This window comes from Ixodes scapularis, unplaced genomic scaffold (genome assembly GCF_016920785.2).
Source record: "Ixodes scapularis isolate PalLabHiFi unplaced genomic scaffold, ASM1692078v2 PGA_scaffold1__304_contigs__length_218370807, whole genome shotgun sequence".
NCBI lineage: Eukaryota > Metazoa > Arthropoda > Arachnida > Ixodida > Ixodidae > Ixodes > Ixodes scapularis.
Window position 1 is genome coordinate 89637111 of NW_024609846.1, and position 124993 is coordinate 89762103.

A 124993-nucleotide genomic window follows, 5' to 3' on the forward strand; every position below is an offset into this window, starting at 1 on the left:
TCGCTCCACATCAGTCAACAACCGACACAGCCAGACATTCTAGCGTTACAAGAAGCGACGCCACCACCTAAAATGGCGGGCTACGCAGCGTTCGCATACACTTACCCCACGCAACCATCCACTTCCAAACGACAATGCAAACAAACGTCGACGGTAGTCACATTCACACAACGCAATCTTGCAGTCACACAACACGAAATCGAGGACTCGCTAATTCCACACGTGTTCCTCGAGATCCATCCGCACAAGAAGGGCAGGCCCAGTATATATGTGCTTAACGCTTGCAGCTCGCCCAAAGATAGCTCCAAGCAGGCAGTTGCACTCATCCACAAAGCCGCGATCCTGGCCGGCACAGCACCCTTATTAATTGCGGGGGACTTTAACGCGCGCCACCAGGCATGGGGATATCCGCGCTCACTACCCAAAGGCGTAGCCATATGGAACACGCTCCAGACGGACCATCTCACACTCATAACTGACCCGGATTATCCGACCCGCGAAGGGAACAGCGTGTCTCCGGATACGACCCCGGATCTTTCCATCACGCGCAACATCCCGCTAGCCACATGGTCGAACACTCGAAACACGCTCGGCAGCGATCACTTTATTCTGGAAATAACGATCCCCGACAACACGCACAAAAGACGAGAGACACCCGAAAAACGTTTAGTTAATTGGGACCATTTCCGGGCCCTTCGCGAAGAGGAGGGGGAGGCTGTCGACCTGGGCAGCTGGACGCGTTCCTTACAGGACAGTGTCAGGCAGGCCACGGACACGGTCCCCGCTGCCTCACCAGAAGGGAGGGCGGACGCCAAACTGCTACATATGTGGCAGGCTTTGGAGAGACTCCGCGCTCGCTGGTCCAAACAAAAACGCAACCGCTCGCTCCGCAAACGCATCTCGCGCCTAGAGAGGGACATCGAAACGTACGCGATTGAGCTAGACAGTCAACACTGGGGGCAGATATGTGACCAGATCAACGGCAAATTGGGGCTCCGAGACACGTGGGGCCTCCTTCGCCACCTGATGGACCCCCAGGGTTCAAAAACGGTACAGCGTAACACACTAACCAAGGTAGCCAGTACGTTCCTGGGAGATGCCAGGGCACTCATAGAGGCCCTGAAGGACAGGTACGTTAACCTAAAGAAGGACGACGCGGAATCTCAATCGTATTCGGGAATCGGGAACCCCGAACTAGATGCGGATATCCTCGAGGCCGAGGTCCGTCACGCCACCACTCAACTCAATCCCAATTCGGCACAGGGCCCCGATGGGATCACCAACAAGACCCTACGCAACCTAGACGCTAAATCCATACCGGATCTCACGCGTTTCATTAACGAGATATGGCACAGCGGCACAATCCCGCCAGAGTGGAAACGGGCTAAAATGCTTTTTATACCCAAAACTGGTAAACCTCTCAACGTCGATAATTTGAGACCCATTTCGCTGACGTCCTGCGTCGGCAAGGTGATAAAGCACGCAGTGCTCAATCGTCTTCGGTCCTACATGGAGGATCAGGGCTTGTTCCCTGACTCCATGTTTGGCTTCCGCCAACACCTCTCGACGCAAGACATCCTTCTCCAACTCCAGTCGGAGGTAATCGAGCCGCGCCGAAACAAAAGGGTTGTGGTGGGGCTTGACTTGCACAGAGCCTTTGACAACATACGGCACACGGCAGTCCTATCCAACGTAAATAATTTGGGGCTGAGCGAACGCTTTTTCGCGTACGTGCAGTCGTTCCTCGAAAACCGTACGATAGAAATTTCAGTCGCGGGATACACGTCAGACCCCATACTCACAGGGGACAGAGGCACTCCGCAAGGAGCGGTCCTGTCCCCTATGCTATTCAACATAGCCATGCTGTACCTCCCGAGTAAGCTGGCCACTATACCCAGACTTGGTCACTCTATTTACGCAGACGACATCACGCTGAGGACCAACAAGGGCAGTGACGCGGACATGGAGGAGACGCTTCAGACAGCCATAGACGTCACATATGAATATGTCGCGAATTTAGGGCTCGACATCTCTCCGCTTAAATCGGAACAGCTAATCAAGGACGAGAGCGCACGTCTCACTGACTCAGAAGGCTCAGTACAGCGACTGGACCTGAGGATAGGCGACCAACCCATACCGGGGGTCACAACTATCAGAATACTGGGCTTAACCTTTCATTGCTTCAAACCAAACACGGACGTAATGCTAAAATTACACTCGATCACCCACCAGACTGTTAGACTCATCAGACGCATATCCAACAGGCGCGGAGGAGTAAAGGAAGCAGACATTGTGAGACTCATCAAGGCTTTCGTGGAGTCCCGCTTCCTATACTCCTTACCGTATCTACTATTAAGAAAGACCGACAGGAACAAATGCGATCTGCTTCTCCGGTCGGCGTACAAATCGGCACTGGGCCTGTCCCCCCAAACACCAACTGTCCACCTCATGGCTCTAGGACTACACAACACAGTAGACGAGCTGCTTAAGGCGTACCGCTCTGCTCAGATGCTACGCCTGGCGGGCACCAGAACCGGACGAGCGGTTCTCGAAAGGCTCGGCATACCCCCACCTCTAAATACCGCGTCTCTAATCGTGCCGATACCAACCGAAATTAGGTCTCGGCTCAGGATCCCACCCTTACCCAGGAACATGAACCCGACTTTCCATATTCAACGCCGCAAAGCCCGAGCGGAGGCCAATCACAAGCTGTACGCGGGGCGTCCCGACGTATACTTCGTAGACGCGGCTAACTACAGCGAACACCGGGACCGCTATGCCCTGGCCGTGGTGGATGGGACGGGGCGCATTGTAGTGATGGCCTCAGTCAAGGAGGATTCCCCCACCAGAGCGGAGGAAGCTGCAATCGGCCTGGCCCTCAACCACGCGTCCGAGTCGTTACGCACCATAATCTGTGACTCCAAGACGGCCATTCTCGGCTTCAGCTCAGGTCGCGTCCCTCGATCAGCAACAAAGCTCCTAACATTGAAATCATCCATCATCCCTCCAGTCACACGCCCAATCACATTAATCTGGTCTCCGGCTCATCAGGGGGTCGGTGGTAACGAGGCGGCCCACGCCGCGGCCCGAGATGCGACTCGCCGGGCCGGGACATGCGGGGCGGTCGGCGTGGCCATTCCGATTGCTAACGAGCCGAGAGATCTCCCATGGCATAAGGAACCGCTTCGTGGTTTTCAGGACATTACACAACACTACAGATTACAGCGCCAGATATACCCACCACCACATAAGTCGCTCAACAGACGCCAACAAGTATTATGGCGACAACTTCAGACGAATACTCTTCCTAACCCCGCGACACTCAGACACTACCTCCCGGATCTATACAAGGCCCGATGCACCAAGTGCTATGATCCAACAAAGGACGCCGAAGAATACAACAAGGCCACGATCGAACATATATTCTGGTCCTGCCCGGCCGATCCCCCACCGTCTTCCCTCACACGACATTTGACACAACCAGACACTCAGTGGACGACCCTGCTGCTCAGCTCCGACTGCGTTATTCAACTCGCTGCGGTCACAAGAGCCGAGCAAGTCGCCGCCCGGCCCAGTCCGTCCGGCCTCTCTGCAGGGGAGGCACCACGCCGGCCGTAGGAGAAGGAACCCACGTTCTGGATCTTATGAAGCTTTTATAAAGTTTATTCTCTCTCTCTCTTCCTTCTACACTCTCTTCCTTCCTTTTTCACCTTAGCTGGTAAGGGCTAACCTTGGGTGGCGACAGACACCTTGTCCAGAACCACACTAAGTTAAAGAGACTGGCAGCACTAATTGAGTAGCGACTTCAGCCATGCTTCTTTGTTATGAAGCATTAGCTATTCCTTTGTTGGGCTCGGTAGTGGGCGGTGCACCACAGTTTCAGAACGCCTCACCATCCAAATAGGTTCAAATTTAAACCACCTGATCGGCCCTTCAAAAAGGGTCGCACCGGTGCACTTTTCCCACCTTTGGACTAAAGCAACACTGACCACGCTACTGAGTTTTTCCTTATACATCCCGAAGTTGAGACGAAACCGATGTCAAAACTCTCTCCTTTACTTGTGGCTGACTTGTTAGAAGAAAAATGTAATGCAAAAAAAAAAATTTTTTCTGGAGATCTTTTGGTTGAAGTATTTGAGCAAAATCAGGCAGGGCAGCGTTTCTGTGCCTCAACCATATCCAGGACACGAAAGTCAGCGTCTCTGCACACCGTAAACTCAACACCATTCGCGGTGTTATATCTGAGGACGACCTGATGGTAAGCATGGAAATAGAGATCCTTGAAGGCATGCCCAGCCAGGGTATTGTTGCTGTAAAACGCATCACCATCCGCGGAGGTTCCAGATAACTTTCTACGCGACGCCTGGTACTTACCTTTGAACTCAGTACCTTGATTTCTTATGTGAAAGCGGGGTACTTGAATTGTATGGTCTGGCCTTACATACATTGTTTGCGCTGTCAGCGCTTCGGGTGTGGCTCGCGGTCCTGTTGTGGCAGCGAGTCATGTGCCAGGTGCGGTCGGAGTGACCACATCGTTGATGAGGACATGAAAGGCAAGCACCCCACATATTCTACATCATGTGAACACTTCAAATGAAAGAAGAAATTCTGACCCTGAAAGTGAAGGAAAATATCCTTTCCTGAAGCGAAGCGTCGCCTCTTGAATTTCCAGAGAGACTTTTGCCGAGGCGGTGCGCTGGGGAACTGCACCGCCTTTGAGGTCAATGGGAACGCAAGTGTATTATGGGGCCCTTTCGCAAACACTGCAGTCCTCTGGTATCAAGCCAAAGGTACAACTTCCAGGACGTGCTATCTCAGCTTCCCAGGCAGGTGCCCTCCCGAACCGTGCGAAAGGTTCAGGTGCACCCGGTCGCAGACGGAAGGTACCTCTGGAGCAGTGCACGCTGCTCCACCCTGAGATGACAGGGTGGATGCTGGTTCGTCAAGATACACCAGAGTACGGGGGTCTTCACTAGCTGCACAGAGTTCTGCACTCCCTGCCCCTCCATACCAGCCACCGCGAAGTCGGGGACCGCGTCTCTCTGCCTCAAATGGATCTGGGAAACCTGGGGGCCGTCCAGGTTAGAGGCCTCCAAGGTGCAGCCCCTTGTGGCTCTAGATGAGCCAATGGAAGAGAGTCGGTCAAGGTTCGACGAGGACAGACCCCGTTTGAGTTCAGAGTCTCTACTTTTTGCCTCCAGTGGCACCACCGGCAGGCCGAAAGACACCTCCAAAAAGAAAAATACCCCGCGCTTAAAGATAGACTTTAACTCGGAGAAACTTTGCCTACTCTTGAATTATCTTTATTTATTCTTATAAACTTTGCAATGGTCCATACTTTTAGCATCATATGGTGGAATTGTCGCGGCCTTCTTCGTAACATTGATTACATACATTTTTCTCTTGATGAACTACGTCCTGTGGTCTTGTGCCTACAGGTTACTTATCTAAATGACACCCACACAAAAGGGCTACATTGTCATCAGGTTTTCTGAAAGGACCGCATTTGCAGGCTCAAACCCTTCGGATTGTGTAGCAGTGGTAGTACAGAGTGGAGTTGCCTGTGCTCCAGTCCCTCTTCAGACGCCACTTGAGGCAGTTGGAGTTCGAATTCTCCTTGAAGGCCTCGTTACTCTTGTATCGCCCTACTTGCCTCCCAGCACTCCACTGCATTTGCAAGAACTTCAAGGACTCGTCGGTCAGCTGCCAGAGGCCTTTCTAACTCTTGATTATATTAATTCCCATTATCTTTGTGGGGCAGTTCTCGACAAGACTTTCATTGTAGAGTTATTGAACGACTTTTAGTTTCATCCGGGATATGTGTTTTGAATACAAAAGACGTAACTTTTTTTGGTGCCGTCCATAACACTTTTACAGCTACTGACTTGTCCCTATCATAACCATCATTACTCCCATGTTTTTCATAGAACGATTTAAACAACCCTTTGGCAGAGATCAGGTTCTGGGTATTTTAGAATGTGTTATACCGATCTCATCAATTCCGACTCGCCTTCCTAGGCGAAAGTTGTATAATGCCGACTGGTTTATTTTATTGAATTAGAAACTGTGCTTGATTCATCCTTGCTTTGTACTTGGAGCCCTGATAATGTAGAGTTTATGACACTAAATTTACAATTAGTGGTGCTGCGATTCCTATTCCTCAAACATCTGGACATCATCTTAAAAAGGGTAAGCCTTGGTAGACTAAGGGGTGTACAACCACTCGTGAGGATCTTAATAAAGCCTGGGGAGTTTTTCGCTGCTACCCTACCAATCTAAACCTAACTGCACTTAAGAAAAGTAGGACTAAAGCGCATTGGACACGAAGGCAGGCTAAAAGGGTTTCATGAACCAAATATGAATTTACTATAAATAGCTTTGTTTCAGCGAAGGAAGTGTGGACGGCCTGCGGAAAGTCCGAGGAGAATACCAACCTTTCCGAATCCCACTTCTTTTCTTGCCGGCCAGTATTCCTCAAAGATCAGGCAAATGTTCTTTTTATGCACTTCCAGCATATTTTTAATTTTTCCAACTTTGGTGTAACGTTTAAGAAGTCTCAATCTACTGCTGAAAAGTAGTAAATCTCGATGTCATGGTCTGGCCGGGCATATTACAGTAAGCTGTTCAGTATATGCGAACATGAAGTGGAGCTTTATGTGTAAAAATGAAGTCTGCACCAGGTTCAGACAGGATTCATTATGAATTGCCGAGGCACCTGTCCCCGGCATCAATGAGTCATTTGCTAGTATTTTTTAATCATCTATGAAAAAAAGCTGCCTTCCCTCGTTGCTAGAAAAGTGCCCACGTTATTCCCTTCTGAAGGTAAATACACGTCCATTTAGGCAAATTACCGTCCCATTGCGCTCACTAGTTGTCTTGGGAAGACATGTGAAAGGCTCATCAACCGGCGTCTGTTGTATTTGTGGGGGAAGAAGACAATTTCGACATTAATCAGTATGAATTTTGGGGATTTGATTCGTTTGGAGGCTTTTAGTCGTGAGGCGTCTGTACACCGGCAGCAATGTGTCTCGGTTTTTTTTATCTGCAAAAGGCCTATGATACCACATGGAGGTAGGGAATTCTTTTGGGATCTGCACAAATACAGAGTACGAGGCCGCATACTCCAGTGTATATAGAAATTTTTAAGTGACCGGACGTTTGAGGTCCGCTTGGGCTCTACACTGTCCGATGTGTTCCATTGGGAAAATGGAGTCGGAGGAGTTTTAAGTGTTACTCTGTTGCAAAAATTAACTGTCTTCCGAGTGTGATACCACCGTCTGTGTTTTACTCATTGTATGTGTATGATGTGCAGATCTCTGTTTCTTCTTGCAAACTCTCCAGCTGCGAACGAGAACTTACAGTCAATGAGATGAGCAAGTGGGCGGATGAAAACAGTTTCACATTTTCTCTCGAAAACACTGTCTGCGAACCCTTTTCGCTCCGCCGGGGATTGTCCCTGGATCCTTCCTTGCGTTTAAATGACACTGACACACCCGTTCAAAAGGAACACAAATTTATGGGCGTAATTTTCGACAATAAACTCACTTTTGTATCTGATCTGAAGGCATTGAAGCGTAAATACTTAAGGTCTTCAACGATGCTTAAAGTGTCTCACAACTCGTGAGTGTTTGACAGGCGATGCCTCAAGCGACTCTACAATTCCTTTGTTCGGTCTCGCCTCGACTGTGGCGCAATTGTGTATGGATTTACACGCCTACCTACACAGAAGATCTTGGATCCGGTTTACCACCTGGGGCTCCGACTGGCTACAGGTGCTATTCGCACATCACCGTGTCGAGTCTGTGTGCAGACACCTCTCAGGTGTCTTTTGAAAAGCGTTGACAGCACCTTAGTCTCTCTTATGCTTGCAGGGTCTATTCTAACCCTCAACACTCATCCTACAGCACCACCCGTACCTGTCGATTCTCTCAACTTCTTTAAAACAAAGCACTGTTTTTAACTTTCACATTCAGAGCCTTTGGGTCTCCCTCCAGTTTTCACTCAATGATGCTGTTATATTAAATCACAAAGAAAAAGTTGCTCCGTTGGACGAACTGCTGATCTTCAGCGACTGGTCGCTCACAAAGTATAATAAACGGGCTATTTCTCCTCAATCCCTGCAGCAGAAGTTTTAATCATTGCAGGGGACATATAGAGATTATACTGAATTATATACCGATGGGTCGAAATCTTTATCTTCTGTTAGTTATGCTTATATTCTGGTTCCTTTGCGAAAGCTTTGCAGTTAAATGGTGTGGAGAGCATTTTGTCTGCAAAGCTTGATGGTGTCTCTCTATCGGTTGAACATATAATGGGCAACTACACATTCAAGCTGTGTGAATCGACCTTTGTCGATTCAGAGAGCGTGATACAGGCTCTTACTTTCAGACTTCCCACAAAGAACCTTCTATTACGTACATATATGTTTAAAAGTAAACCGGGCTCTCAAACTCGGACACACCATAAAATTCTGTTGGGTACCTAGTCATGTCGGAATTTTAAGGAATGAGGGAGCATACAAACTGACTGTATGTACAAAGGAGTTGGCGACATCTCTTAGCTTACCCTATCAGGACCTTAGGCCACTTTTGAAGTCGTGGCAGCTCGGAGTGTAACGCGGAGTAAAACAATAAAGTGCATGTCACTAAACCCATTTTGGCTCTGTGGGAGAACTCGTTCTACTAGGAACGTTGGCTTGAGGTTCTACTTTGCCGCCTGGGGATTGGCCATTCACGTCTGACACATCTACATCTTTGTGGCAAAGGCATAAAGCTCTGTGTGCATTGTGGGGAAGTACTGACAGTTTTGCAGATTTTATGGCATTGTAGATTTCATCACCAACTTTTCCGACAAAGTTTTTCTGAACTTTTTAGAGGTCACCTTCTATTTCATCCTATGTTTCTGCTTTGGCGATCATCCTTTAGTGTCACTTGACAGTGACTTTACTTTCTTGAAAAGTCCGGACATATACATCAGCTATAACTTTAACCATGAAAACTATTTAATATCTCTTTCTTAGTATAACCGTCTTAAGTAATTTTATCTGGCGCAGTATGGCCTAAGTCGCTCGTGCGCCATAAAACCCTAATCATCATCATCAGCCAAACAGAGCTCAACGTCGGCCTGACGTCACCGCAACCCCTGCGCAAGAAGCAGACGACTTGCTCTCCGTATTGCTTTTTCTCAGTTGAGTCGTGATCTTATATATTGTGAAACGTAGTTTGTAAACTAGATTTCAGGATATATAAGGCGAGGACGTGCCCATTATAATTATAGGCTCTGTAATAATTCTGTTTAAGAGCACGACAAGATCCGACATTTAGTTCTGCGACGCGAAGTTGTACCAATCACGGGTATTTTAGGAGACCTTGCAGAGTGATCACCTTTCGATTCAGGTGAAATATATGCGACTGAGGTAAAAAATGGATGTTGAGTCGTATAAGGTAATCAAGCTTTGCTTTTACTGTTTGATCGAAATTAAATAACGCTATTTATTTTTGTTACCTGAAAACAAAAGTGGATTCTACAAATGATAATAACCAAATATATAGTTACTCGTTTCACTTTTGAAATAGTGCCTATTGCCAAAAGAAGGCGGAAAATAATACTTATTTTGCAATTCAAACCGGTTCGGACCGTTATTTTCGCTCCTCGGAACTGAACCGAAAGCCGTGAACTTGAATCCGAACCGAACCGATAAAAATTTCGGTTTCACACTCCGAACACGACACTTCGGGTCGGGATGATTCGGAGGCGTTAGAGACACTCGAGTTGCAGGACGGCTCAATCTTTGATGTCACAGCACTGGCGCTGATCGCGCGGGAACTTCACATTCGGCTTTAGGAAATTGTTTTTTTACTTCACAAATACTGAACTCCCAAGTTCAGAATTTTGAGGGTGATGTGCAGGCATCTTTTTCAATCGTTTCGGATAAAAACAAATATGACTTTGACCTGCCAGGGCTTTCTTAAGAGTGTACTATCTCCAGCAGTACGTGAGAACCTTTTCACGAAGAAAGTTACAAGCGCCGGCTGTGGGACATTCGCTTAGGCCGGGTCCATATTCCATGGAGCGGGGAAGTAAATAGACCATTTTTCTATTGTTTTTAGGGGGTGCTTAGCAAAATATGCATAGCACCACCAGATGAACTGCCACGGATATTGGGTATTTCATATTGTATGAGTGTGTACGTGGGTCTGTAGAGATACGTTGATCTGAATCACCGATGCTGCACGCCATAACAACCACTACAAGACATTGAGATTCTAACATATTCGTAGATTTTAATTTAGTGATGATGGGATTAAAAATGAGGGTTCGCGTTGGGTATGCGACGCTTGGCCCTCTACGGCAGGGATGACGTGGTCAAAAGTGGCGCCGAAAGAGGGACACTGCTCAGGACCTTGTGTTCGGGATCCAGAGCGGCGGTCCGTGGGGAAAGAGGGGCGGGGGTTTCCCTTCGTATGAGAGGGGGCAGCGAGAGGAAGTGGACGACGCATGCTCCGTGCGATGGGACGCGCGATCAGATCTTATATGGAGGAGGTCTGGGATCACCAGACAATGCACTTGTTGACTGGGTTCATGGGTGATCCGACCGGGCAGTTGAACTCCGCGGCAAACTCGGGCGAGTTGGACGTGGGACCGATGACCCTACACAGCACATTGAACATCTGGTTGCAGCGAATCGTGAGTTAATTGTATATATAGACAAACTCATTTTTGATAAACAAGCATGTGGTCACAAGAAAACTGTTATCTCCTAATGCAAAAATGTTTCAAAAGCCGGAATTCATGATTTAAAAAAAAAACTATACCTCCCACTTGTATCACAATATCAACAATTTATAAGTAGACGTTTCGCCTCCTATGCGGGAGACATCATCAGTGCAGAACACCTAGAATAATCGTGGCCTGCGAACAACCTTCTCTTCTACAGCGAAGCTGTTTATGGCTAGGGTTCCGTGGATTTTTTGTGTGCAGTGACTAAAAACTTCACGCCCGCACCGCCGCACGCGAACGCCTCTCCCGTATAAAAGATTCGAAGTAGATAACCAAAATAAAGCGTTGACGAACGCGCGTGCAAGATGCCATTTATTTTAGGCTCATGCATTAGAACAGTTACTGCAGCAGACGCCGGCACCGCACGCGCACACCTTCGCCGTATCATAGCTTCCTCTATACTCACAAAGCCTGGCAGTTCGACGACGGAGTCCATGGCTATGTTCCAAATCTTACCCGAGTAACCTGCCTCCTACGTCAGCGGGTAATACCACGTGACATCGCGAGTAAACGATCCGCGACTCGATTTTGGAACGGCCAGGATAATCACCTGGATACTACGCGGATTGGCTTCGTCTTGGGCGACGGCAAAAAGAAAACACAGCAGCGATGACAGAAAATAGCAGACGATCCTTTTGATCATGGAGAAAGCACCCGAAGAACGGTAATGTTAATGACGATGCGGTGTATTTTGAGGTGGATCCACCAGCTCCTTTTACTCACCTTCGTTTTGAACTGTATATTGAGATCAAAATTACTTACTCCTTACAGCTAGACATAAAAAAATGTGTTTTTATTAATCAGCGCGATCGCTGCAATTCTAGTCACGGTGCCCTAAACGCATATATTCCACGCATTGTAATTTGCACCGATTATGTTTTGCAGAAATATATTCCACGCGGTGTAGCGGTCCAGCGCGAGGGTGCTTTCTCCAGAATATGAAACTCACGTTCGCTTTGACGCGAATGTGATTACAGTGAAATTTTCGAAGCCTTCACTGCTTTACAAACGTTATCCTCTCATTACACACACTCTGGAGGAAACAAAAATATTACATTATCATACACCGAGTTCAAACATTTTCGGCCTTGAACGTGAGATTACGGCATTCCCCCAACGCCGAGGTCGAGGATGCGGAGAAGCTCCTGTTTACGCTCGCACTCAGATAATAACAAGTACACGTTCCCGGGGAAGGTGGGCGGTCTGGATGTAATGCAGTCAATTCCTGCGTTGACAACAGCAAATCGCAATAACCACACATGCTGCACCTAATTCTTTGTCATTTCGAACGTCCGCCACCAAAACCAAAGGAGCAAGCGAGCTTTGACGGCTGTCGGCGCAGAAAGCAGACGACGAACAGATCACGTGACGTATTTACTCGATTTGATCCGACTTTACCCCCCGATCGAGGAGGGTAGCGCGAGTAATTACTCCGGAGTAAACAACCCGCTTCTGGAACGCGAGTTCTGACGTCATCGAGTAAGCTCGAGTAAGTTTTGGAACGCCACGGTACGAAACTTTTACTCCGGAGTCGGATCGAGTAAATTTTGGAACACAGCCATAGAGTGCCCGGTTGCAGATTGGGAGCGCGATGATCTGGTAGCACAGAGCATCAAAGAGCTATTTCTCAGGGAACCTGGATGTCAGCGCACAGCTTTTGCAGCGGCGAGAACACGGAACACACTTGTTTGCTCGGGAGAAGTGTGTTTTGGCGTCTCGCCGCAGCGGGGCGCCAGTCACGTGGCTCTCCTCACATCCGTTGTCTGGCGCTCCACCTTTTTCACTTCGGCGGCCGCTTCTCGTGGCCATCTGCCAGGCTTTGTCAGTATATAGGAGGCTATGCCCGTATGCCCGTATAAAAGATTTGAAGTACATAACCAAAATAAAGCGTTGACGAACGCGCTTGCAAGATGTCATTTTGCTGCCATAGCCTCCTCTATACTCACAAAGCGTGGCAGCTCAACGACGGAGCCATAGACCGCCCGGTCGCAGATTTGGAGCGCCGGGATCTAATATACGGAGCATTTCTCGGGGAAGCTGGTAGTGAGCGCACAGCTTTTGCTCCGGCGAGGACGCGCAAGGAACGCGAGGAGCACGAGTGGACATTCCATCGCTCGGGGAAGTGTGTTTCGGCGTTTCGCCGCAGCGGGGCGCCCGTTACATGACTCTCTTCTCATCCGTTGTTCGCCGCTCTACCATTTCACTTTCGACCGCCGCGTCTCATGGTGATCTACCAGGCTTCATCAGTATAGAGGAGGCTATGCTGCTGCAGATGCCGGCACGTGCGGCGCGTGGAACACCATTCCCTGCATTCTCCTTGATGCTCGGGTGATTTAGCAATAAGTCTATTCAGTACATTAGTTATCAATAGGCACCATTTTAAAGATCATGCAGTAGACTCTCAGGTAGATAATAAAGATTTCTCAAAGATTTGCCGTTGTGCGACCCGCGTCGGCCATGACGCTCTCACCGCCCTCTCTTTGTCTTCATTCCAAGCGTTTGCGTGCCTAGTTTCCTTCCTTCCCGCTCTCCAGGGGTGGCGGTCCCGTCGCGCGCGTCTAGTTTCCTCCGGCTCCTCGGCGCGGGTCTGTGTCGTGTGCTGAATAGCTTCGCAAGTCATCCGCATTCTCAGAGTGGAATGACTCATGATTTTCTCTATGGAACGTCATCGCAGTTGGGTGGCACCAACTCGGACATTTGACAAGAGCCCGATGCCGAGCGTCTTTTGACGCGTGATTGGACACGAGGCCAAGCCGAATGCTGACGCAGCACTCGTGTCCAACCTGTGTCTTTGCTTAATCTCTGTGATGACGTCAAACTTTAAATATTATTAGCGACGAGACGTTTTCGTGGTTTCCTCTCATGGTACAAATCTGGGACGTCACGACCAGGATTTTCGATGGCCAGTGACAATCTTAATTGTGGCTGTCAAATCATGGTGCAAACTTGCAATTATCGCGTCCTTAAACCAACACCGTCAAAGTGACAGTCTAATGTCTTTTCTTATTTTCATTTTTAAAAGTGGAATTTATATCACTCAAGACGTTACAAAAATAAATGTTAAATGCACGAGCCCTTGACAGGTGGCCCTGCCGGCGCACATTGCGTCGTGACAGTAATCACTAGATGGCACAGGAGGTGACTCCTCACTCCCTCTGTCGGCTACTTTTTATTCCCAAGGTGTGGCTCATGATTGAAACCTTTTGGGACGGGAGAGACGTCCGGCACTCAGACGACTGGTTCCCGAAAGGAAATGGAGGCACGATTCGCCAGACGATTCGACAGAAAGCAGATATAGCTGTATGAGAGCCGTCCGTAGGGGGTAGCCTCCACCACCGTAACTGGACACCCGTACAGTATGGTACCTTGAGCCGTTGTCGATCTAATTCAGGCCTGGTTCGCCGATCGGGCCACCGTCTTATTACAAATTGCGGTCGTAACAACGTCATACGGAGCGTTTGTCCAATCGTGAAAGGCTGATCACAGCGACGATTGTAGTCGCGCACGTCGCGATTGGGTGTTGTTGGCACTGCACGTATGCAGAGGGGTCGCTCTGTTTTGCAGTTGGAGATCCCAGAACTACTTTTGTATGCGCGTGCGTGCTCAGCATGCCGCCTCAAAGTGTGGAGCTCGTTCTGGTAGAATGTGGTACACTTAAACTGCCTAATGCCCACAATTCGCTCGCGAAATGTTGGGAAATCGTCACCGCCGTGAACTGTCGCCGAAGGTATGAGTTCGTGTATAAGGCTGTGCAGAGCGAAAGTTCGTCTTTAAATCGTCTGGACTTGGCGGATCGCTGGCGCCGTGCCTGCTTCTTGTGCTGAGGTTGCACCGTGGCAGTGATCTCAGAACGCCGAGCTCTGATTGACCCTGATTGGATGGATATAGGTAGACTTCAATGTAGCTGCCTTGAGGTTTACCCACTATTCTTCCAATCGAAGTCAATCAGAGCTAGGCCTTCTGTCGTAACCGCCACCCCGCGCAAGAAGCGAACGAACTTGCGCTCCAGATCGAACTCTAGGGGCGCTTTGTGCACCTTGTTTTTCACGGAGCTCGTTGTTAAACCTAACACAAGGCCCGTGAACTGGATTGTTTAAGTCACGTTTGTCGATCGAGATCAAGGCAGAGATTGAGGAAGTGCCGCGTCAGCGTTTGGTTGGACCACCTTTTCAATTGGTGCTTGCTAATTGAACACGAGCCTAAGCCGAACGTTGTCACAGCTTTCAGCTACGTCAGCCGAGCGCTGGGCCAGTAACACGAACAAATATTTCATGATCTTGTCCCCATGGGCTAAATTCCTAACAGCGGCTATAGGCTCGCGATAGTTGGATCTCCTCTTCAATGGACATTTATCATTTTCAGGGAAATATATATGGCACAAAGCACCAAGCGTACGAAACACTTTTTGCGGGCAAGAGGCATCGAGAATAACATGCACGTGACCAGGCTGTTTGCATTAGAGCCACGGTTCATGGCAGCGCAGCTGCCAAAGTAGCGACACGACGAAAAATTATCTACTTGGTATCCCAAGGAGCGACCACGCTCTTTAAATTGATCGAAATTCGGTTCGCTATGACATTGTGCAGCGTTACCCACAGATGCTGCATTTTTTTTTTTGTAAAATTCGCAAAGAGCGATTTTACCTGTGAAAAAGTGAAGAAACCAAAAGGCTTAGCTTCTATGGAAACTCAGCGAAGGCACCGGCCTTCAAACATTACGGCACCGTTTTGCAATGGAGGCAAGAGATGGCGCAAGCGGTCGCGACGTCAACTGCCGCCAACGAACGAGCATACGGCGCCGAGAGCCGGCGTCTTAGCAGACGATCTTTTCGACTCAACAGCCGGAAGAGCTTTTTCGATATCAGTTGCCAATGCATTATTTTATCATCCTTACTAATAAAACACATTGAGTGGGCACATAATCGATTAAAAAAATGGTTTGTCAAGATATTTTGACTGCTTTTTTTTTTCGGGGTAATGATGTCGTCTGCTTTGTAGTTCCTTGTTACCCCGCGTGTTCTTTTTTCTGCGACTGTCGCCGCCTGCGGAACGCGCACCGCTTTTGAGTCGAAGAGATCGTGTGTTAATGACGCCAGCTCTCAGCGCCGTATGCTCGTTTGTCGGCGGCGGTTGGCGTCGCGACCGTTTGCGCCATCTCTCGCCTCCCGTGCGAAACGGCGCCGTATTGTTTGAAGACTGGTGACTTCACTGCGTTTCCATAAGAGCTAAGCATTTTTCTTTCTTTACTTTTTTCCTAAAGGAAGTTCTCTCTTTGCTAATTAAAAAAAAAAACAGAAAAAGAAAGCACCACTTGTGGGCAAGGCTGCACAAAGTCGTAGGGTGATAGGTAAAGAAACCGAATTTTGTGGTAGATTTAAAGACCCTGGCCCACTGATCTCAATGACAATTGCTGGATCGCGCTTCCCGCTCCCGCAAGCGAAGCCACCGGACGGCCATCTTGCTCGGGTAGGATTCGCGGTTTTTCTAGCGTTTCGCTGTAATTTTTCAGCGTGCTGTAGACACGTTTTCTACTCGTTCGTCGTCATTCGCCGAGGAAGTGTTTTAAGACTCTGTGTACCGCTGAGACTTGTCGTTGTGAACACGTGAAAAATTTTACGAAAGCGCAGTGCAGCAAGAAAAAGCCACCACTCGCCGAAAGCAAGTTTCGCCGGTCTCGCGGCGGGATCAGAGCTTCCTTGACACGCCGAGTGCTGCATCTTCGTGCGTTCGCACGCTTGGATACCGATGAAGAATCGACGCCGCACCGAAGTTCTGGAGGTGCGTCGCGCGTAGATGTCTTTAGATCATATATATATCGGGCACGGAGTTCCGGATCGTCCAGCTGTTTCGGTGAGTTGCTATCAATAAGTGTGTGTGTGTGTGGGGGGGGGGGGTATGTACGTTCTCTTATGTACTATTAACCATGGCTACGTTCCAAATCTACTCTAATGGATTACGTGGGAGCACGAATAGAGCAACGCTGTGGAGCAAGGAGGGTTTTCGAAAGCAAAAGTACAAGACGGCGAGAATGAAAATCTTTGAAGCGCGGCCGATATGGTCGTGTGCAATCTGTTGACCGATTACAATTAGGCGAGCCGCGCTCAAACGTCAAGTGCACTCGCAAACCACATTCACGCGACGTCGATTCTTGGTCGGTATCCAAGCGTGCGAAGACACTGAGACACGGCACTACGGGGTGCCAAGGAAGCTTTGAACACGCCGCCTGGCCGACAAAACTTGCTTTTGACGAGTTGTGCCTTTTTGCCTGCGACACTGCGCTTTCGTAAAATTTTCCGCGTGTTCACAGCGGCAAGTCTCCACGGTACAAAGAGTCTTAAAAAACGTTTTCGGCGAATGACGACGGACGACAAAACCGCAAATCCTACCAGAGCAAGATGGCCGTCCGGTGGCTTCACTCGCGCTGCAGCAAACAAGCGGGGAAGCACGATCCAGCAATTGTCATTGAGATGAATGGCCTGGCCGCTCCTTGTGACACCCAGTAGATGCACCACGTCAGAAGCGCCGATGGTGATCTCTATTTTGGGCCTGGGAGGTCGCCATGGTAACCGTGCTGCTAGTGACGCTGGGCGGCAATTTTTTTTTTTAGTCGAGTTTCGCTTATGTCTTCATCCGTTCATTGGAAAGTGGTAAAAGCCGTTTTGTGTTTGCCCGATCGCCAAAGGTCATCCTGGTAGTTATTTCCCCCGGCCTGGTGGCGATTGCAGGGGTGTGGAAGAAAAAAAAAAGAGTTTTCAAGTGGGGCAGGAAGGCATATCTTTTAGGCTGGGCGGCGAAAGCTACCGCCCGTTACAAAGGGTACAGCGGCTATCATCCATCCATCCATGTTCGGCTCTCTCGGTTGCTACGGGAACCGAGCCGGCTCAGCTTGTTGCTATGGTATACCGCGTGTGACCAACCGCGGTGAGAGTTGGCCCGGGAAGAGCGTGGCGCTACTCTGGCAGCTACACCACCATATACAGTGGCTCTAGTTTGCATGGCTGCTGGCACCTGAACACCATGACCGTGGCATTTATAATTATAGAACTAAAAGAGCGCTTCAGAAAACTTCAGCTGTTCTTCACGCCGTCGTTGAGGTGTTGTCTATCAGTCCGAAGTCTCTTGATACTGGTCATCCTTTCCGACTAGCTAGGGCTCACAGGCGAGCAGAAATCTTGACGAAGCAGAATTTGCGCGAGCATGACGCATGACGTCTAGCAGTGCAGTCTGCTGCTATACACCCTGGTGGACATCGCACATAACGTCCCCCGTCTACGGAGCACAGAGTGTGCCTTTTATTCGGGAACACTAATTGTCAACTGACTCGGGGAGCTTTTATTGCATCCCGACACGAATCGCGCAGCCGTCTGCCCAAGCGAACTTGTATGCAAATGAAGGGTGAAGCATGCCCGCTATGGTGTTTTTCACTCTTCTAAAGGCTGGACTTCATGGGACGAATGCTGCGAAAAAGCGACGAATTTTGCCCGGCGGGTTTTGCTCTGCGCGTGGCATCAGCATAGTGGGTGCTACGTTGCGCACAAAGCGAGCGTGACATCAGGCGGCGTTCGTCCTTTATTCATCGCATAATTTGCTGCGTGTCTTCTCCTAAAGTTGCGAGAAATACGCGCTCATGCGCATGGCCCTTCTGGCGAAGGTCCAGTACAAATAAACAAGAAAGCAAACTCTTGGGAATATATAAGCCAGGGCGTCCTTTGCCAGAACTGTTATCGTTCTCGGCAATGCCCGAAACCCCCTAAGTTGTCATCCATTACTCTAACAAGACGTTTCAAACAACAACCCTTTCTGCGACGTACCTGAATAGAGGTGGGCTGTGTGAATCCGCGAGGATGCTCAGCTTTAATGCCTCGGGACGGTACTTGCTGCACCATATCTGCGTCATGTGGACGGCCGTTCAGAACAAGAGGAAAGCGCTGGTGTTTGAGCGCGAGTGCAGAAAAAGCATTTTGAGCACGCCAAGCACTCACGTTGGCGGCGCTGATCCAGAAGAGCTGCTGTGGGGTGTACTTAAGGCCCGGGAGCCTGGCCTCCGGACCGTTCTGCTTCACCCACTTCTTGTAAGCCTGTGCCAAAAACAAAAGCGGGCTGTTTGACGCCTCGTTTGATAGTCGTCCGATATAAAGGCTCGTTCACACAGTACCGTTCGTCTACGCTACGTTATGTGGCGGGAGCTTACGTCTGCGTATGCTAAGACTCTCCAAGACATCCATGCTAGATTATAAAGGGTAGCAACCATTTAATGGAGTAACTACACACATAACACGAAGCACAAAGCCCTTTATATGGTGCTCTGGTTGAGCACGAGTGTCCCGATGACTCGTGACTAGGCTCACGCGTTTCTGGCAAAAACTCACCCCGGCGCCGGTTTTATTAGAATCTGGGAAAACCGAAAACCCCATAATTCAATCTGTCCTTCACTAAGAAATATACAAGCTTGTATTGACTTATTGGGAATGATCGTTTTGGAGCGCGTTGGGATCAGCAGACCAGATCCGAGACCGAACGAAGCCGCTCCGCCTACGGATCCCCAGTGGAACTATAACCTCTAGTGGAACATGGCCACTCCTTCAGGATCGGCGGATGACTTCCCGTTATTCGCCTTCCCGGGAATCCCCTTTCAGCTGTGCCGGATCTTGAGGCGAGATGCCCGGCGAGAATGGAAGTCCTGTGTGCGCGCCGAGGGCTGGCCAGGATGGATTCGAGTCGAATCCTCCGAAATCGGCTGAACGACTTTTCTCAGATCCGGATCAAGATCTGGAGTGGGAGCTAACCTAAACCGACGTGGAATATTTCCGTCTCGATCCCGATCGCCCTATGAAATAGGCGCGCTCCAGAAAATTCGATTCCGGCGCTTTCCAAAACGACTAGTGGAATTAGCCATTAGAATGCAACCTCACCGAACTGTCCATGGGGTTGCTATAGTCGTTACTATTTCCTTTCGTCCTCAGTCACAGCGGTGCCGAATATAGTTTGCGGGACGAAAATATAATATAACTTTTCAACATGGAATATGCGAACAAATATGGGGTGGTGGTGTGGGCAGAAAGGCGCACGTTTTGCGTGGCGCAAACGTAGCAGAGTGAGTTTCTACAAGTTCCCGAATGACTCGAAGGCGCAGACGGTGGATAATATCTGGATCGAAGAGAATGGTCGCCTCGCATGGACGACCATTTGTGCGACAAGCACTTTCTTGAAGGTAAGTGTGGCTTCCATTTCAATTTTCGTCTCTAGGCATGCTTGTGTGCAGGGAAACTGTTGTCGGTTCGAGAACACCCAGGTTATGTTCCCACGGTGTTCGCGCACAAAGCACCTGCCAAGCGCTTGTCGGTGACTCGTAGCGAGCCACCGACGGGTGGTGCTACCAGGCGGATGAAGATCGGCGGCAGAACGGACAAAGCCTTACCTTTTGTCGTGCCTTTCGGTCATGAGGTAAGAAAAAAAGTGAAAGCCGTTTACAACTCCCTGTAACACCGAATTAGAGCGCAGCTCTAGTGGAGGAGGAGGGAAGGGTACTGTGGGGGGGGGGGTGAAGTGACCGGGGGGGTCACGTGACCTTGGGGGTCACGTGACGATGCCGATAATGTCATCAGTGACGTCACTGATGACGTCATCAGTGACGATGACGATGCGGACTCCGAGGACGTCATCAGCGATGATGACGATGACGATGCGGATGTCGGTGACGTCATCTGTGACGATGACGATGCGGATGCCGGTGACGTCATCAGTGACGTCACTGATGACGCGATCAGTGATGATGACGATGACGATGCGGATGCCGGTGACGTCATCAGTGACGTCACTGATGACAATGACGATACGGATGCCGGTGACGTCATCAGTGACGATGACGTCATCGGGGAGGTCACGTGACCTCGAGGGGTGTCACGTGACTTCGGGGGGGGAGGGGGTCACGTGACCTCGGGGGGGGGGGGGGGGTCACGTGATCTTTGGGGTGACCTTGGAGGTCACGTGACCTTGGGATGACCTTGGGGGGTCTCGTGACCTTGGGGTGACCTTGGTTACGCCGACGCCGACGCCGCTCAAGCCGGGAACGGGCCCCTAAGAGCTGCGCTCTAAAAATGAAAGGCGTTTACAAATCTCTGTAATGCGAAATTAGAGCACAGCCCTTGAGGAGGAGAAGGGAGGACCTGTGCCCTTCCCCTCCTCCTCTGCTCCCGCGCCACCCCTTCTTTCTTCCTCCTTTTCCCATCCTCTTCTCCTCCTCTTCTTCTTCTCCGTACCCACACTGGACAATTGACGCCACGTGGTCTCAATACCCATTCAGTTTCCCAGCTAAATTTAGTGGAGAAAATTACGTCATATGACTTCGTGTCGCGTTACCCATAAACAAGTTTAGTTGCTCCGCTAGATTTAGCGGGAAATTTGATATCACGTGACATCAACACCAATTCAATTTCCCGCTGAATTTAGCGGGGCGGTTAAGCCGATGACCACGGCGACGTCGCTATACGTGAAAACGGGCGCCTAAGAGCTGCGCTCTAAAATATGACACCTTAACTGAAGGACGCTGTGTGTATTTAATCAATTAATGAATACAATTGCGCAGGCCCACAGTCTGCTGATCCCGCCGGCAGAGCGGAAACCGGTTCGAAGTAATCGTAGGCCTCGAGAGACTTGTACGCCTGCACCGTATCGGCCGTTTTCATATCCTCTATATCATATACATTTGCTTCGGCTTTATTTACGTGGGTGTTCTTCTCCATTTTCTCTAAAGAATTCCAAAACATCGACGCGTAAACGTCAAATTAACACAAAAAGCAAGTTCTAAGAATGATCCAATGGTGCGTGTCTGACGTTTCAAAATGGGTGGCATACATATGTTTCCTACCAAGCGTCACCCAAAGTCATAAAATATCGATCGAACTGCCACGCAAGTGTTTTATTCAAAGTGGATGCTGCAGTCGGCTCATATTTATGCTTTACACTCTAAAAAAGAGGTCCGTGCGTCTACTTTCCCGCACAACACTCGGAGAGCCAATCACCGCAACTTACAGAGGCAGCTCAGCAAATGACGATGCTGACAAATATGTTTGGACCAAAAAACGCAGTCTGAGTTGCGACATTAAGCAATGCAAGCGTGACATTTTGCATTACTTAATGTCACAACTCAAACTGCGTTTTTTGGTGTATACATATGTTTCGGCATCGTCATTCGCTGGGCTGCCTCCATAAGCTGCGGTGATTGGCTCTCCGAGTGATGTTCGGGAAAGTAGACGCACTGGCTTTTTTTGCAGTGATGGCCCGGCATACACATCGGCACGGGGCAGGCAACAATTCGTTTGGCCGTTAAAAAAAAGTGCTATTAGATGCGATTTCTTTTTTCTAATGGTGAAGGGAGTTTTTGTTTTAAATTCAACAGTTACCGGCGCTGTAAGTAGGGGTCAGCATGGATCTGGTGCAGCATGTAGACGTGCCGCACCCATATTTATATCGTTTGACAGACTGCTCATATACTCTTTTGGCGTTTAATTTACGCTTTTCTTTGTTATTTGCACAAGCACAGACACCGCAATGCTGTCCTATTAGCTCCGTCCTCGAATATAACAAAGTACGCGAAACAAGCCGATAACCAAATAAAATGGCGCACAATAGTGCCTGCAAGGCTACTCCGCTATATATGCTGCGCACATGCAAACCCGACCGTTTCTAACAGTCCCTTCGGGGGATCAGACGACGTTTTGAGAGAAAGGATAAGCGTTGAGCCAAGTTGAGCTCTGGTCTGAAGGGATCCTCTATCTCTCTCTCTCTCTCTCCCTCTTTCACTCTTTCTCTCGCTGTCTTTCTCTCTCTCCCTCTCTACTTTTTTAATAAAATTGTTTATGAACATTGGCTTTTTGTCTGACACTGAAAATTGCATTTGAAAAACACAAAATACGTGAAAAAAAAAATCACTCCATTCCAAAATACCCTTAAGTTTGAATGAAAATAGACCCCGAAAAAACAAAACCCTACTCGAAACGTAACGTGAGAAAACCAATAAGCAAAAGGTCCTTTGTGAATGGGTTTCGACTCGTCTAATGGCGTTACTTACGTTAAAGGCTTCCTTGATGCCTCCGTTGTCTGCGATGTTCTCACCCTGTGTGTTCACGCCGTTTATCTGTACGAGGGGAGGGGGGGCTCGGGTCAGGTCGCCACTATGACAGCGACTCTAAACGTGATGAGTGCGTCGCCTCCCCCTCAGAGCAGAGGACAAGTCAGGTTTCAAAAAGCCCCGGGAAGACAAAAAATAAATACATTTATTATTGAGAGTTAAGCTTTCTTAAGACGAAGCCATCTCAGAACGTGTGACTGAAAACTGCAGTCGCACGGATACTCAAAGTCACAGCAAAGTAGATAGTTAGATGTTAAAAGCTTAGGGCTGCCACACTCTCCACAACTTTCATTTATTTTTCCTCTCTCCAGACTTTGAGAATATTTATACGTCGACAAGTTCATATAGTCTGAGGACTTGCTGGTACTGGTTAAACACTTTGTCGGGATAATTTAGAGAGCCAATTGCAGTCAATCTCATAGATAACGAGGTCCATGGGAATGGCAAAAAATGTTCGTTGCACAAGTAAAGCATTCCCAGAGTTTTGAACAAAAATTAGAACATGCGCAACCGAAATACGAGTACGTCTACCGCGTAGTGGCAAACTTGCGCAATATACGCTCCCATGAGACTAAGCTTAGGTGCAGTATGGAAGTGAAAACATTGCCACATGAAGCGCATGTGCAGGCCCCAATCGTTGGGCACAGCCGTTTACATTCTGAGAGGCGGATGGGTGTAGCTTGCGGCCGGCAAAATCTAGCTCGAACAATAAAACCCCGCAATAACACCAAATGGAGATGAGTTTTCTTTTAGCCGCTCTGAACATGCCGCATTAGTATTTCGTTAGGCCTGTAATTGATCACTGCATTCAAAGACCTCGCACTTTTAGAGCGCAGCTCTTAGGCGCCCGCTTTCGGCTTGAATGGCGCGCGCGCGCGGTGCATTATGGGAAATGTTTCATAATGCATCACGCGGGGGGGGGGGGGGGGGGAGGAGGAGGGAAAAGGATGCAAAGGAGGGGTAGCCCTCCCCTCAGTACCCTTCCCTCCTCCTCCTCAAGAGCTGCGCTCCTATTCGGCGTTACAGGGGGTTGTAAACGCCTTTCATTTTTATCATCTTCAATAAGAATAGTTGCAAATTAGCTCGTCCTGTTTGCCTCTCCGTCTTCGTATTCGTGTTTATTGTGCGCTTTGACTACTTTTCAAAAAATGAAAGACGCTTACAATTCTTTGTAATGCCGAATTAGGTCCCAGCTCTTGCGAAAGAGGAGGGGAGGGTATGGACCCTGCAACACCTCCGTACCTTCCCCTCCTCCTCTCCTGCTCCTCTCCCATTTAGCGGGAACTTTTTGCTACATTTCCTGCTAAACATAGCGGGGAAATTTTTCCGCTAAATTTTGAGGGGAGTTATTTCCGTCATATTTAGAGGGGAAATTTACCTATAAAGCAAAGCGCGGTCACGCCAGTGTCAACGCTGCTCAAGCCGGAAGAAATTGCCTAAAAGCTGCGATCTAAAAATAAAAAAAAGAGCTGCGCATGTGCAGTTAGACGCGCTTTGTGGAAAGGAGTATGCTACGTACTCATGTATTTAAAGAATAATATCAATTTCGAAATCCACCACCGAAGCGGCGTGAATACTCATAATAAACACAACGGCTCTCACGTTCAAGGTGCCTTCGGCTACCGTGTAGTTCCCGTACTGCTCCACGATGCACTGAGCCCTCTGGCGGAACTTGAGGTCTGTCTCGGGCTCCCACCAGTTCAGATTGTTGCCGTCCTTGTCGAACTGACGCCCTGTGCAGCCGACGCCCATGAGGACGAGTGAACGTCAGAGCAGGGGACACCAGCTCAGAGCCTGCCCCGATTTCTTGTGAAAAGAACCTGCCTGAACCGACTGTGGTCAACTACACCTAAAATAATCAAAGCCCGTTCATGTCTACGTCAGCACAGTGAGATGGAGGGCAGACACTGATTGGACAAGAGCGCTACGTCAGTGTTCGGTAGGGACTCGGGTCCAGTGAATGCGCCGAAGGACATTCGGTGTCGAGCTCTGGACTACAGTTGCTTAGCTGGCGCCATCCAAGAGGGATGACGTTACGTGGAGTTAGAGGAGGCTGCTCACAGGCTTTCATAATCTAGTTGGTGTTGGCTTAACGTGACCACGTACCTTCATCGTCGAAGCCGTGCGTAATTTCGTGGCCAATGATAGAGCCAATCGCGCCGTAATTCAGGTAGCTAGGGGAAAGGAGATGGGTTAGGTAGGGGCATTTCGACGACAGCTGAAAAAAAAATTGTCTCACCTGGGTCGATCTTTCGAGAAGAAGACTCCCTGTAGGATGCCGGCTGGGAGCCCTGTACGCAAAGAAACAAGTGTTCGTCTTTCGCCAAACTTCATGAGATATGCGAGACCGCTAGTTGAACATAAATATTGTCCAATATTGTGCAAAAATTATGCCACGTTGCCACTTTGCTTTGCCTAATGCTGTACCGGTGATGGTAATCGGATAGTCGCAATATATACCTATTTGCGACTATCCGATTACTTTCAATATTACTATGCTGTTCGGGTCACATTGCCATGAAACGTTTAGACTGACTGCACGCTCGACCTTGGTTATGGTCTCATCGGTTAGCCAAAGACTGCTAGTCGTCACGTCTCCTAAACTAAACAATTGTATGGAACCGCCCTAACATTCCGGCTGAGGTCACAGTTCCGTAATAATTATACTTTCTCCTCGGTACTGGTGGATCAATTATGTCCAAAGAAGATTTTAACGGGAACGAATTGCTTATATAGAGTATATTCACGCGCGAGGAGTGAACTCAGGGTGCATCACAGTCTTTACGTCCGTGGCAGCAGACATCCACGGCCGCACGGGTCGGATTTACGGAGCAAATCTTTCCCTGGTTCAGGGAACACCGCACTTTGCATCTTGAGTACGGTGTCGAGCATGATTATCAGCTGTCGCACCAAGACGCAGTCGAAAGAGAAGAAAGAGAAGAGCAAGATTGCGGTCTCCCGTTTTCTCTTTCTTTTTGTATCTTGCGGGAGAACAAACACGCGTGTGCGAGAAGACTCGGCTGCTTTCTATGAGAACGTAAATGACGCCTCAACAGAAAATATCAACTAGCGTCTGGATAAAAGGAGTGTTTTCAAGACAATTCGTCTCGTGAAAACTTCGGCACAGTTTGCTTTTGTTCGACATTATAAGCCGAGCATCTGTTCGAAAATGCGTCTTTGGCGCATTGGAATGCAAGGGCACCAATTAAAGGGCAACACAGACAACGCTCAGGAAGCGTGTGATGACGAGCTGGACAAGCGCACGCCGTCATTGGTTAAGGTCGGAGGTAAACAAGAGCACGTGGGCGCGTTTGGGGGGTAAACAAACGCAAGACGTGTGCAAGGAGCAAACGAACTTACAGCTCGTTTAAACACATCTCGAAAGTCAAGTGCCGATTATTAGAAGATCGGAACCGCAGTACAATGGCGGTACAACTGATATCGTGGAACGTGCAAGTCATTCTAAAAGATAGCAAACGTCGGTGCGCCGCAAACGCTATAGTCGGTGACATGTTATGGGTAAAGTGGACGCTCCTCCAACACCGCTTAGAAGATAAGGCCGTAGTGTTGACGTTTTGGAGTCACCAGCAAAGGCCAACGCTGGACATCGAAAAAAAATTGGGGTGTCTGTATGTTTATACTGCCTAGAACTTACTCCGCCTCAACGGGCAACTTGTCTCCCAGCTGTTGATGAGAAATTTGGCCCGTCCAGTACAATCGCTAGCCTGGCGTCTTTAATGTGCACCACGCAGTAGTGATACACGACTGCACGCCGGTACGATCCTCATTCAAACAGAAACGGGCAGGGGTGGGGAGTAAACCCAGGATCCCTGGGTTCTGCAGCGCGAGCTTTCGCTCCACGTGCTCCAAGCTTGTTTGCGCCGCTGGACACCGATTGGAAACCAGTGCTGCGTCGGCGCTCGGCTTCGGGTCAAGTTTGCGGCGAACGTTGAAGCAATCGTCGTGTCCAATTTCTACCCACCGTTGGCCTTCGCTGTTGAGGCTATCTCATTCAGCACTACGGCTTTGTTATCTAAGACGTGTTGACTTCTCCCACCTCTTTCCACTTAACGCACGTTAGTCAATCGCGATCTAACAGACCGAAAGCGGCGGAGCGGCAGACTCGAGTCTTTTGCACTTTCGAGTTTGTACTTTCACGATTGTAAGAACCAGAAATGCACAACCTCACACTGTTTTTTTAGACTGCCTCTTGGCGCGGTAGCTGACCATCAGGCACGACACCGTACTTGAACTAGAACGGCCTAGAGAGTTGCAGTGGGGTCACGGGTCGGCTTGGTCTGATGCGTTTGATGTCGATGCGGCAGTGGCGCTGTAAGCGTTTCCTCCTGAAACTTTCCAGCGCGCATTGGCCAGACCTGGGACCCTAATCTCGACACTTGGCGGAAAAGTCGGCAAAAAATTCGGTGGCTATGATTGGCCGGCGCCAAGCCCAAGTGTGGCGTTGGCCAGTCGCGGCCGCCAGATTTCTCGCCGTCGTTTTCGCCAAGGGTCCAGCTTAGGGCCCCACACTCTAAAAGAAGTCTGTGCGTCTACTTTCCCGCAAAACACTCGGAGAGCCAATCAGCGCAACTTACGGAGGCAGCTCAGCGAATGACGATGCCGAAAAATATGTTAAGACATTGCAGTCTGAGCTGTGAAAACGTCACGCTTGCATTGCTTAATGTCACAACTCAGACTGCATTTTTTGGTCTAAACAGATGTTTCGGCATTGTCATTCGCTGAGCTACTTCCGTAAAATCCGCTGATTGGTTCTTCGAGTGTTGTGCGTGAAAGTAGACGCACATACTTTTTTTAGAGTGCAGGTCGGTATAGGCGGCTCTTATCGCCCTTATCAATCGCCGGCAGCGGGCGGACCAATCGCGGGCAGCGGGCGGGGAAGGTTTCAGGACGAATCTACTTCTGCGCCTCCGTCGTTTTCGACATCGGCCGCTTCAGCGCAATGCACGGGGGAGATAGGGAGGTGAGCCCACTACCCAGCTTGTAGGGCACTGTACTTTCACTGTAAAGTGCTTTGTCGCCTGAACCGCAGAAAGATTCCCTGCGTGGCGCACCGTGCGGCGCTGGTGTCTGCAGTTGCGGACTCCAAGTGTTTTTCATTGATAAAAATGCCACATTCGTCGTCAACGTCAGCTCTTGTTTTCATAATATTGTTGCCGAAGGAAACGGATGGGCAAGCGTAAACCCGAAACGAAAGGTTTAATCAACGAACTTGTGCCAAAAACAAAAAAAAGAATGAACATCCAGAGAGCAGCAGCGAGTATCAAAGACGGTGGCAGCAAGTGACGAAAAGTCTGCGTAATAGATGGATAGCGCAAGAGCGCGAGAGGCTGTCGTTGTCAGCCGAGTGAGTCGGCAAGGTCGCGCTGGGCTCCTCACTCGGTATCTCGGACATTCGAGCCTCGAACATTTGGGGTGAGAGTAAACGCAAATCTTCTAGAGTTATGGTATCGTTCCTTCTCGTTCTTCATGACCAAGGCAAGATTAGGTGTATAGTGGACTCCAGCTCAAAGGGAAATTTGGTATTTCTCATTTATCTTTTCATCTAGGTAACGTCGAGTCAGTGGCGTAGTAACGGGGGGGGGGGGGGGGGGGGGTCCTGGGCCCCGGTTACCAGGAGTCTCACTCACGAGGGGGGGGGGGGTGCCACTTATGGCGGCAATCCCCCCGGCTTGACTGGTTCGTAAGTGGCAAAGAATTTGTAAACGCATGACGTCACCACTCTTCCATCACGAACGTGTCTGGTGCAGAATCGCAAAACTGGCTTGGCTCGCGCAAAGTCATCGCGCACCGGAGAAAAAACAAGCGCGGAAAGGGCGGGAGCACTCGAGAAAGAGCTGTGCCCGGGCACGCCGAGCTAACGCCACCTAGTCTTCGCCAAACCCAGCGCAACACGACGCTGGCTTGCGCCGACCACGGCCGGACTGCGCCGAGACAGCAAGAGAAGGCGCCAGACGAAGAAGAAAGAAATCACACGAAGGTCTTACACGAAGGGAGTCGCGGAGAGAGGGTAAACGTGTTGGGTAAACTCTCAAAGTGTCGTCTCCCTCACCCCGAGGGGGAAGTGCCGAGAGGAGGTGCTGGCGAAAGGCTTCTGCTCAGCAAGCTCCCTCGCTCTCTGACCCCGCCGTAAGCTACAGGCAACCTGCAATGCAGTTTGGTAGGGAGGCTCCCTACAGTTTGGCGCTGCACGTTGCGCCATCTAGCGGCTACAAAATAATGAAACTGGGTAGGCCAGGACTACGGCGGGGCTGCGGACGGGCGCATCCAGAAACCACGTGTGAATGTTGCGTTTCGCATCGGCGTTAGCTTTTTTGGAACCGTTTTTCGTAAAAGTAAGTCACGTCTCTATAACCTCAGCGGGTTCCTGTGACATCTCGCCTACTCCTAGAGTTCCCCCAAAAAGTAAACGTTGCTACTGCTGCATGAAAGACGGCCACAGTCGCGAAGGTGACTCAAGCGTCGAACTTCACCGCTTCCCCAGTTTCCCTTCGAGATCTTGGGAAGCGACACGGCAACAGAACTGTTGAGGGGGAAGTGAACGAAAATCTGTGTGCAGGCTTGGAAAGTGGTCGGACGAACTCATTGCAGACTACTCGGCAAAATAACATATTTATACAAGTTGTATTACGAGTCGCTTTGACAGCCACATAGGGAAATACGATAGGAACAATCGGACCAATTGTTGCTCGCTGTGACGTCGACAATCGGGCGATCAGGTCTTCAGGCGAAAGACCTGTCGGCCCGTTCCGGCACTCCTAATGCCGTTCGGCACGCGTAGTCGCAACCAAAACCTTCCAAACCTGTGAGTTTTCAAAAAGTGGATTTTCGTAGTACAAAGTTTTGTTTGTTTCAGCAACGAAAGTTAATGCTAAGTGTGGTAACAAAGGTGAAGGCGTGCAGAAAGCAGAATGCTAAAGTTTTTCTTTATAAAAATCTCGTGCGAAGCGTAAATATCCTTCTTACACGTAGCACACTTTGTTGTCTGTCGCCACTTTACACCAGGCTTTGCAGTGTGCGTACGGTTCTGTAGCATGCAAAGTTCGGTTCTAATTACCCAAATTTTATTCTAGTGTGTGTGGGCGTCGGGAGGAGAGGACGGCGAGCGAGGCGCGAGTGGGGGCCAGCCGGCGAGAAAAGAGGAAGAGCGTGCTGCACGAGGCTGGAGCCGGGCAGAAACGATAGAGCCGTTCTGGCTGGTCTGGTCCATAGCGATTCCCGGGAGCATTCCACCAACGAAGTTCGGATCAGGACCGGCGGAAGCGGCGAACCCTGACCATACTGGCCTAGTACATGACGATCCCGGAATGGTTTCGCAGCGAGACTCTGGCTGTGATAGCCCGGAACAACTAGCCTACGCAGCACTGGCGTGGGAAGGGCGATCCGCAGGCCTGGACACGGGCTCCGACTGTGAGCTTTGAACGACGGGCGAGTCCGGACTGCCGGTTCTTGAAGCCGGGCAACCGGGATGTACAATAAACCTATTCGCTGCCTTCTCGTTGCGTTGTGTCACTTCCTGGGAGACGAGCGAAGCACAGACCGATCGGGCGGCCACAAGCAGTGAAGACAACTCAAACCGGTCTCCAAATGACGACTCTAGAATATTCTCTCGACACTTGGACCTATCAAGGCTCCTGATGGTTTAAAAAAACCGCATAAAAGAACCAGGGACATGGAACGCAGGTGCACACGGGGACTCCTGAAATCGGGGTCGCCGCCGCTCGCAACGGCCCGACGGGCAAACTGGCCGCCCCATTAACAGAGACGGCTCCGCTTGTGGCGCTGAATGCAGTACTCTCGTGGCGCCGCCTGGCCATTGCCGGCTGCCTATAGAAGCGCGTCGCTCGCCGTCGGGAGGCGGTCACAATGTAGTGTTCTGGCAAGTGAATTCGTAATGTTGTGACGGCGACGGCGTTTCCCTGTTGCCACAGCGTGCCATTGACACCAAGCCTCACTGAAGTTTATGACGAGTTCACCGGTCATGATGACGAAATCGTTATGGAGATCATCCGACTGCGAAGGCACCTGAAAGCCGCTGGGAAGCATCCTAATGAGACAAAAACTTGGAATGCAAAGCAGTTTCTAGAATTTATTGCCAAATGGAGCTTTTTCGAGACCCTTCCAAACCTGACTGTTATATTTCGCTTGTTCCTCACCATTTGTGTTTCAGTTGCCTCATGCGAAAGGAACTTTTCCAAGCTAAATAAAGCTAATCAAAACGTATCTGCGCTCCACCATGAGCGATGAAAGGCTCTCAAACCTGCCGATACTGTCCATAGAAAAAGAACGTGTCAAAAACATAAATTTTACAACAGTAATCAATAACTTTGCAGAAGCCAAGTGTCGGCGAAAGAACTTATGAAGAAATTGAATGTTCAGCTTTCGTGACACAAATGCTCAATATAAAAAAACAAACAAAAAAAACAACAAAAAACTTCATGTGTTTTCATTATGTGTACATAATTAAATAAAAAAAAACTGTTTGCTGGCTAACCCTGTATTTATTATTTCATTATCGCTGCGTGACCTCGTGTCGCGGTTATGGCTTTTAGCTTTGCGGTCTCGGGGGGGGGGGGGGGGGACAAAAGACCTGAGGGCCCCGGGTGCCAGATGGTCTAGCTACGCCAAAGCGTCGAGCTCTCAAACTTTCGCGTTTTCTCCCAACCTGGTCACATTTTCACGGAGTGTTGGCGTCCTGCGATGCATAGCTCATGGACGCGGGCCGGAAACCAAGGTTCTCTTTTTTCAAGACACCCGTTATATATCTGTAAATGCGTGGCTTTAGTCAGGTACAGATTAAGAAAAATGCTAGAGGGAAGGGAAGGATGAGGAGGTGGAAGCAGACTGAACGCTGAAGACAGGAGGAGGTTTTCTCCTCTTTTCTCCAGTGTTTCGTCTGCTTCTTCCTCCTCAACCTCTCTTTCGCTCAAAAACTTTTCTTAACTTGTAACTGACTACTGCAGCCTCTTTTTTTGTTGTCCCTTACCAACTATTGCTTAAAAATTCGACGGTACAACAAACTGCATTTGGCAATTATTAACGGGCCATAGATGTATTCATATATTTTTCTGAGCGCCTCACTTTCTGCGAACCAACGGAAGTATTCTGAGGTCCGGGCTTTCTCTTTTAGCGTAAACTGCGACCATTCGAGCACTAAGGCACAATGACCAGTGAAGCGACAACCGCCCACCCGCGACGCAGCACTCACTGATGCAGTTCTCCACGTCGGAGTAGTAGGCGTCTACCACAGCAACCTGGGCGAATCTCTTCCACTCGCCCTTGATGTGCGGCTTTCGCAGATGCCCATAGCCGTAGTCCGTGTACCACTTGCGCAGCCGCATGACGTTCTGGAAGTACGTGTCGGGTTGCAGCGTCACGTTGCTGTAGTGCTCCTCCACGAGAGCGTCCTTCAGCAACTCCTCCGGGTAGCCGATGTACGGCTGGATGGCCAGGGCCTTTGCCCGTGCGCGCTGCCGCGTCTGCTCGTCCATCCAGTTGATGTCTTCCAGGATGGACATAAACTCTTTCATGATGAAGTTGACCATATCCAGTGCTGCGCCCTTGCTCTCCTCCTGGAAGAAGTGCCGCACGTAGAGCGAGGACAACGCGATGCCCAGGTAGCCCGTGAGCGAGCCCATGCACTGCTCCCAGCGGGCCATCTCGCGGGTCTCGCCCGTCAGTACACTGCCGAACTCCTGGAGTCGCTCGCGCCAAGGCTTGCCTAGCGTAGCGTACGACTGGAGCACCACCCACCACACCATGTAGTTAGCGACGGTGCGCGCCGGCGTGCGCAGGATTAGAGACTCGAACTGCTGCACGAACTTGGGCACGACCACGATGATGGGCTCGTCAGGGGTCACCTTGTCGACAAGCAGCGAGTTGAAGTAGCGGTCCCAGTCGATCTGCGTGTGTACCGCGGGAGAAGTTTGGGAACTAAACGGGAATTTTCGTGAAATCTGCTTTCGGGACCGTGATTTTCGTAAACGAGTCCGGACGCAGTGGTCCTTTGCCGTCATATGTAGGTTTTGCGACGAGCGATCAGGTTTTCAAATTCACTTATAAAATTTTAGACATTTGTTCAGAGAGTTGATGAAACTATCTCTTGGTCCGCTCAGAAACTTCAAGCTGACGGTGAAGTCAGACAAAGGCCTTCAGATAATAAATAATCTAGTTAGTTTATTACATTTTTCTATTTACTGAGGCACTGCATGAAACTAAGCAGTGTGGGTGGTTACCTCCAATAGTGACCGAAATTATGAATCATTTTTGTCACATTACAATCACAAAAGCGGATAAATAACAGAATAGCGTGCTGTCGTTTTTCTGCCTAAAGAAGGGTTCACACTGCGTTAGTTCACGCAGTCCGTTTAATTATGTTACATTACGTTACGAAAGCTTATAAGGGCTGGTTCACACATCACCGTTTTCTTATTGCTCAATATGTTCAGCACTAGTCACAAAAACGTTCGCGTCTCGAGTGTCGCGTGCCAGGCTACCTTTTTGAACTGGTAGACAGGCTAAATACGAAGCACATATGTCCGAGTGACTTGTACGTAAGCTCTAGTAAAATAGTGATTTGAGCGAGTTGGTACTTCAACATGATAAAACAGAGCACAGAACACGGAGGAAGAGAAAAGGACAGGTGGAACGAAAAAGCGCTGTTTTATCATGATCATGATGTGCGTAAGCTTTCGTAACGTAACATAACATAGGAACACGGACGTAAAAAAATTGTCCGCTCACGCCTCGAGTCACCGGGAAATCTGTGCTTCATAGTAAGCGTGGTTGCCAGTTCAACGAGATAGCCTGGCACGCCACATTCGAGACATGATTGTTTCGGTGATTTATACGTAACGTAAGTAAACGTAAGAAAACAGTGCTCTCTGAGCCAGACTTTATTTATGCAGAAGATATTTGGAAAAGGCTCACATTAAAGTTCTTTTTACGCTTCTGGCAAACCGTTTCCCAAACTTCTTTCAGTGCATTTTGTTTCCGCCGCCTGGTGTTGACGTTTTCTACGTTCGCAAGAGAACTATTTTCCAAGCTTCGTGCTTTCACTATACTTTATCATGTTGATCTCACCAGCCAATTTCGATACGGCATCGCTGCCGGCATGCACTGTGGGAACTGCACCCTTTGTGCACGTGCAACAGCCCGGCTGCAGGTCTGCGCGAGCCGAGCACGCAACGGCACGAGCTTTCTCGTGCACTGGCGGTTTTCTCGTGTGGACTATAGGTACAGTGTACTAGAATACTTGGGTAGTGTTGGGACCGAAGGGGCTCGCCTGAAGCGCGTGGTATTGATCGCGACAGGTGTCGCGTCCGGCGCTTTATCCGGAAGGTGTGCGCATGCGCGGCTGCACGCGCGAAAATATGAATCTTTGGTGCCGCTTTGGTGGAGTGCACATAGGATTTCTGATACAGCTACGACCTGCCAGCGGTCGTACCGCGGCATCGATTACGCTGCGGCACGATCGTTCAATGTATTGGACGGTACAAGCTACATTACCCTTCCTTTACATAAAAACAATTGCGACTTTAAAGAAGCGGTTTCGGTTTGTCGGATGGTGAGCATTTTAAATGAAATGCCCATTTCCTTGGTCGCAAATGCCGAACATTAGATATTTGAGAGGGATATCTAAAACTCGGAAGCAGTTTTTTTTTCCTATCTTATTTTATAACGGAACGAAACGGCACATACTAAAGTTCGAGATTGTTTTAGTATCTTTTTAATACCCCAGGTTAACTTCTCTGTCTTCTTTTCTGCCCGTCCTCTTTTTCTTGACCTTAATCAGCTCGCTTCACTTGTCACTCATTGTTGTGTCCATTTATGCGACGAACCACCCAAGCGACGGTCTCAAAGGGGTGAGAATCTTCTATTTCTTCGTGGCTGCCACGACCATCCGGGAATCACCCGACGTTCACTTGTAAGAAATGGCTTATAAGCCGTGACAATTTTTATCACGTGTTTTAACATTTAACTTAAGTCCAAAAACTGAGACAATGTGGGCTGAACAAGTAATGCTTTATAAGATTGAAAGAAAGCAAGAAACTATTTCACATCATTTTGAGCAGAAAACATGAGCACACGTAGATCAGGTAAGGAAAAAGTTGTAATAGTTTACAGCACGGCATTTAGATAATGGCTACAATGTGCAAAGACGGTGAGAGTGCAGGCGAGCTGGTGGTAGCTAATCATGTCGTATTACACCTGAGACAAAGACGTTCTCTGTGTCTGTTCCTTCTACTGAAAGTTTTTCCGATTTCTTCCACCGCAGTCTCAGGTGTAATACGACATGATTACAATGTGCAGCGCATACATGGTTACAATATGCAGCGCATTATCCTCTTGAGGGTAAACCATCTGAAACCTACACGCTCACAACAATACATTTAACCGACAGCTGCTTTCTGACAACCCGGTAAGTCTCGCCTGAGCTGGATATTCGAAGGGAAACACCCATGGTTCCACAGGGGGCGTATCTGGTTCACGCAGACATTCAGGGTGTTTTTGCTTTATTCTTTACAGAACTTTACATATTTTACAAAAAAAGGATGTGGCAGATATGTGGATGCCGTCTTTCGTTATATCTGTAGGGCTCGGCGGACAATGAAGGGGTGAATAACCGTTGCAATGTTTAATAATGAACCAAGATCTGTTAGTTAACTTGTTTATTAACGGCTTAATTGGCCATGGTGCAATTGCAGTTTTAAAAGGAGTCATTATTAAATTCAAACATAATTTCGACAATTCGCGAAAAGGCAACGAGGTTCGCAAAATCAATCGTAAAAGTTTGCCTTTCTTCGCTTGATTCAGAAACCGCGTTATGAAAATAATACGTAGAATAGTAACTTAGTCGTCTTGATGTGTGGCGCCGGCGAGTCCACCGAAGAAACGCTGTCGAGTTAGTGACGAGGGGACAGAAACAACTGCGTTATTCTTCTAGGCATCAATATCAGCACAACCTCATCCGCGCTTTCAGCGCGCAGTTTTTTTAATTAAGTGAAGAAAGGCAAAATATTAGCGATGAATATCTCAGGACAGAACGAGCGGGTTGGTAGAGATAATTAAGCTTGAGGAAGAAACGAAAATGGACGGACAAACACAGCAAAAACGAACGCCTTGTTACTTTCGCTCAAAACTCGTTGTTTGTTCGCGAACTTTTTAAATTAGGTTGGCCTTTAATGATGGCTCCCTTTAAGCTGCAATTGCAACGTGGCCCATCAAACATTTCATTAACCCTTTGCCTACCGCAAAAATTAAAAAAAAAGAAGATTTGAAAATACCGATTTTTTTTACGTGCCCTATACTCTGTTTCACCTTGTGTTGTACCGCAGGAAAGGCTACAAGCCCGAGCTCCTTGCTCTAGTGCACATCTCGGCGGCACGAGCTCCCGTGCACCAAGGGCAGCTGCCAACGCTATGAGCTCGCGCTCCTAGCTTTCGCTACATGCACCGCTCAAAGAGAAAAAAGAAAAAAAGAAAAAAGGCGGGCTGCGCGAGCCGGATAACTCGACTACAGCGCCGCCACGAACTGTCAATACACGCGCCCTCACGAGCTCCCGTTGCCGAGCCGCTCCGATCCCAACACTACCCAAGTATTCTAGTACACTGTAGTGTTGGGACCGAAGGGGCTCGCCTGAAGCGCGTGGTATTGATCGCGACGGGTGTCGTGTCCGGCGCCTTATCCGGAAGGTGTGCGCATGCGCGGCTGCACGCGCGAAAATATGAATCTTTGGTGCCGCTTTGGTGGAGTGCACGTAGGATTTCTGATACAGCTACGACCTGCCAGCGGTCGTACCGCGGCATCAATTACGCTGCGGCACGATCGTTAGCAACATGATGCTTCAATGTATTGGACGGTACAAGCTACATTACCCTTCGTTTACATAAAAACAATTGCGACTTTAAAGAAGCGGTTTCGGTTTGTCGGATGATGAGCATTTTAAATGAAATGCCCATTTCCTTGGTCGCAAATGCCGAACATTAGATATTTGAAAGGGATATCTAAAACTCAGAAGCAGTTTTTTTTTTTTTTTCCTATCTTATTTTATAACGGAACGAAACGGCACATACTAAAGTTCGAGATTGTTTTAGTGTGTTTTTAATACCCCAGGTTAACTTCTCTGTCTTCTTTTCTGCCCGTCCTCTTTTTCTTGACCTTAATCAGCTCGCTTCACTTGTCACTCATTCTTGTGTCCATTTATGCGACGAACCACCCAAGCGACGGTCTCAAAGGGGTGAGAATCTTCTATTTCTTCGTGGCTGCCACGACCATCCGAGAATCACCCGACGTTCACTTGTAAGAAATGGCTTATAAGCCGTGACAATTTTTATCACGCGTTTTAACATTTAAGTCCAAAAACTGAGACAATGTGGGCTGAACAAGTAATGCTTTATAAGATTCAAGGAAAACAAGAAACTATCTCACATCATTTTGAGCAGAAAACATGAGCACACGTAGATCAGGCAAGGAAAAAGTTGTAATAGTTTACAGCACGGCATTGAAATAATGGCTACAATGTGCAGCGCACACATGGTTACAATATGCAGCGTATTATCCTCTTGAGGGTAAACCATCTGAAACCTACACGCTCACAACAATACATTTAACCGACAGCTGCTTTTTGACAACCAGGTAAGTCTCGCCTGAGCTGGGTATTCGAAGGGAAACGCCCATGGTTCCACAGGGGGCGTATCTGGTTCACGCAGACATTCAGGGTGTTTTTGTTTTATTCTTTACAGAACTTTCCATATTTTACAAAAAAAAAAAAGGATGTGGCAGATATGTGGATGCCGTCTTTCGTTATATCTGTAGGGCTCGGTGGACAATGAATGAGTGAACAGCCGTTGCAATGTTTAATAATGAACCAAGATCTGTTAGTTAACTTGTTTATTAACGGCTTAATTGGCCATGGTGCAATTGCAGTTTTAAAAGGAATCATTATTAAAGGCAAACACAATTTCGACAATTCGCGAAAAGGCCAACGAGGTTCGCAAAATTAATCGTAAAAGTTTGCCTTTCTTCGCTTGATTCAGAAACCGCGTTATGAAAATAATACGTAGAATAGTAACTTAGTCGTCTTGATGTGTGGCGCCGGCGAGTCCACCGAAGAAACGCTGTCGAGTTAGTGACAAGGGGACAGAAAAAACTGCGTCATTCTTCTACGCTTCAATATCAGCACAACCTCATTCGCGCTTTCAGCGTGCAGTTTTTTTAATTAAGTGAAGAAAGGCAAAATTTTAGCGATGAATATCTCAGGACAGAACGAGCGGGTTGGTAGAGATAATTAAGCTTGAGGAAGAAACGAAAATGGACGGACAAACACAACAAAAACGAACGCCTTGTTACTTTCGCTCAAAGCTCGTTGTTTGTTCGCGAACTTTTTTAAATTAGTTTGGCCTTTAATGATGGCTCCCTTTAAAGCTGCAATTGCAACATGGCCCATCAAACATTTCATTAACCCTTTGCCTACCGCAAAAATTAAAGAAAAAAAAAGATTTGAAAATACCGATTTTTTTTACGTGCCCTATACTCTGTTTCACCTTGTGTTGTACCGCAGGAAAGGCTACAAGCGCGAGCTCCTTGCTCTAGGGCACATCTCAGCGGCACGAGCTCCCGTGCACCAAGGGCAGCTGCCAACGCTATGAGCTCGCGCTCCTAGTTTTCGCTACATGCACCGCTCAAAGAGAAAAAGAAAAAAAGAAAAAAAACGGCGGGCGCCGCCACGAACTGTCAATACACGCGCCCTCACGAGCTCCCGTTGCCGAGCCGCTCCGGTCCCAACACTACCCAAGTATTCTAGTACACTGTACCCCTCCGGTCCCAACACTACCCATGTGTCGGTGGTGCCCTCGTTTCGTTACCTTTTGTGACGTCATTACCTTGGGAACAACTAGTTCGATGGTGTTTGTAATGTGCATAGTGGAAGCCTGAAATCACAGCGCTCTCGAAGCAACACTGCCAACACCGTCAAAATTGAAGTTCTTACATTCCTCTTATTTCCGTTGATGAGACACCCTTTGCTGATGTCATAGTTAGCATTCGGCCGATTGTGGTGTGCCGACCACAGCGACGCTTTCAATCGCTCACGTCGCCAATAGCTATGGAGGCGTCCCGCTGGCGTGCGTGGATTGCTTAGTCAGAGTCTGCGCTCAGTTAGTTTGGTGCCGACTAATGAAGTACTCACCTAATGGCGAATTCCACTGGGCGTTTTGGAGCGCGCCGGGATCAGTTGACCGCATCCGGAATGGAGCACACGATCCAAACGGGGTCGCGCCGCCTACGGATCCCCAGTGGAACATGACCACTGCTCCGGGATCGGCGGATGCCATCCAGTCATTCAACCGCCCGGAAATCTCCTTTCCGCGGCCGCCGCGGTCATTTCGAAGACGTTTTCGCAATCGCGGCGCTAACACGTGTTCGACGCACGAGCGGCAGAAATGGCTCAGGCGCTTCTAGCGAAGATTGCCGGAATGCCCGTAGCGCGGCAAGTACCTTCTTTTCTCCTTCCTGGAAAACGAACCGGCTGTCGAGCCAAGGGGTAAGCAAGCGGCCATTACGAATTCTTTTGATGTCGAAACAACCTAGGAGCCCAGCCCGCGACGTGCTTCTTCTTCTGAGGTGAGATGGGCGATATCAGGCGAGATGCCCCACGAGAAAGGAAGTCACGTGTGTGCGCCGAGGGCTGGCCCGGCTAGCTTCCGGTTGAATCTGCCGAAATCATAGGAGCGACTTTTCTCGGATTCAGATTGAGATCTGGAGTTGGAGCTAATCCAAAACGACCAGTGAAACACGTCGGTCTCGATCTCGATCGCCCAGTGAAACAGGCTCGCTCCAGAAAAGTCGATGCCGGCACGCTCCAAAACGACCTGTGGAATTCGCCATAAGAAATATCATGCACGTACCTGTGGTGCGAGCTTCTTAAGCCCGTTCAGGGGCATCTTGTTGTACAGCTTGCTCATGTTGCGCCTCTCTTCGCGTGGCAACGAATACTGCAAAAAGAAAAGAGTCAATATAATATAAGCTCCCTCTCTGTAAAAAATAGGGCAAAAAAAACTTGCCAGTGTCAACGGCGGACGGCGAGGCAGACGATCGAGTGTGAGGCGGGGCGCGTTTGGCGCACGTTTTGGTTGATGGCTCTACCTACTTATCGAGACTGCTCGCAACGACCGTGGTCTAGTAAAAAGATCGTTATCTTGTTATAATGTATCTTAATTTTTGGTTTAAAAAAAACAAAAAACTTTCAGCCTTTCCATTTTGGTGAGGAAGAAAGACCAGCGAAGCTGTACCATGGTGGGAATGAAGTAATGGCCGGCCGGAAGTCGGCAAACCAGAGTGGAAAGGCTCGAAAGGTTGCTGCCGTCGCTCATAGATGGCGGTAGGTGTCCAGAGTTCTGTGTCATCAGATCATTTGAGGACGGACACTATCCTGGGGAACCTAGCCTCAAGAACTCCGCTATAATAAATGCAAAAAAAAAAAACTTAAAGTGAAAAAAAAAGAAAACGCGGTTGCATAAGGACGGGGTTTTCGCTGCCAAACGGATTTCGTCTGCGTGTCGACTGCTCTCTTTCGCCGGTTCCGACGCTGCTCCAGCGCCATCTATCAATACGTGCGCCACACGCTCCCCGTCACTCGATTTGGTCATCTGCGTCACCGTCCGCCGTAGACCCTGGCAAATTGTTTGACCTCATCTTTTTACAGAAGGAAAGATACGCTTTGTAATTTTACAAAATAAAACCGACCTGTGAAATACAGCTTTGACAAAATTTTAGACTGCTAGGTGCCGGGCCCCAATTTCGACGTCCCATTTTAGATCAAGCCTGGTCATTTCAGACACCCTATATATAGTCACTGACAGAAACGAAGGGTGTTGCGAGCCTCGTGTGTATTATTATCTCTCAGCAGCTAAGGAGCTTGTGCCACCTGCCAATAAGAACGTCGAAAAACAAACCACGAAGCAAATAGTTGGAATATAAGTTAGGGGGTTTCTTAAGGAGTCGGTGACTATAGTTTGCTTCACTTTATGTGCCAGCGAAGCCGAAGCTACAAGCATGAGTGTGCTGCCCTAAACGATGCTTTGATTTGCACGAGCGCATATTGGCGACTCCAGCGAAATCGATGCCGCGTAGCGGCAACGCGCAAGAAGCTCAGGAGAGGTGATCGTTTCGACTCGTCGTCTTCTATCGCTGCTTGGTTCTCGTGTGCAGCATAGAAACAAACATAGCTTCCAGCAATTATTTTGATGCTTCCGCCGTGTCATTCCTACGCACTGTCTAGAAGAAGGTTTTTTAGACGAAAAATGGCCTTGCTTTCATATATAACACCAATTTTACGCTGCAGTGCGTGCTGAACGACGCAAACGACCTCCTTTTGTGCCCCGTTTTGCCTGACCAGTGCGCCCCTTATATTTCGTTTGAGTTGCGAATACTCGGCAGGGACTGTGTGAAAGCCGGTTGCTCGATCACTCTTCTAGCCTCTGCTTCGCTCACACTTCATGTGAAACGGAGCACACAAGCACAGTCATCCATCGCTTATGGTTGCAAAAACCCCGAGACTGCGGGTAAACGACACAACACTAAAAAGTCTTATGCTCGCGTCCCACTAGAGCGACAGACAGAGACAAAAGACAGCGACAAGCCTCAAACCCATGCAGCATGCTCGTGATGGTATCTTTGGCAGGCGTTTAGTCGTTCGGTGCTCGCGACATAAGCACGAGCGATTGCAAGCCTGCCAAAGATACCCTCGCGTGCATTATGCTCGTGTTTGAGCATAGCCTCCGTTAGTCTACAAAGCGTCTCAAATCGCGAAAGAATCTGGTTTGAGGCTTGTCTTTGTCTTTTGTTCCTGTATGTCGCTCTAGTGGGACACGGGTATTAAAGACTTTTTAGTGTTGTGTCGTTTACCCGCAGTCTCGGGTTTTTTTCAACCATGTGCAATGTACACCAGCTCGTTTGCGCCCTTACTTTTAGAGCGCAGCTCTTAGGGGCCCGTTTCGGGCTTGAGCGGCGTCGCCGTCGCTGTCGCCGTCGGCGTAACCGCGCGGTGCATCATGGGAAATGTCCCATAATGCACCGCGCGAGCCCCCCACCGGGGTCACGTGACCCCCCGAGGTCACGTGACCCCCCGAAGTCACGTGACTCCCCTGAGGTCACGTGACCCCCTCCTCGAGGTCACGTGACCCCCTCCTCGAGGTCACGTGACCCCCACCGATGTCGCGTGACCCCCCGATGACGTCATCGTCTGATGACGTCACCAGCATCCACATCGTCATCGTCATCATCACTGATGACGTCACCGGCATCCACATCATCATCGTCATCATCGTCTGATGACGTCACCGGCATCCACATCGTCATCGTCATCATCACTGATGACGTCACCGGCATCCGCATCGTCATCGTCATCATCACGGATGACGTTACCGACATCCGCATTGTCATCGTCATCATCACTGATGACGTCATCGTCATCATCACTGATGTCGTCACCGGCATCCGCATCGTCATCGTCATCATCACTGATGACGTCATCAGCGACGTCACTGATGACGTCACCGACATTCGCATCGTCATCGTCATCATCACTGGTGAAGTCATCAGTGACGTCACTAATGACGTCATCGGTACCCGCATCGTCATCGTCACTGATGACGTCATCAGTGACGTCAGTGATGACATCATCGGCATTGGGGGTCACGTGACCCCCCCTGGTTAGTTTAACCCCCCCCCCCCAGTGCCCTTCCCTCCTCCTCCTCAAGAGCTGCGCTCTAATTCGGCGTTACAGGGAGTTGTAAGCGGCTTTCATTTTTTGTTCATCCATCGCTTCTCCGTGCAGCCTTATTCTACAGATAAGGCAAGGGGGTAATATAGCACTCGCGTACTCTAAGCATCAATACCCGAACTTCCGTTTAGTCAGCCCTTTAGCCAGTGGGAAGAACGGGCCAACACCTCCCAGGTAAAGAGGCCACAGCGTAGACGATTTGACGCCTCCTTCCAGAGGCCAGTGAGGGGCACGGACAGTACACGAGTGCTGCGTGAGCGTTCGGTTGTGACTCGTGTTTAATTAGTGAGGACGCGAGTACCATCCGAACACTGACGCAGCGCTCGTGTTTAGTCCGTGCCCCGCGCTGATTTCCGGTAGCTGAGGTCACGCATCCAGTAATGAGGCCTTGTTACCTGGGAGGTGTTGCTTCAACTGGCATACCCTCTCAATGGCAAAGCGAATCAACGGCTTTTGCCACTCATTATATGAATATTATTGGTTTTAACGCAGATTGTTCTTTATCAACCGATTTTTATAGTTATGTAACGTTTGACTGTAACAGCCAGCTGTAACGAAAAACCGACTCCGAAAATTGTTACACCCATAGGGACCTACATAAAACTATTCTGGCAGGATCTGAACCCCCCACCTGGAGATTGCGAGCCAGGTGCTCTGCCGACTGAGTTACCCGAGGTTGGTGGCTGCTAGCATGCAAAAGGGAACTCATTTGCGAGGTCGCGCGCTTCGCGATCTTTCCTGTCACGCTTCACCCTCTTACGGTGTCTGTCAGATATGCGAGCGAATCTTCTGTAGGTGGTACCATTCAGACGCGTTATTCTTTTCCCCTGGAAGGTCCATGGCACATTCTGTGCTTACTATAGTCTTTTTTAAGGCGCTCATCCTTGCTTGTTTTACTTTTCTTGGTTCTGACGGCCACCGTGTTAAATATCAATCTAACTGGGTTGTGTAAAAATACGAAAATGTTGGCTTTGTTGATTGGATGGTGATAAGGGCCACCCACACTAGCGAGAAAACGCGCGTGGCACGCCGATCGCGGCAAGTAACAAAATGTCGCCGAAGCACAGTCAGCGCCACGAGCGCGTGCAGAGACACGCCCTTTATCTTCCCGCTTAACCGATTTATCGGCGTGCCGGGCGCGTTTTCTCGCTAGTGTGGGTGGCCCTATACACATCAAGGAATCCGTGCCGGTACTAGTGCTACGCGCGTCGCTGAGCGAGCGCGTGCGTGGCCGAATGGTTACCGTGCTTGACTTTCGCGTGAACGGTCTAGGTTCGATTCCAGTTAGCAGACTACATTTTTATTTATTATTTCAAATTGGCGTTCTCGTAAGTTCTAGAACATTCTAAGACAAGGACAGACGAAGAAGTGAACTGTCCTGTCCACTTCTTCGTCTGTCCTTGTCTTTTTAGTCTTTTAGTCAAACAATCTTCTTAGAGCGCCCCGACTCGAAATAGACTTACTTCTTCTTTCTTCAGTACCCTGCACTTCCTTCACCTTCTTCTTTATTGTTATTTATTGCGCACACCAGCTCGGAGCACGTGGAGCGAAAGCTCGCGCTGCAGAACCCAGAGATCCTGGGTTCAATCCCCACCCCTGCCCGTTTCGATCTGGATAAGCATCGTACCGGCGTGCGGTCGTGTATCACTACTGCGTGGTGCACGTTAAAGACCCCAGGCTAGCAGTTGTACTGCACTGGTTAAATTGCTTATCTACAGTGGGTAACAATGTCGCCATGTTCTGGCAGACTAAACTCCTGCTGTATAAACAACTAACGACCAATTTGTTTTAGCCTGTCCTGTCCACTTCTTCGTCTGTCCTTGTCTTAGCGCTGTTTGTATTTTAGTACAAAAGGTGCCCCGCGTGGCGAGCCACGGTCAGTCTGGTCCCAGCGATCGATCCTGCTGTTACGCCGCTATCAATGCCCGCGACGCTCAATTGTTTTCTTCTGTTTTCTTCTTGTTTTGGGTACAAATACGCCCGATGAAACGTTTAGTTTGTTTCAATTTTCGTCACTTCATTAACCGTGATTCGTGTCATTTTGGTAGAGGTTTGGGGTATTTGCATTCTATGCCCGTGGACCGTACCCCTCTGAAAACACGCCGGCCAAGTGACGTGCTCAACCCCGGGAAGCTACCCTTCGCAGAAGACCAGACCAAAACCTGGTCAAGTCGCCGTAACCAAGGCCTACCCCCCAACTCAAACCCCTCCCGCAGAAATCAAAGTAGACCGCTTCGATGACAACTCCACCTGTCATTGTCCTATCCGTCGCTGCCCGTACACTCGCTCGTACTGTGCATCCAGGACTGGCTGCAACAGTACGAGCGAGTGGCCAAGTAGAACCGATGGAAGAACGAACAGCGCCTGCAGGGTCTTTACTTCGTGCTCGAAGGGACGACCAGGCACTGGTTCGAGAATCGCGAGACTTCCTTGATCTCGTGGACCGCGCGCAAGCATGCGCTGAGACGGACATTCGCCAACCAATATCGAGGGGAAGGGGCCGAGGACCTTTTCGATTGAGGACCTAGGGCGCAAACGAGACTATCACCAGTTTCGACGAGGATGTTTTGCGCCTGGTTGCTCGCGCCGACCCTCAAGCCACGGACAAAAAGGAGCTGCGGATCATAATGCGAGGTGTAAAGGATGACATCTTCGGTGGTCTTGTTCGCAACCCCCCATCCACCGCCGAAGATTTCGTCACGGAGGCCACAAACATGGAACGAGCCCTCCTCGCAAGAGCAAGCCACTACCATAGGCACTCGAGCGTCGCTGCGGCTTCTGCATAGGGCTACGACATCAGCCCTAGCATCCCCGGCCTTCGCGACATCATCCGCGACGTCTTCCGGGAGGAGCTTAAGAAGCTTCTGCCGACTGCTGAACATCAGGCCTCCATCTCCATGGCCGAGGTCGACTAAGACGAGGTTCAGCGAACGTTTCTGCCAAATGCCCCTGTCACCGTGGCCGCACCCGAAAAACCGATGCTGACTTGCGCCGCCATGGCCCGACGACTGCCACAAGCTCACCGCCAGGTCACGGCACCACCCCGACGAGACCCTCCGATGCCGCAGTATCCTCGACGCCAGGAACGACAAGTTCAGTTGGTCCGCCCGGAGCAACCTTCGCCGAGGAAGACCGACGTGCGGAGGACGGCCGACCGACGCCCGCTGTGGTACCACTGCGGGAAAGCCGACCACATCCACCGCCGTTGCCCCTTTCGGCAAATGGGGCTGCGCGGCTTCCACCAGAACGACCCACGCCCACGCTACGGTGAGCGACCACAAGAGATTGAAGAGTATACCCAGGCAGCACACCAATGTCGGTCCGACATTGGCCTAACATTGGCAAAGACCGGCCTCAGTATTGGACAATATTGGAAGCGCTACCCTTTCCAATGTTGGCCCAGTGATTGGTGCCATTGTTGGGCCACTGCTCAGCCATTGTTCCAGCCGATGTCGGCCCCATCATTGGTGCCAATGTTGGGCCATCGCTAAACCATGGTTCCAGCCAAGGTGCTCCCACATTGGCGAAGACCGGCGTAATATTGGGCAACACTGGAAGCGCGACCCGATCCAATGTTGGCCGTCATGCTGATTTTTGACCATCGTTGCACTCGCCCAGCTCTTTGCAAGTGCCCTCGCCAAGTTGTTTGCAAAAAGGAAGGTAAACAGACACAAGGGATTGTTTTGAAATCTCCTAAAAGTTTATTACACACAGCTTATTCTGTAGACAAGCACAATCTCAGCAATTCGTAATATGTGAAGAGGTACTACTCAGCTGATACAATTAAGAAGACTGCAAGGCAAGCAACAACCGGGGTAATTCTTGGGTCGTGTCCAGTTTCCCGGCAGCTGGCAGAATTTCTTCGCCAAACTTCTACCACTAGTCGCCCCTCATGGCGGTGCAATCAGTTCATCGAACTACATTTCATAGACAGATCGTTTCATCAACACGCGATGTTTTATAACAAAACTCAAAATATGTTTTCTTTTCTTCTTTTTTCTTTTTTGCTGCAATGAACCGCTTCAGACTTAGCATGAAGCGGCGTGAAAGGGTGGGCTGGTTCGGTGAGCACGCGCCTCAGGAATACACGCGCGACGAAATGCCCCTACAGCGCGCAATTCGCGTAACGAATGTCGATGAAACGTAAATGACGACCAGAAAGGTGGCCACGAAACGTGTTTTTGCGAAACGCAGGTAGAATAAAAAAGTTAGTATTCTACTTGCAGTTGTGACATTATTGCAGACGGATAATGGCAGGTGACTGTCGGTAAGATTGCGGGAAAATTATTCTCCTAGCTGCCAGGAGATAGGCACTGCCCAATTCTAGAGGTTATCCGGAAGATTAACTACACAAGAACGGACAATGATCACCAAGTAGGTTGCAGCACACTTACGTTGGAAATACCGGACTTGAAAGATGTAATCCGACTTATATGTCAACACGGGCACTGCAGAACAACCACTCAAACTCAAAAACTAGAAGGAAGTGATCCGTGAAGATTCAACACGATGTAGCACACGCTGCCATTTGCCGATCCGAACACTAAACTGTTCACAGAATGTCTTGGGCTTCTTTGAAGAAATCGACACGTGTAGGACTTTTCGAACGAGATACCATTTACCACAGAAGCGAAATCCACAACGGGCCTGCACCCCGCAGGCCGCATCACGCGCGAAACTAGGTCCGGTCTTTGCGACGCAGGCATTCCGAGTTTGTCAACGGCTAATGCGTCATCCATCAAACCACGTGATCACGCTTCTGCCGTTAAGGCCCATAAGCACATTCGCGTTTGAACGCGTTTGACTGCGTTCCGGAGTCCTTGCGGCCAGGCGCGGATGCTTGCGGAGCGACGCGCGCTTCCACGCAACGCTCGGGAGCGCGACGCAAGCAAGTAGAGACTTGTTCAACTTTCCGAAGCGTTGCGGTGCGTTCGGGTGCGTTCGACCAATCAGAAGCCGAAAGAGGAGAGGGGGTGACCTGTTCGCTCGCCCCACCCGGCCAACTCGGCGAGACGTATCCGGTTCGCCGGTCGCAGTGCTTGCTTTTTCGTTTTGGGGAGCGGTGGGGACTGTATTTTCCAAGGCTGCGATGGTTCAAGCAGTTCAAGCCTGACAAAACGCCGGGGAAGCCGGCGAGATTGTCCCAAGATCGAACACTTCGACGCTGTCGCTGTGCGCCGCCATGTTGCCTTGGATTTCGCTTACTATTGGTGAGCCACTAGCGACGATAGCGCGTTCTTATTGGCTCTTGACTGCGGCTGACTGTGTGTCAACGCGACTGTGCGTACAAGTTTGGCGCACGCGGTCTTCGCAACGCAACGCGTCCGCTTGGCGCTACGGAACGCACCGCGCTCAAACGCCAATGTGCGTATGGACCTTTACCCGCGCACAGAGAGCGGATTCAAGTCCGGCGAGTACGCACCGTCATCGCGCCTTCAGCTTAGGGAGAGAGAGAAGAAAGAGAGAAGGAGTACAAAGCAAGCAGGCCAGAACGGGGGTGGGTTGCGCTTTCAAAGGCTAATCTTCAGGGGCATCTCAACAATGAACGGAGCCAGAGAATTTGTTACTTCTACCCAAGGTTGATAGTGCAGTAGATGTTATGCGTGACCTTGTGGTTTAGGCAGGTTCCGTGCTCTGGCTTATCACCAGCTTTGAGACAGTAGTCACGTGACCCTAACCGGAGACACGATTGGTCTTAAACACGCATCGCGTCTACCCTGCTGTCAATACCGATTTAACAGGACAGCTCTTTGAAGGTCAGCTTTCGAACTTCTAAATAAACTGTCCAGTCCAAAAGTGGTTCTAAACAGGGCAAGTGTGACGACAGTATGTTTTGCGTCGTATAACTTACGTTATAATTTAGAATGAAGAGCTAAGCGCGACTATTTTTTGCGCACGATGTACACAAATATATCTATAAGTAGATAAATATATTTTTATCAATAAATTTCAAACTGTTTGTACACTGTTAGGTTCGCGTTTTTAAACTTCAAATTTTTTTACGAAAGAGTTACACATAAAAGACACCCCGAACAGCACATCGTCCGACTTTCAACACACGATGAATCGCCGACGCTCGCAGTAAGAAGGTTGCGATGCTGCGCGAACGGTTTCTGAAAGATGCTGCGTAGGGTACGCCGGGCGCAACGGCTTCGCGACCGTTCGAAGGGCAAATGATTCGTGACAACAAAGTAGTGTCTTGCAGCTTCAGTAAGCTAACGGGGCTCGAGAGTCCCACGCTCACATTTCCGCAGAGCGAGCGCGGCCGGCCAGATCGAGGCGCGGTATGCTCTCGCGTCGCGATTGCTACGTCGTTGCTCTGCCTACACTGATGACATGTGCACTGGCAGTCGAAGCAACCCTCTCGAGACTTCACTCGAGTTTAATATATGACTTTATAGCGCGATAGCCTCTCGTAAAACTAAAAGTAGAAGTCACTTCGGTTGCGGCGTAAGCGGCGGCTTTAGGTTCGTTGACACCTGCGCCGACAATGACTAAATATACACAGGAATATTAAATATAAAAAATAGAGCACGCACAAAGAAACACAAACATGGCAGGGGCACGGACAAAGAGAAAACGTTAACGCTACGTATACATACAAAGTATATTGGAAAAGACAAAAATACTTAATCTAAAAAACGGAATTAAGTTGTCACCGCCGAGGTAAGGCAATGCGAAGGGAGAGCAGCCGGCAAAAAACTGCAATGGTCTTATAAGCAGCTAAGGACGTATTTGTGATCGCGGTTATAAAGCGCCGGCGACGTACGCCCCATGAAGTTGGCTAAATTAAATTCTCGCCCGAGCGAGCTCATGAGTGACGTTTTTCCAGTTTCCTACCTCTGCAATGCAAAAAAGAGAGTCGCGGGTCTACAGCCTAGGCGACACAAATATCGATAAGCCATTGGCTATGACAGTACAATATTGACCAGCCTATACCAAGACATCACCAATATTTGAAAACTCTTGGCTTTGACAGATTAATATTACCCATCTTAAGCCAGCGTATATTCAATATCGGAAAACCATTGGCTCTGACAGTCCAATATTGTACAGGTTATGCCGGCGTATTACCATTATAGGAAAGCTATTGGCTTAGACAGTCCAATATTGGACAGCTTATGCCGGCGTATAGCCAATATCAGAAAGCTAGTGGCTCCGACAGTCCAATATTGGACAACTTATGCCGGCATATATCCAATATTGGAAAGCTATTGGCTTTGACAGTCCAATGTTGACCAGCCTATGCCAACGTATCACCAATATTGGAAAGCCATTGGCTTTGATAGTCCATTATTGTCCAATGTGTTTCCAATATTGGGAAACATATGGCTCAGTTGGGCCATTGTTGGGCCATTCTTTGCCACCTCAAATCTAATGCTGGCCCAATACTCTGTGCTGCCTGGGTACCTTCGACGACCTCAGTGACCCCCGCCTGCACCTTGCCGTGGTTCTCGATCGTCGTCACCAGGACGTCCGGTTTCGCCGATGCACCGACCCCGTCGTGAGAGCCTGTCACCATTGTCCCGCCGGGAAAACTAAGCGCGGCAACCCCCGGAGGTGACGTTGCCGTGGAAGGACGACGTAAAGAGAGTCCACGAACGCCGGAGCGCTCCAACTATTCCGATGCCACGCCTCGCAACGACACTCCGGCAACGCTGCCCAACAACTTAAACGTGGTTATCGACGGCCATGACGCCTCTGCACTCGTTGACACCGGAGCAGACTGCTCAGTCTTGAGTGGGAGGCTCTCTCGCCGCCTTCGAAAAGTCATGACGCCGTGGGATGGACCGCAGATACGAACTGCTGGAGGACATCTCATAACGCCTATCGGAAGGTGCACTGCTCGTGTTGAAATCCAGGGCGAGACGCATCCTGTAAAATTCGTCGTTCTAAGAGACTGTTCCAGAGACGTCATGCTCGGCATGGATTTTCTGTGTGAATACGGCGCCGTCATCAACCTTAGAGAAAACAGATTGACGCTACGGACACCTGTTCCGCCTTCAAAAAAACTCCAAACTGCGTCAGCCGCCGTCCGAGTGGCTGCCGACCACGTGAATCTGCCGCCGCAATCAAGTGTTGTCGTACCCGTCGTGGCCGATGCAGCTAGCTCCGGCGAAGTTTCTTTGGAAGGAAGCCTTCAGTTGCTACTGGGAAGAAAAACAGGCGTCGCAATAGGAGTAGCTGAACTTCAGGATGGTCGCACTGTGGTCCTCGTGACGAATTTCCGACATAAAACGCAACACCTCACTGAAGGTGCAGCTGTGAATAATGTTGAAGAACCCAGAAACTCCGCCGAAGTCGCCGTGATTACTGAAGAATTATCACCGCCTCAGCAAGACTTTTCGTCGCCAGCGCAGCTGGACATTGACTCCAAGCTTCCAGGTCCAAAACGACGGCAGCTGAGTGATCTCCTCGCCAAATACAGCGACTGCTTTGCGACGTCGATGAAGGTGCGCCAAACCACCGTTGCGAAGCATCGAATTGTTACCGACGACGACGCGCTCCCTGTGCATCGATCGCCATGCCGGGTCTTCATATAAGAAAGGGAGGTCATCCAGGAGCATGTGCAAGAAATGCTGAACGACGACATAAATTTGCATTGCAGCAGTTCATAGGCTTCTCCGGTCGTACTGGTTAAGAAGAAAATCGGAACGCTTAGGTTTTGCGTGGACTACCGACAGGTGAACGCGGTTACAAAGAAAGACGTCTACCCACCCCCGCAAAGACGACACGCTAGACCGGCTGCGCCACTCTTGATATTTTTCGTCGATGGACTTGAAGAGTGGATACTGGCAGAAGTCGACTAACGAGATCGAGAAAAGACAGCTTTCGTCATGACAGACAGATTGTACGAATTCAAGGTGATGCCTTTTCGACTATACACGACTCCGCCAGCAACTTTCCAGCCTGTCATGAACACAGTGCTGGCTGGGCTGAAGTGGCAAAGCTATCTCGTCTATCTTGACGACGACGAAGTGTTTTCAAGCAACTTCGACGAGCACTTGCGACGACTCCGAGCTGTTCTCCAGGCCATACAGACTGCCGGGCTCACCCTCAAGCCATCAAAGTGTCGGTTCGCCTATGACGAACTGAAGTTCCTAGGTCACGTGGTTAGTAACGAACGCGTTCGCCCTGATCCCAAGAAGACTCGCGCCGTCGCGGCATTTCCCCCACCCACAGAAAAGATGGCCGTGCGAAGATTCCTTGGACTGTGTGTGTACTATCGGCGCTTCGTTCGTGATTTCGCAAGAATTTCCGCACCGCTCACAAACCTCACAAAGGATGCCCAAAAGTTCGAATGGGCCGAAAGGCAGCAGCAGGCTTTCGATGAACTGAAACGAAAACTCCAGACTCCTTCGGTGCTTGGACACTTCGATTAAGATGCGGAAGCCGAGATTCATACGGACGCAAGCAACACAGGACTTGGCTCGATACTGGTTCAAGTGCAAGAAGGCGCCGAGCGAGTCATCGCCTACGCAAGCCGGACACTGTCCAAAGCGAAGATAAATTACTCCACGACTGAAAAGGATTGTCTTGCGGTCGTCTGGGCAATTACTAAGTTTCGCCCCTACTTGTACGGGAGTCCGTTCCGCGTGGTCACGGACCACCACTCGCTCTGCTGGCTGGCGAACCTAAAAAAACCCTTCGGGACGCCTCGCTTGATGGAGCCTCCGACTGCAGGAGTTTGACATGACTCTGGTCTACAAGTCATGACGCAAGCACAGCGCAGCGACGCCGACTGCCTGTCCAGAGCCCCTGTCGAGACATCTCCCGGTAGCAGAGACGATGATGACGACGAGTGCTTGCTAGGCGCAGTGAACACCGACGACATGGCAGGACGTCAAAGGGAAAATCCTGACTTGCGCGCGCTCATCGAGCACCTCGAAGGACGAGGGGGTACTATCCCCCATGTCTTCTCGGGAGCCCTGCCGACCTTCGTCGTCCAACAAGGTGTACTTTACAAGAAGAACTTAGGAGACAATAGCTCGCCATGGCTGCTGGTACTCCCTACCGACCTTAGAGAGGAGATCTTCCAGGCCAGCCACGACGACCCGACGTCCGGACACCTTGGTTACAGCCGTACGCTGGCCCGAATTCGTGAAAAGTATTACTGGCCGAAGCGCCCGAAGGCCGTTCACCTCTGCACATGATCGTGCCATGAGTGCCAGCGACGCAAGAAACCGCCGACGATGCCGGCAGGTCTCCTGCAGCCGATTGCTCCCCCGACAGCACCGTTCCAGCAGATCAGAATGGATTTACTTGGTACTTTCCCACCATCGAGGCAAGGAAACGGATGGATAATCACCGCCACAGATTATCTCACGCGGTACGCCACAACGAAAGCCCTTCCTTCTGATACTGCTGTGGAAGTCGCCAAGTTTTTCATCGAGTCCATCGTCCTCCGGCACGGCGCTCCCGAAGTTCTGATCTCAGACGAAGGATCATCATTCATGGCCCAACTGACACAAGAAATGCTTCGTCTCAGTCACACCAGCCATCGTCGCACCACTGCGCACCACCCGCAGCCCAATGGGCTGACGGAGAGGCTCAACAAATCATCGCCGACATGATCTCCACGTACGTCGGCGGGGAGCACAAAACATGGGACGATGTGTTGCCGTACGTCACATTTGCCTACAGCACCGCCGTACAAGAGACCACTGGGGCAACACCCTTTCAATTGGTGCATGGTCGCGAGGCAACGACTATGCTGGACGCGATGTTACCCCACGAACCGGCTGTCGACGGAAGCGACGACGCCCAGGTGGTTGCCCAACGGGCAGAAGAAGTCAGTCAGCTCGGACTTTGGATTAAAGCCCAACAACGTGTCGACACTGGCCGCTACAACCTTCGTCGTCGAGACGTCCTCTTCCAGCCCGGAGACAGGGTGTGGGTGTGGACACCGATTCGCCGCCGAGGTCTCAGCAAAATCTCTTGAAGCGCTACTTTGGACCCTATACAAAGTGCTTCGTCGAATCGGGTATCTGAACTACGAGGTGATGCCCGACGGAACACGGACTTCATCACGCCGCCCTCCACGACCGGAGGTCATCCACGTTGCCGTACTACGATCGATAGGACTGTGAATTGTGTTTCGTAACGCGCTCAATAGGATTGTGTTGTAGAAGTCTACGTAGCTTGCCATTATTTTTGTTTGTTTACTGCTTTGTTTCCCAGCACGTCGCATCGGCACGATGAGCTTTTAAGGGGGGAGTAATGCCACACGTGTCGCTGAGCGATCGCGTGCGTGGCCGAATAGTGACCGTGCTTGACTGTCGCGCGAACGGTCTAGGTTCGATTCCAGTGAGCGGACTGCATTTTTATTTATTATTTCAACTCGGCGTTCTCGTAAGTTCGTGAACATTATTGTCTGATTGAGTTCCGAATGTTCTACGCGCCGAATGTTCTAGGCTGAATGTTCCAGAGACACACGCGGGTGCGAAAGGTGCTCCGCGTGGTGAGCCGGGGTCAGTCTCGCCCCAGCGATCGATCCTGTTGTTACGCCGCTATCAACGCCCGCGACGCTCAATGGTTTTCTTCTGTTTCCTTCTGGTTTTGGGCACAAGTTCGCCCCATTAAACGTTTAGATTGTTTCAGTTTTCGTCACTTCATTACCTATTATTCGAGAGACTATTCTTTCCCCGGCTATACTCTATTTATTTTAGTTATGCCTAAACCTTACGAGCACTTTGATAATGATCGATTAGACCCTTTTCAAAAGTGCGCCCGTTTACCTCTTGCGGCGCCTGTTATTTGAGTTGCTTGCTTGGGCACGTACTCCGAGCGTGTATCGGACACGAGGGCTGTGTGAGCGGTCGGCGAAGACCCGGCTTCGAACACACGATTCTTGGCCTAGAAATGGCGGCCACCGATGTCGCCGGATTCTTTATGCTCTGTCGCCCAACCACTTCAACGTAGCAACCTTCACACGACAACGGTCGACACATTGACGGGCACGGACCAATGCAACCTCGAAGAAAAGGCCTGTGCATGACGTCACCGGTAGTGATTCCCGCCCCAAGGGGCAAACACGCTGCGGAGCTCACCGAGAGTCGGCGCAAAATGGCAAACCCGCACGTCTTGGCGTCGCCCCACCCTCTAGCGTCGCGCTCCTCGTCAGACGTTACAGGACACGCTGGTGGCGACGCTGAAGCGGACTACGCGGCCCTGCGTGGATCTGCTAGTGACGCAGTATGAGGGGGAAAGGCTCAATTTTCTCGCTTTATAGGGGGTTTTGTATGAACGCAGCGTTGCTCACATTAGCCAGCGCGATCTCGAACTGGAGCGCTTCCCGGAGCTCGGTCTCTGCCGCCTTCTGGTTGGCCCCAAGCAGCTGAGCGGCCTCCGTCATGAGCTTCAGGTATGCGGCCACGACGCTGTCGTTCAGCCCCTTGAGGAAGTAGGTGCGATCAGGGAGTCCCAGGGACGCTTCGTCCAGCTGCGAGCACGAGGAACTCACTTTAACTTTCGGTTCCCTTTTTATCTTGCACTCTTTAGATGAGTTGCGTGCGGATATTTCCCCCCGCAGAAGTCGCGGACAACCAATGCATGCGATCAACGGAGGAAGCCGAGAGAACGAAACGTCTAAAAAACCGCCATGCCCCTAAAACATGCCACTACCCTCCTGGCATTCCTCGCAATTTAGAACTGGTTCACGCAATGGTGTTTGATTACGATCAACCGTGGTGCAACTACATATAACACCTTAGGACGGCAAAGCACACTGGCGAATTGGCGCCGTCTCTCAGCTCCAGGTCGCCCCGGAACAATTTCGATCCGCGTAGAACTAGAATGAAGCTCTTGCGGAACTAATCTACTCTCTATCTCCGTGAAATGATCGTTTATAGCGTTGTTAGAATTATTTCAGCACGCAGTTAAAGAATGATGCGAAAAATATACGTTGAGCCGAAGGAAGGGTGTCAGGGCTATCCGATGTGTTTTCTCGTCATGAGCGTATACGAGAGATTCCAAGCCAGTTGATCGCACTCAAACGCAAGTCTGAGAAGTAGGTTTCAGACGACATGCTGTCAATGTTCTGTCAAAAAATGACCGCATCTCCACGTGGTGAATGATATTGATTGGAGCGAAGCTCTGGTGGTGCTGATATGCTGAGGCGCAGCATGCCGAGCTTTTCGTTCGTTTTCATCCATGTCAGAAAGAGAATGTGTGGTATGAAACCTGGTTATATACGCATTTGAGCATTTGACCGCAGCGCCCTCCCGTCTATATACGTTGAGTCAATGCATGCAAAGTTTAACGCGATTATATACGTATTTGACCGCAGCGCCCTTTTCCGTGTAGACGCTGAGCGGCTACATGCAACGCTTAATCCATGACATCCCCAGCTCTTGAGTTGCTACCACATCTAAGAGCCCCCTATTCATCCCGCAGTCGTGGCCGAGTGGTTAAGGCGATGGACCAGAAATCCATTGGGGTCTCCCGCACAGGTTCGAATCCTGTCGACTGCGCAAACATTTTTTTTTAAGAAAACAGATGGGATGGCAATCGATGTGAGCACGGACGCCGGACAAGGCTAGATCCGAAGAAGCTTCACCCCTAATATAATGAAGGTGCGAATGTACAGCTCCTATACCACTACACAACCAGCGTTCCTACGCAGGGGAAGGAGGGACAAAAGAAGTACTTACCCCTCCCCCAAACAACCAACACACACACACACACACACACACACACACACACACACACACACACGCACACGGACACGGACACGTTAGAACACACAAACACACTAAAGTACGATCAACACACACTCGGCGCGGAGCAACGCCATTGGTCGCGGTCGCTGTGACGTCAAACCAACAGCTGCGCCGGCGCTCCGTTACAGGCACGAGGAAGAAATCCCGTGTATTTCTCCCTAGCGCACGCATCACGCGACGAAAACGTCAGGTTTTTGCGATGGGAAAAAGCCTGACGTTTTCGTGGCGTGATGAGCGCGGCGAGAAGTCCCCGGGATTCCTCCCTCTAGTGAATACACCTACTCTCTTCTATGGCGTTACTACGCTGCAACCAACAGCACCACCGCCATGAGCAAGCAAGGTCCGCGCAGGTTTCCCGTATAAACAAATAGCTTTTTAAAACTGTTCCCTAAAACGTCGTTTGCTTACGACGATGATGTACCGCGTGTTGTTCCGGGGATCCAGGGTGACATGCAGGTCAAGCAGTATGTTGTGGCTGTAGCCAAAGTTGCGGTACTGTATGAGTGCGTTCAGCCAGTGGAACTTGGACGCGTTCCACCCGGGTCCCTCGACCACGGGCCAACCTCCGAGCACCTTGAGGACCTTCTGCAGAGGCTCCTCGGCGTACGAGTCAATGAGGCTGGTGTTGAAGCAGGACCGGTACATGTGCTTCATCTTGTGGATGAAGCCTGGCTCCGAGTTCTCCGGTGGCTCCTCGACCAGCGTGCGCAGCTTAGCGTCCAGTTGGTCCCGGATAAAGGAGAGCTGGGACACCGAAGACCTGTCCTCCGGAATCGGGTGCCGGTGCACCCAGCCGCCGCACGCGAATTCGTAAAAGTTCTCGCACGGGTCCACGGTCTGGTTCATGTTCTGGATCAGGGTGGACGCTGCACAGAAGGAAGCAAGCAGCTTCGGTCAGGCTGCAGGTGTCTGCTCTCCAGTACCAACATAACGACGCCGCGTGGCTTGTCAAATGACCGTACGACCGATGGCCGGTCAAGAGTGTCTACCGACAACAGAAAACTACCCGCTTCGCAAATATTTTTTTTACGCCGGCGTCCCCAACCAAGACAAGTGTCAACTAGTGTTGGTGTTACCGGTAGGGCGTTAGTTTTAGTAACGTAATAATCCACTCGTTACTCTTTCAAAACAGTGAACCATGACGTACTTATGTGTTACTTATTTTGAGTAACGGGTAACGTAGTTACGTTACTCGTAACACCTTCTTCCCGAGACTTCAAAAAAATTACTCAAGTTTCTTCGTGTTTATAGGCGTTATATAGGTTATTCCACTCATACTGCGGACCAAGGGTGGGCAAAATACTTCCAAAAATGTATCGAAATACAAGTACAAAATATTTTTACAAAAATGTATTTAATTACTTATATTGCACGTTTTCGAAAACTATCTAATACAAGAGACAAATACTACGAGAGTACTTCAACAGACTGACGAACGTGTTGGGTTAGTACTCAATACGATCGAAGAAAGCAAAGCGCAAACAGGGGACAGAGACAGACGTGTACAAGTTTGTACATGTCTGTTTGTCCCCCGAGTTGTTTTGCTTTTCCAACTACATTCTCAAAGAAATCCTAAACTCAGATATAACCGCGATAAAATAGAAAAAAGGTCGTGCCCAAACTAAAAAAAAAGCGGAGTCTGTATACACCAGCATCAACAGGTTAGAAGAAAGTTGCAGGTCTAAAAATAAAATTGGTTTATAGAAAAGATTTGCGCCATCGAGGGGGGGGGGGTGTTTCTTGTAATTAAAGAGTCGTTGGACAGTGCTGAAATTGACATCCTGTGCAATGATGTAGAATCTGTGTGGTGTAGATTGACTACGCCTGATAGGGGTACGATGGCACTAGCTAGGTTGTTTCTACCGCCCCTCTGGAGCAAGTAAACGAACTATAAAATCATTAGATTCTATCTTGTCTTCACTTCCTGATTACCACATTATTTTGGCTGAAGATTTTAATTTGCCAAGTTTGAAATGGGATGGAGCAATACCACCCAGTGGGAATTCTTCAGCATTTTATGATGCCATTAATACGTATGGTCTTGAACAGTACGTTTTGTCCCCTACATGGGGAGCTAATATTCTTGATTTAGTAATATGCAATGATCCAAGCGTGGTTCGATGTGTGAATGTTTTACCCGGTATAAGTGACCATAACATAGCTAGTGCCAAGTTCCTTCTGCCTCAGTTCGTTCCTGCTAGCTGTGATGTTAAAAAGTGTACATGTACAATATTGCCAATTAGAATGAAATCATCAGCAAGCTTGAAAGTGAACTGGACATGTGCATGGCAGAACCTTTATCTGAGGATGTTGACGCATTGTGGACCAGATTTAAAACTTGCTGTCATCCCTCGTTGACAACCACATTCCCTTTCACCACATGATAGACAAATCGAAGCCTGATAAACCTTGGATGAACGGAAAAACTAAAAAAGTAGTAAAATTACGCTCCCGTATGTATACACAAATATAAAAAGAACCCCTGCATTAATCCTGAACATCGTCTAAGAGAACTACAAAGTGTCTATAAGAAGTCATAAGTGATGCTAAGAAAGCATATTCTACTGGACTTGCAAATGCTATCAGGCTAAATGCCAAAGCATTCTGGAGTTATCTGCGGAAAACGCGAAAAGAGACAACCGGCATTCCTAGCATTACTGTTTCTGGCCCAGTCATAACTGATAACTCTGCAAAAGCTAATTGTTTCAATGACTACTTTAAGTCCTTGTTCCTAGACAGAGACGACTACGGCAATCTACCGGTGATAAGGGGTAAAGTGAAAAACAATGCCTCCTGTCACAATCACGGTAGAGGGAATAAAAAAGCGTTTAGAGACTCCCTGGAGGTGGAAAAGGCCCCTGGTACGGATGAGTTGTCCCCAAGAATGGTAAAAAAAACGCATGTTGTGCCAGTTCATAAAAGTAGATCAAAATCGACAGTAGATAATTATAGGCCTATTTCACTGAGTTGTATAAGACGTAAAGTCATGGAGCATATCATGTATGGTAATGTAATGAAGCACTTAGAAGATAATCTTTTTTCTGTCCAGACCAACATGGTTTCGGCAAGGGCGTTTCTTGCAGTACTCAATTAGTATAACTCTTTCATGATCTGGTTAGTGTAGCCGAAAATAGGCTGCAAACTGATGCCATTTTTATCGACTTTCGTAAAGCTTTTGATTCCGTTGCGCACAATTCGTTGTTAAATAAAATGAGCGCACTTAATATTGATAGTACTGAACTCGCATGAATAAAAGATGACTTAAGTGAAAGGAAACAATGTGTCGTCTTAGGTGGGAAAAAATCAAAATTTGTGGACGTAAATTCGGGTCTCCCTCAGGGGTCTGTTTTGGGGCCACAATTATTTTTAATCTTTATTGATGATATAGCATCCTCTGTCCTTTCTAATATCAGGCTATGCGCGGTTCATTGCGTTATTTGCAGCGTAATAAGAAATACCAACGATAGACTACAGTTGCAGCAGGGCTTGGACTGTATCAGTATATGGTGCCAGAACTGGAGCCTACGTTCAAATGCAGGAAAATGCGTTCATGTTACCTTTAGTAAAAAAAGTAGTATTGATTCATTTTACGTTATTGGAAGGGACCCCCTTCAAAAAGTGTCAAAGTTTAAATATCTGGGAGTTATTCTTTCTGAAGACTTGGCCTTTAATCGTCACATAGATATGATCTTGAATAAGGCTTGTAAAATTCTTAGTTTAATCATCCGAAACCTGCGTACAGCACCCCAATTTTTAAAAGAAGCAGCATATTGTGCATTGGTAAGACCACAAAGAGAGTATACAAGCGCCGTATGGGATCCGCACCAAAAATACTCGATATATAAGTTCAAGGGTATAAAAAATCGAGCAGTAAGATTTATCATCAACAAATATTCTGGGTTTGAAAGTGTAACGCAGATGAAAGCTTGTATTTAAATGGAGCATCTTGATACCAGACGCAGGAAATGCAGACAAAAACTTATTCATGCAATATACAATAACTTGAATGGGGTTGATAAATCTGTATACCTGAAAACGCCTCACTACATCTCAAAATAGGAAGGATCATAGCAAACAAAAATACGTGAAATAAAATGCCGGACAAACTACATGAAGTTTTCTTTTTTTCCAAGAGTGATAGGCGAATGGAATGAATTGCCTGCAGATATGGTATTGGTTGATAATGAAACTTTTTTTTTAAACTCTTGAATGAATTGTGAATGTGTACATGTATTATTGAAGAGTGTTATGTTGACGTGTAAACATCTTGTGATGATGAGTGCAAACGTGTGGGCCCGCTGATATGTATCACTGTGAAAAAAAAAAGAAAAAAGGTTAAAATGTTTGGATTTTTTTTTGTGTTTTTTTTGTTGCTGAAGTGTACTTTGATGACGTATACTGACGACGTCTAAATGATTGTATTATTATCTCACTCCCCTGCTCTAATGTTTAGGCGCTGCATGGTTTCTTTTAAATAAAAAAAATAATAATAAGATAGGCGGTTACGTCCGAAAACACAATTTTTTTGGTATGAGTTTTGTTTCAATGACTCATTTGAAGCTAAAAAAAAGACTTTTGTAATACATGTTGTAAATGTGACGTCTATAAGTTTAAATCTCTCAACCCCCAGAAATTTAATAATTGTACTCACCCCTTCATTCACTGTTCAATTCTTTCTTTTTTATTCCACATCACAGTAAGCTCCGAACTCCTCGTGTATGGCTCCCATTGCGAAGAGTGCATAATATTGCAGTTGATAGCGAAGAATAGCTCTCAAAATGCATTTAGGCAATATTTGAAATACTTATTTTCAGGTAATAAATACAATTCATATATACATGAGCCAACGTGTATATAAATATAAAAGGCGGAATAATCATCGGAAATTGAAAACAGCGCGGAAAGACGAGGACCAGACAAAGAAGTGACACGGACGTAGCGCTGAGACAAAGAAGTGACACGGACGTAGCGCTGCTCTAATTCCGAAGTATGTACCAACTCGCCCAAGCCTCAACTTTAGCGGAATAATCAAAACATTCTAAATATATATTTAAATACTGTAAACGACTTAATATTCGCGGGGTCGAAATTACGCGAATCGAGCCAAAGCTGAAAATGTGAAATTATTCCCGGGTTCTAATTTTCACGCATTGAGTGTAGATTCCGTAGCGTTCACATATTGCCCGAATTGTTCGTGGGGCGTATTTTTCGCGAATTGTAGGCGAATTGCGAAATTCGAAAAAAATTAGGTCCTCGCGAAAATTTTGTCGTTTACAGTACTTGTATTGTAACTACTGCCCATCCCTGCTTATATAGTTTTTCATCTCAGTAGTTACCTAACCGGTGGGCAGAGGGCGCTGACACATGTGGCGCCATAATGTGGCTTCGTTTTGGTTGGTTTCGGTTTCAGCTGGTTCACGGCTGTGTTGGTGTGTCATGTCGTCTTCACTTTGTTTTGCAATATAAATGTATCCACTGTGGCACAGAACAAAGTATACAGTGGTAATCGGCAAACCTTGAGAACTACGACGTAGATACGACTCACGAGCCTAAATTGTGTACGTTTTTACGAACACCTTCATCTCATCATGTTCTTCGATTGGCCAGGTTTAGCGGCGAAGCGACTGAAATGATGCCGGGGGAGGATTACGGATGTCTACGGCCGTGCTTGACGTACCCGTTGATAACAGGTTCCATAAGAATAAAATAAGAAAAAGGCTTATGCATGGAGGCCGTGAAAAAGCGGGTCAACGGCCCAACTAACAAAGAAAGTACTGAAACAAAGAAAACAGATGAACTCACAAGTTTTGCGCTTACTGTTTAGTTTTCGGAGACACCAACCTTTTGTGAAAATTGCCAACCGGGAAACCTCTTGTGGTGACGCATGGAATGCAACAAAAAAAAAAGCGATATCTTCTCCATTGGTCTCTTTAAAAATGTCGTACTCGGCAGGGATGTTTCGATGGTACATCCCTGCCGAGTACGACATTTTTTTCGACTATCAGCCCTGCGAAAGTATTAATTAGCAGCATTTCACAATGCTGATCTGTTGAAGCGATTTTGTTATACAGACATTTCCATACAACGAATTGAGAATATGAGATAAGGGACAGACCTGTCAATTGAAGTCTGAGAACTGTCTTCAGTAGAATTTGCGAAAAAAAAATTAAAAGATGCAAGAGAATTGACCTCAGCAAGCTTGGCTCAAGTCAAATACCAGGCTGAACTTCATAAGTTTGGGTAGACAGATATTTATTTGTTTTAACAGATGCGCTTCTTACTTTTAGCGGCTTCGAGTGTAAATCCGGTATTGACAACGCTGCACTCGAATGATTTTAATGCAGATGGCTTCTATTCGGTGTCACATGCTGCATGTCCCAGGCACTTTTGTCAGGCACTCACAAGCTGTCTTTGACACGTTTTTCACCCGAGGAGTCCAACCCTTTGTGCCTAAATAAATTAATTGAATCGGATATCAGAAATTGAATGAATGCAGACATGAGACTGAGCACAATGTATAGTTGTTACGAATGTTTTTACCGCAAAAATGATTCTCCCATATAATCAAAAGCAAATCCTTTGGATATGTCATGAAGGCAGAGCATGATGCTCTCAAGGAACACACAGAGTGACTCTTTGCGCTGGCTATATTTGCCTTCCTATTTAAGATCGTAAATGCGTGCTCATAAAGGTACCTTGCTCTTCTTATTGCGCCACTATAACTTAAGCAAATTTCCGCTGTCTTAAATAATTGGCCTCTCAACCCTCGTGTGTCTTAGAGTCATCTAGATTTTCAGTGCGCGCCAGTGTTAACGCTGATTCCTTTCCTCAAACGTATCCGCTACGTCGACGGTGTAAATAGTCAAAACGTGTTATAAAATCAAGTGCAGAAGTTGTACTTATATGTCATGCAGTTAGGTTATAAAAAAAAGCATCAGACGTCACTTCACGAAGCAAGACTGAAAATCGCGGTAAAGCACAACAAAAAAACGAATAGAACGCCTTCGCCAAAGTGCGGAGAGGAGAAAGAAGCGACGATTTGAAGTCTCCTTGTGGCGGCCGCGTCCCGTGATTCTAAGATGGCTGCGCTCATGCGACTTTGGGTGAAAAGTTATATACCTTCACAATTTTGCCTTTTCCCCAAGCAAACACAAGAATGGCACTTATGCGTTGGTGTAACCTCAAAACATTAAGAAGTTTTATTTAATAAATAAAAGGTAACGTGTGTTACTTTTCTAACGGTAACGGAAACGCGTTTTTCTATATTTGCAAGTAACGAGCAACGTACTTCTTCACTTTTTTTTGGTGACAACACTGGTGTCAACACGAAATACTAGGGGACGGTTTAGACGGCTATGGGTGAGCAGACTCAATCGCGGCGCTTTGCTAACGATTAGCTATAATCAGTGACGGGTTAAAATTCAGTAGATGCTCCGCCTGGAGCGCTAGCTTCCTGGGTTTAATAACTCTTCTCCACACATGCAGCTATATCCCGGGGAGGGCGATGAGCCCGTGCCGGAACCGGACAATTTCCTAAGTTCTAGCAAACCAGGTCTGCCGCCAGCTATTCTTGGCGAGAAGTTTTGGTATCGCCACCTCGTGGAATTTTTTCACAGCGAGGTGAGGATACTTCAACTTTCTTTGCTGGTGCAAGCACGTGCAATGGCAGGCTTGTACGCACCACGAAAATTAGAACAAAACTGTGTGGGTAGCAATTGAACTACCCAGAATGAGGTTTAGAGTATTGAAAACAGAAAAAGCTTTAGGGACATTTTCACCGCGAATAGAAATAGCACACGCTTAGCGCCGGTGTCCTATGTGTCAGTGTTGAGTCGACCTAGTGCTAAAATAATTTACAGCTGTAGCTGTTATGGGCTGTTACCACCACAGGAAATAACGTCCATGTTGTTGTTGTAGTTTCGTAGTAGGGCGTAGAGTGTCCGTTGTTAACGTTGCCAAATCCTTGAAAAATATATCCTGCCACCCGCAGGATTCGTACCTGGGTCCGATGCTTACGAAGCGGAGGCATTACCACAGAGCTTTTTTACAGCGATAGCTGTTATGGGCTCTTTCCACCACTGGAAGTGACGCGTTGTTGATGTTATAGTCGTAGTTCTAGTTGTGGTTGTAGTGGTCGTTGTCGTTGTCGTTGTCGTCGTTGGTGATGTTGATGATGTTGTTGATGTTGCAGTTTGTGTAGTAAAACGGAGGGTGTACGTCGCCGATGTTGACAAATCCTTGTAAACGATCGCCCGCTGCCCGCGGGAACCGAACCTGGGTCCCCTTTGTGCGAAGAGGGGGCATTATCAAAGAGCTACGCCACTATTTTTCTATTGCATGGTAAAGACATTTTAGCACGAGCAATTGGGTTATATACAATTTGCATTGCATTTTTATTCCATATACAACCTTTAAACGTTCAATGACCCTTCAATGACCAACCGCAATCTGCAGTGCTGCTTCCTAATAGTCTTTCTCACAAAATGTTTTTTTTTAGAGTGCAGCTCTTAGGCGCCCGTTTCCGGCTTGAGCGGCATCGCCGTCGGCGTCGCCGTCGGCGTAACCGCGCGGTGCATTATGGGTAAATTTCCCCGCTAAATCTAACGTAAAATTTTCCCCGCTAAATCTAGCAGAAAAATTTCCCCGCTAAATGTAGCGGAAAAATTTCCCCGCTAAATCTAGCGGAAACATTTTCCCTCTAAATTTAGCGGGAACGCTAGTGGTCGGCTGTCGCGATAGGGCCATTTGTGATGCTCTAGTAGATATGGCTGTGTCATTCGACCTAGATCAGGTTGTCCAAACGTGCACCAGAGATAATTCTGTTCTTGATCTTGTTTTTCTAACCCATAGTATCACATCTTAGGTTATGACTGCGAACTAGTCGAGGGAATTTCTGATGACAAAGAGGTCCTTGTCAGCCTTAACATTCGTATCAAGCGTTCGAACCCTGAATTTGTCACGTTCCTTGATTTCAACAGAGCTGACGATGTATCAATTATTGATTAACTTAGTTTTTTTTTTGATGATTTTTGTGCCATGAGTCTAGACGCTGATGTCAATACGTTGCTTAGATATTTCAACTCCCTTATAGATAAATGCATCAACAAATTTGTACCTGTTACTAGAAAGAAAAAAAAAACCCTGCGCACCCCTGGATTACGAGAGAGGTGCTGCAGTTGATGCGGCAAACGAAGAGGAGACGTCGTTCAGCGAAAAATAGCACAGAATCAGTTGTTCATACCTCGTTTGAATATATGAAAACAACCTTGAAAAAAAGGTTGTTAACAGCTAAAACCAAATATTTTAATGTAACTTTGTCTGAATTTATGAAATCAAATCCTGCCAAATTTTGGAGATCTATTATTCCAAAATGTAACACATCCCAGAGTTTTACTATTGAAGGTGAATCTGTAAGTGAGCCGACAAAGATAGCGAACTGTTTTAATGATTATTTTAAATCTGTGTTCAGTCGTGACAACGGCATTGATTCAGAGTTTTTCTTTGAAGGTATATACCCAGCTTTATCTGATTTAGAGATGAGTGTTTCTGGTGTCCTCAATCTACTAATGAATCTTGACTGTAAGAAAACGCCCTGGCCCTGATGGAATTCCAAATTCTTTTTTTCGCCGATATTCACTTTGGAGTTCAAAATACCTATCTGTCATTTTCAAAAAAATCTATTTCTACTGCAACAGTACCTCGGTCATGGAAGTCGGCTAAAATTATCCCCTTGTTCAAGTCGGGCAATAAACAGGTGGTTACAAACTACAGACCCATTTCGCTCACATCGTCTTCATGCAAACTTTTGGAACATATTCTCTATAAACAGATATCTGAGTACCTCGAGACTAATTTTATTCTTTGCCCGCAACAGCATGGTTTTCGTCGTGGCTACTCCACCTCAACCCAACTTCTGGAATTCGCTCACGACATAGCTTTAGCTTTAGATAAAAGAGGACAACTTGATGCCATCTTTGTAGATTATTCTAAGGCTTTTGATAAGGTGCCACATCATAAGCTTCTTCAGAAACTACAAGCGATTTTAAATACGTCATTAGTTAATTAGATCGAAGATCATCTAAAAAATAAATCACAGTTTGTTTCGTACAGGGATGTTCATTCTAGCAACGTCTCAGCTAGTTCCGGTGTCCCACAGGGATAAGTTTTAGGACCTCATTTGTTTTTACTTTATATTAACAACGTCGCAAGTGGTCTTCCAGTTAAAATTCGCCTCTATGCAGATGATTGCGTTTTGTACAACGAAATCAACTCGGTAGATGACCATGCCTTGCTAAATGACTCTTTTGAACAGATTTTTAATTGGAGTAAAAAGTGGCAGATGGAAATTAATTTTGAGAAATCTGCAGTTATGTCATTTACTAATAAGAAGGAACCGTCTGTTTTTGGGTATGGTACTAGTAATATGATGCTGCGTCAAGTTCATGAATACAAGTATTTGGGTATTTTTTTCACGCCTAGTTTCAAATGGGATAAGCACATCAGTTCTATTTGTTCTCGTACTCTGCAAAGGCTAGGATATGTCAAGAGAACTTTAAAATCTTCAACTAGGGAAGTTAAAATAACGGCGTATAAAACCTTGATTAGACCTATCTTAGAGTATGGTTGTGTAGTGTGGGATTCATATCTAAAGGGTGATATTAAGCAGATTGACGCAATACAATCAAAGGCAGCTAGATTTATTTGTAATAGATATGACCGCAATTTTTCTCCCACATCTACTATGACTGACATAGGACTTACGCCTCTTGAATCTAGACGCGTTGTAGAACGGCTCAAGCTCCTACACAAAATAGTGAATAAAAACTGTGTACTTAATCAGGAAAATGTGTTGGTTTTGTTACTGAATCACGCACTCGAAGCTTCCATCCATTAAATCTTGTACCGTACAGAGCCCATCTTAACTGTTTTAAATATTCTTTTTTTCCTCGAACGATAGAAAATTGGAATAACATAAATGGATCAGTTCGTTCTCTCGATTTTGATAGGTTTGTATTAGAAATACAGTAGGTGTTCTGGTATGGTGCCCTGAATCTGTAATTGAAGTGTATGTGTTTGTTTTTGTACTCTTTTTATATGGCATTTTTCACGGTTTTTGTAAGTTTTGTTTTGTAGGTTGTGTACATATTTAATCGATGGCCTTTTTGAATGTACATGCATGTTTTCTCTCCACTCCTGTGATGACCTCATCGAGGTCGCAGTATTTTGAAATAAATAAATAAATGAAATAAATAAATAAAAAAAATTTCCCCGCTAAACCTAGCGGAAAAATTTCCCCGCTAAATCTAGCGGAAATATTTCCCCGCTAAATCTAGCGAAACATTTTCCCCGCTACATCTAGCGGAAATATTTAAACGCTAAATCTAGCGGGAAAATGTCCCCGCTAAGTTTAGTGGAAAAATTTCCCCGCAAAATCTAGCGGAAAATTTTCCCCGCTAAATCTAGCGGAAAAATATCTCTGGGGGTCACGTAACCCCCGAGGTCACGTGATCCCTCCCCCAGGTCACGTGACCCCCCACCCCCGAGGTCACATGACCCCTCTCAGTACCCTACCCTACTCCTCAAGAGCTGCTCTCTAATTCGGTATTATATGGAGTTTTAAACGGCTTTCACTTTTTTTTTTGTTCACTTTCAACCAATGCTTGGGATTTTGGGAGCCTGATGCGTTCTTCTCCGCTTTTGGTACTTCCGCCACCATGGTTTCCGTGGTAATATTTGTTCTCCTTGGTTGCCGGCATGCCAACCCTTGTCAGGTCTTCTGCCTCAGTGGCGTCCATGATATGTTCATTTGGCTCTTCGTCCGTAATGAATGGATCGGCGAATCTAGCGTACGTCTCCATACAATCGTCACCAGTATGTGGCAATTGAAAACACATCGGACACTTCAGAACTCGACATTCTCGTCTTATGTGCCCGGTGCGTTTATGGCGTAAACAGAGCGGTGCACTAACGGAGTTGACGATCAGTGCTGTTTTCTTTTTTTTTTTTTAATTTTAGAAACAGACTCGGTTTTGGAGAAAACGGTTGAGAAGATTGTCAGACTGTTTAGGGAGGTGTCAGGCGGACTTAATTTTACCTGGGAATCGCCTGTGAATAACTGCAGTCAGTTGTTAGACATTTTAATCCTTTTTTCTGAAGAACATGTCTGTTGGCAGTATGGTCCGCGCACTAAGAAAAGCCTGGTTTTGTATGAAAGTGTTCACTCTAAACTGGTAAAGAGGGCCTTGACATGTCTAAGTGCGGCTTTCGAAAAAAATTGCAATCACCAGATGAAAATCAGTATTGAAAGACAATCAAAAAGGTTGAGAGATGCGGGGTACCCCCTAACCTAATTTCTAGTTGTTGTGAGAGCCTTCTTCAAATGCTAAAAAGAAGTAAAAAAGGCAGCGAGGCAAGTAAAGAAAGGAAACGAGTTCAAGTCATTCCGTACATGCATACCGTGTCTCATAATCTAAAAAAAGGTAGCTTGTAGACACGACATTAACGTGGTTTTTTCGGCACCGTGTAAACTTGCCAGGATATGCCCGATGTTGACAAGGCAGAAAAAAGCACCGTGCTCCAAGAAACACGCAATGCAATATACTGCGTGCGTCAACAATGTGGTGTACGAGATTCCACTTTTTAGTTGTGGCAGAGTCTACATGGGGCAGACTAGGCGCTGCTCCAATGATAGAGCACGAGAACATAATTTGTGTCAACGCCGGGGACCATCTCGCTGACCATTGTAGGCGATGTGGGTGTAAACCTGACCTGACTGGCACAAAGTTTTTAAGAAAGGCAAAGGAAAAAAAGGAAAGAGAGATTATAGAGGAAATCTACATAAAAAAGAAAGAAAACAATTGCGTCAGCGCTCCGTCTTTGCATTTGCTTCAGAGTGAGATGGTGTTTCTGGATGGTTGGTTCTGATTGTGGCGATTGAATCCGAGGTGGTTTGGGCAATGTGTTAATAAAAAACAATTGAGAGTGAAACGGATGTCCTGTCGTCCGTGTTTCTTTATTGTCCTCGTTTCTTCGCGCTTTTCAACATTTTATTCTGTAATGGACCAACTAGCCCAAACCCAAGTTTTAATGTTGTTAGAAGCATTCCACTCTTCGGCAAGTTCGCAAGCCAAATGACATCGATAACACCGGACTCGGCCCCAGAAGACGGAACTTGGCCCGTGCTTGCTCGTGGGTCTGGTGGCATCGCTACCATCAAGAGTGCTAACTCACCTTTCGTCTTGTTCACACAGATGAGTACTTCGTACCCTCTCTATGCCAAAAAGTAGTAATAGGTGTTTGCTTTTGATACCAGTCCCCCAGTGTTGCCTGACAATCGTTTGCCAGTGTAATGCCGTAGTACGAAAACTGTTGCTCTTTTGCGGCGATATAGAGTCGAACCCAGGTTATGACATCCCAGAAGCTGTGCTCTCTTTGTTGACCAAGCTTGAAGAAGGTCAGGCTACTCTGCTCGACGAACTGAAATCAATTCAAAGTTTAGTGTGTCGTTCAGACACAATAAACATAGATATTATTTGTTCAACTAGAAAAAAATATACGCACGACATTTTTAAATTTATTTTTCAGTGTTTAAATATTTGAATTTAATCTGAATTCATGTTACTACTACTGTATGTTAAATTGTTTTCTTATATTTTACTTCTGTAATTACGCGCACGCTATTTATCTGTCAATATTAAAATACTTGAATAAAACCTGAATTATGAATATTATTCTATGTTATTTTGGTTTCTTATATTTTTATGTCTGTGATTCTGTTAAACTGAGTTTCCTTAGTTTTGCGATCCGCTGTTGCTGTTGCTGTTGGAGTAGGCAGAGGCTTTGTCAAGCAACTACTAAGTTGCTTTTCCCTCTCCCTGCTCTCTTCATTTTTGAAAACAAAAACTATTGAATTGAAACTTGCTCGGACTGGCGAAAAAGTCAACAGCCTTTCCTACCGCACGACACAAATAGAGCATGAGTTCTCCAATATTAATTTCATTCGAAATGACCTTGAGGAACTCCGTCGTGTCACGGCAGGCCTTACGGGTGGTTTGGCGACGCTGACCGAACGCCTGGACGACACGGAGAACCAGATCGCGGCGCTCTAATCTCCTTCTTTGTGGACTCCCTAACACAGAGAGGAAAACCTGGGCAAAGCCTAAACAGAAGGTTATCAATCTTTGTCCAGCGGCGTACCGACTAGATTCTTAATGGGGGGGAGGGAGAAGGGGGCAAACCAGAGCCCCCCCCTCCCCCTTCCCGGGGCCGGAAGGCGGTGCCCTTGGTATCCCTTGGGCGCCGCCGGCCAGTGTTTGCCCTGCCCAGTGGCGGCTGTTTTAGGGGGCGGGGGAGGGGGCAAAACAGATGCCTTGCCCCCCCCCCCTTCTGAGAACTGGGGGGGGGGGGGGGCATGCCCCTCCCCTTGCCCCCCCCCCCCCCCCCGGTTGGTACGCCCATGTCTTTGTCCCCATCATCTTGATATCGAGGTGATACCCAGACAGCATCGAACGTGCCCAAAGGCTAGCTCAATATCACCTTATCAAGAACCGCCAGATAATAATAAATTTTCATTTCTTTTTTTTATGAAATGAAAGAAAGAATCATGTCCAGTGGGAAAAAAAATTGAAGGTCACCGGCTTCGCCGTGTCTGAGGACTTTTCACCTCCGGCTCATCTTGCCAGGCGCGAATTGTTATCGTTCGTGCATGAGCAGGCTAAGCCGTTCTTTTTGCGTTTTATAACACTTTTTATTGGCCCTGAGTGGCACTTTTTTTATGAGTCATCGAATGCTGTAAAAAAGCGTTCTACTTAACTAGGCCGACGTTGTCACCGTGGTCAAGGGACAGGTCTCCACATAGCACTGCCCTTCCTTTGCACAAACATAAGAAGTGCGATGTCAAAACAGGACGAGGTAGGCAGCCTCATAACATCCACCGATTGTGACGTTGTCCTTACTGAAACATGGATGTCGTCATCAGTGACTGAGGCTGACATTTTCTCCGGGCACATCCGGTTTAAAGTATTTCGAAAAGATAGAAGAAGTGACCGGAAAAAGGGGGGGGGGGGGGTTGGATTGCAATAAATTAGTCTTTTAAATGCAACCGTGAGAATATTTTGTCGCCGCTGTCAATGCTGTGGTTCTGTTGTCCGCTTTCGCATAGTAAATATCTTATTGGTGTATGCATCCGACCTCCTCTACAGCAATTTATTTTTTCTTACCTATCTTAATGATGCCTTCAACAAATTGTAGCTGAAATATCCTCAGTTAAGCATCCTGCTTTTCGAGGATTTTAATTACACCTCAATAGATTGGTCTACCCTATCCGATTCCACCCCTCTTGATACGAGCGAAGGGCAAGGTTTCGTTGATTTTTGCCTCAACTTCAATCTTTCACAGCTTGTAACCAAACCCACACAAAAAACGTCCCATTCCTCCAATATCCTTGACCTCATTCTTGTCCTTGTCGTACGTGTGTCTTCTTTGTCTTGTTTCAGTTCGCGCCTTTTAACCTTTCAATCGATATGTACCAACTAGCCCTAACCAATGTTTTACTGCATCTTATTCTTGCTTCTGAGCCCGACAGCCTAAGGTCAATGAACTACCTATGCGAAATAAGTGACAATAAGGCAATTAACTGCACTTTATTTTTACATATTGATTTTAAATCAAAACGAAAATAACCCCGTAAAGTTATATGATCAAGGTAATTATCAAGGAATTAATGCCGAGCTAAATAAATTCGTTAGAGTTTTTTTCTTCGATTTTGATAGTCGACGTGTATAGGATAAATGGGCTAGCTATGTTTAAATTTAAAATTCGAGAATTATCTGGCATCTTTATCCGGACCGTCGCGTTTACCGAAAGCTCATCTGCTCCTTGGTTTAAAAACTGTCTGAAACATTTAACCTAAAGAAAAGCGTATCATTCATAAAACGAAGAAACTTTTCAAAACTCGGACTGGAACAACTTTTACAATCCGGAAAAACAGTTCACATCCGCAATTCGGACACAAAAATATGTATTTTATAACACCTACTTTCTGGGCATGCTTAAGATTAACCCATAAAAGTTCTGTAGAATAATTAACCCGAAGTATGATGCTGTTATTATACTCAAAAATGACGCCGACGCCTTCGTGTGTGATGATGAATCTGCAAATTTGCTTAATGGTGTGTTTTGTTCAGCTTTTACGCAGAAAATTAATTACACGTTTTCCACTGCTCCTCGTGCTTCCCCCATATCCATGGCTGGGCTTACTTTCAAAACTGCTGGCATTGCAAACATAAGAGAAAACCTTAGGCTTTCTTTATATGCAGGTATAGCTGAAATAAATGTAAAAATGTTTGAAGAATAGCAAGGAATTATCAAGCGTGATATTGGCTAAACGTTTTGCGCAGTCCCTTTCAGCTGGTATTTTGTCATACGAATGGAAGGTGGGAAAGATCGTTCAAATTTACAAAAATGGCGACAAGTGTTCCCCCTCAAAATACCGCCCCATCTCCCTAACACACGTCTCGTGTTAACTAATGGAGCAGATCATCTACTCCAAAATAATTCACTTCCTGACGGATAACCAATGCATCAAATCCTTGCAACACGGTTTTCGGAAACATTTTTTATCTGAAAATCAGCTTGCATGCTTTGTTCATGACGTGCATGTTAACCTCGATTGTAATATACAAACTGACGCCCTCTTTTTAAAATACGCCAAAGAATTTGATAGGTCTCCCCCATAGACATCTTATATTCAAATTATCTCAACTTAACTTAGATTCCTCGGCTGGATCATCAACTTTCTCACCCACCGACAGTAGCTTCTAACCGCTAACCAGGCAGCATATACGCTTGCAGAAGTCACTTCAGGTGTTCCTCGTGGATCAGATTTCAGCACACTTCTCTTTTTAATATACACTAATGCATACCCTTATTTCTCTTATCGTATTTTCGTTTTTCCGCTGATGATTGTGTCATTTATCGTCAGCTGACTAGCCCATCCGATCACCTACTCTTACAAGATGATTTGTTTTGTATTCAAGTATGGTGTGAAAAATGGCAGATGTCCCTCAACGTTAAAAAGTGCAAGCTCGTATCTTTTATGCGTCGTTTAATCCCTTCCGTGTTTTCCTATTTACTTAAAGGCCGACGTACACTTCGCGCTTTCCGCTTTTATCTGCCTCCTTCATTCCTATATTCTCTCCACTTTTTACAATGCCCCAGCTTGGCTCCCCTCGCAGCTTAGAAGAGCGGAGCGCTGCGAGGATTATCTTCCCTGCAGAAAACAGAGGTTCTACGTCGGCTTTTCACAGCACACCATTGCAAAATAACGATTCGTATAAGTATCTCGGAGGACACCTCTTATCTCATATCTCCCGGGCCACTCATATCAGCCACATCTGCTAATCGATTTCCAGGCCTTTTGAAGCGTAACTTTAACTGGCTCCTCCTCATCTAAAGCTGCTTGCTTGCCTACACATCCCTCGATCGTTCTAAACTCAAATTCGCATCTGCCATCTGGGCCCCATACCAAGCTTATCTCACCGAAACCATTGAATCAGTCGAAAAACGCATTACATTTCGTTTACTTAGATTCTTCTTCTTTCACAAGCATCTCTTCCCTTAGGATCCCTATACTCCGTTTCAGCTTCGGTCCAGACGCAGCCGATGCTACAAGCGCGAGCATGTGGCCCAGAACAGTGCTTGTACTGCACGAGCGCGCGTGCTTGTCAGGGATGCTGAAAGCCCGGAGCTCGCGCTTGTAGCTTTGGCTGCGTCTGGACCGAAGCTGAAACGAAGTATAGCAGTCTTATCTCCTTTCTGAACGTCGTGAGCTTGCTAGGTTATATCTTTCTCGCAAATTTTATTACAGCCTGTGCCTCCGGTCGTCGTACATTGCATCTTCAGTACCCCGTCATCTTCGTGTGGGCCGTACCCTCAATGTAGCGCGCCCACAATCAAGAGCAGTCACGTTTCAAAACTGTATTTTTACGCGCCGCCCAGTGATTGGAACGGTCTTCCCTCAAACGTTGCCGCAACTCCTGACAGAACAGAATTTAAAGAAACTTTATCAGATATCGTATTCTAGATTTGTGCGCAACTATTTTGTGTGTATATTTTTTTCATCTACTTCGATGTTTTGTATTTTAATTGTTTTTATGCGCGTTTTCTCGGTGATTTTTTGCCACCCGAAGATATTTTATGGATGAAGAAAGAATAAAACAATTAAAACAGGGACAACACAACCACACCTTTCAACTAGCAACAGACGAGTAAACTTTCAACAGCGAGCAGCCGACTATACCCAGGAGGAGAAGGGGGGAGAAGGGAAGATAAGAAAACGCGAAGTGCAAGTCAGAGTGGTGGGCTTATCTCAGATTTTAGAAATTCAACCTGTTTTCGTCAGCAGGAGAGAAGGGTTTGACACATTGTTTTTTGCTGTGGTCATGGCGAATGATTCTATCATCTCCCTGCCGAATCTGCTGTCATGCCACCCCAGGATTTTTGTTTCATCAAAGAGGGGATGACAACGCAAACACGAACGGGCATGTATGACTATGGGATGATAAGAATCTGGAGAGGCCTTAGAAACTTCTTTGTGATGTTCTCGGAGTTTGTGATTGGTGTATCTTCCGTTCTGTCCTATGTATTGATGGCCTCAGCTCGAAGATATTTAAATAAATAAATAAACCGCGACCTTGAAGGCCTTTGAAAATGTTCCTTGTTAGTTCACTCTTTTTTGAAAGTCCGAAGTTTCTCGGCGTTTCAAGCTGACTCCAGAGCTACGTCGCAGCATTAACAATCCCCTTTATACTGAGGGTTTTTGTAGTACCCGATGCCCACTGCACGCGCTCTTTTGAAAATACAAATGAATTGCCGATATAAAAATGTTTTCATGGCATTGTCAATGCCAAGAGTTCGTCCTTGGAGACGCGCTTTCACGTGCTCAGGAGTAAAAGAGTAACAAGAGCGTTCGGAACAGAATGTTCATATATCAATTTTATTCCGAACGCTTTTTTTTCACGCACCCCACAGTGCGCGAACACGACGTCAATGCCCAACGACTCACCATGACGTGTCGCAGCTATTGCTGCAGCTGTACTGTGGAGTTACACAGGACTGCTCAATTTTTTTTACAAGATAGCCCCTATGGGTTCTTCTATCCGCCGGAAATGACATTCGTTGTAGTTGTTGGAGTTGTTTATGTTCTAGTTGTTATAGTAGCGCCTAGGGTGTCCGTCGTCGAGGTCGCTAAATCTTCAAAAAAGATCACCCGAAGCCCGCGGGATTTGATCCTAAATGAAGCAAGATCGTTACCACTGAGCTACGTCACAATTTTATATATGTCTTTATTACATAAAATTTCCGAACTTTAAACAAATTTACAAACAACTAGGTGAGCACGTCACTTGGTGAACTCCAGAAATTGAGTTTCGCAGTACAACACACACGAGCAAAATGGGGGCAGTTTAAAAATCAGGCATCATGAGAGACCTGTCCAGCATTGTCAGCCGGTTAGGAGTATCGTTCGTACTCGTAAAGATTCCTAATTTTCTGAACCTCCTCAATAAAAGGAGATTTAGTAGTACGGGAGGTTGTCTCAATTTCCTTCTGTTTAGGGTGATGCCATGCTTTGTAGCACACAATGCCTATTGCACGCGCTCTGGAAATATAAACACAAAATAGCCGTCAACAAAATCTTGCCGTATCACTGTTAATTGCAAAAGCTCATGCCGCGATACGCGCTTTCATGCGCTCCGGAGCAAAAAAAGAAAAAGCGTTGGGAATTAAATGTTAAGATGTCTATTTTGTTCCGAAAGCCTTTGTTCACGCACTCCACAGTGTGTGAACGCAACCAACGTTTAACAGGACGCCGACGCCCAAAGGCTTCGCCATGACGTGTCGCAGCTTTCACTGTGACTGTACTGTGAATTAACGCAGCACTGCTCATTTTTATAACGTCTCAGTAAAAGGTGCCCTTAGAGCCTGACCGCATCGTCAGTGCATTTTGTTTCTTTTTTATACCCGCAAACACCTCTGCCGCATTCGTCGGTTGTTAATTTTGGTGAAATCGTTAACTATACTCTGTTCATCCTTAAGCTGAAACTGCAGCCAAAGCTACAAGCGCGGGCTAGTACGCACTTCTGGCTGCGAGACGTGCATTTCTAGCACTAGTGCTCGTTCTGCGGAAGAACGCTTCAAAGCACCGACTTGGAGCTCTCGTGCTTCAAATAAGGGTCGTGGCACCCTCTAGGGTAAAGAAATAAAAAAGGAAACAAACAAGTAACATTGCGAGCAACACCTCTCATCAAAGAACACGCTGCCCGAAAACGGCTCCCTTCCTTTTTTTTTTTTTCTTTTTTTTGTTCACACTGTGACTTCACTTTGTTGTTGGCTCCGACTGTTCTCTTCTGTGTAACGATGCCGACCGTGGCAACCGTTCTGGTCATACGATTGGCGTTTGTTTTGTCACGCGATGACGTGGTCCGGCCGATTAACCAATGAGTTTGTTAGAATGGTGTCACGAGTTATAATATGGCGGATCAAATTAAAATAATAATGCAAAAAAGCGCGCAGTGCTGCTCGTTTAGCCCCCTCGGCGCTTTATTCTTCCAGAGGCGACCGTCGCAGTGCCATGGCGTTTAACTTGTACCGTCTTCATGACACCATAAAAGACCCTCTTGAAGCAATTAATTTGCTTCAGGGCATGGGCCTGCTTCTGGGTTCGTGTGCGTGCCCAGAGTGCGAAGCTCCGATGACGCTGCAAGTCCGCGCTAGATCTGCGGATGGTTATTCGTGAAGGTTCGGTGTGTGGATGACTCGTGAACTGCCCAAGAGGAAGCCGGTCAAGGTTCAGTGCCGGGGCGAGGTCTCGGTACGGAGCGGTTCCTTTTTCGAGAGATCGCACCTGACGCTTCCCCATTTCATGAAGATCATCTACCTCTGGTGCCAGAACCTACCGTGCGCCGTCATTCAGCGGGAGACTGATGTCGCAAGTAAGACAATAACTGATTGGACGAGCCTTTGTCGGGAGGTTGTGGTAAATGCCGTCTTTACGCATTCAGAAATGATTGGCAGCGAAGGCGTGACTGTAGAACTAGACGAGAGTATGTTCGGGCGGCGAAAGTACCATCGCGCCAGTGGGTTTTCGGCGGTGTGAAGCGTGGCAGCGGGTGCTGCTTTCTTGTTCCCGTGGAGACCCGTGACGCTAAAACCCTGCTAGGGCTAATAGCCAAGTGGGTCCACCCTGGAACAAGAATAATCACTGATTGTTGGGCAGATGACGCTCGCTTCACGCACCTCACCGTTAACCACAACCTGCACTTTGTCGACCCGAACACTGGTGCGCACACCAATACGGTGGAGGGCACCTAGGCCCACGTCAAAAACTCTCTTCCATCTGGACGGCGCGAGAGCCACTATTTCACTGGTCACCTTGCAAAGTTCATGTTTTGGAGGAGAGAGAAGGCGCGCAGAAACACTGATAGATTCCAGTCATTCGTCGCCGCGGCCGCCAAATTCTACAGCCCCGACGCAGACAGGGACCTTCCCTATAGTGCGAAGGACGAGGATTCTGACGGCCCCGGTGACTTCGAGTGATCCGCTGCGCTGAGCCCGTCTCCCGCCTGCGTGCATAAAGACGACTTATGCGCCAACCGCTCGTCAAGTGCTCGTTACGTCAGTTATAGGTCTGGTAGCAGTCTAAACGGCCCTTTTCAGGGCCCCCATATTTTGCAAACGGAGCTGTGTTTTGAATGCGTCACCCCGTGTCTCTGTAAAAAGTTCACAGGAAAGACCCAGCGAAGGTATGTGGTCCCCAACTTGGATATCGCGTGTTATGATTCAAATAAAAATTGTTCTTGCTTATTTCGCGCCTTTGAACCCAATAAATGCCGCAGTTGCAGTCGTCCCGCGGTGCTGTTGCTCGCCCATTCGCCGTCGGCGTGGCTCAGCTTCGTCGTCTTTGCTAGCGGCGCACCGGCGAAGGCGGCTTTTGATCCGACTAAAGGCCGGTTCAGACACTTGCGTTTGAGTGCGTTTGACTGCGTTGCGTCGAGAACCGAAAGCGAGTCACCGGCACATCTGTGCTTCGTATAAAGCGTGGAATCCAATTCAAGGAATCATCTGGCACGCGATATAAGCAGCACGGATGTCCTGGTTTCTTGCAGCCGCAACGCAGTGAAACGCAGTCAAACGCAAGTGTCTGAACCGGGCTTAACCGCTCATTCACACTGAAACCGGATCCGCGTTCGCAAAGCGGTTGCGAACGCGGTTGTATAAAGACCCAGTGTAATCGCACGTGCACTCGATGACATCAAGTGCGCTTGAAATTGTACTGGATCTTTACACAACCGCGTTTGCAACCGCTTTGCGAACGCGGATCCGCTTCCAGTGTGAATGAGCGGTAAATGCCGCCGTTGCAGTCGTCCCGCGGTGTTGTTGCTTGCTCGATCGCCGTCGGCGTGTCTCAGCTTCGTCGTCTTTGCTAGCGCCGCACCGGCGGAGGTGGTTGATCTGACACACCGCGTTCGGCTTTGGCTAGCAGAAGGCGTTCGTAAAGTGGCGTCAGCTGTTGCTGGCTTCACGCGGCGGTACCGTTCGTGCTTTTATTCATTTGGCGTTCGTTGCCATGGTGACGGCGAGGAAAGCAGACGAACTTTTTGATGCGGAAGAACGCTGCGGCGCAGCGATACCAGGTGGGTTCTAAGGCCCTTCCCGCATGCTTTTCAATGGGCGGAAGGCGAACAAAAAGAGTTCGAAATAAGGACTTAACGCAGAAGGCTGCATTTCTCCAGCGCCTCATAATTTGACAAGCCTTGCACGAAAAGCATGTTTTTAGACCGGAGTTTGGAGATAGTTTTTTTTACAACAACATGGGTCTAAAGTATCAATGTGTCCAGTTGGCAAGACCGTAAAAAATTCGATAGACACAAACTTCATGCACACGATGAGACTTCTCATTCCTGCAGCGTTCGTTTTCTTCAAGTCTTTCAGCTCTCAGATGTGTATAGAGTCACTGATGAAAAACAACGGAAAACAAAATTTTTTGTTTTGTTTGCCAACATTGTGTTAAAGGGGCGATTCGCCTAGGTTATATCAATTCTGCATAAAGCTGATGCAGCGCCTTCCTTACCGGCGTTGACGCAGCCCGGCGAGAGGCAGAGCTTGGCGCTGTCTCCTCCGAACCCTGCGCTTCCGATGAGTTGGTCCGCGTTCCAGAAAAAGAGAACATAGCACATGTACACAACTCACATTAGACACACAGCTATATGAAACGCTGTTACCATAGAAGGTGAAGTTGTTTTAGTTAGGGACAACAGACAAATAGAAGACTCAAATCGTAGCCTCCTATGCAAGGGGCTATAATTTGTTTGTTTTACTTGTCTGAAGTCGTTTGAAGCTGTTTTCTACCAGCTGTACTGCTACCATTTTGTGAACTCCGGTAACAAAACCCCTTTACAACCATCACGTCTTCGTAAAACCCTTATAATACGTTTCTCTCCGTCGATCTCAGGAAATCTCAGCAATTTCCGCACGTATACTGCCCCCACTATGCACGGGAAACTATGGTTATGTATGTGTTATTAGCTTCGACAACTAATATTGACCAAAAACCCTATTGAAAATTCTAATTTGTATGAGAAATTTCTGTGTCCAATAAACACATATGGATCATACAAGATATATAAGAACATATAAGAACCGAATAAGAACCATATAAGAACTATATAAGATATATGAGAACATACAAGCACCATATAACGAACTAGTGGGAAGTTTCTTATAAGCTTCTTATGGGGTTCTTATATATCTTATATAACTCTTATATGGTTCTCATATAATTCTTATATGGTTCTTATACGTTCTTATATGTTCTTATATATCTTGTATGATTCATATGTGTTTATTGGACACAAGAAATTTCTCATACAAATGATTTTTTTTTACTAGGGAAAGTAAAAATGAATGGCATATAGAGTGTATAATAGGACAGCATACATAACTTTTTTAAAGGTATACACTTCACTCTGTCAGTAACAAACTGGTTCTACCGTAACAACGCTGTCACATTTCCTGGATTTGCTGGGCGAGATGTTCTTGGTCCTGTGTGATTCGAGAACTGCGTTATCAAAAATTGTGCAGGGACACACAAATCACAGTCTGAGTGCACTTGTAGTCCAGCTGTTAGTTTGTACTGCAGGCCTCGCGACACAGTATCCCGACCGGGCCGAAAGTGGTGGAATCGTACATTTCTTAATATGAGAACAAGGGCTGTTTCATTTTTAAATGCGTGACCTGGAAAAAAAAGCAAAAGAGCTGAAAATACTTTTAACGTGCGAAGCCATTATGTATGCCATAACTTTCAAAGCGATAACTAATTTTAGCAAATTGCGCGGGGTATTTTACTTAATGAAGTAACCTCGCTATATTTCGTTTCACATAAAATGGTATATCTAGCCTAAAGAATAGCTGTCGTAGGTCTACATGGCTCGAGATTTTTTGCGTACCTTTACGCTGCTAAATTATCAAACCAAAATAACAAAAATTTTATGAAAATTTAATTCAAGAAGCTTGCACTTTGCTACACACATTTTCGTTTCGTCACTCGACGAAACCTGTGATACCACAGCAACTAATCGTGACGTACCCCTTGTTACCAACATCGAGCCGCTTTCCCGAGACACCCGAGATCTATGTCGGACCAGAGCCTCCTATATAAGCTTATATAGATTGCTCTAGTAGGATGGGCTGCGAGAGTATCATAACATTACAAACAAGACTGTCTCTGGCCATCTAGCGGTTCAGTGCCGCGACTGTGGTCGCGATCCCCACTTCACAATATACACTGTATTGGTGCGGGATGACGACCCTTTAATAAGATAAATTATTGAGACAGAAGATCATACGACTCGATGACAAGTGTATCAGCTAGCGCTATTCCCCAAGTAATATAATATAATTATATTACTTGGGGAAGCAGGCAATGAGATGAGCGCGAATTTCCAGAGTATTTCTTTTTCTTTGTACCATGGTTCTGTTTTTCACGAAGTAGAAGACCTGGAAGTCATCGTTCTGTTTGTTGTTCTATATGCCTTCCCCTTTTGTCCTTGTTTGGAGCGCGTTGTTGCTGTTAATATGAACCCGAGATGGCGTTGAGCGGCGTGACCGACGCAATGACAACCGTTGGGACCGAGAAGAGCGGAAGACGAAGAGCCTTACGGAGACGGCATCCTGATCTGGTTACGGCCCGGTTTGCTTATCAAGTGCGATGCAATTCGAAAATATCCAGACGCCCCCCCCCCCCCCCCCCCCCCCTTTCATATGCTTTATTCTTGAAATCGCGATCTGAAATTTCGTGGAGACTTTAACGAGGAGGTTCTCTGATACAAGGTTTTTTATAGAATACTAGTGACCGCATTTAAGGCTGGAGAGGTCCTTTAAGTCCGGACGCAGCCGATGCCACGAGCTGATGGGACCAATGAGACAGCGTAACAATCTCACCATCATGGTGTTCGTCGTATTTTTGTACGTGTTCCATCATCGCTGAACAAATCAGAAATAAAAAGAGGCCTAATGACTTGCGCCCTGACGCTGTTTGATTGGTCCCATTAGCACATATAGAGTCGGCTGCGTCTGGACTTAAGGTGAGACAATGTGTACATTTCCAATAATGGCCTTTTGCACGCAGCCACTTTTGTCGGCTGAACTGTGGAGCGCTTTTTGAGCATGCGCAGTAGCTTCCTTCTGCGGAATATCTGACGTCACCCATGCGTCCAAAACCTGACGACTCGGAGCTTTTCATCTGGGCGATAAGCGCTGCTCTGTGTAGGACGTACTAGAGTGCCAGCGGGACATGAAGGCGCCCTAGGACGTACTGTGCACTCGAAACAAGACCGTGATCAAAGGTTGCTTCAGAGCACAAAGACAACCAGTTACGACGGACAATTGGAGGATCCCAGAGAACAACAAAGCTGAGTATACGATTAAGTCGGAAAGAGGGGATCTGCGCAGCTATAGGTACCATAGTCAAATAATACCCAGTGGTTCAACTCAAGGCCACTCCTTTAATCGCGCATACACAGAGCCCCTCAAGCCGGATGGCGACCACTGAATGTGTAAAACTAAGCAAAAACAAAAACAAGGGAAAATGGCGAAGATAAAAACATGGCGACAATTGAATGTGTAACACTAAGGAAAAACGAAAACAAGCTAAAAAGTATTGCAATAAAACAAATTGAGTACGGTAATGTTAATATTTTTAGAAAACATGATAAGCCCGGTTGTGATGATATACCAATATGAACAGGAAAAATCGAGCAGTGACCATTAGCTTTAGAAGTTAATTACCCTAACGAAATCCATAGTTTTAAACTTCGCCGGTCGCGTGGTCGGTGTTGCTGTTCTGTGAATGCCTCTTTCAAAGCATATTTCCCCGCTTGGCGTTTTAATGTCACGTCTGTTATCGAATCACGCTATGGATGCGTTCTAGATGGGCCTCCTCGGGCAAGAAGCCAAAAAGCCGGAGACTCATTTGGCCGTTCGGAATTCCGGGATTCCGATTTAAGTTCGTTATGCCCAAGTCCGACTAGAGCGAAAAAAAAGTAAAAACCGAGAGCGACAAGCCTCAAATCAGATTCTTTCGCGATTTGGCAGGCTTTGTAAAATAAAGGGGGCTATGTGCAAACACGATCATCATGCACGGGAGAGTATTTTTAGCAGGCCTACAATCACGTGTGGTTACTTCACGAGCACCGAACGAAAGAAGTCTGCGAAAGGTAACATCGCCAGCATGCTGCATGTGTTGGAGGCTTGTCAGTGTCGGTTGTTTCTGTTTGCCGGCCTAGTGGGACTAGGGTTTTATTGGTGGCTGCAAACATTACTCAAAGTGTTCGTGCTATCTTCCGCGTCAGGTGTGGCACAATCGTCTTTTCTCCAAAGCAGTGTATGTGACCCGGTTAATTTCTTAGGCATATGTACGTAAACGTGACTTGTAAAACGGTTGAAAGTAATGAATTGCTTGTTCACGCCTCATGATTTCGCAACTTTCACGCATCGAGGGTTTCACACCACTTTACTGGAAAAATAAAATAAAATTTCGTGGCAAATGACGATAATCAGGAGTGAAACTGGGGTTCACCAATCTGAGAAATTATAAAAAGAAACGTTGGCATCCAAGTATTACCACATTCTATAAAAAAGGATATTAAAAAAAAAATTCGCACCACTTTAAAAAGGTAATTTACCAGTCGTTATATTTGCAAACAGGCTGAGCAATTTGACTGGGTACATGGAACATGCTTCTGAATTGACTAGTCAGACGGATTTATCTGAAACAGCGCTGTTCGAAAATGCCAGTTTCTGGGGCTTACGCCTCTCTTCTATCCCTCCTCAGGATACCCTGTGGGAATGGCGGCATCTCGCACCTGTCGTTCAACATGCGTGGAGCCCCCCGTCGTCAATTTCCACACCTCATTTATCCCTGCTTTTTACGTCAAGCAGTGAGACCCACAGTACTTCTATAATTTAGAAGTATAAGATTATCACTACGTTCGTTCACTGCATGCTATTACTTTCTTGTTCCAGTATGATGGTTCCTCGGAGAATTAAAGAGAATCAGTAACCAGGGGGATAAATTGAGAAAACTCAAAAGGCGGCTCATCATCTGGGCCACAAGAAAAAAATCAAAGACCGTATGCTGAAATTTGTCGACATAGAGCTTCATTCTTTGGTGGCAGGGCATTTTCAGGTCATATTTGTGCATGAAGTGAACCGCTACTGGAACTAGGTAGACTCATCCTATACACCGCGACCTCTGCAACTTACAGGGCATTACAAAAGTACTATACTGCATATCAACATGATTTGCAAAAAAGCGAAAGCTACGGCACCAGCGAGCAAATAGGAACATTTGACTGAGTGATGTGTAAGCATATCGTGGGTGTACACTCGTCCTGCGGAGAGCTCTCAAAATCGTTGCTACGATTAGTTTGAAAGGGCCGCAGCGTTTTCTCTTTGTCAAGTTATGCTGAGACGCACTAGCTGTATTGTGGCAGCTGAAATTGACATTGAGGCATAACATTCCTCATGAGGATTCTTACATATATCCTATGATCTCTTCTCAAGTTATGTATTTCGCAGCCACACTTTTCTATAATCCGCTACTTATCACATAAACTGCATACATCGTGGGGTATGCGCATTATCGGCAGTTTTGCATATCTGGAAAAAAACAATGGTTTGGAGGGATCTCCTCATGACCATCAGTCTCAATCAGAGCTGTCTTGGAAATTCCTTTCAAGTCGCTAGTCAGGAGTGGAATTTTTGGGATGCTTCTGAAACATAGTAATTTCCGGCATCTATGAGACACTCGAGAAGAACCTTATGCGGTCGAACCAGGTTCCAAACTGCAAGGAGAACATAGATCAAGTCCTCAAAATGGCAATTAAAACTTCACCAGCAATCAATGAATATGAATCAACACTTCAGTCTCCTGAACACTGGAGCCGTTACCCTCAGCACGACAACTGCAGGTTGTCATGCCAGTAGACCTCGTTCTAAAGTCCCCTGGAACATAACAACAATAACTTCTTGCTGCCATTCTGTTGTGTTAGTCGGGGGTCAAGAACAAGACTATTCGTTTCTTGAGCTTGGACAAAGTATTCTTTAATTCGTCTTTTCAAAGCCCCCTTGACACGCAATGACACATATAACCTCGCTCATTGGATACCCTATAGATTGTTACCGAGTTGGTCTAAATAAAAAAGAGTCCTTGCAAAAGGAGGTAGTGTTATGAAAAAGTAAATTGTCAATTCCTTAAACCGGCATGTCCTGGGTAATATGGAAACCTCCGTTCTCCCCAAAATCGTTAATATTATGAGTTCTCTATTATAACAAGACAAATGTGTTTGTATTTACGCAGTTCGCCTCCGGTAATTGTGTCTATAGAGCGGAGTATTCATATTAGCGAGGCATCACTGTACTTACAGTCACTGCCTTTACCGGTTCCTACGGAAGGGTTAAGTGATGTTAGGCCAGTACGTTTTAAAAACAATTACAACTGAACATGTACAATCAGCGAAAAAATGAGCTGGACCAGTTTATTGCTATACAAAAGGGGTAAAAAGCAGCATGAGGTGCCTCCTGCATGCTAAGCAATAGAACAGTGCCACGCTGCAACAATAGAAAATGTGGAAGTCCCTTCCAACCTTCCTTTGAATAGCTCAACGAACGTTAAGGACCGCGCAGCTTTTGTACCAGCTTGGCATCAGCACTGCAGGGTCAGCTCGTATTGCTACACGCTGTTTTTCCGACATGCTATAAAAAGTTCCCTACGCTTATTTGATAAATATCTGGACAGAATTGAGCTTCGGGGGCTGCAGAAGTAGCGAAAGGCCATGTATTACAGCTTGTATTGTCCGCGCAGAGGCTTTCTCTGGGGTAAGTGATCAAACATACCCGACTAACCGCTAAACATCGCGCTAAGGGAATCTACTGGATAGGCCCCAACACATATCTCCTAGAAAACTGACAAGGTACGTCGAACGTTCATTTCGGGTAAAAGAACGTGTAGGTATAATTTACCTCATAACACAGCTTTATTAACCACATTAGTCTGTGGTTACTGTTAAAGCAGCTTGTCTGTAGTCACCCTCGTTATGTGAAGCACTGTACGACTGTGTGCACTGTACGTCACACGGCATCGATTCTTAATCGGTATCCAAGCGTGCGAAGGCACAGAGACACGGCACTTAGGCGTGCCAAAGAAGCTTTGAACGCGCCGCCAGACCGGCGAAACTTGCTTTTGACGAGTTGTGCCTCTTTCCTGCGGTACTGCGCTTTCGTAAAATTTTCTACGTGTTCACAACGGCAAGTCTCAACAATACACAGAGTCTTCAAAAAACTTCTTCGGCGAATGACGATGAACGAGTAGAAAACGTGTCTACAGCACTCTGGAAAGCCGCAGCAAAAGGCCATCAAAGCCGCAAATCGTATCCTAGCAAGGTTGCCATCCGGTGGCTTCACTCGCGCTGCAGCGAACAAGCGGGGAAGCGCGATCCAGCAGTTGTAATTGAGTTCAGTGGTCCGCCTCACCTGCACGCGCGGTTTGAAGTTAAGCGGGATCCCACTTGCAAAGGTGCATGACATCTTCAAATATTACGCCCTCTTACAGTCTACTTGAAAATACTGCAAAGTGGCGTGCGCAGAAAACACCAACAAACTGGCAAGCCTAATATAATAGTCACTTCAAAGAGACTGTTTACAACCGATAGACTTTCCATTATTATGGTGTCTTTTGCGCACGAAAGTTTTAAGGATTTTCAGATCTACCGTAAGAGGGCGTAATTTTGGAAGGGGTCTATATTCAAGATATACAAGTTGACCGGTCGTTTTACGAAAGAAATAAAATATATAAAAAAATATCTCGCTTAGCGCTGTTTTACACAAGAACAAAATGGGTGACCATATATTTCATGCAGGTCGCAGAAAGCAGCGTAGTGGTAGAAAGTGGTTCCAGTTTTTCCCCTCGCTTGTTCGAAGGCTCTCCGGGACGGAAAATGAAAGTTCGTCACCGACCGTCACTTTTGCGACGGGGGTCTGCATCGCCTTACCTACAAAAACTAAACGAGACGCTTAAAAGCAGCGGCACTTCAGCAATCTTGATAATCATGGTTGCAGTTATCTGAAGTTTTATCTAAAATATCAAGAAACACTTTTCTGTTCTGCATAAATGTTAGACTGGTCCGAGACAGAAAAAAAAAAATCATATCGGCTCAGCTTCTTGGCACCGTATTAGAGGTTAATGAGCCGCATTTTTAATCGTAGAGGTTAATGTGTCGCATTTTTTTAATCCTAGCTATGTTCGCTCTCCACTAGTGCCACTAAATATAAGTTACGCTTAAAGCAACGACACTTGCCCATATTGCGGCTTGAAATCATGGTTGCGACTCATCTGAAGCTTTTTTTTGAAATCACAGGAAACGCTTTTCCGTCGTCTACAGATGTTTAAACAGTTTGCGACAGAGCAAAGCAATATTACATGAGCTTCCTAACACAGAATCTAATGTTGAGGAAGTCACACTTTTAAGTCATGACGATCGGCAGTTGCGTCTGTTCTGCACTAAGCGCCAAACAGGAGGCCCCCATTAAAGATCAGACAAGGAAGAACCGATATTCTATGCGTAGCTTAATGTGTGGTTCTAGTCTCATTTTACGACACTCAAACGCCGGGTGATATCAACCGCGTCGCGCGCGCTTACCGAGGTTCTGCTGGTAGTTGTGGTATCCGAGGACGGCCAGGATCACCGCCATGGCCAGGAGCATGAGCATGGACACCGTGGTGATGTAGCACAGCCTCCGCTCCATTTGCGTGCGCCGGTTCCACCATGGTGGATTCCTGCGCAGGCCAACAGCGCAAACAGGGACTCGGCTGTGCTTCTTTAACGCACTGTGTTTTATCGGCTGGATTCTTCGAGAAAACCGCCGCAAAAACTGTCGCGAAAGACCTGTCATCACGTGGCATTGCGTCGTCACGTGACAGTAGGTGTTAGGATGTCACGTGACGTCATGTCAAGTTACGTTATATTGTCCGGTGATATCTTGACGCAATAACGTAATGTAATAATGTCATGTGATATTTTAACATCACGTGACGTCGTAAGGTCACGTGACGTTAAAACGTGTCGTCATGACGTCACATGACGTCATGCACAGAACGTGTGCCTAGTTTATTCACTACTTCTGTACTCGTGTTCACTTCGAGAACCGTAGAAAAGAAAGTCCGGCCTATCGCGAATCGTTGCTAATTTACCCCTTTTTGCGATAAGCGTGGGTGGATTTTAGATGAGCGTATCGCTATTTTATCAAGACGTACGCGTTTCAAATGGCCCAAACGTCGTTTCCTCCTCCTTGCAACCAAATCTTGTAAGAACTACTTTGTGCTGCGCATAAATATTTCGCAAAAAGTTTTTATTTTTTTTTTTGTGTGACAACAAATATAGAGTAATTGCTTTTTTTAATCTAATAGAAATTATTCAATTGACTTCCACCTGAAATGAAGCGCAAATCGTGCCCTTGTCCACAGTCCAGCCGGAAAAACGCTCCGCTAGTCTTGGAGAAGTCCCTGGATCGGTTCCCGGACCAGGCGGATCTCTTCCAGCCACCACCTGTCACCTAGAGGGCGCGAGTTGCACTCCATTGCAAGTGAAAGTCAATTTCTTATGCAAATCTTCTCCTTCTTGGGGACTTCCCGTAATTAATATTTCTAATCTAATACAACGCCAGTGTTTATGGTGCAACTCCAAAGTGCAAGACGTTTTAGTCATATTTTGGCGGTTTATAACTTTTTCCTATCTATCCTGCATTTATAAAGTTAATGTCAGATTTAAGAACTTTTTCAACTCAATCTTAATGTCTCAATTTACAATTATTTTGAGATTTTAGTTTAATATTCAGCTTTAAATAGACAACACCTTCTAATATTGAAAAAAATATTTTTCTACTTATAAAATTCCATCGTCCACGATAATTTGCGTAAACGGTCCGTTTGACGTAGTAAATGAAAAAAAAAGTAATCAACGGACTGTACAGATAATGCACATTTTAAAATAAAAATACGGTTTAAAATGGTATTGCTTTAACGTGTTATAAAAACGGAATCACGTCAACTAATCAAAATTACGAGACAATGAATTGCGAAGCATCCTTCGATATTAGATTTTCTCCAGATTCCATATCCATATAGTACACCTGGAGAATGTTATTAGACCTCAAGCTTTCCACCTTCAGTTACGGCAAGTTGCAGTTCCATAATTGGAAAATACAGATGGCGACACATGTTCAGGAATAGCTTGATGTGCATTTGCCGTCGTGTGCCGCTAAAAACGCCCTGAGAAAGACAGAAATAGAGTTTCTGTATAGGCTCTTTACGGGAGCCAGAGTTGCGCGATCACGTGAGGAGCCGGATCAAGTGCCGTGCAGGAAAGTAGACGTTGCACGCGCCCCGGAGTACGTTCCCCTGCTTTTCAGCTCGCCGCGCGCCGCACGCCTCGAACGCGCGGCGCCACTATTCGCCGAATTCAGTCACGTGACAAGCGGGATCAACATGCCGTGTAGGAAAGACGGCGCAACGGAGATGAACGCGCAACTCTGGCTCCCGTACGGCGCCTATACAGGAACTCTAGACAGAAAAAGCGCTTGATGTTAGGGTGCAAGATGCCTGGATGCCGGCAGTGAGCGAGCCAGAGATGTCGGAACAACAAGCGCGAGGCTGCGGGTGCACTGCAGCTGTTTTTGCGCGCGTTCTGTTGTACACATGCCTAACGCGATCCAAATGAAATGAGCGCCATGAAAGCGATTCCGCCAGTTGGGATTCTGCCACGTAGGCCAAAACAATTGAATGTCTTTTTTTATCAATTGCAGAAATCAATTTCGCCATACAACTGTGCTTGTCGGAATGGTTCGACTATATCTTGTTTCACAACCACATTTGTGGCTTTTATATGGCAATAATAAAAAAAAACACAAAACATTAAAACGTCTCGTGGCTTTGAGTCAACGCGTTGGCCTATGAATCCCTATTTCTCGCCATAAGAGCAGAGGAAGGGGGCCCCCTTGCCTTGGAGTATTAGTTTTTTCAGCGGATCTGTTAAGGGCTAATTTCACCAGGATCGTGTTCCCCGCAAAGAAATGTCGACACAAAACTCTGGTTGCCGCGGTCGCTCATAGATGGCGGTAGCTGTCCAGACTGCTGTGTTTGCCGGTTGTTCGCAGGCCGCTGTCGCTCATAGTTGGCGCAACCTTTCGAGCCTTTCCACTCTGGCTTCCTGACTTGCGGCCGGTCATTACTTCATTTTCACCATAGAACAGCTTCGCTGATTTCCCTTCTTCGCGAAAATGAAAAAGCTAAAAGTTTCTTTTTGTGCATAATTCCCGGATAACAATAGACCCTTTCCGAAATTCAGTGCCATCTGGTGGTTTGCAAAGCAGTTCAGGTTTTGCCATATCAATGGCGGAAATGAACTTGTATCGGCACCGCCACTTTCGCAAGTCAACAGCACGCGAGGAATTGTTCGGTCTGAGTTTTTTCCCGATCACTTTCCGTTCGACGGTAACCAAGAACCTGCATTCAGAACAAGAACCCACTCAGATGCCTCGAGAAAATTCTATACACCAAAGTGCTTTAAAGCAGATTGTGTGCCGCACACAGATTGACTGAATCTAAGTTATTAGAATTAAACGCTTACGTAGCTCTTGTGTTTCATTCCTACGTCGCGTCGTACTGACCCCACGAATGTACAGGCCTCGCAAGATCCGCTTAGGAGCATCTTCAGCGTCTTCTTTTATCAGTCACTAGAAGGCCGCCATTCGTAGGGCACAGATGCCGTTCCACTGATGATGATAGTGATCAAAGTGGCCAGACTGAATTTCGGAAAGGGTCTATTGCGGAGGGGGCAGAGGAAAAGTCGGGAAGCCTGACAGCGTCCTGCTCCTTACAATTCAGTGTAACTCCAGATATATAATAGACCTTCGAGCAGCGGGAGAAGTCGGGCCTCCGCCTAATGTCACTTCTGTAGCTTGCTAACTTCGAGTGCCCTTGTCAGCACTTACAGAAGCCAAGCCTCCGCCTCTCAGGGGTGTCCCCCGTCCTAGAGGCACTCTGCACTGTCCCAGTACGAAGTCCGCGTTTGCTGGTGTATTGTCGCGGAGTATTTTTGCGGTTGTTGGGAACGGACCCTGATTACCCTCTCGTCTCGACGGTAGCGGAAAGCGCTCCGGCGGCGCCACCGATAGACGAACTGCATCGGCATGTGTATTCACTTGTCGCATTAGCTTGCACAGAGGTTAGCCGCGCCAAACACTGACAAATGATTTCGTAGTCGTATTTTTTTTCTACTGGCCTGGGGAAGCTGAACACGGAAATCTTGAGCCACTCTTCGAGAAACGGAACCAGATGCAGGTGGGCTGGGCGTCTGTATAGCTTCCAGGCTACTACTGTCATTCCAGAGGGCTTTTGAGACCTCAAAACTTTACTTTGATACAAAAAAAAAAAATGAAAGCCGTTTACAACTCCCTGTAACGCCGAATTTGAGCGCAGCTCTTGAGGAGGAGGAGGGAAGGGTACTGGGGGGTGGGTCAAGTGACCTCGGAGGGCGGGGGGGGTCACGTGACCTTGGGGGTCACGTGACCTTGGGGGTCACGTGATCTTGTGGGAGTCACGTGACCTTGGGGCGTCACGTGACGTCAAGGGGGGTCACGTGACCTGGGGCCACGTGACGATGCCGATGACGTCATCAGTGACGTCACTGATGACGTCATCAGTGATGATGACGATGACGATGGGGATGCCGGTGACGCTATCAGTGACGTCACTGATGACGTCATCAGTGGCGATGACGTCAACGGGGGGTGACGTGACCTCGGGGGCGTATCCCCAGGTCACGTGACCCCGGGGGGGGGGGTCACGTGACCTGGGTAACCATCGTGACCCTCGTGAGGGTAACCCTTGTGAGGGCAACTTTCGTGACCCTCGTGAGGGTAACTCTCGTGACCCTCGTGAGGGTAACTCTCGTGACCCTCGTGGGGGTAACTCTCATAACCCTCGTGACCCTCGTGAGGGTAACCCTCGTGAAGGTAACCCTTTTGAGGGTAACTAACCCTCGTAACCCTCGCGAGGGTTACGAGGGTAAGTAACCCTCGTGAGGGTAACCCTCGTGAAGGTAACCCTTTTGAGGGTAACTAACCCTCGTAACCCTCGTGAGGGTTACGAGGGTAAGTAACCCTCGTGAAGGTAACCCTCGTGAAGGTAACCCTTTTGAGGGTAACTAACCCTCGTAACCCTCGTGAGGGTTACGAGGGTAAGTAACCCTCGTGGCCCTCGTGATCCTCGTGAGGGTAACCCTCATAAGATTAGCCCTCGTAACCCTCGTAACCCTCACGAGGGTTACGAGGGTTGCGGTTACGCCGACGCCAACGGCGACGCCGCTCAAGCCGGGAACGGGCGCCTAAGAGCTGCGCTCTAAAAAGAAGAAAGAAACGTTTAGGGTGACGCCGCTTGGAGCACTCAATCAGCACACTAAGGGCCGGTTGCACCAACGTCGCTTAGCGCAAAGCGGAGCTTAGCCGGGAACTTAAGCTTAGTTTCGGTTTCGTTCGGTTGCACCAAACTCGCTTATCGCTAAACCTAGCACTAAACTACGCTTAACTTAAGCGCCCAACATTGGGCGCTTTGCTTCTGGTTGTTTCTTAATCCTGGATTAAAAACATGGCGGCTGGTTTGTCACGGTCGACGCGGTGGACGAAATTGGTTGTGCAAAGTGTTTTAGGCTACATCAGCGTGAAAGTTTCGACAAAATGACTTTCGATTGTGACAAGGATGCAAAATATTGTCGCGTGAAGTGTTGATCGACCCCTGTTTTCAAGTTGGCTCTCCACTTTCAGGGCGTGTTAGCCCTAACCGAGAAACGTACGGAGCTGTGGGGCTCACGTCTGTATTCCCGTTGGTTCTTCTGTCAACGAGCTTATTCGTATGTACTTACTAATTTTCGCATAGCTGTAACGTATTGTTATTTACCACCTTGTTTATCTACACTTGCAGCGCGTATCCTTCAATCTGATCAGCGCGTTAAATAGTGGCAGCACATGATCTTGGCGATCAGCTGATTGTCGACACCTCTGCCGTTTGCATTAGATTGCGGCGCTTTTAAGTAATAAAACAGAGAAAAATCATTTTCTTTCGTTTTCTGAGTTTTGAGACAATCTTCAGTGAATTTTCCTTATCTCGCGAGTAGAATCTTGGCTTCAGAAAACTGTATCGCTCCATAACTGTAACTTTTTTGGTGATCGCATTTTGTTGATATACTTTGCTTTATATCTTTCATTCGTTTCCCGAGAACGAGATACTGTTGTTTCCGAGTTGTGCTCTGTGATGGTGTTTTCCCTTTACTTTTGTCGTTTGTTGTCATTGTGACGATGGTTGAGACTATAACCGGAACACGTTTTCAATAAAATTCAGTTGAAAGTTGCGCCTTGTTGTGTCCTCCGTGACTTTTTTGGTGATCGCGATTTTTTAGAAATATTTTGCTTTATATCTTTCATTCGTGGCGACGACAAATCGTAACGACTACTATGTTAGATTCGTGCATTGCTGTATCGGGGCAGGCTGGGGCAGGTGATGCGAAGAGACGACCGTTCTTATCGGCGCGATGTGATGTACTAGTGGGAGTTTTTTTTTCTGAACTCGACAGTGTGAAACTGAAGTCCGTTTGAGGCTGCAGCGGATGTTCAACGACGGTACAGTGCAGTTCTGTCACCTTGCTGATAGCAACGAGTACCGTCGATGCAAGGTCTCGTGGCCTGACCTCTCGACGACTTCTATTCGACGATTTCCGGGCATTTTCGCAGCTGCCGTGGCGATTTCGTCACTGTTTCGAACTTCATCGGTCTCAGGCTTGACTTGGTTTTAGTGGTCATCTTACCTGCCTACTTATATCCATGATGTTTTGTCTTCAACGATGTAGCGAGTAGAGTGTCCTTCTCGCGTTCGGTGAGATTTGGGGCCCCCGATGGCTCCTTCGCCTCAAAATGTGAGCACGAAAACTACTACCACTGTCAAAATATCCTGTTATCAACCGATATTAAACACAGAATCACAGATGTAAAGAGCATTCGTGTTTATTTGAAGCTTTGACTTCTGTTATTGAAAGTTAAACGAAAAAATGATTGAATTTGGAGACCTTTAATTTGTTACTCACCGAAGAAATACAGCGAAAAGCAGACGCCGACTACTACGGCAGTTGTTCTTTTTTTTTTTTTTGTTTACATCACGTGATTTCTCTCCGCCAATCGTATTCGTCGCTCTGAGCGCTCCCTAGTTTGCTCTGTTTGTCCCTAGATTCCCTACGCAAATTCAGCGTTTAGCTAGGGGCGCGTCTGTAAAGCCGGCTTAACCTTGGTGCAACCGGAATTTAAACCCGTGCTTACCTAAGCTCGGTTTAGGGCGCTAAGCCGGCTTAGGAAAGTGCCGCTTTGGGTTAAGGTAAGCGGCGTTGGTGCAACCGGCCCTAAGTGTTTTCTTGCCGCATGGTCTTTCAGCGCAGTCCAGCGTTTTCAGGCTGCCTTTGCCGTGAGATCCTTTTATTGAAAATTTTTCTGATTAGAACTAGATAGGTCCCAAACATCCCTCTCTTTTACCACTGCAAAAGCCACGTCCCTATTCACGAGAAGGCAAAGCTCGAAAACACGTTTATGGCCTTTTTCTAGAGTGAAACCTTGGAGCGTTTTGACAAAACCAGTGGAGCACTCCAGGGCTCGTTTGCTCGAAGCGCTAACCGCGGCTAAAGTTAGCCGCAGTACCTAGGAGAGGGATACTGAAATCATGTGACAGGCTCGGTAGGGATGCCGGGAAACATGGCGGTACCCCGGTGGTGTATTCTGAGCTCACTTTAAAACTAATATGTCGTTGTAGCTGCAATATCGGGCGCGTTAGTCAGCAACGAATGGGGCAGGAGGCTTTCGCTTTGCCTTAGCTCACTTAAATCGCAAAGCATGAGCAATGACCTCGCCGCATTTTTTAAATAGTCTTTGGATTCTGGCCATTCCTAAGCCTAAATAAACGCGATAATTGTTGGCATGGCATGGCAACGTCTTTGGAAAGTGGATTGCCCTGACTCAATCGGCCGGGTATTGATGGCACACAAAAGCAGACAGCGTCCCAACCACGGTCGCAACAGACCTTTTTTCTAAATTTCAAAAGAACCAAGGTGCATGCTACGAGTGTAGTTACACGCGTTGCACGTGCTGGCGCCTGTAGTAGTAATTGTTCTAAAGCAAAAAAGTCTAAAACAAATTTTTCCTTGCACGCGCGTTTGTCACAGCCTTATTATGATTATTTACTTCGAATCTTTTATAAAAGGAAGGCCAGCGCGCGCGGACCGTAGAATTGACTCCGTAAGTGTGACGTCATGGGTCCAAACAAACCGTTGCTAGGGTCGTTGTTATGGACAAATACATGTGACTAGGTTTCGCTACGAAAACCGGACCGTTCAAAAATCAGGAGTAGGATTTAAACTTCTAAAAATCACAGATATAGAAACCATGAATGTCATTTATGTTCCAACAGAAGCGTGCCGGTAATCGCTTGTTTCTGAAATATTTACGACTGCAGCTTCCGGTCCTCAAGATGCCTGCAGCAGACGACGAATGCAAGTAGTATGTCATCTTCCCACACGCCCGCCGGCCAAGCCGGCGCCGGCGTCTGAATTGTGTGAATAAAGACGATATTCTGATATTGCATTTGTTTGAAATATGATGAGTTTCAGGCAGTTATAAGAATTTATAGTGGGGTGCGACCTAAAACATGGTTTATCGAAAGTTCAGGCGTCGATCGAGATGATCGTCTGCAAAAGATCGCAATGCACCCGTGATACAAGCTCTTCAGGCGACCGGTTGAGATCCCAAATTTTGTTCGCGGACTCGCGCTATGTGAGGGTGCTTCATACCTGGTTGTGACCATCGCGTGGAAAAAGATTCTTGCAAATTCTTCAGATTTCCGCAAGACCCCAATGCGTGAAAGACTGGATAAAAAGCATAAGGTGAGCTTATTACAGATTGTACTACATCGCACGTTCGATGGAGATCTTCACCAAAATAGCACATCCACGGAATTTGATGTATACCAAGAGGAAAAAAAGCAAAATACTGCAAAATCGAGATAGACATGCAATTCTTTAATACCGTAAAATAGTTTGTTGTTGGGCGAGTTGGCGAACGTTTGGATTCATGGCTTTGCGCAAAAAAGACGGACACAAGAGAGAGAAACAAACACGAGCGCAACTTTCAACTGTAATACAGTTGAAAGTTGCGCTCGTGTTTGTTTCTCTCTCTTGTGTCCGTCTTTTTTGCGCAAAATCATGAATCCAAAATTCTTTAATAACCTGACAACCTCGATCAATAATAATGATAACAAATGACTTACCTTGACGACGTACGATTTATTTCTCATGATGGCCTGCACTACGCCGGTAATGATCTTCAGGTCGTCGTAACTGATCTGCATGACGTGGTTTGATTTTACGGCATTTTAAACCCCCCCCCCCCCCCCCGACCTAAGCTGGGTTCTTAACAGAAAAAGCGCACATTGCGGAGGCCTCTACGGTCATGGCGATGCACTTGTTTTTGTCACTCGTTTACCGACGTAATTCAATGAAGACACCCGCTACAACAGAGGCCAGCAAATCTATCGTGTCGTCTGCTATCAAAGCAAAAGCGGAGTGTAATACTTCAAAAATGGCTCTCATCGTTGCAATACGATACTGAGACGACAGGAACATCTTAATGATTAGATATCAGGAAGTTAGGTTGCTTACAAAAATATTTACATACATGTAAGCAAAAATCTAGCCTCATGTGGAGCATCTATGCATTAGTCCATAGAAACGTCCCTAGCAACGGTTTGTTTGGGACCAGACGCCATGTTGTGACGTAGTCACTTACAGGGCCATCGATGCTTATGTAATTTAGAAAGAGGTCTATACATGGGTTGCACTGACGTCACATCGCATACTTTTGACCACCAAGCAAGAGGAGGAGAGCGAAGCTGCTTTTAATTTTGAGTGACGGGTTAATCTTCTATAATCTTCTGGGAGGACAATAGCGACGCTTGTGCAAATCCGGGAGTCACAAAAGAGGGTCCTGATAAGAGGTGAGTTCCCTCTTCCCCTTTGTCTGGTGGTCATCGGAGTGCTGTTTGAATGACGTCACGTATAACCCATGCGTTGGGACGCTGTCTGCTGTTTTGTGCTATCAATACCTGGCAATCCGCTTTCAAAGACGTTGCCATGCCGACAATTATCGCGTTCATTTAGGCTTAGGAATGGCCAAAATAAAAAAAATAAAAACTATCTAAAAATTGTGGCGAGGTCATTGCTCATGCTTTGCGATTTAAGTGAGGTAAGGCAAAGCGAAAGCCTCCTGCACCATTCGCTGCTGACTAATGCGCTCGATATTGCAGCTACAACGACATATTAGTTCCAAAGCGAGCGGCACTCAACACTCACCGGGGCACTGCCATGTTACCCCGCATCCCTTCCGAGCCAGTCACGTGATTTTAAAATCCCTCTCCTAGGCACTGCGGCTAACTTTAGCCGTGGTTAAGGCTTCGAGCAAACGGGCCCTGATGCCTGGCTTAGATATTTCGATTGATGTCGATCTTCCAAGCTCTCAGGACGGGTTTGTTCATTCGTTGCGACCTGCCTTTGATACCCTTGAGGCGAGAGCACGTATGTTGAATACCATTCAGTGTTATCAAGATGAGGGCAAACGTATCGTTTCGAGGAGGTACCCGGAACGAAAAAGCGATATGCGGCACAAGGTAGGGAAACGTTTCTTATAAAGACTTACAATGTCGTACTTGACAGTCTATGCTCTGCTCTGCGGGTCCGAAAGGTTGCCTACACCGAACTCTACGAGAATTTCAGGTTTTTAAAATTGCTGACAGAAGTTGGGAGCGAAATGGGTCAGGCATAGCAGGCCGAGAAGTTGGTGAAAACCTACGAAAATGATTTAGAGCCAGCATTTTCAGCCGAGGCAATTCAGTTTTCAAGCTTTCTGCAAAGTTCTGCATACCAGGACACGAGTGCCGATTAATGCAATTGCTGCACGAAAGAAAACTTATTCATGTGTTTCAAAACCTTTCGATTGCATTCCGAATATACCTAAGCATACCCGTGGCAAATTGGGAAAGCGAGCGATAGTTTTCTATGTTATCGCTGATAAAGAATCGCCTTCGTTCTAACAATCAGGATGGGACGCTGAAATCGCGTGCTAACATGTCAATTGAGAGTGACCTTCTCCATAATTTATCTTTTAAACAAATATATCAAATTTTGCCCAAGCGAAGGCGTGAAAGATGCCATTTTAGAGGAAGGAATTAGTAGTGCTATATACTTATATGTTCGCGCCATGTGTCCAAACTTCCACGTTGTCGAGAAAGCGCTATAGCTTCCAATAAGAAAAATCGAAGTTGGCTCTTTGTCTCGTCGCTTACGATATCCTTTCAAGTTAAAAATGTAAACGTGAGCACTATCTCATTTGCTTTTTTTGCTAACTTAAACGTGCTGATGATTGGCTTTTTTTTTCTGTCCAACTCATTACAAAGGGTGCCCGTGAGAAGCATGTAGCGTTTGTTTGGTGTCGCATTCGTCAATTATTTCCAATGTCTGCATTTTGGTACATTGTTTTATAACTTAGTGTTAGTAATTTTCATTGGAACTGTAGCGTCCCTTTCTTGTTCGTGTTGCCTTATATATTGTATAGTATTGATTATAGGTATTCATTGTGTATTTGTTGTGTAACATATGCAGACATTCTTGGTCAGCTGGTCTGTGATGTTTGTGTTAGATTTTAATAAAGAATGTTTCGAATACAGTCTTGTTTACTTACGGCATTAGGGGTCTAAACATTTCCGGAAAACAAGATAAGTATAAAATGGACGCTCGAAGTAAATGTAGCCATTTGTGCCTACAAGCAAACGTTTAATGCGTTTCTCGCTTTCCTTAAAATTATGAGATATTGGGTGTGTGCGTGTGTGTGTGTGTGTGGGGGGGGGGGGGAGGGAGGGAGGGAGGAAAGGTAGGCGGGGGGCCCAAAGTGCTCGTTAGCCCAGGGCCCCTATATTTTTTTATCCGGCCCTGAAACAGACATGTAGAAGTTACTCAAAAAAAGTAATTAAGTTAAGTTACTGAGTATTGATGTCAAAAGTAATTTGAGTAGAGTAGAAATTACGCAAAAAGAAAGTAATTGAGAAAATTACTAATTACCGCAAAAAAGTAGCGAATTACTTTTGAAGTTACTTTGAAGTTACTTTTATATATTTTTTATGGTAAAAAGAAAGTACAGAGGTTTTGATCCGTTAGCGAAATTGTGCTAGCCAAACGTGAATCGGCTTGTTTTTTTCCCAGAAATGCTTTCATAGCTGGTTCTGCTTCTGCGTGCCTAATTGTTTTGTACTTTTTTGTTTGTTTGGTCAATGATGTACTGAGAATGTCATTTGTACTTTGAGGTTTAGCACTGTCTGAGCTTGATTTTTTAGACAGTGTTTGCTTGTTTGCAGTGTTGCACAAAAGTTCTTCTAAAAAGGACTTGAAGTAAAGTACAAAGTAAATGAGAGGTCATGTACTTCAAGTAAAGGAGTAAGTACACCGAGTGCAATGTACTTGAAGTAACGTATATAAATACAATATATTTCACGGTAAAGTACAAGCACTTTTAACCCAATCTTTCATGATGTCCTTTCATTCCCTATACTGCGTTTTTTTAACTTGTATGCATTGCTCCAGGGGTAATTGGAGGCGCATCAGTTTTTTACAGAAATGTCAGCAAATATTGTATAAGGTCAAGTCGCCGCAGAGTAGTTGTTTTACTCTCGCTCACGAGCTACTTGACACAATCAACTTAAAGGCCCTTATTTCCATCGGTCTTACAGCCGCCATTACTTCACTCAGAGAAATGACCAGATGACGTCTTGAAAGAGCGCGTTTTTACACGACGATACCGCCAGTTTTTTTTTTTTTTTTTTTTTTCAAGTTTGAGGAATGTTTATTGAAGCTAAGAGTTTTACTTTCCTCGAAAAGTAGACGTACATGCTCAGAAAATTTACTTCAAGTGAAGTACAATTTTTTAAACAGTAGTACTTTAGGTACCAGGTACATAAAGTACTTCCCTACACTGCTTGTTTATTTTCTTTTTTATATACAAGTGGTGGGGGAATTACTACAGGTTTATCGAACGATCTATAAATCTTTGAAGATCTCCATATTCTGAGTTTTTGGGAGGAAAGTAAAGTAAAAAGGTAATCTTTGCGTTACCCTTTAACACGCGATTCTTCGAGTACAGCACAAACTACGGGAGCACAAGATGAGTTTCAGAGCAGGTGCTGCATTTTGTTGCCTCCTATGAGTGAGGATGCAGTGTGTGGACCTCCTGTAGTGGGCGAGAGTTTCAACGTTGGGGAGAAGCGGGGACCAGCCCTTTCTTCAAAAGGGTCGAGTCTCCTTGAGCTTCGGGACACAAAGAAACTCCAGTCTTCGGCGCAAATCCCGCAGTTACCCGGCCTCTCTTGCATCGTGTCTTTTCGCTCTTTTGGGGCAGTTCCCAACTCCACAAACGATTTGCTCTCCTTCCCCCCTCTTTCCTATGCCACATGCTTCCCCCTCTTTGCACATATCAGCTGATCTTCGAACATCGTATCTCCTTTGTGCAGGAATGTTTGTTTCTAAGCCAAACAACCACAAAAATTCGAAAGTAATTTGTAACTTGATTAGAAGTTACTCAAAAAAGTAATTAAAGTAAACTACTAATTACCGAAATAAAATTGTAACTCAAAGTTACTAAACTACTCAGAAAAGTAGTTAAACTACAGTAACTTCAGTAGAGTAGTTGAACTACGTACAAGTATGCCCTGAAAGGACTATACTGTCAGGATCCAGACAACCCTGAACCAGGGGTTTCTACGATTTTCTGCAAGTATCGTGGGTCCAGGGTCCTGTACCTCAGTCTCATATGCCGGAACGAATCAAGCCCGGCGTTCTAAGGCCTACCAAAGATACACAAGTCCGATGTCCCACTTCATCTCATTGTGGACTTCCCTACATCGCCATTACGTGCGTTATCTAACTATCTTCACCAGCTGCAAGCACCACTCACCGGGAAGACTTTCACGTTCGTGCCAAACTCTGGCCATTTTATTGAGCTTACTTCGGGCCTAAAACTGCGTGACGACGAGAGCCTCGTTTCCTTCGACGTTGTGTCTCTCTTCATGACTGTGTCCGTACCTCTGGCTGTGACAGTGGTATAAATTGGCACTCTCATCTGACACAAAACTTTCCGAGGGAGCGTGCCTCAGATGATTGCAACGATCGGCTTGCCCAGTGTTTTGCGGGAAAATAGACGCACCGGATTTTGTAGGGCGGGTACTCACCGGTCTTTCGGGTCTCGGTTCATGACGTCGCGCTCGTTCGGGCTGTGAATCTGTGTGCCGATGGTGGAGGCTCCTCGCACTCGGGCCGTCGCGTCCTCTCGCTTTCGGTGTCTGTGTCCACGCGCCCTGCTGATGTCGCTTTTGTGCCGCGTTAATCCGGAAGCGCAGCAGTGGCAGAACGAATCTTCCAGATTGTGTTTCTTTTGCGTGTCTTCTGCCCCGAGGTCGCGCGGGGCGGTGCGACCTCTCTATGAATGGCTTGCACCTACGTCACATAACGCCGAACGCCGGCAACCACCATGCTGGTGATTGTGTCGACGCGTCCATTTGCCGCGCGAGCCATCGTAACATTGTGCCGCGTTCGGCGGTAGCAAGAGGCGCCTTTTGAGAGACTGCCCTCTGTTGGCAGCTGTGGAATCCCTTCTCAATGGCTTACTAAAACCGAAAAGTCACGGCACACTTTAAGTGTTTATTTGGACTACAAAGCACGAAAACACCCACAGAAAAAGGTGGTGAGCACAGTGACGATGTACTTTCGCCGCCGTTTCTTTGGCCCAACGGCCCCTAGTGCTGGCCGTGCTCCCATGTTCGCTATCCTATGGAATGACTTGCACGTTCCTTGATGTCGGTTGTTCCGCCATTGTGCAGTGGTTCCGACCTTCTAATAATCGGCACGTGACGTTTGAAAGGGGTATATTGCTACGTGAGTCGGCAATTGTTTCGTCAGCATGTACCGCGACAGAGTAACCGAGTGATATCATGTTTTACTCTTAAAAAAAAGAATTCTGGTTGTAAATATATATATATATATATATATATATATATTATATCTCTTAAGATTTTTTCGGCTAATCAAATGTTTGCATCCAAAAAAGTTATTTTAGCACTCCTGGAGTCCTAAACTCGTCCGACACCAAGTTGTATCCGAAAGTTCCCGGAGCGCGCCGATTGGACGTCGACGAGAAAAACGCCAAGTCATCGTCGTGATTGTCCAATCGGCGCACTCCGTCAACTTCGGCTCCAACTTTGTGTTTGACGAGTTTAGGGCCCCTGCTTTTTGTGAAAAAACTATTGTGGTAACTCGGACAAAGAGGCAGAAGACGAGATCTCGCGAAAAGACCGCGAGCGAGCTCGAGAAAGAACACTGAGCGCGATTGACTGGACTGAGCCGACATGAAGCAAGCCCTAGGTTAGCCAGCGGCATACGTTTTTTTAATCATGTAAATAAACCCACAGTTACTACAATTGGCGACGAGGGTGTTCCAGCCATCATCCGTGTGCATCAACGGCATAGGTAAAGCCCCTTCAACCCGAACGTCTACTGCTCTAGCACCCTGGCGGAAGCTACGACTGCTAGGACTTCAGGAAGGGACCCCGCCGACGCTGACACAAACCGGGTGAGGATGACCTACATCGGTAACGTTCCTGATTTCAACAAGTCAGAGCGATTCGATCTTTACATTGAGAGATTCGAACGCTGGCTTGCGGCTAATGAGGTTCCGGAAGGCAAGAAGGCAGACATTTTGCTTGCAACACTTCCTGCATTGACTTATGAGCTGCTTCGAGACCTCGTATCTCCAAGAACAACAACTGAATGTTCTTACGAGGACCTCAAACAAGTACTCATTCAACATTTTATGCCCAACCCCATCACGATTGCAGAACGATTTCGCTTCTACCGACGCAGTCAAGAGGAGGGCGAAACTCTCGCTGAGTTCATGGCCGCGCTAAAGAAGCTTGCTCATACTTGCGATTTCAAGGACTTCCTGAATGATGCCTTGAGAGACCGGTTCGTTTGTGGGCTGAGAGACGAGTATTACATCAACCGCCTGCTCATCGAGAGGACGCTGACTTTCAAGTCAGCATGCGATATCGCCTTAGGGTCAGAGCTCGCCAGAAGAGACGCTCGTCAGCTCACCCAGACGGCAGTTCCTCAAATTCAAGGAATTCAAAAAGTTCAAGTTCAGACGCGTTCAACAAAAAAAAAGCTGGCGGCGCCAAGAGCGTCGAGTGCCTCTACGTCTAGCACCTGCTACCGTTGCGGCTACCATCACCTTCATCAGGACTGTCCTTTTAAGAAGGAAGTGTGCCATAACTGCGGGAAGAAGGGACACATTGCGCGAGTTTGCAAAAGCAAGACACGTGCGCAACACCAGATATCCAGCCAAGAAAGTCCCCAAGACGACTACGTCACACTGTATCCAGTTGATGGAGACACCAAGAGTGTCGGCGACGGCATCGAAGTCCTGCTGCAAATTGCAGGAAATGCTGTAAAAATGCTGCTTGACACTGGGGCGGCTCTAACCATCATCTCCGAGAGGCAATACAACGAGTCGCTGCGCGGTTTGCCACTAGAACCCTCGACTCTTCGCCTCCGCTCGTACACCGGTGACGCCATTCCTGTCCTTGGAGAGGCACAAGTTCCGGTAACCTACGAAGATCAGACATTGACGCTTCCATTGGTGGTCGTCCACGGAGATCGACCAGCTTTGCTGGGAAGAAACTGGCTGCGGCACATCCGCATCAACTGGTCCAACATCTTCTCACTGACAGAGTCTGCTGCTCGGAACGGACTAGACAGTCTGCTAGCCAAGCACAAGATGCTTTTCAGCGACCAACTGGGAACGGTGAAAGGAATCAAAGTAGCGATTCACGTCAAGCCCGAATGTGCCCCGATTTTCTTCAAACCTCGCCCCCTCCCATACGCCCTGCGTGAGGTGGTGGAGAAAGAGTTGGAGGCCCTTGAAAAACGCGGCACAATCACCAAAGTTGATAGAAGCAGCTGGGCGGCACCGATCGTGGTGGTCCCAAAAAAGGACAAGTCCGTTCGACTTTGTGGAGATTACAAGGTCACCGTGAACCGTTGCATTCAGCCGGAGACCTATCCACTACCAAGTGCGGAAGACTTGTTCGCGACGCTTGCTGGTGGCAAGTACTTCAGCAAGATAGACTTGACCAGTGCCTACCAACAGTTGGAACTAGAACCCAACTCGAAGGTTTACACTACCATCACCACACACAAGGGTCTTTACCGGTACAATCGCCTACCTTTCGGAGTATCCACAGCGCCGTCGATTTTCCAACGGTCCATGGATCAGATCCTGCAAGGACTGGAGCACGTAGTTTGCTATCTTGACGACATCTTGGTCACGTCAAGTACTCTGGAGGATCATCTTCAATTGTTGGACCGAGTTCTGGCTCGACTGACAGCAAACGGAATTCGGGCCAATCTTCGAAAATGCGAGTTCCTCAAGAGCAGCGTGGAATATCTCGGCTACAGAATCGACGCCCAAGGATTGCACCCAACCGAAAGTAAGGTGCAAGCCATCCAGAACGCGCCGTCGCCTTCCAACGTGATGGAACTGCGTTCATTTTTAGGCCTGTTAAACTATTACGGACGATTTTTGACGGGCCTTTCCACGATTTTGAAACCACTACACCAACTTCTAGAGAAGGACAGCCGCTGGAAGTTGACGTCAGAATGTGAAAAAGCCTTCAAAGAGGCAAAAGAGAGCTTGCTGCGAAGCAAGTGGCTCACACATTACGACCCTAGCAAGCCGCTTTGCCTCGCCTGCGATGCATCTCCAAGCGGAGTGGGAGCAGTCATATCTCACATCATGCCAAACGGTGACGAAGTGCCAATTGCTTGCGCCTCTATGACGCTCTCCCCGAGTGAGCGCAACTACGCACAGATCGAACGAGAAGCACTTGGTATTGTGTTCGGTGTGAAGAAGTTCCACAAGTACCTATACGGTCGGAAATTCACCCTTATTACAGATCATAAGCCTTTGACTGCGATCTTCAACACCCAAACAGCAATTCCAAGCTTAGCCGCTCTACGAATGCAACGTTGGGCACTTACTCTCCTATCATACAACTATGACATCGTGTACCGGAAGTCCAAAGAACACGGCAATGCAGATGCACTGTCACGTTTGCCTTTAGACCTTGCTTCCAGTGACCCGGACGAAGACACGTCGGTACTACAGGTCTCCAATGTGGAACTTCTCCCAGTCACAAGTCATCAAATCGCGGTAGAAACAAGGAGAGACCCGACCTTATCCAAAGTCCTGAACTTTACCCTAAATGGTTGGCCCACCTCCCTTCAAGATAAAAACCTGCGTACTTACTTCGAAAAACGGGAGCAGCTCTCTACGGACCAAGGCTGTCTTCTATGGGGAAGCCGAGTCGTCGTACCACCGAATCTTAGAAAACGACTACTACATGAGCTGCACGAGAATCACCCAGGCGTCAGTCGCATGAAGGCCAAGGCACGAAACTATCTCTGGTGGCCAATTTTGGACCAAGACATTGAAGATTTCATTAAGCAGTGCTACGCCTGTGCATCCATGCAGAACCAACCAGCTGCTGCACCTCTACACCCGTGGTCTTGGGCGAGAAATCCGTGGGAGAGGATACATATAGATTACGCCAAGCTCGACAAGCAGCACTACCTCGTAGTAATGGACAGCTTCTCCAAGTGGATCGAAGTCCTGCCCACAAAAACGACTACAGCAGCACGCACCATTGAATTGTTGCGGAACCTCTTCGCGTCATATGGAGTGCCCTCTGAAGTTGTCTCGGATAACGGACCGCAGTTCATTTCTGCAGACTTCGGGAACTTCTTGCGAATGAATGGCGTGAAGCACATCCGTACACCCCCATACCATCCCGCTTCAAATGGCGCGGCTGAGCGAGCGGTGCAGACATTTAAGCGAGCATGGAAGAAAGACGCAGCTGCTGGAAACACACTCACAGAAACAGAGCACCAAAGGCTGGCCAGGTTTCTCCTGAACTATCGGAGCACTCCTCATACAATCACAGAGAGAACACCGGCTGAACTGTTCCTCAAGCGGCCGCTTCGTACTCGCCTGGATTTAATCAAGCCAAGTGTGGAGCGGACTGTGACCAAGCACCAACGCCAGCAACAGTTGGCACACGACAAGTCACGACGATCACTTCGTTATTTTGATGTAGGAGATAAGGTCCTCGTGCGAGACGTGAGAGGGAACCAACCCTCTTGGTCTCCTGGAGTTATTGTTTCCCGAAGAGGGCCACTATGGTATCTAGTGGAGGTACGGGAACGTACAGTCTCCGTTCACTTGGACCATCTTTTGCGACTGGATGCTCAGTTACCAAGTCGTGAAACAACCTGCCCACCACCATGGATGCTCTTAGGCCCGGCTGCCACTCCTAGAGTGTCGACGGACTCAGCTGGAGACTTGCAGAGTTCATCGGGAAGAGCCCCACCTACAGTGGTACAGCCAGGCCCGGCAGGAGACGCAGCCACGCCTCCGACTAAACACTCAAACCGTTACCCTCAACGGATCCGGCGTCCCCCAGACAGACTTGGCGTGCCACCGAGCCTACCGGATGCTGGAGCTCCCGCTGGCACCTAAACGATTAAAGCGGGAGGAGTGTGGTAACTCGGACAAAGAGGCAGAAGACGAGATCTCGCGAAAAGACCGCGAGCGAGCTCGAGAAAGAACACTGAGCGCGATTGACTGGACTGAGCCGACATGAAGCAAGCCCTAGGTTAGCCAGCGGCATACGTTTTTTTAATCATGTAAATAAACCCACAGTTACTACAACTATAATTGTGTTGTTTTTTTTTTAACTCCTTCTTGATGCAAGAGCTCTTCATCGCCCAGCTGCCCTAGCGCACCAGGGGGCGATAGTGCTTGAGGCAAAGCAGTTCTTCACCAGCTAAAAGTGTTTTAGGGGAGTCAAAGCACCTTTCAAAAACAATTTTTGTTAGAGCGTAGAGAAATTACGAATGGCAAAGAACGAATGCGGCCGCAGAATACTGAGTTTGTGGGACACATTTCTTAGCGTTGGGCGACGGCACTTTTCTAACTTTGGTTGTGCTATAATCAAATTTGTTTTTTTTTTTACCTGCCAAACCAACGACGGCATCTGTTACGCCCCAGCGGAGGACTAAGGATTAATTTACACCACCCCCTGGTATTTTTTGACGTGGAACCGAAAGATCGGTTACATGGCGCCCTTCTCGGCAATAAGCCTCCGTCAGATTGCGGGCACGGGATTGAAACCCATCACCTGGGGATCCGTAGGCCGGCACTTTGCCTTCTGAGTCACCGAGTCGGCTTTCGGTTACGTTCTTGCGCGCCTCTCAATCTGGTTTGCTCATTCGTGAGGTGGACGCCCTTTGCTTTTCGCTTCATTACGCCGTTTCCACGTTTCGAGCGCACATTTGGGGCTTTTTCTTGCCGAATACGGGCGAGCGCGTTGTGTCGTGATCGATCTCGACGTCGGACCGCGCGTCGTATTGTTGTGGGTGACCTCGAGCGACGCACGTCAAGTCTGACAACGGCGAATCGCGTGAAAAAAACGCTATATGACTGAAGCAGTGTGTATAAATGCTGTATCGCTAATATACTACAAAGCCGGCTCTTGGTCAGCAAGACCAACTCTATTTTCAGCGCTGACTCCGCCGCTCACCGGAGCATTGAAGCTAGCGATGAGTCAAAACCCCGTGGCCAAGAGTTTTCGGGTAGAAACTGAGGCAGAGATCGACAGGATGGAAGGAAAACGGGCGGGGACGCCGAAACACCGAGTTGAGTTTTTAATGATCAGTTGGTAGGCGCAAGGCTAGCTGCCTTTTGTCTCTACTCGCTGTTCGAACGCGAACGCCGAACACCGGAAGCCGACGTTTGGCAATCGAGCGTGTTTGAATAAGTAGAGACGAAGAGCTTTTGCCTCTATTCACACTGTCAGCAAGTCCCGTCGATTTGGGATGAAAAACACGCTATTTATACAAATTAGCATACATTTACACCTTGAGTAATGGATAATTCGTTCAAAAATCATTCGAAGTTGTAAAAAACGCGTTTTGGTTCGGTCATACACGCATAACCGTGTAGCCGACCTCGAAAACACGCATCACCCCCGGCGACGACCGCAGCATTGCCGCCTTTGAAGCACCGAAATGCTTGGGGACACACCTGGAAAGCACCGTGCAGACAAATGCCGCGGACAGAAACATGTCTCGGAGACAGATATGCACCAAAAGCAATTACGCCATGTCGCGGGACGGGGCGAACCTTGCGCTTGTTGCGAGCTGCCATCAAGGAGGTTATAAGTACTATACTCTGTTTCACCTTATGTTGTACCGCAGGAAAGGCTGTAAGCGCGAGCTCCTTGCTCTGGGGCAGATCTCGGCGGCACAAGCTCTCGTGCAGTAAGAGCAGCTGTCAACGCTATGAGCTCGCGCTTCCAGCCTTCGCTGCGGTACAACATAAGGTGAAACGGAGTATAGGAGGAGGCACGTTGCAATATAGGTGAAGCCTAGTCATAAAAAGTTTAAACGATATTGTGCCCAACGTGATCGCAGATCTCTCTGGCGACTGGTGCGCGTGACATGTCACGTGTGAGATGGATGGTTGATTGTAGAAGGATTCCTTGCAGGCTTGCGCGCGCTCCGTCCGGTAGGTTTTATCAGATCGAAGGCTAGGCGAAGGCTAGCTATGGTCACGTGATGTGGTCATGTTGGGCTGATAAGTGAGGAGAGTAAGGAGGAAAATGAGAATGAAGCGAGGCGAGGCGTCAAGGAAGCATGGCTTGTGGAGGCTACGCGGCGACGTCATGTCCCCTCTTACCCTTCTAATCCATAGAGTTATTACAATAAACGCTAGAGGCTCAGCTGACGCTAGTGTCTATGGGACTTCCGGTTGCAAATTGAAGCAGACAGCATGCAGTCTACTTTTCCAGTCTCCCTGTGTATTCGTATGGGAAAACGCGCGTGAATTTTGTCTCGTCGCCGGAAAATAACATTAATAACTTTTATTATTTCGGTTGTACCGGGTAGTAGGTAACTTTATTATTATTGTGAAAGTGTAATTGCTTTAATTACAGCATTTTTCTTTTACCACTGAACGATGCTAAACTTCGCTATATTTCAGTCCCAAACCTCTGTTTCATGGCAGGTATGTAGAAACGAGCGACGATTCTAAGCAAAATAACGATCGAAAGGAATGTGGAGTGTGTTCAAAGTTCGCCAGCATTCCGTTGGTGCTTATATATTGCTAATATGCCTGTCCTCTCACTATGAAAATGACCCCGTCGTGCATCTTTACGAGTGGTTAAAAAAAACGTTCGAAACTTAAAGAGTAAAGTGCGTGGGCCACGAAAGGTGTGTTTTCTTATTATTTCCTATGTTGGGCAGTTTTTATCGCGCACCTGTCCTCTGGCTTCCCCCTATTTGCAGAACAAGCATCTTCGCACATATTCACGAGCAGAGAGAATAAAGCGGTACTTATTTATTGCAAATCGGACTATATTACGTGATTTTCAATTTAATTTGATCGTCTGAAAGCACAAGGAGTTACTTACCCAGTGTTACTGCGCAGCTCTTGCCGTCTCTCTTGGTTTTCCACATATCCTTCGTTCGTTTGGCACATATATCCCCCATGCTGGAAAGCGTCGACGCCGTGTTCGCGCTAACAGTGTCCGACAGTGCACATAAATACACGTACGAAGCGGTTTTAACACCGTTTTTAATGCCGCGAATATAAACAAAATGCTGTAACCGACCGCTTATTTCGTCTGCGTGACTGAGAAATGCTCCAATGTGCCTAGTACGTACAAAATATTCGTGATCTTTGCTCTTATAATCGAGCGCAAAGAGAAAATGCACTCGGTTTTTCCCATAGAAATGCATTACCGGAAGTCAATTTCTGACTGCTTGCTGTCTGCTTCAAAATGCAACAGCACACTAGCGCAAGCTGAGCTTCTAGCGTTTATTGTAATAACTCTATGTTCTAATCTCCTTGGCTGCCATTGATTCTGGTCGATGGCAGTGCGGCTTCCCTCATGTCGCACATGTCTGTATCTATTTTAGGGTTCTTGATAATAGTTTCTTACGCACCACAAATAAAATTATTGGTCTAATTACTCGTTCTAAATTGTTAAAATTTTTATAAAAAGCGTGTCCTCGATTTGAACGCGTGACATTGCAGCTGGTTTCGCTTTGGCTTCAACCCTTCAACTGCAAGCGAAACGGCCGTGTAACACCAGGGAAGGGGGGGGGGGGGGGGGGGGGAGGTGTGCCGCCGCATTTCATGAACCCTCCTCAGAATTTACGGCGCTCTGTGGCCGCCATATTCAAACTTTATACCGGTGTTGCTGCATCTGTAGGTCATCTTTAAGTTAGAGCTGACAGAAAAAATCTGGCCCCGGCGCAACGCCGATGTACATACGCCGGAAGCTACAGCCGGTTTTGCTTTCGTTTTTTTTCGTTTGGTCGGAAAAAATCTGGCAACAACGCACGTTTAACATGGCGCTGGTATTCTTTTGGTTGAGGGGACACGAGAAGCTCCGCGGTTTGCGATCACATGGAGCAATGACGGGACCGGAGGAGTGCCCTGTGATGTTGCCGGAAGACGGAAAGTATCATTCGTGATCGCCGTGTGTGCTTTGAAAGCGAAGGGAGTCACAGGGTCCACGAGTGCGCAACATCAAGCCAAGGCTCACGACAGCGCTGCGTTGATTTTGGCGATCTCATTTTGTTTGGTGCAACACGGCGATGCGACAAAGAGCTGAGACGTTCGTGGTGTGTGGTGCGGTGCCTGGAGGTAGAAACCCACACTAACACGGAACGCAAATCGGTTGTTGTAGGGTTGAGGTTCAACGGGTTCACTCCCGTCGTCGGCAGCTGATCCGGACCAGCTGGTTCGGGAGGACGTTCCGTTTCAAATTGTGGAAGATTCCCGACGCATACCGTGAGAAAAAAACTCCGGGCGTTTTTAACAAAATAACATCGTTTTAATTGAACAGTGGCCTCCGGATCGTTGTCCTAAATCTGCCGTTTTTATGTTTCGTGTTGCACTGCGTTTGCACAGCGACGTGTTTGCACAGCGACGCACACCGCTCGAGTAGACGATTCGGTCCTGCAAACGACCGGTTACACAGAATTTCAGGGAAACTTAAGTCACCACCGATATTTTCCTGTAAATCTCGTGTGAGTTTGTTGCGCTCATCATGCGGTGTGAATAAATCAGGGCAAGATTTCCTACCTGTCCACATATCAAGCTTATATGCGCCGCGGGGAAAAATGAATGTCGAGTAGGTAGTGTCGGGCGCAGTGTCGTTGTGGTGTTTGTGTATATGTCTATGTCGGTGCTGTGTAATATGTGGTGCTCGTGTTAACTGCGATGTATGTTGGGTTGCTGTCTACTCGTGATCGTTCACAGCGTACAAACAGACGCGTTTCTTTTTTTTTTTTTTCGTAGGCCGCTAAATATTTTACTAGGTAGCGCAAGTTACCACCAGATTCCAAATATTTTGCTCGAGTTACTTATTCAAGTAAGTTCGGTATTCGTTTGTCTGTCTAGCAGTTGCGTTGTAGCTGCCCCACGTCGCTATTTAACTTTGGGAATCAATAGAAAAATCCTCATTACAGCGCTGCTCCAAGGCTTGAATGCTGACTCTCCCCGAGGTAAAGTCACGGCACGAGAATCACATGATATGAGCCTTTTCTTGTTGATTAATTTGTGTGCCATTAACGCAATATTCAGCTAAATGCTCCACCAAGGGAATAGAGAGCCTTATGCACACACCGTAGATGGGTACTTGTTGACCATAACGTTCTTTCTTGGTAGCATCTTTTTTCACGTGGTGCCAAGGAATTCATCGCCAGACAGCTGGTGGAAACACATGCCAGAAGTCTTCCTTGATGTTGATGTGCAATTCAGGACACAACAATACACCGCTGGGCCACGAGAAACACAGCCCTATGGGTAGCAAGGTTAGCAGGGTGGAACAACGAGAATAGTTAAAGCCCCTCTATCCTGGGAAAAGTGGCGCCATTTATTGTTGTAGAAATGCTCGAGGCAGGTGCCGCGCGCCTCTTCTGGGAAATTCATGGCGTCTGAAATCTAGCTCAGTGCTGCGCTGTCCCACCATGATCTTCCCAAGGGCTGCACGTTCCACGTGCCTCTTGCATCGGTGCACCTTGCGCTACTTTTGAAACATGAACGGGCTTTAAGAATAGTAGGGTGCCAGCGCACCTTACTATTAACTGCTGAAACAGTCGCGAACTGTTGAAACATTTGTGGAGGACGGAAAAGCGTTTCCTGTGATTTCAGATAAAGCTTCAGATAACTGACAAGCATCATTTTAAGCCCCAAGATTTGTATGAAGCGTAGCTTATTTAGTAGCTCTTGTTTAGCCCGACCGCACAGGTACACAAAGAGAACGAACTGCTTAACCTCGTGCTCTTGGCGCTTTTTCAGTGGCTTCATCAGCTTGTAGCGTTGGCTGCGCTCCGAACTAACGGAGATTGTTTGTTTGTTTGTTTATTGTGGGGTGTCGGGAAGGGGGGGAGCTAGGAGAAATGTGGGCCTCCGTACAGGGGCAAGTCGCTACCTAGTAACTAACGGAGAGCAAAACAAATATTCAAATCTCAGGTAGTAATCTTGATTAGCGATAGATGGCGCCAGTCGCCATCTTCTTGTGTTATTTTGTTTGTTTAAAAGATGGCGCCATGTTTCCTTTTATTTCTTATTACTGGCGCCACCTGGGTTTTCCTGTCAATAAACTGGGGCTCACGAGTTTTCGTGAGCAGTCGTTACCAGCCCACGCCGGGATCAGACGTGTCTTTCTTTCGTCTGGCTCTTCTGGAACATCCGGTCTCTGATGGCCACGCCGGCTCGGAGTCCAGCGACGATGGGGACAGCCGGGTCCTCCGAACCGTAAGCCGCTCGCCGGCGCGTCGGCCATTACGTCTTTCTTTGTAGTTTAGTTATAGCGCGGGCAGTTAATACTCGGCACTCGTTCCACCCAGCGTTCCACCTTCTGCGCTGTCTCGGGACTGGGCCCCCGAGCACGCAGGAGGCTGTAGTCAGTATTCGTACCCAGCGTCCAAGTCAAGTCTTCTCTCTTTGTAAAATACTAAATGGCGACGAGGTAAACGTTTTTTGTTTTGTTTTTCTTCTTCGCTCTCGGGCGATGGTAGGACTCCGCGTCCCGGTGCATTGGTCTGGAGCACCGGCGCGTTCCATTTTTTTCGTTTTGTTCCGTTCGATTTGGGCCTCGTCGGGACGCGCGGTTAGCTCGGCGGCGATGTAGCCGAGGTCTGTCTATTTTTCTTGTGCACGAACAGCTTTACCGGGAGTGGGGCCCCGGTGAGCATTAATTTTTTTATGAACTTTGTTCGTTGCATTGCTTTTTCTGCAAACGTAACCGTACTTTGTTGTTTGAGTATGCTTCGTCGGTGACGTGTCACCGTGTCCCTCGTATTCGAACGTTGGGTTAGGGCCCTAACGTTCGATTTCCATTTCCTTTTGAAGCTTTTTGAGCCAACGTGCTACAATTCATGGTTTTCGCGTGTTCCAACCACATTGTTGGTTCCGCATGTCTTAAACATAGTCCTTCTTGTAAAAATGACTTGTTCGTTGTCATAGTCACATCAATGTATCGGTGTCCCACATCTTGTTTCATAGGTTCACACCGCTGTAGGGGTGTGCGGCCAAAAGCTCTAAGTTATGGAAACAAACAACAGCTCACGCTGTTAGAGTTTTGAGGCCGCAACCCGTGTTTTCGGGGACACACCGTCATGTCGCAAACGAGTTCCGCCGTGGGTGTAGTGGGTCTGACGCCCCCGCCTGCATTTTTGGCTGTCCCTGGGGCGCCGTATCAAGCTTGGTCAGCATGGAAAAAGTCATTTTAGCATTCCTTGGTGCTACTCGATTAGATACTGTCTCTGCCACTCGTAAGAAGCAGATTCTCTTCACGATGCTTGGGGTCGAGGGACAACGAAATGTCAATTCTTTTCGTCTTGACGAGATGCCTGTTCCCGAAGGAACCGATGAGTTTTCAGCGTTTCTCACTACTCTCGAGAAACATTTTGAATTCTCCGGGTCTGTTATGCTGGAACGTAAGAAGCAGTTCGACAGGGTTCAGCAACCGGGTGAATCGGTGACAGAGTTTCTCACGGCGTTACGCCGACAAGGTTCTCTTTGCGCGTTCGGGGACGCACTCGACGCGATCCTTTGCGACGTTTTCCTGAGAGGATTGACTTCGAAGCGAGTACATGAGCGTATGCTCCGCGACTCCGTGGATGGGCAGTTGCCCACATTAGACAGAGCTTTCCAGCTCGCGCGGCAGTATAAGCACCTCGCTGCAGCGTCGCGCGAGTGTCACCAGGAAAACCCTGGAACTTCAACCCTCGGCGATGCCGGCAGAGGCCCGGCAGACGTACGTAGAGTCCTGGCGCGAGCGGACGTTCGAGCGCCGCAGACCCAGGAGGGCGGTCCCTGGCCACCATCCTCCTCGAGCCCTGGCCAAGATGGCCACCCCGGCCTCCCGCCCGGGCCTAACCATGGCCCTTACCCGTTGCTGCTCGACCCCAGTTCGTGGACACCGAGGTCTTCTGGCCACGTGCCCAGATACCCGGCGCGCATGAGCCACCCCACGAGTCGGGACCCTCCTCCGTCTCGGAGGGCCGAGAGAGCCAACGACGAGCCGCCGACGCGCTGGTTCTGCGGCAGGCGGAGCCACCCCCGTGAGCTGTGCCCTGCACGGCAGGCTTCGTGCTTCCTCTGCGGGAAGCCGGGCCACTTCGCGGTGGTCTGCCGCAGCCGTGCGCAGCCGTCGGCTTCATTCGTTCGTGACCAGCGGCAAGCGGCTTTTCCGGTGCGCGGCCATGGAGCGCAGGGGATCGGGCGCTACCAGCGCCGAGCGTCCCGAGGCGGCGCAACGGTGGGCGCTGTCCAGCCGGAGACGTGGCCTGACGCCACCCTGAATCCCGACGACGTGGTGCCTGTCCAGGCTACAGGCCACACTACCGGCGACAGAGATCGCCGCTGCTCCTTCACGGCCGACATCCAGCTGACGGAGGAGCCCCTCCTCGAGGCCTAGGGACGGCTGGCAGCCAACAACGACGGCCATTCACTGTGTCGTCGCACCAGCCGGGCCAACATCGCCATCCTGATGGTCTGGGCAGCCGGTTCCCTCCAGCCACTTTCCTCACCTGCCTGTCCTCACGGTCCTCTGACTGCTGCGAGGAGACTATGCCAAAGGTCATCGAGAGGTCGGACTGCGAGGAGACCTTTCCAAAGGTCGTCGAAAGATCTGACTCCAGGTCGACCCCTGTTCCACAACGTCATCATGATACACAAGGTAACATTCACACAAGTATACATATCAAAGACACATCTAAGTTACCGCCAGGCTTTGAAGATTTTGAACACCTATTTAGTCCTGGACTGGGTCTGGTTAGGAACCACACCCACAAAGTAAAGACACAACGTGTCCCCTGTACAAGCGAGGCTGCGTCGACTCCCGATGACCCTCAGAGACTAGGTTTCCGAGGAGATTTTCAAATTAGAGCGAGAGGGAGTCATTGAGCGTGTGGATGCGTCAGAATGGGTGTTGCCCATCGTTGTCGTTAAGAAGCAAGACGGCAACATCCGGATGTGTAATGACCTTCGGGCACCAAACCAGGCCGTGGTCATCAACTCATTTCCTCTTCCACACATCGATGAGCTCTTAAACTCCTTGGGAGGTTCCTCCTACTTTTCCAAACTTGACTTGGCGTCCGCGTATCATCAAGTTCGCCTCGACCCGGTGAGCCGCGACCTCACCGCTTTCATTACCATGAGGGGTTGTTCCGATTCAAGAGGGTTTGCTTCGGGTTGGCTTCGGCACCCGCTGCATTTCAACAAATCATGTCCAAAATCCTGAAGGATTGTCCAGGTGTTCAGTTTTACCTCGACGATGTCATTGTGTATGGGTCATCCCTACAGGAACATGATGCCAATCTCCGTCGAGTTTTGTCGCGTATTTCCCAGGCGGGAATGAAGCTAAAGTGTAAAGGTGTTTTTCAGGTCCAAGAGCTCTCATTTTTGGGACACCATCTCTCCATGAAAGGACTAGCACCCCTCCCATCCAAGGTAGATGCCGTCCTGAATTTCGAGACCCCTTCCGATTCTCACAAACTAAAGGCGTTTTTAGGACTCGTTGAATATTATAGCAAGTTCATTCCTCAGTGCTCCACTCTTGTGGAACCCATGCGTCGTCTCCTGAGAAAAGGAGTCCATTTCAACTGGTCTCCGGAAGTCGAGGCCAGTTTCCAGAGAGTTAAGACTTCCTTGAAAAAAGCTCCAATTTTGTCCATGTTCAACCCAACGTTGCCCATTGTAGTAGCTACTGACGCGTCTCAGTACGGTCTGGGAGCTGTCTTGCAACAGCAGTACGGAAACCAGCTCCGTCCAGTAGCTTTTGCGTCTCGCTCGTTCACAGACACCGAGCGCAGATACTCCACTGGAGAAAAGGAAGCCTTGGCGTGCCTCTGGGCGTGCGAGAAGTGGCACGTTTACCTGTGGGGCCGTTCCTTTGTGACCCGCACAGACCACCAGGCGTTGGTTACTCTTCTTTCTAACAAAGGATCCGGGATTCGTCCGCTTAGAATCACCCGGTGGACATCAAGACTCCTCAACTACAACTTCAAGATGGATGTCCAGAGAGTCGCCACCAACGTCGTTGGTAACGCCTTTTCCAGACTGCCAGTGCCAGACACTGAAGAGGGCATGAAGTTTGATGAAGAGGTTGTCTCCATGGTAACGGTCCCCTTGTCGAAGGGAGAGTTCCAAGAGGCGACAGCCAATGACATCTTGTTACCGTCTGTCATCCGTTATACAACGTCGACCTGGCCAGAAGACATCTCCCCGGATCTGCGGCCCTACTTCCATGTGAGAGAGCAGCTCTTCATTTTCCAGGGCATGTTATACAAGGCTGAGAAGCTCGTCGTCCCTGCGCAGCTTCGGGAAAACATCATACATATTGCACACGAGGTCCACCAGGGGATCTCCAGAACCACAAGTGTCATCCGGGAACACTACTGGTGGCCCCTGATGAACCAGGAGATCAAGATGAAGGTGGAGAACTGCGCAGTATGCCAGTCTACCGACAGTCCCGTGAAGACTGCACCTGCACCGTTGCAGCCTGTCAATTTTCCTGAGCAGCCCTGGGAGAAGCTGGGACTGGACATTGGGGGTCCAGTCGAACGTGCTCCACCAAATCAAAAGTTTTTTATAGTTCTCCTGGACTATCACTCCAAGTGGCCCGAGGTCCAAGCAACGTCTTCAGTTACATCTACAACGGTGATAACCTTCTTGAAGAACGTTTTTTCCCGAGAAGGTCTCCCCTGCGAGATAGTCACCGACAACGGTGTCCAGTTTGTTTCAAGAGAATTCCAGGAATTCCTGCGCCAGCAAGGAATCAAGCACCGGAGAACGGCACTGTACCACCCCCAGAGCAATGGACAGGTTGAGCGATTCAACCGGGTACTGAAGTCCTGCCTCCAGCTGGCTGTGGTGCAGGGTCGCCCTCTTCCGGACGCTGTCCGAGACCACCTTGAAGCTTACCGTCGGACGGTGCATCCCGCGACAGGTTTCGCACCGTCTATTTTACTGCATGGACGTGTTCACCGGTCCAGGCTTGACGTACAAGACATGCCGACGAGAGAATCCCTGCCAATTTCTCGGAGCAGCGTGCTCAACTTCCAGAGAGGGTACAGGTGTACCAAGACAAAATGAAAAATTATTTTGATAGACGCAGGGCTGTGAGACGGCCACAGTTCCAGTCTGGTCAAGCCGTCAGAGGTTTCAAGCCTATACACCAGGACAAATTACACAGCAAATATACAGAACCACAGAGGATACAGACACAAATAGGACCTGTAACATATAGAATGGAAGATGGCAGGAGATGGAACGCAGCCAAGCTGACCAAGACTTCACAACCACCTCCTGACCAATCTTCAGTATCTGACTGGGACGATGACGACGACCTGTCGGCAGGCACAACTCGTGTGCCTTCTCAGGTCTTCTACCCAAGGATGGTTGCACCCTTTCCAACCGTGGTTGGACCTCCGACACATGGCTGTTCGGGGAGTCTGACAGCATCTCGTCTGGCAGCGTCTGGCCCACCTGTGGAACCTGGTCTTCCTGCTGCACCGGCGCCTGCAGCGCTGGGTTCCCCTGTGGAGCCGGATCTTGCAGCTGCAACAACTTTTCCTGCTGTTGGCCCTGGTCCATCCGTGGATACAGGCCAGGCAGCAGATCCTGGCCACCCTGATGAGCTCGGGGTTACTGCTACTTCCGCTCGCCCTGGTCCATCCTTGGACCCAGGACGTGCTAGTTGGGCCAGTCCCAAAATGAACTCTGGTGTCCGTGCAGACAGTTTTGCGACGTTTCGTTTTCTTATCGAAGGGGGAAAAGTATCGTGTTGATGTTGAACTTTCTACTGAGTATTTGGACAGTTAAGTATAATGTGGCAGAGTTTTAAAATATTATTGTTATTCAGTATTTGATCATTGTTAAAAGTATGCATGTCTCCCGGTACTTTTCTCCGTTTTTCTTAATTCTTTAAGGAGGGAAGATTGTAGTAATCTTGATTAGCGATAGATGGCGCCAGTCGCCATCTTCTTGTGTTATTTTGTTTGTTTAAAAGATGGCGCCATGTTTTCTTTTATTTCTTATTACTGGCGCCACCTGGGTTTTCCTGTCAATAAACTGGGGCTCAAGAGTTTTCGTGAGCAGTTGTTACCAGCCCACGCCCGGGATCAGACGTGTCTTTCTTTCGTCTGGCTCTTCTGGAACATCCTGTCTCTGATGGCCACGCCGGCTCGGAGCCCAGCGACGATGGGGACAGCCGGGTCCTCCGAACCGTAAGCCGCTCGCCGGCGCGTCGGCCATCACGTCTTTCTTTGTAGTTTAGTTATAGCGCGGGCAATTAATACTCGGCACTCGTTCCACCCAGCGTTCCACCTTCTGCGCTGTCTCGGGACTGGGCCCCCGAGCACGCAGGAGGCTGTAGTCAGTATTCGTACCCAGCGTCCAAGTCAAGTCTTCTCTCTTTGTAAAATACTAAAGTTTTACAAGCCAAACCAACTAAAGCCACTTAACACGCCCCAATAAAAAAAAAGGTGCGTGTTTATTTTGACTAACTGGTCATCTTTTGACGGGTAATCGAAATCTCAGATTGGCCGGATCCGTCGGATTGCGGGCACCTCCGACGATATTTAAACCCGACAAATATGGATTCATGGGCCAGCGTGTTGGCTCATAAACACTGAGACGTTTTTATGTTTTGTGTTTTGTTTTGATAAAATTGCCACTTAGGAGCCACCGAGGTGGTTTTTGAAACAAAATATGCTCGATCCAATTCGACAAGCATAGTTAGATTAAGACAAAGATTTTTGCAAGTGGTAAGAATGATAAAATGTTTTCAAATACGTGGCGGAATCCGACATGGCGGAATCCTTTTCATGGCGCCCTTTTCATTTGGATTGCGTCAGGCATTTGTATCGACGCACAGTAGAACACGCGCAAAAGCAGCTGTGGTGCACCCGCAGCCTCGCCCTTGTTGTTCTGACACCTCTGGCTCGCTCACTGCGGGCTTCCAGGCATCTGATACCCTGACATCTGGCGCTTTTTCTGTCTTTCACGTGGCGTTCCAAGCGGCACACGACGGAAAATGCATATCAAGCTGTTCGTAAACACGCGTCGCCATCTGTATTTTATATTAAGAAACTGCAACTTGCAGTAACTGAAGGGGAAAGGTTTAAGGTCTAATAACATTCTTAACGTGTAATTAATCAATATGGAAATGTAATATCCGAGGATGCTTCATAAGTAATGTCTCATTGATTAGTTTAAGTGATTAAACTCAATTCAATGTTTATTCAATGAGATGAAGATTTTACCCCATAATTTGGGGCCGGCTACGTCAATGCTAGTAATCGGGTAAAGTATGATATGATATGAACAATAATTATGAAATCTGGGCAAAATGAGTTACGAAGCAAACAATGAAAGTTCCGCGTTAATATCATAGTCAAGTGTACTCCAAAGAAATATGATCCTTAAAAACAAAAGCATGTACAATAGGCTACAATGGTACAAAATATGTGTAATTAAATCCTGGTATACCGGTAACACGTATTCATTGAACTTAATATTTGGCTTCTATCTTTGAGTCCTTCAGAAATGCAGTTAGTAAGCCTCATGCACGCGTTTGTTTCTTTAAGGTTTTATCGCGCCATAGGATAACACCATTTTAACCTTTATTTTGTTTTATTTTAAAGTATACGTTATCTATACCGTTCGTTGCCTACCTTTTATTTGTTATATCCAACCGAACTCTCACGTAAAATATCGTGGACGACGGGACGTTATAAATCGAGAAATATTTTTCAATGTTAGAAACTCTGGTCTACTAAAAGCTGAATAATTAAATAACTACTAAATAATCGTAATATCGAGACATTGAACTATCGTTGAAAAACGGCTCTTTAATTTGGCATTGATCTTATAATTGTAAGATACACACAAAGAAAGTTATAAACCGCCAAAAAACACAAAAACGTCATGCACGGTAGGGTGCACCTTAAGTAGCTGTAATGTCGAGTAGAGTATGAAATACTACATTGTTCTATTTCACAAAATAAATATAAAAATAGCAAGGGTGATGTTTATTTGCGAATTGAATTGACCGGAATCTCGTCAATAACAAATTTCAAACGCCAAGCAATGTCGATAATGTTCACTTTGGTACGCGCTGTTTTAGAATCTTAATTGAGTATGAAGGTCACTTTGTTCTGCGTGATTATTCACCTCATCACGGTGCTGAGTTTAAACAGTGTTGGTCAGAAAAGCGAGCGTTGTGATTGCCGCTCAGTGTTTCTATAAAAGGTAGAATGGCAGAGATTGTCCTAAAAATTTCCTGACATCTTGAAAATATTATGTGGAGAGCAAGTCGAGGGGTTGCGATAATGTGAAAGCGCCAAGCTCTTATTGGTGGATTTTAAAAAAAATAGTAGGTTGACCTCAAGGCATCTACTATCTAGCATTGATGTCTACCCACTATCCTTTCAATCAAAGCCAATCAGAGCTGCCCTGTGGGCCCTCATACCCACACCCAGGTGGCACCTGCGTTAGAAGGTGCTTAGAGAGTGGCGTCACTACGAAACCCGAGCCATGTGGGTTCACCGACCCATGCCTGGCTGTGCGTGGCTTAACCCGTGTCCGGGAAAAGGTAGATCCTGTGGGTTGACCTGAGATCGGGGTATATTTGGACCCTTGGGGGCCTCCCGGCTGAGGCAATATACCACTTCGGCCCTGCCTCTCGTAGACGGGTGTCCTGGTTTGGCCCGACCAGGGTGATTTAGTCAGTCCTCTCTCTTAAACATCTTCCCTCTTACACTTATCCTTCCACCGGTTTTTTTTTCTTCTTCCTTCTACACTCTGTTCCTTCAATTTTCACCTTCTTAGGCGCAAGGGCTAACCTTGGGTGGCGACAGAGACCTTGTCCAGAACCACAGGTGGTTAGAGACTGGGCAGCAATTATCGAGTAACGTCTTCAGCTATGCCTTCTTGTTATGAAGCGTTAGCTATTCCTTTGTTGGGCTTGCTAGTCGGCGGTGCTTCACAGTTTCCGAACGGCGCCCCATTCATATAGGCTCAAAACTTGAACCTCCTGATCGGCCGCTCAAAACCAATGCACATTTCCCACTAGGGAGGCTCTAGTGAGGGTGGGTGCCACTGAAATCCTGGAGAGCGTTTGCAATTTATTGGCGGCGCCTAAGGGAGAGAATTGGGAAAGGATAGGCGCCAATGTTGCCGGCATGAGAGCAAACGCCCGCTCTGTTGCAACTTTGTTGCTCTATGCGCCTTTCCTCCCCTCGCCTCCCATTGCATGCAACGAACGCCTAGGCGCAGCCTTTCTCACTTCCTCCTCGCTCCGGCGATTGCAAACGTCGAGAAGAGAAAGCAGGGTTGTCAGACAAGCAGCAAAGTCCAAGATGGATTATTTTCGTCATTCTTGTCCAGCTCACTTGCACATTTGCATTTAATTGCTTTATAATCAAAATTTTTCATTTTTCGCGTTAAACAAATACTTAACCTATCGGAACAAAACTAGTGGCTATGGAAAAGTAATCATTTATACCTTGTATAAATTATTCAAGCATTATAATGGGCTGTTATGACCTGAGTTAGGAAATAAAACGACCCTTTACCTCATAGAGTGCCAGGAAAATTGAGCAATTAAATTGCGTCCATTTTCCGTGATCCCCGATCTAGCAGTTGCACCCACTCTCACTTGAGCCCCCCTATTTACCAACCTTTGGACCAGAACAACACTGACCACGTTACTAAGTTTTTCATTGTACATTCCGAAGTTGAGACAAAACCGATGCCAAGACTCTCCCCTTTCCTTGTGGCTGAGGTCTTAAAAGGCTTGGTAAGGAAACGTTTAATGAAAAAAAGACTTTTTTCTGGAGACCTTTTGGTTGAGATATTTGAAAAAAATAAGGTAGCAGCGTTGCTGTGCCTCACCCATATCCAGGACGCGAAAGTCAGCGTCTCTGCAGAACCTACACTTAACACCATTCTCGGTGTTATATCTGAGGAGGACCTGATGGAGAGCCAGGAGGAAGAAATTCTTAAAGTCATGCCAAGACAGGGTGTTGTTGCTTAAACGCATCACCATCCGTGGAGATTAAAGAGAACATTCTACGCGAGACTTGGCCCTTACCTTTGAGCTAAGTACCTTGCCTTCTTCCTTGAAAGCGGGGTACTTGAATTGTAGAGTCCGGTTTTACATACCTCACCCTGTACATTGTTTCCGCTGTCAAGGCTTTGGGCATGGCTCGCGGTCCCGCCGTGGCCGCGAGTCATGTGCCAGGTGCGGTCGCAGTGACCACATCGCCGATGACTGTCATTAAGACATGAAAGGCAAGCACCCCACATAACGTACGTCATGAACACTTCAAAAGAGAAAAGGAAATTTTGATTTTGAAAGTGAAGGAAATATCCCCTTTCCTGAAGCGAAGCGTTGCCTCTTGGATTTCCAGAGAGGCTCTTTTGCCGAGGCGGTGCGCTGCACAGGGTTCTGTACCCCTGCTCCTCCATACCAGCCACCGCAACGTCGGGTACCGTGCCCCTCTAGCTCTGATGGATCTCAAAAACCTGGGGAGCCGTCGAGGCTACAGGTTCCCAAGGTGCAGCCCCTTGCGGCTCTAGATGAGTCAATGGAAGAGAGTGGGTCAAGGTCCGACGAGGACAGACCCCGCTCGAGTTCAGAGTCTCTACTTTCGGCCTCCAGTGGCACCACGGGGAGGCCGAAAGACACCCTCAAAAAGAAAATTTCTCCGCGCTCAAAGATAGACTTTAACTCGTAGAAAATGTACTTACTCTTCGATTAGTTTTATTTTTTCTTATGACTTTTACAAAGGTCCATACTTTTATGATCATGCAGTGGAACTGTCCCGGCCTTCTTCGTAACATTGATTACATAAATTGTTTTCTTGATGAACTCCGTCCTGTGGCAATGTGCCTACAGGAGACTTATCTGAGGGTCATCCACACAAAAAGGCTACATCGTCATCACGTTTTCCGAAAGGACCGCATTTCCAGGCTCAAACCCTTCGGGTGGTGTAGCAGTGCTAGTACAGAGTGGAGTTGCCTGTGCTCCAGTCCCTCTAAAGACGCCAGTTGAGGCAGTTGGAGTTCGAATTCTCCTTGAACGCCTCATTACTCGTGTCGCTCTATTTGCCACCAAAACACTCCACTGCATTTGCAAGGACTTCAAGGACTCAGCCGCTAGCTGCTTGAGCCCTTTTTAATTCTTGGTAATATGAATTTCCACAACCCCTTGTAAGGCAGGTCTCGGCAAGACTCTCGTTGCGGAGTTATTTAAGGACCTATATTATCATTCGGGTTATGTGCTTTGAATAAAAAAGACATTACTTTTTTTTAGTACCGCCCATAAGACTTTTACAGCTACTCACTTGCCCCTATCACCATCGTTACTCCCATGTTTTTCATGGAACGTTTTAAACAATCCTTTTGGCGGCGATCATTTTCTAGGTATTTTAGAATGTATTATACGGATTTCATCGATTCCGACTCGCTTTCCTAGGTGAAAGTCAGAGAAGGCCGACTGGCTCATTTTGATTTAGAGACTATGCTTGATCCATAGTTGCTTTGTACTATAAGCCCTATTGATGCAACAGTTTATGACACTAATTGTATAATTAGTGCTGCTGCGATTTCTATTCCTTAAACATCTGGACATTTTCCTAAGAGCCACAAACGTTGGTGGACTATGGAATGTAAAACCACTCGTGAGGAACAGAATAAAGCCTGTGAAGTTTTTCGTTGGTAGCCTACCAATTGAAACATAATTGCATTTAATAAAAGTAGGGCTAAAGCGCATTGGACATGAAAACAGGCTAAAAGGGTTTCATGAACCAAACATGAGTCCACTATAAATAGCGCTGTTCCAGCGAAGGAAGGGTGGGACCGCCTGCGGAAAGTCCGAGGAGATTACCAACCTTTCCAAATCCCCTTTTCTCTTGCCTGCCGTATCTCTCAAATACCAGGAAAATGTTCTTGTTATGCACTTCCAGCAGGTATCTAATTCTTCCAACTTTAGTGTAACGTTTAAGAAGTTTGAGGCTACTGTTGAAAAGCAGTGAATCTCGATGTCAGGGTCTGGCCGGGCATCTTACAATAGACTGTTCAGTATGTGCGAACATGAAGTGGAGCTTAGTGTAAAAAAGTAGTCTGC

At 47.6% G+C, this 124993-nt stretch overlaps 1 protein-coding gene across 1 annotated transcript; it reads right to left on the reverse strand.

Moving 5' to 3' along the window:
- Nucleotides 1–10477: 10477 nt before the first annotated feature.
- Nucleotides 10478–101482, reverse strand: LOC120836840 (neprilysin-2-like). The gene is made up of 14 exons (XM_040205923.1): nt 101399–101482; nt 87666–87820; nt 79559–79672; nt 56839–57296; nt 54972–55151; nt 39834–39920; nt 32135–32828; nt 25148–25199; nt 25015–25082; nt 24511–24641; nt 22849–22914; nt 18761–18856; nt 18590–18666; nt 10478–10650 (listed from the first exon to the last, which is right to left on the reverse strand). The coding sequence occupies exons 1-14, from the start codon at nt 101419–101421 to the stop codon at nt 10551–10553; spliced, it is 2301 nt and encodes a 766-aa protein (XP_040061857.1). The 5' UTR covers nt 101422–101482; the 3' UTR covers nt 10478–10550.
- Between the last annotated feature and the right edge of the window lie 23511 nt (nt 101483–124993).

What these genes read in the sequence shown, in the direction of transcription:
- LOC120836840 (XM_040205923.1), bottom strand. Translation starts at nt 101,421, where the DNA reads ATGAACCGAGACCCGAAAGACCG. An exon ending in CGGTAAGCGCGCGCGACGCG is followed by an intron (nt 79,673 to 87,665) that starts GTTGATATCACC and finishes GTCTAATGTGAG; the next exon opens with TTGTGTACATGTGCTATGTT. An exon ending in ACACGCGGTACATCATCGTC is followed by an intron (nt 55,152 to 56,838) that starts GTAAGCAAACGA and finishes TCGTGCTCGCAG; the next exon opens with CTGGACGAAGCGTCCCTGGG.